The following is a 123,799-nucleotide window of genomic DNA, read 5'->3' on the forward strand; positions in this document are numbered from 1 at the left end:
TAATGTAATGTGGTGTATTGTAGTATGATATATCACTAACGCTGATAAAATACTGTGTACTGGAATGTGAATTATTTTAATAATGATGTAATATGGTGTACTGTAGTGTGATGTATCACTGACACTATACTAAGTATGCAATACTGAGTACATGTATTGCAATGTGAATTACTTTAATATTGATATAATATTGTGTAGTAATAGTGCGATATGTACTGATATGTATTAATACAGACTAATATAATACCAGTGATATAGTAATTGTATCACACACTGATGTAATGCTGAGTTGTGCATCATAATGATAGTTTGACAGACAGATACATTAAATATAAATGTCATATTTTGTTAACTAAACTGAAGTAATACCTAGTCTTATACAGTGTGATAGTTGATACTCTGGTGTAATATTGAATTTTTTGTATTTTTTATTTATTTGTAACATTGATGTACATGTAATACTGTGTAGTATTATATAATATACTGTAAAATAAATTGATACACTTCACAGTAAAGCAGTGTTATTCAGAAATATGTGTAATATGGAGTATACTGTAACATGAATGAACTGATGCAGTACTGGGTTCACAAAAAGGTGTAGAAATAAGTAAACATGATTATATACTAGCAGTTATAATTATTTAAAGTAACATCACATTTGGAATTTATGTATTTGAGCATGTTTCAATAAATGACATAAAAGGAATATAAATAAATTATGTTTTCTTAGAACATTTTGGATTACTGTAATAATTTGTCTGTGACTAAAACTGATGAAATATATTTTTGGAAATTAGATCACTAACCACTATATTCTGGAATATTCATTGTAACATAATTAATTACATGTGTTTTTCTAAAATTTCATTTTGACTTTGCGTGTGTGGAATTTTCAGCCTACATGTAGTTTTAAAGATTGTATTTTTTTTTTTTTTTATCATTTAGGTACTAAGCTTATACTAGTGTTGAATTAATGTTTTGTTGTTTGTTTCTTGGTGACTCATATGGATCCTGTAATTTGTCATGATTATTTTGAAAATTGTTTGAACTGTTGTTTGTTATTTAATAATATGGAATACCTTTTTAAATAACATTTTTAATTACAGTTTATGGTGGGAATTTTTTTACCTTTTTTTACATTTTGTGTAGCATATCTTATTAAAAATTCAATATATGTAATATTGTATGTCTATCATTGAGTGTACTCAACAGTTACTAAATCATGGGAATTTAGCTCTTGAAATGATAATTGTTGATATGATCAAGAAGATAAAATCAAATAGCAATTGAAAGTTTCAAAACTTAAGGAAACGACTTGACATGAATCAGTGAGGTACCCTCTACTTAATAGCTACACTATGTTTGGTGTTGAGATATTCGTACTGCTTATGTTACTACTTTCTAGTTTAATATTTGAACATTTATATGAATAATTATATTTGAAAATCTCTAAAATTGTGGTTTTGTATACAATGCTTAGTTGGCTTTTTTATAATTGATGTTGAAATCATTCCTTTTTTGTGCTTAATTTAAATGTTTTAATTTTCTTGATATATTTGTGTAATTTTAGCTTAGTATATTACGCACACATTTGTTTGAAAAATGAATACACTACTGTATACAAACCAAACGTTATAAAATATGGTGTTTTTTTTATAACAGCAGATGTTAAATAGTTTGTTAGTCAGATTGTAACAGTTCTATTTCTATTAAATATGTATTATGCTCTAAAAAGCTTTGGAAAATTAAATTGTGTATTTTATATGTAACACATAAGCATGTTTGCTTACATTTTTATACACACAAAATGCATGCATGTGCAAGCAAAAACATTCAAACATGGCATGTGCATGCACACAAACACACTCATGTACATGTTTGTATATGTACACACTGACACACACATATACTAATATATTAAGGAATGCGTATGCTATATTTTTTGTTGATGTAGAATTATGTTTTGTAGAATTAATTGGTTAATGAAATAATGAAAGTTTGTTCATGGTTCTTTATTGTAAGAATTTAGCTCAAATTTGAATCCATTTGCATGTTAAGACCAATATAATAAAATAGGTGAAGAACAAGACTGCTATTTCAGTCATATGCTAAATGCATATGTTTATTCACGGTGGATATGCTAAGCTTTGATTTGTAGTCGACCCATCATGTAGACTGTAATGTGTTATTCTATTGACTGATCATGTATGTAGCTCTGTTTACCTGAACCATTGGAATAAGTATCATAACAGCCACATTTTGTAGTGTTTATTATTAACACAATTAGTTGCTTAAATATTAATACATTTTATATTACAATATTTCATTTACTATGTGCCTGTTAATTATTAAATGCAATTGTGATATACATTGCAACCACTGCAGTAATACTTTAGATCACGCAAGCATGAATGTTTAATAGATGGATGTTTTTGTTCAGTTTGCTTCAGACTTTGATAATCTACACTTTACATTTTAATTAATGCAGTTTGGGTATTTATGATGTTAAATAATTGTGTTCCACCTACAGATTAATATTTTTCTATTGTATTTACCAATGTATATTTAGCCTGGGATATAATTGTTAGCTTGCTTGCTTCTTTAATAAAGTGATATTTTCACACAATCAGTCTTCATTTTGCTAAAAATACTCTGAACAACAAAATCATTAACACATTTAAGCTCTTTATGATAGATAGAAACAAACAAAACTGTGGTAGATCCAGAGCAGAATGCACTCCTGACTAAGTACATGCCCTAACTTCCCTAGCATTTAATTTATGATTAATTCTTTCAAAAATTGCCATTGCAGCATGTGCTTTTTTTTTTTTGGTTGATCCATGCCCTTCATCCTACCTTTAATAAATCTGAATGACAAAACCATATTCCCATAGCAAAATCATCTCTGCACAAAGCAGTCGAAGGGACATTAAGCAAAGTAGTGTTTCGTTTAATGATACACTATCACGTGCTCGTCCTTGGTACAGAAGTCGTTCAATCGAGCCATCTGCAGGATTCATTCATTTATAGTTATTTTAGTGTTTGTATCCAATTAGGTTCAATGATGCTATCCTGGGAACATATCTCGCACATCTGTTAGTGGCCGGACATAGCCCTGTGGTAAAGCGCTCGCTTCACGTGCAGTCGGTCAAGGATTAAGTGGGTCCATTGGGCTATTTCTCACTCCAGCCAGTGCACCATGACTGGTACATCAAAGTCTGTGGTATGTGCTATCCTGTCTATGGGATGGTGCATACAAAATATCCATTCTGCTAATCAGAAAGAGTAGCCTATGAAGTGGTGACAGCGGGTTTCTTCCCTAAATATTTGTGAGGTCCTTAACCATATGTTTGACGCCATATAACCTTAAATGAAATGTTTTGAGTGCGTTGTTAAATAAAACATTTCCTTACTTCCTTTCTTCTGCCTGTTAGTGAGAGAGAGAGGTGTGTATAGTGGCCTTGCACCTACTCACAGTCGTTAAACTCGCTCTGGGTGAGAGGCGAACTCAGTACCTGTGGTCAATGGCTTAACCACCACCACTGATGCCAACGGCAGGAGCGTACAGTCTAAAAATTGGGTGGCAGTACAAAATGAATCGGGGCACGGTAATAGAGGGTTTCCTTCAGGTAGACAAAAGGAAATTTTTTGTAATTTATTGAGGGTGCAGCAGCTCTTTCACCTGCAATCCCCACTAGGTCCTGGGCCCCGTTTTACGAAGTGATCTTAGCGCTAAGATCACCAGTATTAAAAAGGTAATTATTTTTCTGGAATTTTTCACTCGCTCGCCGAAAAGACTACATACCAGATCTACGTTCGTTTGATATGGCCTGCTCGACACGTGTTCAAACAAAATGTCTAGAACTTGGAACTAACGTCTACGTGGTGTCCAAGCTATGGAAAGGGGACACTGCTATTCACATAAGGAAACTTGACGGTGACAAGGGGAAAACTTTCCCCACCAAGCGAGATATTGCCTTTAATCTAAAGCAGTGGATCGAACTGTGTACCTGTAAAAGCAAAATTGACGAAACGATTTCAGCCTTGAAACAAGGGAAAGACGACAAATTGTGCCGTCATCTTGGTGCCAACGTTCATGTCAGTGTTGATAAGAACATCCCTGGTGGTGTGAAGAAACTAAATCCGTGAAGCCATCGAGGAAAGGAATATTCCTTTCTCTACCACAATGGGATTGTGGTGGATTCTCTACCATGATTATAAGCGTAAGTGGCAGGCAAAAAAAAAATAATCTAATATTTTAAAAATAAAACCCCCTCAACAATTTTACCTCCCCCCAAAGAAAACCACAGTACCAACAACAAATTTGCCCCCAAATAAACAATAGCCTATAAAACAAGGCCACACACCAGTACACACGCACAACCAAAAACATAACCTAGACGGATACGCACATTTAAAATAAAGGTTTTATCTATGTACATATACCAGTGGCGTAGGAAGGTGGCAAGGGGAGGGGCACACGCACGCAAGCACACACACAAAATAATATCGGTTGAAAATTAACACGAAAACCATGGTCACTAGCGGGGCCAGTTGAAGAAAAATCTTACTGGCCCTTGTCAAATTCAACTAGCCCTACAATTTAACTGCACAGCGAAAATCAAAACTAGAATTTTCTTTGTTGAATAACAACCATGCATAATAATAACCATGTATATAGTCGGTTTTCGTCAAAAGGAAACACGTGTTAAGGCACGCCCACCCCGGACTTGGTCTCTGACATCGCCAGTGGCCAATTCTGGGGAGGGAATAACAATTTAAATATCGACCAATTACACTTCGCCTTTTATAGCGTTATTACAAATTAAAAAAATATCGGGCGAGACTATTTATGCAATAGGCGAACTTGTTGGTCTGTTTCAACATTAAAAAACAGGGGGAAAGTGCAGTAATAAACTCTGGATTGTATACTAGTATAAACAGATTTTATGGCTATACCAATACGTTTTTGGGTTTTTTCATCTTGAAATGAATTTTATATAAAATTTTATATTGAAATTAGTTTTCGGCATACTTCGTAATTCACCCGAATCATTTCGTATACCCTCGGCATAATCCCGAATGTTTTCAAATTCTTTTCAAATCACTCATTCCCAGTCTGGATCTTACGGTGGCTGATTTCCGCCAAACAAACTTACAACATTTTAGTACGGCGTTATAACGCCATATACAGCATTATAATGCCCTATACAGCATTATAACGCCTTATTGTACGGCATTACAACGCTCTAATTTAGGGCGTTGTAATGCCGTAAAATAAGGCGTTATAACGCTGTGTAGGGCATTATAATGCTGAATATGGCGTTATAATGCCGTACTAAAAAGTTGCAATCTTATAGTATGTTTACCCACACCTTCCAGATTAAAATGGATGACATTGATGCAATTATCAAGAGATATTTTAAAATTGTGTATACCCATGCGGAAGTTGCAGCAACTTTAATTTCCCATCATAACATTAACTTGAGTGTTCACCAGCTACAGCGTGAATTGCGGCGCTTGGAGTTATATCGTGGCAAAAATAAAACTGATCTGGGCCAAGTAAGAATATTTATTGAAAGACAACTGCAGGACTCAGGTCAACTACATGGCTATCGCTAGATGCATCTCAAGTTATTGCAAGGGGGCTTGGTTGTCAGTAGAGGAACTGTTAGGAGGATTTTGAAAGAGATGGACCCAGAGGGCGTGGATCTGCGCAAGAAAGGACGATTGGTCCACCGTCGTTATTCTGGCCGAGGGCCTAATTCTGTGTGGCATTTGGACTGTATGGACAAACCAAAGTCATACCTGAGACCACTCCTCTGCTTAGCTTAGGTACTTGTGACTTCACCTGTCAGGTGTAATCAATATCAACCTTGGTGTTATAGTCTGTTTCAAATTACATATGTTTTGCAATAAAATTGTAAATACATCTCATTTTCTATCTATAACAGGTCATTTATTGTCATTTTGTGTACCGGTTGTTTGAATTCCACAACAGGTCATGATAAAACTAACACATTTTTATGGTTTTTATTCCAGGGATTTTCATAACTAATATATAAGACCAGAATATCTTCTGGGTATAATTTTGATTAATACTTTAGTATGGCCTCTATTTGATAAATAGTTCAAGGGCAAACGCGTTTCTTTGGAGAAGGGTTATGACCACCTTGTCTCTTTGGGGAACGTGACTTACATATTTAATTATGCTGCAAACATTCACAGGATTCATATTACACTGGTTAGTGCATATGCCCAATGAACCTTGTAGGGCATACGAGTCACATGCACCTGGAATAAGTTTTGAATGGTGTGGTGGGGGACGAAAGTGTGATTATTTTGTGGTCTGTATTCCATGATAACCATCAACCAGTCAGTACCACCCACGAGAAAAATGTGACCATCATTTCTCTTGTTAGTTGTATGCTTTATTATGAAGCAGCCTATTCATCACTCAATGTGTGATGTGAAGATGGAAGTTAATTAGCATTCTGAATCCCATTACTAAATGTTCGTGATCATGCTGGACCACCCTTTGTATGTCCATGACAAACGGATCGAATGTATATTATGTCCATTAAGTCATGGCGAATATCACTTAATTGTGCTTCCCAGATGCTTTGATATGAATATGGCAGTCCTAATGTGGTAGCAAATCTTCTCGAAGATAGCGAATTAGTGGATATCCTAGTACATGTATAGGCTGAAATCCCCACTTCAGGATTCCTTTCCCAAGCCTGCTAATGTGACACATCCCCAACATCCTATAATAGAAGGCATGAATGATTTATATGTCACGTCGGTTAGAGACTGATGCACAGAGCTAAATCATGAACCTCGTGGAAACAAGACACACTAGGTGACTTTCAGTCCATTTGCAGGATTTGGAGACACTTAATGAATACAATGTTGATGTATATGCTGACTTTTGGCAGGGTGCTTCACAATGAAAACAAAAGCAGCAGGATAACCATTCTCTGCTGTTGGTAAGACCAGGAACACGAGCAGAATAATGATTTTTCAAAAGGTGGCAATATAGCTGGAGTCATATATGAAAATCATTCAAAAGTTGGAAAATCTCAGACACCATGAACAGACCAAATACACCCAAAATACATTTCTTAGAGATATAAAGGTGGAACATGTGACAAATATTTTTAGAGAAAGCAGCAAATAGACGAGGCATTGACATCCAAGCTTTCAATGAAATGATGAAGAGCTGGGCCCATATTTTCGAAGCTATCTTAGCGCTACATAATCGTAAAACCATCGTAGGGTGTGACATCACTACAGCACACGCCATAGTGACGTCATAGCTTACGATGATTTTACGATTTCGCAGGCTAAGATTGCTTCGAAAATGTGGGCCAAGAATGTTAAGATAGGCAATGACCAGTATGATATATGTATGAAGGAATTAATAATCTTGTCTTCAAATGACCTCTAACTCATAATATATCCAGAGAACAGTATCATTCTTGAAGGAAGACTGTTCCAGGCTTTATTTCTTGTCAAGTACAGACACATTTTGCTTTAAGTAGGTGATGCTGTCAGTGAAGGACATTCCAAGATCTAAATACGCACAGTGGACAATATTCTTGGTTGAGGCAAGTGCAGGAACATCTGTGAGGCAATAATTAATACAGATTTCTGTGCTTTAACCAGACCAACATCCTCAGAGTACGGAAAGTGCTTTTAACCGTAATACAGCATAAGTACACCTCCGGCACTTGAGCGCCATGTATGCAAATAAGCTAGGTCACGTGACCTGGGCGTGGCCTCTTCTGATTGACTGACCTCTAAACGTGGGTGTGACGCTAACCTTGACCTACTTTGAGTACTTAGACCTCTGGGTTAATGACTTGGACAGCTGTGGGATGGGCGAAGGAATCTGACCTCTGTGTCAGGAAACACCGGATGTTGGCCAGATTTATGGGTGTGTTAACTGTCGGGGGTCCTTTGATGTACAGGAAACAGATGGTGCGGAAGTCGTTAATGGCTATTAGATGGCAAACTAGTGTGGGTTTAATAGATTTGTTAGCTGTCGGGGTTCCTTTGATGTACAGGAAACAGATGGTGCGGAAGTCGTTAATGGCTATCAGATGGCAAGATAGCGTGGGTTTAATTGTTTTGGTAGCTGTCGAAGGTCTAAACAGATGGTATTTAAGTCGTTAATGACTATCGGATGGCAAGATAGCGTGGGTTTAATGGGTTTGGTAGCTGTCGGGGGTCTAAACAGATGATGCGGAAGTCGTTAATGACTATAGGATGGCAAAGATAGCGTGTGGGTTAAATGGTTGGTTAGTATCTGTCGGAGGTCTAAATAGATGGTACGGAAGTCGTTAATGACTATCGGATGTCAAGATAGCGTGGGTTTAATGGGTTTGGTAGCTGTCGGGGGTCTAAACAGATGATGCGGAAGTCGTTAATGACTATCGGATGGCAAGATAGCGTGGGTTTAATAGGTTTGGTAGCTGTCGGGGGTCTAAACAGATGATGCGGAAGTCGTTAATGACTATCAGATGGCAAGATGGCGTGGGTTTAATCGTTTTTGACGTGTGGGTGTGTCAACCAGATATGAGCCTTGGCAACGGGGTGTGGAAAATTCCACGATGTTTGTAACGTGTCCATATACGGCGATGGCCATGAGTCATCCCAGAACGTGTTCAGACACGTCTTGAACTCGAGATAGCGTAGGGACGCTACCGTGGGGCCTATAAAAAACCCAAATTCAGGGCGCTTGCCATTCGCTCACCGACACTGCCAGAAAGAAGATGTATACCGTTGATGATACTTACACCATACAATATTATATATAAAATGGCATCGAGATATAACAGAAACACTACAGAGGGCCTTGTCAAAAACGAAGAAAACGAAACGAGATGCAAACTAGACCTTGGCGGTAACGTCTACGTCATGGCTAAACTGTGGAAGGGGGACATTGCCATTCACGTTCGTCAGTTTGACGAGGACCGTGGAAAACATTTTCCCACCAAGAAAGGTGTTTCTCTCACGATGAAACAGTGGTTGGAACTGGCCACCTTCAAAAGGGAAACATCACAACATATCGATGGGAACGTCTACGTCGAACATAGTTATGCCGGTGTGGATATTCGTAAGTGGTGGTATTGTGATAAATAACTGAAACCCTCCCGTCGCGGCGTTCGAATGACTGCCGAACAGTGGAAAGAGCTCAAGAAATGCTTTGACACTATCTATGACTTTGTACCAGAAGTGAGAGACGTCATACCGTGCCACTTATGAGAAGATCATCAGAATCTGACGGGTGCCATAGAGCGTTCGGAATGCAACACGAGATATTAGACGTGTCAAGACATGCTCGGTGATGACACGGGAAAACCCCAGGACGTGTTCGGTCATATATAAACCTTAGATTTAGAACTGTTCGTCATTCTTTAGTCGACCGTTGTAGAGTGAAGACGTGTGCTCCAGAGATGGCATTGGGATATTCTAGAATGGACAGCAGTAGTAGCAGCAGTTGTAGCAGCGGTGACGATGTCTTGGTATCCAATGCAAAAGTGTAGCTACCAAACCAGAAGAACATTTCATGGATCAAACGGACGCTGCACGTGAACCCAGTGAAATCGTGGATGAAGAACCCATGGATACCTGTGAACCCGTGGATGAAGAACCCATGGATCAAACGGATGCTGCTCGAGAATATGAAACAGATGCTGCTCCCTACAATGATGATGCCTACGACGCCGATGACGAATGGGATGGCCTTTCGAGACATTACTTGTTCTGTCATCGTCCTGAAATGAGAGGATTCTACAGACAACTCTACACATTTGGTCGGTGGCCTCTCCAGATGAGACAGAGGCTGATGGAACTCGTCAAGGCCGGTTTCTTCTACACGGGAGATCACAATGCCGTCGTCTGCTACTGTATTGTCTACGGGCCTACAGATGGCAGAAGTTGGACGATCCAGTGATGATACATTACAGACTGTCCCCGACATGTCCCTACATTAACAATGTGTTCAGACATTAAACACGTATTGCATGTTTGTGATACTTTTCATTTTGTAAAATAAACTTGTGAATAACACGTTTTGTTTGTTATTAATGTGAGGGTGGCTCTTTGTGTGTGTGTGTGTCCCTGAGTGTGGTCAAGAGTGGTCCTATGTGTGGCTCTGAGTTTGGCCCTGTGGCCCTGGGTATGTCCCTGTGGCCCTGAGTTTGGCCCTGGGTGTGGCCCTGAGTGTGACCCTGTGGTCCTGAGTGTGGCCCTGTGGCCCTGGGTATGACCCCGAGTGTGGACCTGTGGCCCTGAGAGTGACCCCCGAGAGTGGCCCTGAGCCATGCACGAGCTATGTTTTGGGATGGGGGGATGGGTCATACGTACCCTTCTCATTGGCTAATCTTGTTAAGAAATCTTGGGGGCCATCCTCTACGAACGTCTAGCAATACGAAATACTCTAATGTATCAAAACACCGTAAAAATAATATGTTGGGTGCCTTCATCCCATTAAGGTTCAAGCACGCGCGAATACACACATCTGTGGCTATCTAAGACAGTGGGAGTAGTGTGGTATGTGCTATCATGTCTGCGGGATGGTGTACGACCCTTGCTACAAAATTACTACATATGTTTGGCATCCAATAGCCGATGATTAATAAATCAATGTGCTCTAGTGGTGTCGTAAAACTTTTAAAACTTTTTATATGATTTGTGCACAAAGCTTGTCATTTGTATTTATTTCAACTTATTTCCGTGCTTATATTTCAATTAAGGTTCAAGCACGCTGTCCTGGACAATCATCGGCTATCTGTGGCTATCCAGTGAAAAGGTTGGGTGGTGACCAGTTGATACCCGGATACGAACCTGGTACCTACCAGTCTTAAGTCTTAACCACCGACTACAGCAATGATTCGGGCATGTCTTGTGACGTCACACACCCCCACGGTAGCGTCCCTACGGTATCTCGAGTTCAAGACGTGTCTGAACACGTTCTGGGATGACTCATGGCCATCGCAGGGCACGTTTCAAACACCGTGGAATTTTCCACTCCCCGTTGACTCACATCTGGTTGACACACACACACGTCAAAACGATTAAACTCACGCTATCTTGCCATCCGATAGTCATTAACGACTTCCGTACCATCTGTTTAAACCCCCGACAGCTACCAAACCCATTAAACCCACGCTATCTTGCCATCTGATAGCCATTAACGACTTCCGCACCGTCTGTTTCCTGTACATCAAAGGAACCCCGACAGCCAACAACTCTATTAAACCCACACTATTTTGCCATATGATAGCCATTAACGACTTCCTCATCATTTGTTTCCTGTACATCAAAAGACCCCCGACGGTTAACGCACCCATAAATCTGGCCAACATCCGGTGTTTCCTGACACAGAGCTCAGGTTCCCACGCCCAAGTCATTAACCCAGAGGTCTAAGTACTCGAAGTAGGTCAATGTTAGCGTCTCCGTGTCGTCACACCCACGCTTAGAGGTCAGCCAATCAGAAGAGGCCACGCCCAGGTCACGTGATCTAGCTCATTTGCATACATGGCGCGCAAGTGTCGGAGGTACTACTAGCATACAAGAAAATGTAGTTTACCATAATTGCCATTACGAACTAAATCGGCACATGCCTTGCGTTGGAGTACCATAGAGCTAAAAAGTTAAAGTTTGTTTTGTTCAACTACACCATTAGGGCACATTTATTTATTAATCATTGGCTATTGGATGTCAAACATTTGGTCATATAATCTAAGAGGAAACCGCAATAGTTTTCCTTTGGTGTACCAGGCGTGGGGCACTGGTTAAGACGGGGAAACCCAAACAATCATAGCTTGAGTTCACTTAAGGAATTCAATCCTTCAACTCAAGCACCCCAAGTGAATCCTCTACTGATTGAACTAGATCCCACCCCACTGAGAGCTAGAAGTCAGTGTGGAAAATTCTACCGAAAGCCATTAATGCATGCAGAAAATTCCATTTATGTTGCTGCAAGAAATGGTGTTGAAATGTTTCAAGGCTTTTCTATTATGCAGATACATGTCAGTATGTTAAACAGGCAGATCCTGGGGTACAAGGGGTAATACTCTTTATATGACATACTAGTATTTCCTGTATTGTGACAGGTTGTCAAAAACTATTTTTTTTTAAATGCAGCAAGGGGCCATCCATAACGTACATTTGCCCATTTGGGGAGGGATTTGGACATTACAAGGGAAGGGGGTACATACGCAAAAATACATTATTTTATTGGTGTAAGATGGATGCAATCAATGCTCCTAATTGTATCCGATGTACTTTTCAGCGTGGAAGATCAACGTAGTCCTCAACATGCGGGGGGGGGGGGGGGGGGGGGGGGGGGGCGGGGGGGGAGGGAGTAATGATCAAATGTACAAAACATTTACCTGAGGAGGGGTGATAAAACAATACTTGATTTTGAAAAATAATTACTTTATGGATGGTCTCCAGTTAGTAGTCTGAATGCCCTACTACCTATTAAACAGTGAAAAGATTGCACACATATATAAGCAAACTTATTTAGTCGATGCCCACGTTGTACACACTACCAGAAAGGTGTGTGCATCACCTCGTTTGAGCTACACTGAACAGACCTTTTTTGACAGACACTAAATACATGTACCATTTTTTAAAACAGAAACTGCAAATTTGTGGTTAATTTGACCAAATATGATATAACATCTAGTAGTTATATTTCACACCCACCCACCCTTTTCAAATTTCTATATCCGCCCTAACAACAATAAAACAAATATTTATTGATGTTTTAATGTAGTTTACATGGTTTCCTTTCTTTTAACATGCTACATGCCAGTATTTTAAAGACAGTATACAGTGACATATTATTTCAATTAGCGCCTTGAAGAGATTTATACTGGTGACCTTTAGTGACCTCAAAATGACCTTGATATTCGTTAGAAAAAACGGCATCATATTTTTTTCTGAATCTGTATACAATAATGAGTATTAGTATCATTGGTTCCAAAAATTAACATGAAATTCCCACGGGACCTATTTTAACTACATATGTCCCTTCACTATTATAGCGAATTAACGCCGTATATTATGGCGTTAATATGCCGTAAAATAGGGCGTTATAATGCAGTAATAGTGCGTTATAACGTCGTAAGAGGGCATTATAACGCTGTAATACGGCGTTATAATGCCCTATTACGGCATTAAAACGCCGTACTAAAAGTAGTTATTTATTTGTTTTGGCGGAAATCAGCCACCGTAGGATCTCGACGCATAAGACGTGTTTGTTTCGCTTGTGCACACTGCACGTGCTTTCGCGGCTCGACTTGGGAATCCTTCACTTCGTTGTTTTTGTCAGCGAAGTGAAGTTTTCTACTCAGATGTATGCGGCCATTGGAACTGATTGAACGCTGGAACGCTTCTCGTTTCGACAGTCAGCACCACCAGGTTGGATTCTTTTTTAGCGAGATTCCTTGCCTCCACGTCATTTTCCCGTCTGACTATGTTGACTTGTTTTTTTCGTGACTCGTATGACGGCCATTCTGCAGAACGCCACGGTTGTTCGCGTTTAGTCTCTACATGTCCGAGCCTGTCCAAGCAGGGAAATACTTAATCGTAGCCACCAGGATGTAACATCTCGCGAAATGCGATTTTAAGCTACGCCCTTTTTCGTAAGCCACGCCCCATGTCACAAACGAGTCTGATATGTTTCCGCGGGAAATAAACATAAATATGAACGAGTAGGCCTAATTCCCTAGTAAATTATGTCAAATATAGATCTATGTTATTGTAACGAGCATTTAATAAAATATTAAGTAATAACTGAGCGTTTTTCAGTGTGTTTTTTTCTTCTAATCTGTACTTCCGATGTTTTGACGTAACTACGTAGTCCGATACACCTGCCGTCAACTCAGCAACTGAGTTTATGACAGATGTATCGGACTACAAACAACGCTGTAAAGTTAATCGTTTGTAATCGTGAGACAATATTAATAATACGTGAATAATATATTGCAGTTTTTTAGGGGTTTTTTAACGTCTGTATCAGATATGTAAACATGAATATATATATACAGTATATGTAAAAATTAATATATAATCGTGGGTTAATTCATTATCTACCACCTACAGGTAAGGTGAAGGTTAAATGACCTGACAATGTGGTACATGATATTTGGCTAATGTCATGGCTTTAGATTGCACCAAAGCTGCACATGTACTTTATATGCTGGGGTAGATTTTGCAAAAATGATAAACTTCAGATTTCAATTTTATAAGGGTAGATTTTCCATTTTAATTTCAGCTAAATAAATGCCTTCTTATGCAGACACTGAAAATTAAATATGAATATGATGGATTAATCTAAATGATCAGGGTATATTTACAATTTGTTATTTGTAATTTTCATTTTCTATTTTTGTAAAAGTGGGGCGGGATATAGCCCAGTGGATTAAGCATTCACTTGATGTGAGGTAAGTCTGGGATCAAATCCTGTCGGTGGACCCATTGGGCTATTTCTCGTTCCAGCCAGTGCTCCACAACTGGTGTAACAAATGCCGTTATTTTACAGTGACCTTTTCTTGGCCAATAGAATGTAAGATCTTTGGTAGTGTTGTGCGTGGTGTAGTATGCATGATGTAATTTTGTTAATTTGCAATGTAATATTATGTTAGGTGGCCTAGTACTTGCTTTTTATTCCCAGTGTTAAATGCCATTATTGTAAAAAAAACAAAAAAACAAAACAGACCAGCTAAAACTGAATTCCATTGCAAACTGGCAAAACTCTATCATGCTCACTAAACAACACACACAGTACCCAAGAGAAAACAAAAAACCCAATAAAGGGTCACTTTAATATAGTGTTTCATTATTCATTTCAATTCAACTTATTTTCGTGCTTATATCCAATTAAGGTTCAAGCACACTGTCCTGGGCACACACCTCAGCTATCTGGGCTGTCTGTCTAGGACAGTGGGTTAGTTGTTAGTTGGTTAGTGGTTACTGAGAGAGAAGAGGGTGTAGTGGCTTTCACCTATCCATGCATTGAGCCCTTAAGAACTCGCTCTGGGTTGGAGCCGGTACCGGGCTGCGAACCCTGTACCTACCAGCCTGTAGTCCACTACGCCACCGAGGCCGGTTTTTCATTATTTCATGTAGGTCATCCTCTTTAAACCAACAAGACTTTTGTGTGACTGTTACTTTTAACAGTTCCACCTTCCTCGGTTCATTTCTTATATTGGTGGCCATCTTGAATAAATTAAAATTAACAGGTATAGAAGAACTGAACTACTTTCATTGTGTTCATTGATCCCTAAAACCAAGGGTTAAATGCACGAATTACTTTTCTGTATCAAACAATAAGCAATTTATTGCCATTTTCTCCATTTGAACCACCATATTGGCAACCATCTTGTATTCAGGTGACCCATTTATGAAATCTGAATTATCAAGGAAGGAAATGTTTTATTTAACGACACACTCAACACATTTTATTTACGCTTATATGGCATCAGACATATGGTTAAGGACCACACAGATACTGAGAGAAGAAACCCGCTGTCGCCACTTCGTGGGCTACTCTTTTCGATTAGCAGCAAGGGATCTTTTATGTGCACCATGCCATAGACAGAATAGTACATACCACGGCCTTTGTTACACCAGTTGTGGAGCACTGGCTGGAACGAGAAATAGCCCAATGGGTCCACTGACGGGGATCGATCCTAGACTGACCTTGCATCAAGTGAATGCATTACCCGCCCTCATGAATTGTTTTAAATGTTTGACTATGGTTTATAAAAATAAGGAATTGCTTATAATAAATATTTAATGTGATTAGATACAATGTAATTGTTATTGGAAACTCAGACAGTATTTACGTACTTAAAAGTTGGTATCCTTACATTAAAAGATGCAAACTCAATGTGCTCAGTCAGAATAAAATGTGTTCAGTTATGTTTGTTAATAGTTTAACAATGTAAATTCTAATTTGCTGTCAAAGTGTTGCTTAAACATTTAACTACCTGTAATTCTAGTTGGTTTTTTATATTATATTTATACCATCTCTTATTAATGAGCCATAAATTTGCAAGTGCATTTGAAGAAATCAGTCAGCTCTCATAGTGAAGCCATTGATGACTCTGGGTGCCACTCATGTTTCGTTAGCTTTCCCCATCCCCCATTGTTTATAAGTGTCCGCTTGTTTCTGTCAGTTGCACTATATAAAATACTGAGCTGTCCAACACTAACTTTGTGACAAGATCTTTACCATCACCTAAAATTCCAGTCTCCTTACAGAAAATTCCATTAATTCTGCCTGCACACCTGCTGACTTGTTAGTGGTATGGTCCACACTGCTTGCCACTCATTTGAGACTTTTGATTTCAGCACCTGCAGCCTGTCTTTATAACAGAACAGGATGACCACTATTATTGCAAGATTTGTCATTTTGATGTATAATCGCACAAGTACCTATAGTGACAATAGCCGATGATTAATGTTATTATAAGTGTTAAAACTGTATTGATATATTTTATATTTTATGAGATAATTAGTAAAATAGCTTGTGGATGGTGGCCATCTTGGATTTCAAGACCATTGGATTCTTAGACCCCTGAAATGTCAGTATAGTCTGTATTGATATCTTTACTACTAAATGAGATATTGAGCAAAATAGCAATCTAATTAAAATTAGCTCCACTATTACAAGTGGATCTAACAGCAGCCCGTAGGAGCTCATGTCCAGTTGACCTTTCATTCGACCAATCAAAACCTTATTTGCAAAATCATGCCAGTGATTTGAAAAGAATATGAAAACATTTGGGATTATGTCGAGGGTATACGAAATGATTCGGGTGAATTACGAAGTATGCCGAAAACTAATTTCAATATAAAATTTTATATAAAATTTGTTTCAAGACAAAAAAAAACCCTGTGATGGTATAGCCATAAAATCTGTTTATACTAGTATACAATCCAGACTTTATTACTGCACTTTCCCCCCTGTTTTTTCAGTGTTGAAATAGACCAACAAGGTCACCTATTGCATAAATAGTCTCGCCCGATATTTTTAGAATTTGTATGCTCCCGAATAACGCTATAAAAGGCGAAGTGTAATTGGTCGATATTTAAATTGTTATTTATAGATGAAATGTCACCTGGACATGAGAGTCCACACAATGCTGTTAGATCTACTGGCGAACCCAGTAGAGCTAATGTTAATCAGACTGGCAAAATAGCATGTGGACAGCAACCATCTTTGATTTCAAGAGGGCAGCCACAATTTGCATGTGGGTATAGGCATTTCAACTCTCTTGATGTGTGTATTAGTTAAGGAGATATTAAACAAAACAGGTCCACAATGGTGGCCATCTTGGATTTCAAGATGGCAGCCATACAAAGTGCAATTTCCAGTGAGCCCTGGACTAAATATCCTTGTATTGGGTTACTCTAACCATTTGCCAATGTTGATGCTTTCACAGAAAAGTGCACAATTGATCAGCTAAGTCGCTCCACTACTAGCATGGATAGTAAACATACTGTAAGGTTATTCACATATATTTGATTACAAAATAAAAACATTACATACAATTTAGACATCTACACTGATCATTTAGATAATGGATTAATCTATCACATATAGTGTCTACATAAGGTGTTTTCTTAGCTGAAATATACATTAGTTAACAAATATGTAAATTAATATAACATCTTTTGGGAAAAGTACCCTCAGTGGGTGATAATGTACCCTCAGTAGTTGGGTACTGTAAAATCCACCCTACTGAAACCTTAAGTGTCTCATTTTCCTAGAACTATCTCGAGCACTGACAGTAAATATACATATACCATACGGTTATATTCACATATATTTTAAAATAATAATAATAATAATAATAATAATACTTTCTTTTAATTTGAAAATGTACTCTGATCATTTAGATAATGGATTAATCCATAATATACATATTTAATTGTCATGTTTACATTAGAAGGTGTTTACTTAGTTGAAATATACATTAGCCAACATATATGCAATGTAATATACCATGTTAAAGGAAATGTACCCTCAGTGGATGATATCCATGTACCTTCGGTAGTTAGGTACAATAAAATCCACCCTTTTGAAATGTTAAGAATCTCCTTTTCTGAAAACTACCCCTGACATAGTAAATATGCAGTAAGGTTATTCATATCTATTTATTAAAAAATAATAATAATAAAAATTAAATTAAATTAAAATTAAAATTTTCATATGAAAAGAAAATCCACCCTAATCAGTTAGATAATGGATGAAGCCATCATATTCATATTAAATTGTCATGTCTACATTACAAGGTGTTTACTCAGCGCAAATATACATTAACTGACATATATGTAATGTAATGTACCATATTAAAGACAAAGTACCCTTGTACCCTACTGTAAAATCCACCCTTCTGAAATGTTAAGGATCTCCTTTTCTGAAAACTACTTCTGACATATATAGTAAATATGCAGTAAGGTTATTCATATCTATTTATTATGGATTAAGGCATCATGTTCATATTGAATTGTCATGTCTACATTAGAAGGTGTTTACTTTGCTGAAATATACATTAGCCAACATATATGCAATGCAATATACCATATTAAAGGAAAAGTACCCTCGGTGGATGATATCCACGTACGCTCAGTAGTTAAGTACCATAAAATCCACCCTTTTGAAATGTTACATGTCTGTTTTTCTGAAAACTACCACTGACATCGGTAGTAAACATACAGTAAGACTATTCACATCTACTTAAAAAATAATAATATAATTTTAATGGAAATGAAAATGCACATATGTAATAAAATGGAAATGTACCCTGATAGTTAGATAGTTGATGAATAATTCATATTCATATTTAATTTTCAGTGTCTACATAAATTGGAGGGGCCGGACGTAGCCCAGTGGTAAAGCATGGTCAGTCTAGGATCGATCCATTTTGATTGGACCATTGTGCTATTTCTTATTACAGCCAGTGCACCACAACTGATACATGTATATCAAAAGCCATGGTATGGTACACATAAAAGATTACCTGCTACTAATGAAAAAATATAGTGGGTTTCCTCTCTAAGATTATATGTCAGAATTACCAAATGTTTGACATCCAATGAATCAATGTGCTCTAGTGGTGTCGTTAAACAAAAAAAAACCAGTGTTTACTTATACATATGTATTTTCAGACATGCACACATTTATTTCAACTTATTTCCGTGCTTATATCCAATTAAGGTTCAAGCACGCTGTCTTGGGCACACACCTCAGCTATCTGGGCTGTCTGTCCAGGACAGTGGGTTAGTTGTTAGTTAGTTAGTGGTTAGGGAGAGAGAAGAGGGTGTAGTGGCCTTCCACCTATGCATTGAGTCCTTAAGAACTTGCTCTGGGCTGGAGCCGGTACGGGGTTGTGTACCTACCAGCCTGTAGTCCGATGGCTTAACCACTGCGCCACCGAGGCCGGTTACACACTCACACTCACATTCACACAGACACACAGACAGACACACGCACACACACGCACGTATGTATGTGTGTATGTATGTATGTATGTATGTATGTATGTATGTATGTATATGTATATTAAAGGTAAATGAACCTTCAGTGGTACTTTATTCAAATCTATTTAATAAAAAGCATACTTTAAAAAATAAAGAAACAGAAATCTACTCTGCTCACTTAGATAACTGATTAATTTTGTGTCTACAAAAGTAGATTTTTACTTTGAGGAAATAGAAGTGTGTAATTTGTTAGTGGATGACTTCATGTGTACTTGGTAGTGAGATAATGTATTTATAATCCAACCTACTGAATACTTAAATTTATAATTTTCCAAAAACCTACCGTAACTACTGTTGTGTTGTTGTTGTTGTTATTATTTTTATTTAGGACAATTGTTTTACAAATAATTATAATTAAAAGTAGTTGACAACATTTTTCTAATTGGTTTGACCTGTACTCATTTATACAGTAATTATTTTAAATTATATATTCTGTAGTTGTTGAATGATTTTTATTAAATAGTCCGATCCTCTCTTCTTTCTCTTATTTATTTTTGGACTGTCCTTCTAAAATGCTCCAAATTATATAAATATTCGACCGAGCAGTCAATTCTTTTTATTTTTGGCTTGTAACTTTTTTCTTTTTTTTTAAATTCTATTAACTTTTTCACTAATTGCTATTTTCAAAATTCTGCCCATTTTCAACTCTACCCCCCCCCCCCCAATCCCGAGTCAGGCTACCGATCTTATCTAATTTCTTTTTGACCACCCGATCTAATCTAGCGACCAAATTTAATGAGTAGAATTTTCTTTATTAATTATATTAATTAGAGATGCGCATAAAATTTTTAAAGGCCCACTATTTATTTTTGGATGTAAATTTCAAAATTGTCCGCTTAATTTGTTTTCTGTCCCGGGACAAGCCCCTGGCTATCCAGAGACAGGCCCCGGGACGGACATGCTCGAAACTAGTGGTATGTGAGCATGTAAAAATTATTCGCTCTCACTCAAATCACTGGCATGAACTGCTTTCCATAGGACTGTAACTTTAGAGCACTCATAAAATAAGTGTTCGAGTGTTTCTAGCATAAGATGGCAAAAATCGCAAATATTAGAATCAACATATTTTATTTTATTTAAAAATATATTTGTAGCTGTTATCCTGTGTAAAATTTTATACCGAAACCATAATAAAGATGGGTCTAACCGTCTTTAATAATTTTGAATGGTAGAGCATAATACTTTCCCCATAATTATGAAGTGAAGTCAAACCCCAATATTGAATTATTTTTTTTTGAGACGTAGGAACTATTGTAGTGCGATTTAATATTGCGTATATTTGCTTACTTAGTTAACAGACAGGAATTCATAGTTTGTGAAAACAGGAATCTAGAAAAATAACCATTGAATCACTAAATTCGCGAGTGGTCAAAAAAACCCAAACCATCAATGTGTTTAAATTTTGTTATTGGGCGTTTTCTAACTGGTGTATTGACGGCATCGGAATCGCTTTTGTGAATAATATTTAATATTTAATTGCTCCTCCTTGATTGTTAATTCAACAAGGGTATTCCAATCGAAGTTCTACCAATGACTTTATTCGAGACGGAATGAAATGTATGACATGTTAAACATATTTACGGTACCGGTACCAAACACATGCCAGACACCGTTTGAGTGAGAACGCATTCGAAAGTTTCAGCTGTTAAATAAATTCATCTCTAAACAACATGCAATATAAGAAACAATTCGCCGAACGCAACAATGAACAAAGTCAATAGTCATATTTAATTGACATTTTTCGGGTGATCGCAGTTGATCAAGATATTTCGTAAACGTATTTATTTTATTGACCAGTTATATTAAACTTTTTTTCTTTTCGTAAGAAAAGCGTCCATCGTTTGGCAGCACGTTTTTGGGGTTTTTTTTTTTTTGCTTCGCTCTCTTTGCTCAGGTCGTCCCATGATAGTCGTAGTTTGTGAGTCGACAAAATAGCGCGCCGCTTACATGACAGACTGGTTGCCAATTGAATATACCCATAACGACGCCTTGTAATATCATACGTGGAACACACGTACCATTTTAGGCCAAAATATAAGGGGGGGGGGGGGGGGGGGGGGGTAGTATTGAAAATGGGCAGAATTTTGAAAATAGCAATTAGTAAAAAAGTTAGTAGAATAAATAAAATAAAAATAAAAAAAGTTACGAGCCAAAAATAAAAGGATTGACTGCTCGGCAGAATATTTATATAATTTGGAGCATTTTAGAAGGACAGTCCAAAAATAAATAAAAGAAAGAAGAGAGGATCGGACTATTTAATAACATTTAATAAAAAAGTAGTAATTTCGACATAAAATTTCGAAAGGAGGTCTAAAAGTTTAAAGTCCGTTCTATATGTCCTGAGAAAGGTTGACGCCTACGGCGAGCTGATGAGGGGTCCGGTGGTCAAGTTCGGGACTTCGTGCTTCCTATAATAGCTGGTATGACCTGGTGGTAGCCGGTGTAACCGAAGATAGCCTTGAGGATCCTGTGGATGGTCTGACTATCCATCTCTCGTAGCAGGATCGCTTGTCGGTAGCAGTCTCGGCGCCGGTGGGACACGAGTCCCGAATGGCCTTCCTTGGTCCGGAGATGGTGTAGTTCGTAGTCGGTACCATCCTGCAGTGGTCTCCAGGCCTGGTTGAGGAACTTCCCCATCAGCTTGCCAGGGTCGGTGGTGTCCCCCTGCATGCAATGCCGGAACGCTGGCTTGATCTTCTTGACTTGAAGCTTCCATGCGTCTTCCGGCTGGGCGGGGGGGGGGGGGGGGGGTACGTTGGCGGCTCGGCGGCTTATCCGTGTCTGGCTGGATGGCAGGCGTAGTGGCCTTGCGCTTCGCCGCAGCAACAACAACAGGGTCCCTTGCTTGCTCAATGGGAGCGGTCGGTAAAGCTGACCGCTGCACCGGAGCAGGCGTGGAAGTCGACGCAGGAGGCGGTGGCGGCGAATGAGCCATAGCGGTGTTCAGTAGGCCTGCCGTAGCGTCCAAGGTGGTCTCCGCTGGTGGCGTCGTCGTCCTCTTCGGCGAAGTTGTAGTGGGGGGGGGGGGAGGCGACGCAGACGGGACCACCGCTGGGCCGGTTTGGTCCCTCCTGAGCCGCCCCTGGCGCACGTTCCTTCCTCAATCCTCCTCTTCTTGTCTTCTTCCTGGAGTCCGCGTCGTTGTAAACCAAAGTCACGGTCGCCCGTGACCCGGTGTATGCGACAAACTCCACAAGCATTCCGAAGCTTGCCATTCCCAGGTGTGTGTGTGGGGGGGTGGGGGGGGGTGGGGGGGGGGGTGGGGGGGGTTAAGAGCGCATGACGAAACGTCCAGCTTCATAGCGATCTAACAGTTTCGAATAAACTAGCATTTAATGCAGCCATCTGTTAGGGTAAACGTTAAAATACTTATAATAGGAAATAAAAAGCATTATAGATTTTTGGGCGGAACTCCAATTCTCGAGGGGGGGGGGGACTTAAATTATACGCTGTGGCAGTTTTAATTATTTAAAACTATGGAGTCCTTCAAAATAAATTTCATCAAAGTCATAAAGGTAGAAGGTATCCTTTCCTAAATAAACAATTTAAATTTCAAAAATAAGGTTTCTTGAGAAATGACAGCTAAAATAACCAATGACAAAAAAGTAACACCAATGACAATGTGTAACACCAATGACATTCAAGACTATCCTTGAAACACTATTATTCTTGAGACTACCACTACTTGTTAGAAAAAGTATATAATTAATATTTCCTTATGTATCCTTGAAACATTATTATTCTTGAGACTACCACTACTTGTTAGCAAACGTATGTAATTAATATTTCCTTATGTATCCTTGAAACATTATTATTCTTGAGACTACCACTACTTGTTAGAAAAAGTATATAATTAATATTTCCTTAAATGTTTTTTTTTTGTCTTCATCCTACAACTATTAGAATAATGGTGTGTTTCTGTATTGATAAGATACGGCTGGTCAGACAATTTAAAATATATACTAAATTAAGACACATAATTTTTATTTTGTTTAAATATTAAATTAAAGATTTATTCATTCATTAATTTATGTAGTTATTTTCGTGCTTATATTAAGGTTCAAAATCTATTTTACTGTATACTTGTATTCCCAATAACGAGTAAAAAGTTGTAATCCTACTTTTGCTTTTACGCAAGGGCTGCAAAACTCTACGTTAAATGTTCCAAATATTTTCAGAAAAAGAGGACGCCTTAAAAATACGTGATGTCATTCTACCGGCCTCGGTGGCGTCGTGGTTAGGCCATCGGTCTGCAGGCTGGTAGGTACTGGATTCGGATCCCAGTCGAGGCATGGGATTTTTAATCCAGATACCGACTCTAAACCCTGAGCAAGGCTCAATGGGTAGGTGTAAACCACTTGCACCGACCAGTGATCCATAACTGGTTCAACAAAGGCCATGGTTTGTGCTGTCCTGCCTGTGGGATTCGCAAATAATAGATCTCTTGCTGCTAATGGGAAAGAGCAGCCCATGAAGTGGCGACAGTGGGTTTCCTCTCAAAATCTGTGTGGTCCTTAACCACATGTCTGACACCATATAACCGTAGGTAAAATGTGTTGAGTGCGTCGTTAAATAAAGCATTTCTTTCTTTCTTTGATGTCATTCTAATGTTTTCAGTACATATACTATACAGCAAATGAAAGTGACATAATTTGTTTGAGTTGCTGTATAGTGTATATACATCACGTCATAAGGAGTCCTCGTTTTCTGTAAATATTTGGAACATTTAACATAGAGTTTAAGAAATTAATCATACGAACTGCGTCATTATTCAAATGAGTTAACCCTTTCCTTTTAACTAAAAAGCTATTTTAATGCAGGATATTCAATATTTTTAAAAATAAAATTTAAATAGCCTTTATTGGAAATGAAAACATACTTAATGTAATTTTCCGATATTTAAATACAACTTGGTAATACATTTTCGGTATGATTTTTAACTTGTCTTTATAATAAGGTTAACCTCTAAAACAGGAAAGGTTAGATCTTGTAGTTTCTAACTGCGTTTAGCATTTGAAAAAATTACATTTCCGCGCATGTGCGGTTGGACATTTTCAATTTTTAAAAACAACCACATGATAAAAAAATATATATTTCTGAACTATGCACAGTAGACGGATTCTTTGCTTAATTTGTTTTTTAAAGGAAAAAATCAGTTTGTCCAACGTTCCGGTCCTGTCCGCGTTTTGATTCTTAATTAACAGAATTTATACAATTATTTACAATTGCTATCAATGGATTATTTGTCTACTATTCACTACAGTCGAGTTACAAAAATGTAGCATACCTTTTGCAGATCGAAATATATATAGGGGCCTAATTTATAACTGAAAACAAATTCTAACAATAGGGGGCTTAAAAGTCATAAATATAAATGATTTGGCCTTGTTGATCTGGCACGTGTGAGGTCATGTGACACGCACCGAATGTTAATCATCTTCCTCCATTTTAAGCCAATTTCTACGAGTCAAGTGGGCCCGATATCGGTAATTTTAAAGAATAAACAAAAACGACTCTTAGTCGGTTCCACAAGGAACGCCTTTTTTCATACTATGAAATTTACTACATGTTATTTATTTCTCAACCGATTGTTTTGTAAATTGGACACAGAAATAGTATTTATTTTTTATTTCCAAAACACTTTTACTTGTCTTCTTACGTCAAACCAAACTGATATTATTAACAAGAAACACTTTTGTAGGATGGGACGGACTATAGTAAACTTAATGGTTTTAGGGGTTTGTAAAGTTTTGTATTTAGATACTTACTTGTCTGAACTTTATTGTTAATGAAAATATTCACTAACTGTGAAGAAAAACCTCACAAATGAATAACAAGCAGACGACAACAAATCGGATGTTATAATTGCGTGAGGTATGAAAGGTATTCATTGTTCTGTATTCTATTATATATTTTAACAATGCATGTTATGTTTTGTGTTATGCTAAGGACAGGTAACACCAATGACATTTTAGAATAATCTCGAATGAAATCTCTATCAAAGCTGATTACCAGACAGAAAAAAAATGCTATGACATGATGATATTATTAATAAGGTATCGTTAAAGACAACAAATTTAGTTTTCTGTATGTAAATAAAAAAGAAATTGTGCAGGGACATAAAAGTGACACTTTCTGTGGAATGACCCATATATATATATATATATATATATATATATATATATATATATATATATATAAATATATATATATATATATATAAAAAACGTTATGAAGTGTTCTCCTCAGCTGAACGCGCCCAGTTCCGACGGGCGTCCTCAGATCTATTAAAGGTTTGGTAGAAATTTTTAATGGGTATATAGTAAAAGGTATTTAAATAAAACGTGAATAAATAATTTTGGCGCGAAGCCGCCTTTATGTGTTTTTAATATAAGCATCAACTTGACTAGTTTTTGAATAAATATCGTTTGAACCCATTTTACAATTTTGTGATGGCACCTTCAAAATTAAAAGCCTAAAATTTTGAAACGAGCGTGCGCAAGTACAATAGTAGCACGAGTCACCTCTAACCCTCCCCATATTAATATGTTGTACAGCATATCAATAAGGGGAGGGCTAGAGGTGACTCGAGTTATTCCCAAGGATGCATAGCGGAATTATATTATATAAGCACACCACGTTTTCTTGTTCGTCCGACGCCATATAACGGTAACTAAAATGTGTTGAGTGCGTCGTTAAAGAAAACATTTCCTCTAATTTCCTTTCCTCTTTTCTGTTCATTTTACGGGGTCTCGTTTTTGTATACTAGAATGGCTTATTTTGTTAATAATAATTGCAATACATTAATTATTTAAATGCTATCCAGTCATCAGTTAATATTAATTAGTATTTTTTCAAAAAAATATTTTTCCTACATTTTTTTTTTTTAACATACATGTATATAAATGCATCGTGTTGAGGTGTATCTTTGTGCCAAATTTGAACAATGTACACCTCGGCATTAACATTCGGGCTTTGTTTTTGTCTTCGGGCGACGTTCGGGCTCCGGGCTGCAAATAGGCTGAACAGGAGGGATACAGGCTTGGAACAGACAAGTTCTTCAACAAAAGATTAGGTGCCATTCCCATCGACCATCTTAGATAATTGTAGTAATCCCCAGGTGTGAAGTGGTCACTACAAATCGAATCCCATCTTGACGGTCCTTTCCAACACGCACGTGTTCGGTTTAAGAACTGCTTCCGTGCAAACAATGTCGGTTTGTTTTTCGGAAAAATATGCAAACTTCTTTTGCCTTTAACTGCATCTTTTGTACACCCATACACCGAACAATGGTTCACCATGTTTCACATTTGAAAGATATATTCAAAATAATATTCCAAACATACAATTCAATTCAATAGAATAACATTTTCGCATTTTAAAAATACACGTGTTCCACTTCCATGTAAAATGACCGAAAGGCTGCGAATCACGCGTTAATGTTATGCCGGTTAGCGCGTCACGGTGTCGCGTGACTTGACTCTTGAAGTTCAGAGGCTTTTTGGCAAGCGATTGAAAAAACACGACTTTTTATTGCGAATATATTAAAAACGGGTAAAAAAAATTAATTATATTTTATTGATACTTCATATATATTGTAAAAGGTATACGTAGATACCAAACAATAGTGAATTACGTTTTTGATAAATGTAGACCTTTAAAAGGAAATCGAAAATGATATTGTGTTGGCTCTTACAGAGTATACTCGAGTAGTTCGCCCAAAGAGAGCCTTGGGTCATGTTACTAGAAGCATAGTTATTTCCCTTCGTTATACATAAATTAATCAGAAAGTTCCTGGTTTCACTTTCGATTCGCAGAATTTGTGGGAGACATTTTAATTTACCCAGAAATTTATAGGAAAAGAAAGAAATTGGACATGGACCCTCTTTTGCAGCTAAATGGTTGTAGAGAAATAGGTTAGTATGTTATTTCCTTCTTAATATGAAAATATGAAAATCAAGTAAAAGAGTTCAGGACCCGGCCATATTCACAAAACGGTGTAAATTAAGTTACGTCTACGACTAGCACTTACGTCTGCCGTAGATTTACGTGCAAGAAGCACCTTATTCTCAAAGACGGTCGTAAATGTAAACGTAACTTAAAGTCCGAACCAAATTGTTAACTACAACAAATTACTCTCCTACCTTTAATTACCGTTACATTTCCCCCAAATTTTGTCCACACACATGTTGTGAAAAAAACATTACAGTGACACAGATTCCACATATGAGACTGTAACGATGTAGCATAGGGCAAAATACATGCAGTTTTCTGCCGTCTGCCATTTTGGTTTTTTTTATGGAATACTCTTCAAAAGGGGTGAAAGCCTCCAAAGTATGTGACATAATTAATATAAAATCAATGATCTAAAATAATTTAATAATTTAAATAATTTTAAAAATTAATATGACGTCATCATGTTTGCTTTTATATCATAACATGTTATGATGTTGTTAGATTAAAGGCATATTGTCACAGACCACTGACCTATTTAATGGTCTAACAAAGTGTTATCTGAAGAAAAAAAAATTTGATTTGTCCCTAAATCATAAATGTTCTTTATTTAACCATCTTCATAACCACTATACTCCATTTATTAATGAGATTTTGTAAAAATAATTGAATTATGGCAATGGTCCATAATTCAAAAACTAAAATTGCCGAGAGGGTTGACATGGATTTCACTCCATCATGGTTCAGTTAAGGTCATGTGATAGCTAGATTTGGTTTCCAACAATTAATGTAATTTTTATTTATTATCCATTTTTAGAGAAATAAGGTCCTTTTATCCGTGACAGTATGCCTTTAACTCATATCCTTTCACCCCTCTTGGAGAATATTCCATAAAAAGTCAAAATGGCAGCCAGCACAAAATTACATGCTTTTTGCCCTATGCGATCTCAGCGAAGTCGATATTGGTGACATGGTCATCATCTAGTATGTGAAATCTGTGTCAATGCAATGGTCATATATTTTCGATAGTTTCATTGGCTGTCTATTTTTATCCTAGTTATGGTAGTGTAGGGTCTATACTCTGTGCTATAATTTACATCAAAATCCTTTTTTGAAAATAAAATCATAAAATGTTTGTAACTCGTGAAAAATATTTAATAATTTTCAGACTAATAGACAGTGTTCACTGAAAACATATTTACATTAGGTTTTCGTCATAGTTTAATGTCTAATCATCTTGTTATACGTATCAATGGCACCAAAATTCAGATTGTCACCTTAAGTACTCTGACTGTGATACAGAACTATATATTTTCAAAAAATCTAATTCCACCAAACCACCTTAATTTGTAGTAAATGTAAATGGATGTGTAAACATGCCCCCCACCAGAATTATCGAAAAGAACTTTGCTGTGAATGACATAAGAAGTAATCCAACCAGCCTTCCATAAATTTTATTGTTCAGTGTAATGATCACGTGGTATATCTTCTAACTTTGACAGGTCAGATGTCAGTGTTGCAGACGATAACTTTGCAGGTATTTGTGATACCTGGATTTCGCTATGTGAAGCATTTCATTAGTACTAAAATATTGCATTACGAAAAACTGATAACATGCACAATATTTATGGCATTATAATTAAAACATAAAGTTAGCAGCTTGACTTGAAGCATTTTTAATATTGAGAGAAAACAGACATTTCGTTGTTCAATCTAATTAAAATTAGCTCCACTATTACATGTGGATCTAGCTAACACCAGCCAGTTGGAGCTCATGTCCACCAATCAAAACCTTACTTGCAGAATCCTGCCAGTGATTTAAAACTAACAACACTGTGTAGTCCCCAATGTCCAGGTAACATTTCGTCTGTAAATAATAATTTAAATATTGACCAATCACACTTCGCCTTTTATAACGTTATTTGGGAGCATACAAATTCTAAAAATATCGGGTGAGTCTATTTTAGTGGCCGCAGTACAGCGAACCATACCAATACGTACGGGGTCTTCAATTTTACATTAAAAATTATTTATTTATTTATAAAAAAAACCCCAACTAAATCAGTCTTCAGTTTTACAAATTATTTATTTTATAAAATAAAACATGTTTTAAGGCATTCATAATTCACACGAAACATGTCGTATACCCTCAGGATAATTCGGAATGTTTTCAAATTATTTTTAAATCACTGGCAGGATTCTGCAAGTAAGGTTTTGATTGGTGGACATGAGCTCCAACTGGCTGGTGTTAGATCCACATGTAATAGTGGAGCTAATTTTAATTAGATTGTTAGTTGTTTATGTTCAGGCTGATAGTGACGTAATATCTTGCATAATCTCGCGATACATGCAGTTACAAACAAAGTATCGAAAACATATGTCGATCGAAATTGTATGATGGTACGATATATGTACACGACTTACGTGCAGCATTAGTTGTAATCGGGGGCTTTCTTATATTTACATCCAACTTTACACGTAACTTATGTTTAGGTTGTTTCGTGAATAGCTCTTCAGTCTTAGATTTACGTTTACGTGTAAAACTAGGTAAAACGATATTTTGTGAATATGGGTCTAGGCCTGGTGGTTATAAAACTTTTAGAGTCTAGACTCTAGACTGTAATAGAGTCTGAGATAGTGTAACGGATGGGTGCAATATACAGTTAGAATTGCTCAGTTAGAGATAAAAGCATGAAACTTTGCACAGTCATTCTTCAGCCTATACTGATAATTTTCAAGGGTGGAGCCATTGAATACAGCATGTTGCTTAGCAACGGTTGCTAGGAAACATATTTATCCTAACAACAAGCTTTTAAAGCCTATCTACTCCATTCGGAAAGGTTGGTGCTATGTTTCAGAACATCAAACTATCAGTAGACGTGTTTTAAAGATAATTAGTGTCACCAGAAAACAAAATAACATTTGTTTCATTGCTAGGCAACAGAAAAACCATGCCAACTGTCTATTTATATATTTATTATTTATTCGTAAAAGATGCTTCTACTTCATATTGCCTAATAGCCTACAGAAGATAAATGTTTTGGGTAAATAATCTAAACAGTTTATCATAATTGTTATAAAAGAGTAACAAAACATCAAATATTTAATTGCTTAGTAACCTATTTACCATAGCAACCAGCACAATAGACTACCTGTGAACATGGGATTCACTTAACTCAGTCTTTTTATCAATAGAAGACCTAATTCCTGGAAAAATAATGAAAGCAAGGATATTATACACCATACATCAAATCAAAACATTGTTGCTAGACAACGCATTCACGGTAGCAACCAGCTATTTTCAATTATGTTATCACCTTGAACCATCTTTAGACCTTTGCCATAGCTTTAGGCATTGTCCCATCTCCCCTGCATGTGCAGTAAACAGTACATTCTAGGTGTGCTTGTATACATTTGCACCCTCTACGCCTGCTCCTACATGCACACTTCATAAGATAAGAAACTAATGTCATGACAACGGCATACTAATTATGTGCATGTGATGTCATTAGAGATAGAGTCTGGACTCTTAAAAGTTTTATAAGCACGGGCCCTGATGTAAAAATAGTTTTATGCAATTTTATTATTTTTAGTTGGATAGGGGATACATGTAGAATCTTGCTAGGGTAGGATTTGGTATGTTAAATTTAACTAGCAATGTGTTATTTCACATAATTATTCAAATTGAGAATGTTCTTTATTTCGTTATCTAAGGATTGTCTGTTAGTTTTTTTTTACGTCAATCGAAGTATGAACAAACAAAAAATCATCCGCAAACTGTATGAATTGGTGAAGCCATTCTCACATAAGTTAGTGAATGATTTTTTTGTTTTTATCTAACATTGATGTGAGTATTGATTTTTTGTTTTCATTTATGCACTTTTATATAATGGCAGTCCAGGGCTCAATATTACAATATGTTCACATATCCATTCAAAATGATTTCAGAAGATAACGTACAGATAACGTTCGAGGTAATTGAATGAGGTTAGACAACTATAGCTATATATAATTAAAGTAACCAGATTCATTACCTAGGTAAATTCACGTAAACTGACTTCTGGTTACATGTGATTTTGAAATATTGTCCTGTGGAATCCAACTGAATAATGATTACTTCTTTTTTTGTGTTTGTATGAACACCAAAACATTAAGCTAATCATGCCCCTCCCAGCACACCTTACACTGTATATTTTTATTGTTGCATCAAACAATATTATTCAGGCAATTGTATTTAGATAAATTTTAAGAAAATGCACATGAAAGAGACCAAAAAAGCCCTAATAAAATTATGACACTTATCATACCACTTAACAGTAGCTGTACACTTTTTTTTCTATATACCGGTACTGTAATTATGGATAAAAATAATGGGTAATGAAATGACACTCTGTGCCCATCGAAGTGTAGGTAAGTTCACACCAAGAAGTTTCAGCTGATTTAATTTACTCGGTTCTATAAACTTTTAGCAAACTGAATTGTTCCTTGAACAATATAAATCACAGTTGAATCAGAAATATCCTTACATCATAACCAAACAAGTGGTGGGAATTTTCTGGAGAAAATAACATGCTATATTGTACACATATCACTAGGTTTGAAATTTGTTATTAGAAGGAAAAGGCAACAATTGCCTGTTATTCATAAAATGAAGAGGAACCAAAGACGTCAATCAAGACACCTTTAAAAGTCATGGATACTTAAAGGGCTAACAAGCTGATTTTTATTATTTTTATTTTTTCTTGGTCCACATTGTGATCCAGTCCAAATAACAGTGTTATTAACACTAAATTTGAGTGTTTTATCCTAATCTCATCAAAGTTTAAATTATACAGAAAGTAAAATGACAACATACTACTAAGATGTTAATTAAGGATTTGATTAATATTATTTTTTAGAACCATTATGTTCAAGGGAAAAGTAGCTGTTAAATAGTAACCAGTATTCTTCCTGTTAAAATATTGGACATTATATATTATCTTTTGAAATGTTCAAGTTTCACTTTCAATTTCATTTCCAAGAAACTGAGCTGTGCTGAATAATAATAATAATAATAATAATAATAATAATAATAATAATCTTTATTTAAAGAAGGTTACACAAATAGTAGTGCACTAATCTCCCTTGTGGCCTTCTGTCTATTAAGCATTAAAAATGATTACTCTACATATAATGAAATAAACAATGTAATAACAAAACACAACATAATTATTCTTCATTAAATGCATCGAAACTATCAATCTAATTAAAATTAGCTCTACTGGGTCTAGCCAGTAGATCTAACAGCATTGCGTGGACTCCCATGTCCAGGTGACATTTCATCTATAAATAACAATTTAAATATCAACCAATTACACTTTGCCTTTTATTGCGTTATTCGGAAGCATACAAATTCTAAAAATATCGGGCGAGACTATTTATGCAATAGGCAGACTTGTTGGGTCTATTTCAGCATTGAAAAAACAGGGGGAAAAGTGCAGTAATCAACTTTGGATTGTATACTAGTATAAACAGATTTTATGGCTATATGGTTTATTTTTTTTGTCTTGAAACAAATTTTATATAAAATTTTATACTGCAATTAGTTTCCGGCATACTTTGTAATTCACCCGAATTATTTCGTATACCCTCAGCATAATCCCGAATGTTTTCAAATTCTTTTCAAAACATTGGCATGATTTTGCAAGTAAGGTTTTGATTGGTCAAATGAAAGGTCAACTGGACATGAGCTCCAACAGGCTGCTGTTAGATCCACATGTAATAGTGGAGCTAATTTTAATTAGATTGCAAAACTATAAGGATACACAATGCATACATAATTAATACAATTTTTTTTACTTATAATAACAAATGTTATCACAACTTGATATAATCATAAATAAATATAATTTAAACATACAGACTCCTGAGTAAAGATTTTACTAAACATTTTCAAGAGCCAGTGTTGTTATGAATTTTTTGTATTGTCTTTTAAATGAATGTAAGGATAGACTTTTTCAAGTAGAATCTGAGATTGTATTCCATGTTTCAACACCGGAATATCTGAAGGAGTGTTTATACAATTCAGTGTTGGGTCTTGGCAATACAAGATTATTATGCGTTTCTGATCACAGGTTATATTTATTTGAGATGGTATGAAATAATCACTTATATATGCTGGTGTCAGATTGTTCAATGCCTTATATACTAATGTACCAGTACCCGTATGGTATGTGCACCTATAATCAAAAGGAACCACTGTAATTCCGTAACAAGATCTGCTGAAGGAGTTAGCAGTGGTTTATTAAGGATTAGCCGCTCTTTTTTTTGTAGCTTTATTAATCTGTCAATGTATGTTTTATTGCAGCGACCCCATGTTACTGACCCATAATCAAATATGGGAAGAATGTATGCATGATTTTGATTCTGGGGTGAGAAATTTGCAAATTCGTCTGAAAAGAGCTAGTTTAGATGAAACTTGTGAACAGATGTGATCAACTTGTTTATTCCAGCTAAGATTTTGATCAACACAGAGTCCTAAATGTTTTTGGTAATGAGCAGGTGATATAGGGTTTTATTACCCATATGGGCACAAATATACGGGGTAATATTTTTTCGATCTCTGCACAGTGTGCAGATTGCTTCTACAGTCACTGATTGGCTGGCTTTAAAAAGACAAGATTTGATTGATAGACAATTATTATTGATGGGACCACGTGTTTATGGCATTTAAGTTTCTTTGTAATGTAGCCTCTAATGCAGACAAATGTCTGCTAGATGTGTGTAATGTGGTGTCATCTGCATACATATCTATGCTGACATTTTTGGTAGATAATGGAAGATCATTTATAAACATAAGAATTTGATAAAATAGGCCCACAATTAATAGAGCCTTGAGGCACACCAGATACTATACACCCAATTCTTTGAAGCTAGTATTAATTTGTGTAAGCTGTTTTCTGTTGTTTAAGTATGACTTAAAACATTCAACTGTATTCAGTGGCACTAAGAACTTAATTAACTGGAAAGCAATATATGGAAGTAAAAATTGGACATTATATTATCTTCTGAAATGTTCCAAGTTTCACTCTCATTTTAATTTCCAAAAAATTGTGAGCTGTGCTGAATGTATGTATGTATGAATCATCATGAACTTAATACGAGGCAGTATATGGATATATGGATTATCTTATCCCTCGTAATCACTATTAAGGTGCTGTAAAACATTATTCATACAGTACTCGGGTACAGTGAAATCCGTAATTCCTCAAGCCAGCTATTTGATCTAGACAGAATCCGGTGTAAAGGTCGCATTTTAGAATTAAAAACATTCAGAACCATGAAAGCTGACTGGTTTTTAACAGGATTCCGGATATTTGCTGTCTGGTTTAGACAGGTTTCACTATTACATTCATGACAGGCATTTTGCTGCTTACAACTTTTATCTTTTATTTGTGAAACTTCTAGTTTCCTTTCAGTTACAAGTCAAATGAGCTCAGTGAATCATCAAGATATTAATCGGAAAGTAGTATAGATAAAGGTAAAGGCTGCTTTTACTTAACATATGATATGTTGTTGTAACTAATTGTAGCATATGTCCTTTGTTTAAGTCATAATTACTTATTAAAAATTCACATTGAGTGACATCAAATTATACATGTACATGCATTATATCCTTAGCAACAAAAGAAACGTGAAGTGCGACATTATCATCATATTTTAAACGGATATTTCTCAGGTGATATTTTATTAGAGAAAAAAATCCCAATGTGAATATGAAGGTGTGTGTGGATGAACTTTATTGTTTCATTTGGCAAACGTTGTTATCTGGCCAGGATTAATTAAAAATCACTAATGAATGGGTCTGAAAAGTTGGTAATGGGTGTGGCCACCATTGTTGTGGCACGTCGTCGTTCCATAGATAGAAACAGGTTCCATATGAAGGCTCTAGGGAGGTTGTCATACTCATAAATGACGGCATCACAAAGTTTCTGCAACGTTGCTGGCAGGACATGACGGTGGTGTATCCTACTATCGATTTCGTCCCAGAGGTGATAATTTGGGTTTAAATCATGACTCAATGCAGGCCAATCGAAATCTTGTGTGAGTCGTGCTGTGTGAGCCCTCGCGTTGTCTTGCTAGAACATCACTATGAACTTAATCTCCCCAAGAAGGGATGACTACATGGATGTACAGACTATACAGTCTGCTGCCTATATGCAGGTTGTTTTTAAGAATTACAGGTGGGATATATGTCCCCAACTAATGGCACCCCACAACATGACTGATGGACCACCCCAGCAGTCAAGTTCCATAACACAAGCATCTCTGAATCATTCACCTTGATGTCTCCATATACGGACATGGCCCCTGAATACTGTCAGCCACATGCACTCAAAAACTGCTTTCATCCGAGAAGACGATGTTCTGCCATGGCCTGTTCTGCCAATTCCGGTGAGCCTGGGCAGAACGTCATGAAAGATGACGTGGTTTTAACTGGACCAACGGTTATTTCAGTGTCTGAAGAAGTGCATTTCCCAAGCGTTGTCACGCTGTACATTCATGACAGGTCTATTGTGAATCCATACATCTTGTTGTCTTATTGATTTTGCTGACAAGAAGTGATTCCAAGTTTCACAATTTCCTGTCCCAAGTTTTGTTGTGACTCTCGGTCTTCTACCGCGTGGTCGATCTGCGACGTTTGTTTGCTGATGATGCCTGAGAAGCCTGTTCATGGTAGACTGGTGTACCCCAAGCTAGGTGCTATGCAACTCTTGGCATGCTCCATCCTGCTTCAACGCACCCCAATGCTCTATTCCTATCATCTGTACTTAGGCACAGCATTTAAATAAAGTGATTAAGTGAGCATTTACAAAAAGAAATCCAACTGTTCTAGCTTCTATTGACATGAGATTACAAGGAAAAAAGTAATTGTTTAGTGACATGAAAAGCATACATGTGAATGTTTAACGACACCCCAGCACAAAAAAAGAAACGCGAAGTGCGACATTATCATCAAATTTTAAACGGATATTTCATCAGGTGAAATTTTATTTACAGAAAAAACAGTGTGAAGAAATGTGAAAACGACAGGTGTGTGTGGATGACTTTATTGTTTCAGTTGGCAAACATCGTTATCCATTCCAGGATTATGTTAAAACCACGGTAATGAATGGGTCGCAAAGGTTGCATGAAAAGCATGGTGTGTCCACCATTGTGTTTGATTGAGCGATTTGAAATAGGCAAAAGATATGAAATGTTGCATTTTGTTTTAACTTAACCCAACAAATACTTAGAAAAGGGAAGGCGTGTGTCTTATTTTTATAGCTATGTTTATAATTTGTCAAGACAACATGTAAATGACGGCATCACAAAGTTTATGCAACAGTGTACTGGCACATACATGACGGTGGTGTCTATCCTACTATCAATTTCGTCCCCTAAGGTGAAGTATTTTGGTTTACAGCATTTCTTTTAGACAGGCCAGTATACGATCGGTGGCACTAGTTTCAAAATGTGCTAAGAAATCTTGTGTGAGTCGCGCTGTGTGAGCCCTCGCGTTGTCTTGCTAGAACATCAACTGACATCGTCTCGCCAAAACTCTCGCAACTTTGCTACAGCAGTGCAAGACTAAATCGATGTAACGAGGATCTTGCTGTCTACGCCTCTTACCACGACCTTTGCACCGTTGTTTGCCCCTGGAAGATTTTAAGTGAATGGATGACACTGTCTATTTACTTTAAGTATGTAAGGGCTTATACCTTACAACATGACTTATGGACCACCCCGGCGCCAGGTCTTTAAAACAAGAACTTTATCTGAACCTGGGTGTCATTACGTATGATGTCTCCACATCAGCCACATGCACCCAAAAACACTGCTTTCATCCGAGAAGACGTGTTCTGCCATGGCCTGTTCCGCCAATTGTATGTGAGCCTGGGCCCAAAAACACATTTGAAGTTGAAGAAGTTGTAATGAATTAATACCACAACCAATGTAAGGATGGAAATTGCTTTTTAAGAAAAGATTAGTTTGCAGGTTCCCAAGCAATGTCACGTCTGGTATCTGAAGCGCTTATTTTATGTAAGTACACACCGTAACCTTTTGACTACTGGATTAATTTTGACAAAAACCATGTTGTGGTGTACAGATTTATAACTTTTACATACATGTAAAGTTTACATTTGACCTTGTACTATTTGTCTATTAATTTTGTGGGTTTTCAACTGCGATATTTTAGATCAATTAATGTTGATTAAAATTGATCAAAAAATGTAAATGTGTTGTTTTTACTGATTGATGCCTGTAGAAGCATTGTTCTATTATTCCTAATAACTGGTGTTTTTCTGCCCAGGTGTTTTGGAAACTACATGTTTCATATCCCAATATTTCATGCTTTTTGTTGTTGGTAAAACAGTCAAATTTATTATCAAATTAGCTACACAGGCGGCTGCATTTGAAATTACTGCGATGTTCCATCATACTTTTAATTAATGTAATTTCCCAATTGTTTTATTATTATATTGCACATGGTCCTGTGTGCAAAAAAAAGGGAAATGTGATTTGAAAAGCTTGCAACATCACCTGTCCTCAAAACCAGTGCATATTCCCCTAAAGATAGTAGTCTGGTTCGAAATCCCAACAGCCAATGTGATGACCTAAAACTCTTCTACTGCCACAAATACCTTTCCGGTCAGAACTTAAGGCTTGTTTTTTATTCGCGTCTATAGCTATCGACATTCTATTTTCTCGCTCATAATCTGACAACATGTATTTTATTTGAATTTTGCGACAATTACGTTGTTTTTATTGTTGCTCAATTATTTGTTGTAATACTTACTTTAAAGTTTGTGAAATCATCTTAATTTTCAAGACCTATGGTTGATTTTTAGTTCTTGTTTACCGAAATTGTACAGACCTAATGTTTGCAAGTATTTTGTCTACAGATACCAGTTTCTCATGTTAGAGGTCATAACAAATGCAGAATACTGGGTTAGACGTTTTGCTAACTGCAGATCACTGTGCGACTTAAGAGTCTGACCTCCTGTGTTTACCTACCGACAGATTTGCGGCATAATAAGGTCAGGGTGGTCTTGGTACCAAAGTATTTTTCCACTTACTATACAATAATAAGAAGTATTCAGGGGCCTAATTCACTAAACTCTCGCAACTTTGCGATCTCGCAGTGAAATGCACAATTAGGCCCATGGTCTTTAAAATATGAACTTTATATAGAGGAGTGGTCTTAGAACCTGGGTGGTCATTAACTCTGAAGTCAACGTCGTCTAGATTGCCTAGTAGAACCTCTACAGATCACCGAAGCCGGGAACATAGCCGATCCCCATTGACTTTGGCTTGTTCCAACTGATGTCACCGTTCAAGAAGTTTGGAGAATAAAGCGTCACAGACTTCCACCGGGTCCCATCGCGACCGTTCACAGTCTCCACAGCCTTTCAGTGTCGGTGATCGACATGACTGTGCGAGATTGTTACATGATTTGATCTTGACATCGTCAATGATAACGAGAAGGCGCAGCAGTCCACTGCCGTGGTTAAAGCTCTTCAGCTGATTTCCACTCTTGAGTTCTCCAAACGGAAAATTCTATTTCCGCAGTAAACCCAGGCTAAGAAGTGGAAGAATAGACCTTTCAAGTGGCAGCCCTTTTGAAGAAACACAACTCACAAACACAACTCTTCGGAAACCTGCCGGATCCAGGAATCAACCCCAAGGAAAGCCTGCACATCGTTGACGCCAGCCCGTCCCTCGACTTTCCGTTGAACAACGATCTTCAACTTATGCTTCCATTGTGTCCAACACCGGTTGAAATGTTCAGTGTAGGAAGTTGACTGCAGAGGTATTAGGAGAAACTGGGAACACCTCTACGACGACGTGTTCGTATCCGAGGTTTTATGACACGGGTACCGGCTGCAATTGTCTTCAGCACCACCCGTGACTACATCCCCAAGGGAAGACTGCCACTCCATCTCTCACGGGCAGGTTCTGCGAGAGACAGCAGACAAAATGATAGAGAAAGGAGCGGTCCGGAAGATACCATTGCAGCATGTCACTCCGGGGTTTTATTAAAAAATCTTTCTTGTCCCATTGAAAGATTCTGGAGAGCTCTGCAAGATTCACAACCTGGCATACTTCAGTCTGCATCATCTAGAACCACCTCTGAAGTTCAAGATGTTCACGGTCCAGGATGTGAGAACTGTCATCTAACCAACCGACTGGCTAGCCTCTCTGGTCATCAAGGATGTGCCCATCCACCCTGTCTATCACAAGTATCTCAGGTTCATGCTACAGGGAGTGCACTACGAATGGATGGTTCTACCTTTTGGTATATCTGTAGCTCCTTGGCTGTTCACCCAAATAACAGCTCCGATGTTGTGTTTCTCCATCATCAGGGTATTTCCTTTTACCCCTACCTGAATGAATACCTTATGAAGTGCCAGAGCAAGACAAAATTAGTGGGACACATCAGCTACATACTTCAGTTCTTGAATCGCCTCAGGTGGATTGTCAACCTAGAAAAGTCTCAATTGCAACCAACACAGAATCTCCAGTTTATTGGAATTCAACTGCGTACCGATCTGGGACTACTTCTGGTTCCAGATGGACCAAGATACAATCAGCGGTATCCACAGTCCTGGCCAAACCAGTGACATTCCATGCTTGGCAGACCTGCTGGGTCTTTTGACATCAGCGCAAGACTTGACTCTACGAGGCCGGTTACAGTTATGTCGCCTCCAAGTCTTCTTGAATCCATTCATCACATTGAACAACCCCAGACTGATGATCAGCCTTCCTGACAACCTTCAGCCCAGTCTCCTGTGGTGGCAGATTCTGTCGAATGTCTTAGACTGAGTCTCCTTGCCATTTTAAGTGACACATCATCTGTTCGTGGATGCCTCTCTTGAAGGTTGGGGAGCTCATCTCAACAGTCAGACAACATCGGGGCTGTGGTCTTCCATCGAAGCAAGTTTCCACATCATCGTGTTAAAACTTCTGGCAGTATTCAATGCAATATGTCATTGGCGTCACCAATTGATCCATGCAACTCTAATGGTAGCAACCGACAACGTGACAGCGGCAGCATACATCAATAGACAGGGCGGAACACATTCCAGCAGTCTGCTCGACCTTACTTATCGACTGTTCGATCTGACAGATGCAATTCCGCTACAACTCAGAGTATGTCACATCCCAGGGGTGTCGAATGTTCTGGCAGACACGTTGTCAAGACCGTGTGCTCCACAAAGCACCGAATATATTCTCAATACAGAAGTGTTCCGGCGAGTGTGTGACAGGCTGTGGACACAGAATGTTGATCTTTTTGCGACACACTTCAATCATCAGCTGAGATTGTACGTCTCATCGGTTCTGGATTCAGACCCTCTAGATCTCGACGCATTGGCCATCAGTTGGGACAGTCTGGACACTTATGCATTTCCACCACCAATACTGCTCCCAAGAGTACTCCAGCGATTTCAGGAGTTCCATTGCTTGTTACTCCTCCGGCAGAATCTGGTATCCAGACTTTATCCATCTCATGGATACAGATCCTCTACCTATACTCAATTGGGATCGCCTCCTGCTTCATCCCACATCGAGACAGCACCATCCAAATCCAAGTTTGTTTCAACTACACTCATGAACATTATCTCTGAGGGTTTGAGGAAGAAGGGTTTCTCTTCTCAGAGATGGTGCATCAGACAGAAGATGAAACCGCAGACTATTCAGGTAGAGAAATTGGCAGAGTTTTTACAGTATCTCCAGTCATCATTGAAACTCAAAGGCTCCAGTATTGCTGGCTACGTTTCGGTCATCGCAATGGTTCGGGAGTTTGCCATTGGTGCCAAGTTGGCTACTGTTCCTGAGATCCACTCCATGATCAAGGGTTTCAAACACGATGATCAAGTCTAACGTTTTTGGTTAACAAAATTGGACTTGAACCTGGTTCTGAGGGCCTTGTCCAAAGCATCTTACGAGCCCTTAGCTGAGGCATCTTTAGAGGTTTTGGTAAGGAAGATAATGTTCCTGCTAGGGTTCGCTATGGCTGTGAGAGTGTTAGAGATCCATGATCTCTAGATGTGGACATGGTGCGGTTCCATCAAGGCAACATGTCAGTTTCACTGGGCCTCCTGATGAACTTTGTGGCTAAGAACCAGCTGCCTGATCAAGTGCCTCGCACCTACATATATGCTTTCCGAGCACTCTTTTTCATTGTGGGTTCCCATGATGTTGAGGACTTATCGTTATGTCCTGTTCGAGCCCTCAAACATTACATCAAGAGAACTAAGTCTTTTCACAAGCATCGAAAGCACCTGTTCCTCTCATGCAACCAGAGCCACTTGAAAGACATCACTAAGAACACATTGTCTACCTGGATCTGGTCCACGATTCTGTGCTCTTACTGGGCAGAGGGATTACCTCCATCATCTGTGTCTAATCCATTTGAGCTTCATGCCTTAGCCACCACCATGTCGCTGCACTGCAATACACCCATTAACAGCATTTTAACAGGGTGTTATTGGGCCACTGACTTGATCTTCGCAAACTACTACCTGCGAGATGTGTCTACCAAAGATGTCGAGGGATTCCATCATCTGGGTCCTGTGGTTGCAGCTCAAGCTCTGGTCAATACTGGTCATCCTCATTGCCGCTGATATCTGTCAAATTCTGGACTGCACCCCGAGATATCCAGCGAGGACTTGACTTTGACAATTTTGTTTTTAGCACCGTTCCGAAGTTTTCACACTGGTTGGTGACAAGGCTTTTGTCAGGATAACACTAGTCAGTCTACTGCACTGCACATTGACAAACGTTTTCCACCCAATTTCAAGAATTCACTGTTTGCTAGTTAGAAAACACTGGTGTTTGTTTGTTTCAATGTTCTAATAGATGCACCCTCAATATTGTTGTGGTTGTTACTAACACAAGAATGGCATGGGAGGTTACCTAACACCTGCTTCCCTGGTGGCTACGTGTACACACCCTGTCAGAACCCAATTTTTGCAGGATGAAATTTCGAGTATATGTACTACGTGGCTTCGTTTTTCCTCCACACCACTGACGGATGCAACCATTACCACTGTCAATACTAACAGCACGGGTATTGGTCTGTTCCGGGCATCCCATGGTCTTTTTCTTCCACTGTGTCAGATTCCTACTATCCTTAGGGGAATATGCACTAAAGTAGTGTTGGAAATAGAATAAAACTGATTTTCGTCGATGATGTCTTTCATATTAAACTAATAAGTAAATATTTTGTAAATATCTATTTAATGATACTCTAGCTAATATGGGCTCTCACTGATGTACACGGTGGTGTTTACTCTTGAAATTAAATGAAAGATGTCAGTAAACAGGTGATTTGTGACCTTTATTGGAACAGACTATAACAAATTTTGATCGACATGTGTCAATTTCATTGCTATTGCAATATGTGAGGGACCCTCTCTGATGACTGTAAATTTACCCCTTTAAAAAGTAACTTTTGAGCAAAACTGTCAAGAACCATTCTGAGTATGTGATCTATTATAGCGGTATTAAAGGTGCTATGTTGCATAATGACAGCTATTGCAAGTCATTTTTAAATTAAATTTTGCTTTACAATTTAAAGACTACACCTTCAACTATGTGCCCATAAATAATTATAACAAAATAATTTTATGTACTAGTAGAAAATATATTTTTATTGGAGAATCTTTATCACAAACAGATGCTGACATATAACTATGATATAGCACCTTTAAGTGGTTGCAAGATGTGTAAATTTCAAATGTACTGTATATTGAATTTATATTCACTAAATATGTTGATAATAATTAATAATTTATGCTACAATTCAAAATACCCAGTTAACTTGCAGTTTTAAATTAAAAGTTTGTTTAAGGGTAAATGAAATTGACACATGTCATTCAAAATTTGTTATAGTCTGTTTCAGTAAAGTGCACAACTCACCTGTTTACTGGCATATTTCTTTTAATTTCAAGAGTAAACACCACCTTGTATATCAATGAGAGCCCAAACAAGTAAATGCTAAATTAAGTAGATTATGATTAAATAGATATTTACAAAATATTTACCTGTCAGTTTAATATGAAAGAAATAATCGACGAAAATCAGTTTTATTCTATTTCCGACACTGCTTTAGTTTAAGGACAGGTGATGTATCTATAAAAGAGAAAACACTCCAAGTTTTCTCCAATTTGAGAATGCACTGGATACATGTACAGTGTACAGTATATCGACTTACGTGATGTTGGGCGAATATCTTGCTTACAGTATCTAGAATGTTATGTACTTACATGAATTAGTAATATAGTAATTAAACTAAAAATAAATTTTAAATCTGAATTATTTTTTTATAATGTGCTAGGTAGTATGGAAGAAATGGTGTATGCCTTTGATAAAAAAATTTACTTCTGTATTTCAGAAACCACTATGAGGAAGTGTATGTCTTGCCTAGCTGAGATTTTAGACACTTCTATATTTTGCAAGAAATGTGGTGCAAAAGTTACCACTGCACCAGAGGTTTTGCCAAGGGTCAAACGTAAATGTCCTGGCAAAGATGGATACTGTGGAAATGAACTGGATGCCGATGACATGTTTTGTGACAAGTGTGGTTTGAAAGTAGATCAGTCTATGTTTGAAAACCCAGATTCTCATAGTATCACAAAGGGCAAGGAAACTGACTTAGCTGATTGCCAGGGACAGGGCCAAGATAAAGAGGTCAAAACAGAAACTGCAAAGGAAGAGTTGAAGCCACCAATGTTGGAAGCTGTTTCCAGTACTTCTGATTGTCCTGCTAAGTTTGGTGAAGGTACAGTTAGTGTTTGATTTAAAATGTATGTTTCTTTTAGGATTTGAGGAATCCTGAATGCATCTCATAATTATGTCTAGTGTATCATGAATTTGAGAAGTCAAAACACAGCTAGTAAAAATGTGCAGACAGTTGGAAATTGCAGTTTAAATATAGCTATTGTTTTCTGATGTCCGACATCATCTCATATCCCTTAACATAGAGATTATTATAAGATCTTGTGTGTTGTACTGATTTTATGAGCAAAAGTGAGGGTAATACATAAATTCTGACACCCGTAAAATCACATGCAAGTAATAATTTCTTTAAATTAGCCTTATTATTATTAAATGTTTCATCTACAACTAGAAGGAGATGACAAAATGACATCATATTTCACATTTGCCGTCTGAACTAGGACTGGTTAAACAACATCATGTTACAATGTTGCTTCCCAAAATTACGTGATTGTACTTGTTATTACACATGCTTTATGTGATTTTTATTAACTTGGTTATGTTGAACCATAATAAACATACACAGGTGCACCATGTAGATAAACAGCCATAACAAATTGCAAAAGAACTGTATGAAAATACTAGTAATCAAAAAATGTATATACTGGTAATAAATCTTTAAATATAAGGGGTGGACATAGCCCAGTGGTAAAGCGATCGCTTGATGCGCGGTGGGCCCATTGGGCTATTTCTCATTCCAGCCCGTGCACCACGATTGGTATATCAAAGGCCATGGTAAGTGTTATCCTGTCTGGGGGATGATGCATATAAAAGATCCCTTGCTACTAATGGGAAAATGTAGAAGCTCTTCTCTCCAAGACTACTGTTAAATACTTTATTTTCACATGCAATTTATTTTCATGTTTTTCGCATTTGAATAAAATTCGTGAAAATAAATTCCACGCGAAATTAAAGGCTGACGAAAATTGGGTATTAAAAAAGAGAGAGAAAAAAGTAGTTTTGTTCAATCAAACACGAGACCTCGTTAGTTTCCATTGCACAGGACTAGTAGTAACAGTGCAAGACTTAAAAAACTTTAAATAAAAAAACCCAAACAAACGATATTTAGGTACAGACAGTATATTATAAGGTAATAAACAATACTACATTTTGTATGGGGTTTTTTCATATGTGCTTGCAATGAAGCAACACACGTGTTTAGAAACATCACAGTATGTTAAAATGTGGATGTGAACAAATCTGGGGTGGGCTTGTACAGCGAATCTATACTCGTAGTACATATTGCGTCTTCACATTAAATGTTTTGCCTGTTGGTCAACCACAAACTGTACTGAACGAGTATTTTGACAGTAATAAATAGTTTCAATCAAACTTGAGTTAGCATCACGCCTTCAAATTTCGTTTTGTTTTCAGGTTCTTTTTTTTATAACATATTTGAAAATTACGAAAAAACCCACAAGGTAGCCTAAGCACCTTGCGAAAGCTTAAGGTATTTTGTAAACAAAATAAACGTCAATATTATTGACATCACTACGGGTACTTCAGGTTTTTTATTGGGGGAAGGGATGGGGGTTCGCGAAAATAAATGCTCATGAACAGACGTATTTTCGTTAAATAATTAAATTTGATCCCGCGAAAATAAAGTATTTTACAGTGTGTCAAAATTACCATATGTAAATATCCAGTAGCCGATGATTAATAATCAGTGTGCTCAAGTGGTGTCATTAAACAAAAACAAACTTCAAAAACAAACTTTAAAATATATACATTTTTATCTAATAAGGTGATATTTAACGTATGCTTACAAAATACTAGAACAAATGGAATCCATATCTTTGTAATAGTGTTGAATGTGGACTTCACTTTGCTCACTATGTAAATTATTGTTTACAGACAATTGATCACCTAGATATCAGATGCCATTGTGCAGTGTCCCTTTCTGGCACTGGTAGTGCCACAGACTGCATGGACACAGGTTGGACCTGTCTGAACCTTATAGACACATTAATAGTTACCTGAACCTGGTTATTTTCAGATTCTGAACTAGAGGTAGTTGATTCCAAGAATAGAAAAGCTTATGTTACATTCCTGTGTATTGTTGTCATCATTTTCCATTGTTAAGTTTTACTCTGTTCCTATGTTCTTCATAGTTTCATTTCATGTTGTGGTTTCTGTTTAGGTTAATGCTAAGTGTTGCTGATAATTTTAGCTTCATCCATAGTGATCTAGCTGCCCTTGTTTACCCAATTTCATTGATATGCCTGTTACAATGATGTAATTACTTCAGGTTTAAATGAAAAAAATAAAACTAATAACTTAATGTCTCTTTATACTGAAAGGTGCATATCTTACAACTTATTTGAGAAAAGTATGTGGATAGATAGTTTCATACCACTGCTAATATGTTTTAGCCTTTAATTGTATGCTTTAAATATTTCAGTGGATAAATGTGGGTTTTTTTGTTGTGTTTTTTTCTGAAGATGACAGTGAACCTGACACCCTAGACAGTCAGCCAGATTCATTGATGTCAGAGGAATCTAGAGAAAAAACAGCTCTGGGAGGAACAACAGAGGGAAACAAACCTAAGAAAAAGAAAAAGAAGAAAAAGAAAAAGAACAGTTCCAAGTTCAAGTGTGACAAAGAAGCAGAAAATGTTGCTGAACAAACTACTAATGCATCAGCTGATGATCGACGAAGTGATGAAAGTAGAGTTGATCAGAAAACAAAAATAAATGTTTCTGTACAGGAGTCTTCAAGTGATATGAGTAAGACAGTATCAGATACAAACACACAGCAGCAAACTGTTGACAAACAGCTCTGTAATGAGAATAATGGACAGTTAACAGTTAGCCAAGATGTTTCCATCTCAGAGAGTGACATGGAGAAACCTGCTTCAGATGCTGATAAAGAAAATAATCAAGCAATAAAAATAGATCAGTCAGGTTCTTCCATCTCAGAAAGTGGTATAAAGAATCCAGTATCAAATGCTGTCAAAGAAAATAATCATATGAAAATGGATCAGTCAGTTTCTTCTAAAGTCGCTAGTGGTGACAAAACAACACTGGAGATGCAGCAGCAAAGTGACTCTGCCCAAAATAGGTCAGACGAAAATGAAATATTTTACCCCCCAAACTTAAATGACAATAATTCCAGTGCTACTGATACTAACAAGACTCACGAGCTTGAAACTGATGGAACAAGTCATGAGATGGTATTTGGTAATGAGAAGAGAACTGATCAGCTGTCTGTGGATAAAACTGATAGTGAAAATGATGAAGGCAATAAAACAGATAACTCAACAGAAACGAAGGAGCATAAATTGATGGTTTATCCAGAATTCAAAAAGTTGGGGAAAAAACAAAAAAAGAAGAAGAAAAAGAATCAGATATCTGAAAACAAGAATGTGTCACAAGTAAGTATATATGTCTTTCATCTTGGGTAAAGAGTATTTGTTAAGTTTCCATGCATCAGGGAACCACGTTTTTTAATAGGTGCCTAATAAAACGTTAATTGCCTATATGGCTCCTAACTTGACTTACCTTTGAGGAGAGGGATGGAGTGCAACCCCTGCAATTAAGAAAATGTCCACGGCAAAAAACATGCCATTGAAAAAAAAATGAATATAGTCCATGGCAAAATGGTGTCTTGGATAATTAAAAACTCCACAGCAATCTCCATGGCATTGCCGACTGTCGTGGGCAATTGCAAAGGTTGGGGTGGAATTGGACCCTGAACCTCTACATACTGTTACCGGTCTCGGTGGCATCGTGGCAGGCCATCGGTCTACAGGCTGGTAGGTACTGGGTTCGGATCCCAGTCGAGGCATGGGATTTTTAATCCAGATACCGACTCCAAACCCTGAGTGAGTGCTCCGCAAGGCTCAATGGGTAGGTGTAAACCACTTGCACCGACCAGTGATCCATAACTGGTTCAACAAAGGCCATGGTTTGTGCTATCCTGCCTGTGGGAAGCGCAAATAAAAGATCCCTTGCTGCCAATCGGAAGAGTAGCCCATGTAGTGGCGACAGCGGGTTTCCTCTCAAAATCTGTGTGGTCCTTAACCATATGTCTGACGCCATATAACCGTAAATAAAATGTGTTGAGTGCGTCGTTAAATAAAACATTTCTTTCTTTCTTTCTACATACTGTTTCAATTACTGCATCATGTATTGTAGTCTGAACTCTCAATTGAATTTATTTTGAATAAGAGCCATATGACTCAAATATTTGCTTATCAAAATCAATTTACACACAATATTAAAGCTGTGGTTTCTGGAATAGTTTGAAAATATTTAAAGTTTTACTACTATTTTATATTTTTGATACAAACTTTTCCAAAGTCGGTTGACTGGTACTGATCTGCTTACCTAAGTCGCATACAGTCACATGCCTCAATCTGATTAAAATTAGCTTTAAAACGGGTCTACTCATGTCCCAGGTGACACTTCATCTGTAAATAGTAATTAAAATATCAACCAATAACAATTTGCCTTTAATAAATTATTTTGAAGCTTAAAAATTCAAAAAGATATCTGGTGAGGCTGCTGTACCAATGCAAATGGGAATAAATAATTTTAATGGGTTTTGCTAATTACAAGTATTTCTTATTTGAAAATAATTCAGAAAAAAGTATAGCCAATTGCTATTTACTGGCATTTTATTTGTATTTCTAACTTTAATAACAGAATGTTAAACTAATTTTGGTGCTGTAGCCTTGTATATGTCTCCAATGAACTGTTTAAATTCTGGATATATATTAATTAAAATTTTAATTGTAGGCCTAGATGCCACATGTACGTAATAGGTGCATTTTGGTACATTTTAAATCAACTTCTCAACATATTACTATTTTTACTATCATTGCATAAATTTTCATCCATACCTGTTCCATACTATTGTTCTAGGTGTAGATTATTATTATTTTTCAAGCACTTGTGAAACAATGCAGTTTGAACTTTCTATGCATTCAGGTTCAGGGATTTGAAATTACATACATACTACAGAATTTGTTCATTGTAAATAAGAGGCCAAACATCAATACATTTTGTTAGAAAATCACAGGCCATGTGACTGGAATATGATTAGATGCGCAGTACTCTGTGGCATTTTGACCAATCAGAGCTATCGGGGTCAGATTATTTTTACCATTGGAACTCTGGCTGCAGGCACATGCTGGTCTATTTGACAACTTGTTATGCATTTATGATGGTGTCTAAAATTATATTTTTTTAGATTATATTTATTATGGCATCCCACATTTGAAATAAAATCCTTGGTAATGACAGATTATGTCGGAGTTTGTATTTTTTTATCAACAAAATTGGGACTGTTCTAGATCAATAACGTAATGCTGACTTGACATAGATGTCATAGCCATCCGTAACTGGTAGTGGTAGGTAAAATGACGTTACAAAATGTTGAGAGAGGGAGACTGGTTGCGTAATTGTTGAATTAACTGAACCATCTCTGCAGAACCAGTGGGTTTTTCCCATCCCAACTATCCTAATCTTGTTCATTGTACATATAATAATTAAATTCAAGACAAGCTAATTCCTAATTTCCTATAATATATGTTTAGTTGCACGTTCATCAAACCATCTTAACACTGAAAAGGTATCTATAATTGTGTGCATCAAATTATCTGAATAGTACATATTGTAATTAAAAAAACAAATTGTCTGCATCAATCTATGTCATAATTATATAGTACTACTCCTGAAATGTTTGAATAACTGTTCCTGAAAGTGAAAAGAAATCCGACTACACTAATGAACCAAACATAAAATTAGAAAATTCTCTACATTTACATTTTTCACTCGCCTAAGCATTTTAAGGTGTGCAATTTTTCACTCACCATAGTTTTTCAAAAGCCAAGGACTGACATTATTATTTGTACTAGTTTAATTTTTCAATACTGATTTCTTGAAAGTGTTAATTCAACCATAAAACAGGAGTGGCCTGACATTTACAATGTATGCCTCTGAGGTGATGTTATTTCATTTTTCAGAATGACCAGCATGATGATTCACAGATGAGACAAAATCAGCCCAGAATAACAAGGTACATATATATACATGTTCATGTATAGCTAACAGGGTTTTATATCTTATTAATTTGGGTGCAAGAGTTGTAGATATTCAGAAATAATTCCATTTTATAATTACTGTTTTGTAATAGGCATGTGGATTGGTTAAAATGCTATCACGTGATCTAAAAACCAAGGTTCATTGTTCCATGAACGTCAAAATTAACTGCACTTTTTTGGTAAACAAATAAAAACAAAATGTTATTACCAGAACTACTTTTTATCAATTACGTCAACAACGGAATCCCCGATGGTTCCATCGTTTCTTTTGAATTTCCTTTTTGAAATGTTTAAAGTTAAGATTTGATTTTTGTACTTTTCATTTGTAAAATTAAAAAGTCAAATGCTGCATCTGTTTTTACATGTTTTTTAACACCAAAAATAACCAAATCCTCAGAGATATTAATCTTATACTGTTCAAAATAAGTAGGAGATTTCAAATATAACACAATGTAACAGAGATGTATTAATATGTATTGCAACAATAGTTAATAGTAAAATACAAGCACTCATGTTACAAGGGATTGGCATTAAAGATTATAGCCAGGATAGTGAGGTAGGTCCGGAGGAGACACAGATAGGCAACAGGGGTGGTGTTTGTCAATTTCACGTTTTCAATATTTGCACTAGTAACGGGTAAAACCCCCACGGTTCACTGGCAAGCATGCATGATGTGGCATGCTCCAGATTAAACATCCAATAACATTTTGGGGGATCCTGTCCCATTCCTTTTGCATAGTGACACCTAATTCTGCCAAGTTGGTTGGACATTGATGTTCTCTGAGATGTTTTCCGATGATGTCCAACTTGTGCACAATGGGTGCAAGGTCGGAGCTTAGGGCTGGCCATGGTAGTGTGGTGATGTTCTGTTGCAGGTATGCAGTGACCAGTAGACTCCGGTGAGTACGGGCGTTGTCGTTCTGAAAAACAAAATGGCGTCTAACCTGACGTGAGAAGGGATGTTGTCACAGTAGTACTGCCCAGTGACCCTCCCATGAACAATATGCAGTTGGGTTCTGGCAGTCATGGTGATGCCACCCCACACCATAATTTGAAAATTCACTTGCCCAATTTTAACTTAATAAAAGAAAAAAACCCAGTAAATTAAAATAATTAACTTTTTAATGTACATATTTTTATACTGAGATCATGTTTAATCAATTTGTCAATTTACAGAATAAATAGGTCATTGGGCATACTTTATGGTTTGTTTAGAAAAATATGCAAAACAAAATTCATCAGTTTAGAATAAAATTACCTATTAAAATTTTAAAACAAATTTTTTGTTTCCATTAAAACCACCTAACTTATAAAAAATAATCCATGTGACCTATTACAACAATTAACAGCATTATTTATTTACTTCTGAATGAGAACTCCTCCTCCCCCCACCCACCCCCCAAAAAAGAAAGAAAAGAAAAGAAACAAGAACCTTTATTAGCATAAAGTGTTCATGTATTACAGTTTAAGGCTTCCACCCCCACCCCCACCCCCCACCCCACACACCAAATTAGTAATTTTCAAATGTAGGTACTTTGTTAAATTTATCTATTTCATGATATTGTATTCCTAAACATTTAAAACAATTTTTTTATTTTTTTGCAATTTATAAAATAAATTAATAATTTACACATTTTAAAGTTTTTCAATTGTAAAGGTGAGATGCAACCATTAAAGGAAGGGACAATTAAGGTATTTGGCCTGGTATGCATATTCAACGATATATAATGCACATTATTGCTTAATATCAACAAGTATAATCATATACTTAGTTAATTAATCACTTTGGTATCATGAGTGGTAGTTTTTGCTCCAACGTACCCTACCAATAGGCCTAATAATATGCATTTTTTCTTTGGATTTTTTAAAAGAGAAACATAGTATAACTCCATTTCATTCTATTGATGCAAATTAAAATATGTTTAGTTAAACAGTTTATTATACTATCAAGCCATTTATGTTGTTTTACAAGTCAGTTTGATGAAAGTGAAGTGCCTTGTCATAAATTAGAGCATTTGTTTACACTGTCCATAGAGGAGTTGGACGGAGCTGACGTCACTTCGCCCCAAGCTATACCACCGGCCGTCACAAAAACAAAACAAAATGGCTGCCCCCAGTTAGCAGGAATAATCATGTTTTTTTATTAACTCTAAAATTACACATTTTTCATTTGTAAAAGTGTCAATATGTGTTGGTGGTCCGGGTATGCATCTTTCCAACACATAAGGCTCTTGTTTGAATTGACCCTCCCTTTAAAACTAATAAAAGACTGATTACCATTTTGCATATTATGCTTGCACTGTATTACTATTAGTATTAGAATAACAAATCTTTGGATTCCAGTGTAAAAAAAACCCAAAATGGTGGCAAAACAATGAACCTTTGTTTTTCCAATGTTTATGTTATGGATGGGTCAAAGATTACTGGTGGCGAAATATTTGTCAATGAAATAAAAAGAAGTGACTTGTAGATGTTTCTTTTGTTTTCATACGATTGTAGTGTTGTAGATTTAAAAAAAAAATTTTTTTTTGACCACTTGCCATCAGGATTGCACAAAGTAACTTTTAATGGCCCGAATCCAAAAACACTGGCCTCGGGCATCAGGCCACCGTATTCTAGAATCTCTGAATGTGTAAGTCCTAATGAAGCGGTCCCTGAACCAGACTTGTGGCTCTTGGCCATCCTGAACAGGGACGATCATCCACATTTCTGGTTTGTCGATATCGGGCCCACATTCAGCTAATAACTGATTGTGACACATTAAGTCTACGGGTCACAAACAAACAAGAAAGAATATTGCCACAGTGTGCACACAAGGAACGCACAAATTAAGTGTTCAATTTTAAATTGCATCCTTCGAATGATCAACATCACATCACGTGCTTCGAAATCAAAATAATTGGTGCATTTTTTCATGCCTTATTTTGAGTTTGATATTTCATTTCATTCTATAATTATTGATATTTGAAATGGAATATCCCCTACTTATTTTTAATAGTATATTTGCATACCAGTAGGTACAATTTGCTTTAATCCACTGCATAAAATTTGACCAAATTTCATTAACAATTTTACACTCCTAAAACAGGTGTGACAAAATTGCCCTTTTTCAATGTACATTTATCATCATTTCCGATATTTATTCTATGTTTAATCTGGTCAGAGTTGGAATTTAAAAAATAAAATAAAATGGAAAGTAAAAAGCTGCTTGTTGAGAGTTTCGAGCCTTGGTATGTACTTAATGTGGGCATTAATCACTTTTGAGTATGTTGGGCACACTATTTATAACCTTAACGTTGGTGCTTGTTGTTCAACAATTTTTATTCACCTTCCATATTGAATTATTTTCATTTGAACTTATTTTTGTGCTTATATCCAATTAAGGTTCAAGCATGCTGTCCTTGGCACACACCTCAGTAATCTGAGCTGTCTGTCCAGTTGTAAGTGGTTAGTGAGAAGACGGTCTTACACCTACCATTGAGTCGTTAAATCTCGCTCTGAGTAGGAGCTAGTACTGGGATGTGAACTCTGTATCTACCTGCCTTATGGTACCAGCATGATGGCTTAACCATGACGTCGGTTAGCTCTGATTAATCAAATAAAAACCATCATGTTGACCTACTTTGGAAAATCTCAGTAGGAGTGTGTTCATTATATGATTCATCCCCCACAGACTGAATTTAGAGGAGAGTAGAGGTGCATTTATGTTTATGCCCCTCAACATAGTGGCCAGCACCATTTGTGCTCACTTTAACTTTTTCAATCTAAAAATATAAAACCGTGCATAAAATTATAAAGTACGAAATGTCCCCTATATAGATCTATGCAATCTACTAAAATGTACATGTAGGCTACTTGCATTATTTTGGTGCTTGCATGATAGAAATTATGACATAAACACGGCACTTATCATTTCACTGTTAACACTTGTGAAAAGCTGTACATATATGGTATCCATGCGCTTGTATGGTATTTGAAGAAAATGTATTCTGAGCTGAAAAATAATTATGACATATTTATGATATTCCATGAGATCTATGATTTGAGAAATGTTTATTTTTGTATTTTAGTACATTTGGTAATGAAGTTGAGGTTGTGTTCCATTGTATAATATCGGACACCGGCAACAATGATCCAACATCTGAAGATATTTGCATGGCATTTGATCCAGAAGTATTGCATCACTGGAAAACTGATAAATGGAAAATGACAAGAATAGGGTAAATATTTACACTTCCATAGTAAAGTGACAGAAGGAAATAACTGCCCATTTCTGTTATTTTTGCACATACTGTTAATTCAGCAAGTGACTCTGTAATATTGACTGATTTAATACTGACTTTTAACAATCCAAAAAGTATGTCCAACACCCTTAGACGGGTTAAGCTAAGATAGGGTTTTTAGATTATATCGTTCCAACAGGTCACCATAATACAAATGAGGCCATCCTTAAAAAGGGATGTTTTGCTGAATTCGGTAGAATATTTATAGTACCCGGTATGTCATGTATTATGAAAATGCAAAAAACTGGGGGTGTTCTTGTACATGTACATGCTTTATACTCAAATGAATGTTTTGTGTACATAATTAAATTATTTCTTTTCTACGCCACCTGGCCTCAAACAAATTCATATTCCCCTAAGGGTAGTAGTTTGGTCCAAACATCCCCACAGCTAATGGGATGGCCTAATAATCTTCCACTAAGTCCTCCCTCCTGTTTTGGTCACGTAACTGTAACTTCCTTCGCCCGCCCCATGACTTGACTATGATCACCAATTACAACAAATGCTTCTTGTATGTCCGACACTGATTGAAATAACTAAGGTTGGACGATGGCTCCAGTGCTACTGGCAGAACTTGAATTTTGAGAGAAGGTTACCACCTGCAGTTGTCTTTCCAGGGCATAAAATTTGGCATGAATGATTTTGTTGTTCGTCTGTCGGTTATGCAAAACCAGTATTGACACGGACGACAGATCATTGGTGCAAAAACTATAATCACTCATCAGAAAATGTAAACTGACGTGTTTTGACTAATATAACTATTTTTGGAATAAAATAATAAGAGAACGGGCCTAGCATTGCAGATGTGAGAAAAAAACCAATGTATCCGTTTGAACTCGACATCGCGGTCAATTACAAAGTCGGCACTGTCATTAGAAGTCTCAATAACATGTTCTTTTACGTCATATCGGCTTTTGATTTACAAATGACGTCACGACTTATTAAGAGCTGTATTCATAACGTCTGGCACTTTGGTATGTTACGCTAAAACTGAGCTCATGAAAGGAGCATTGAACAGCAGTTTAAGATACATTGTTGATATATATATATATATATATATATATATATTTTAAAGGTATGTAATAAATACAGAATCTCACATATGTTATTTTCACTTCCTATTTATTGCACACATTTATTGTGAGCAAGAACATACCACTCGACCCCTGCGCGGGCTCGTGGTAAATATTCTTGCGCACAATAAACTCGTGCAATAAATAGGAAGTGAAATATATGCATTAATTCTGAAACATGTATTGTAATGAAAACAAGTACAACCCTTGCTAAATCAATTTATTAAAATATGACATACAGCTAAGAAAATAGTACGTTTAATAAGGAACTTTAAAATAACGAAGTGGAAATTAGAACAGGATGAAACACTGAGTTACAGCATCGATTGGATCGATCCAGGATTCGCAGAACTTTGGGTCTTTCAGTTCAGACCCGGAAGCTCAAAGTTATGAAAATCGCCCGTCTTAGATTCTCATTTGATTTCACTGGAGAAAATCGTTCATGCAAGCACTAAAATCACACGAACGACATATCGTTTGTCTAAAAAAAATCTAATTTTATGCCCTGCTTTGAAACCAGAGGATCAATTTTTAATCACCTAAATTGCCTTGTTTTGAGGTCTGGACATACGGTACATGTACATATTTAACCTCCTGACTACAGGATTCATTCTTATATGCTCATCTATGGGTCATATTATGGTATGGCGTTATTTATCCGCCCACTTTTTTTTGTCTGGACCATATCTTGTACTATTACTGTGACCTACTTTTCACAGTCTGCTGCACATAACAGTAAATCCTTGTCCGGACCATATCTTGCATACAGATGCATCCAGGACCATCAAACCTAACATGTAGGAACAACTTGGGATGGCAGTGTGTTGCGTACTATTACTAGGTCACTGGCCTACTTTTCACAATCTACTGCACGTAACAGTAAATCCCAGTCCGTACCATATCTTGCATACAGATGCATACAGGACCATCAAACCTCACATATAGGAACAACTTGCGATGGTGGTGTGTCACGTACTATTACTAGGTTACTGTGACTTACTTTTCACGGTCTACTGCATATAACAGTAAATCCTTGTCCGGACCATATCTTGCATACAGATGCATACAGGACCATCAAACCACATGTAGGAACAACTTGGGATGGTGGTTGGTCCAAAACAAACTGTCATATTCATTAATATAGATATCGTTTACCATCAAACTCATGATGGGCATATCATGTACCTCACCGGTACTCTTGTTGACAAAAGCATGTAGAGGGGTTTCAAATTTACAACTTTTACTCACATATTTTTACTTAAGCTTTTTATTAATACATAAAATAATGTTCATATGTGAATCGTTTAGTATTATTTTCGTCGGTTTTTCTGATATTTTGGATTGGTTAATATATTGATTAAAATTGGGCAAAAAATTTATAAAATTGTGTTTAGTTATACACAAGTGTGGCCATATGTCCAGTATTTATGACCATCACTGTTTTACTGACCAAAATTGTTTTTTGAAATGAACTATGATTCCAATATATTTTTATTTGCATCGTTGGTAAAATGGTAAAATGTTTTATTGAATTAACTGTCTTAATCAACTATCAATTCCTGAAAATGACCGTGATGTTCTGCCATTGTTGTCAAGCGAAAATACTTGCCGAAAACTACTTTTTCAACTAAAAATTTCCAGGTATTTTTCCCACAAAAAACAACAACTAAAGCAGCTATCATCATGATTAGTCCCGATCAGTGTTCTAGTATTTCTGGTCAGTGCCATTTGCATGTACTATATTCAGTATACAGTATGTTGGCTTGCGTGAAGTCGGACGAGATATCTCACCTGCAGTAGTCAGAACCCAAGTGAAAATACAACTGGAATCCCGGTGAGATCCTGCCGAGATAAAGTGGGATCCCACAGGGATAACAATATGGGATTCCCGGTTGTACCGGTGGGATCCCAGTCATATCCAAACAGGATCCCAGTCATATCCCGATGGGATCCTGATTATATCCCAGTATATCTCAGTGGGATCCCAATTATATCCTAGCAGGTTCCCGGTATATCCAGGTGGGATCCTGGTTATATCCCGGCGGGATCCCAGTTATATACCGGTCGTATCCCAGTATATCCCGGTGGGATCCTGGTTATATCCCAGTATATCTCAGTGGGATCCAGATCATATCACAACGGGATTCCGGTATATCCCGGTGGGATCCTGGTCATATCCGGGTGAGATCAAGGTTATATCCCTGTCATATCTCAGTGGGATCCCGGTCATATCTCGGCAGGATTCTGGTCATATCACGGCGGAGTCCCTGTCTTTCCCAGGCAGGATAAAATGCTGTAACTACTAGACTTCTCAGCAGAACATCGGAAGACAGGATTCCTGGACAATCTTGCATTGATAGCTGATTCATCGTTCCGGGTGGGATCCCAGTATATCCTGGTGGGATCCCGATCATATTCTGGTTATATCAGTCCTTGAGTTTGAAAAACAATGGCGAGTGAAAAATAGCACACCTCAAACCGCTTAATTGATGAAGTAATTGGTACATGCAAATGTAGAGACATATGTTGCAAAAATTAACCAATAAACCAATAATGTTTTCTTCTAATTTGATGTTTTTTGGTTCATTAGTGTAGTCTGACTTCTTTTCCCTTTCAGAATGTAATTATTAAAACATTTCAGGAGCAGTGCTATAGAACTTTAATTATGACATACACTGATGTAGAATATTAGATTTTTTAATTACAATATGTATTATGCAGGTGATTTGATACACACAATTATAGATACCTTTTCAGTGTTAGATTATTTGATGAACGTACAGCTAAACTTGTATGTGTAGGAATCAACGTGTTCTTGAATTTCATTATTATGTACAATGAACATGATTGGATAGTTGTGATGGGAAAAAACCCACTGGTTCTGAGGAAGTGGTTCAATTAGAACTATGACTCAAGCATTTCAGGTATGCACTACCGACTGAATCAGGGTTGAAAATTAACATGAAAACCATGGTCGCCAGCAGGATCAGTTTGAAAAACATCTTACTGGCCCTTCTCAAATTCGACTAGCCCATCAATTATCATATTGAAATTTAACTGCACAGCGTCAAAAACCTAGAATGTTCTTTATTGATTAATAACCATGTACTCACCGTATACAGTACATTTGCCTAAAAAGGAAACCGATGAATTGGCATGTAACTTCATAAAGAATAAAGTTAAAATTCATATAAAAACTTGTTATTAAGTTTTAAACCCATACCAACTCAAAAAAAAATTGAAAAAGAAATCCAGTATAAATAAAAATGTTTCTTTACAAATTACCATTAAATTATACAGATTAAAGGGACATTCCTGAGTTTGCTGCATTGTAAGATGTTTCTGACTAATAAAATATTTCTATGATTAAACTTACATATTAAATATATTTAGTGTCTGTATATTCAATGTGTTTCTGGTTGTCTTAAAATTTGTAAGAAGCCCAAACTGGATTTTGTCTTCAAATAATTTTGTATGTACGAAAAAACTATATTTGAGGAAATATTAGAAATATTGGTAAACAAAAAAAGGACATGACAAAAAATGAACACACTTAAAATCCAAAGTCTCCTCATACTGTAACAGCTATGATAAAAGTGGATATATTGGTGTATAGTTATGGTGTTTAGGGATCTCTATGTGATAAGAGTTTTTAAACTGTACAATTAATACATTTGTGCAGTTATCAAAATAGTCGGTTACTCGCGTTATAATTTGTCCGCTATTTGGTAATGGCTAAAAAAAATACATTTTAAAGAAAAATAACAGTTTTTAAATGTCAAACTTTTATTGAAAGAAACATCAGAAAGCCACACAAATCAACTGGGTTAACAGTACACAATGTATAAATGAGTTAGCCTTATCAGATATTGTGATCTATTACCTTACAAAAGTGGACTGTTTCTAATTAATAATAAATTAAATAGGCAAAGGAGTTTTGATCGGATTGGTGCGTCTTCGGAGATGTCTATTAAACCAGCTAGTGTTTTCTGATTTGTATACCAAAGATAAGTACCAGTCATATATTAAAAGCTTGCATGGACACTAACATTCATGTCACATTCTTTATTTTGTCTGGCATTATTAAACGGGTCTATCCGCTACATAAGATAAATAGTGGCAGTCAATATACAACATTATTTTACATGCGCTCTTTGTTAAGTGCAACGTGCATTATTTTTCACACTTGCCAGATTGAAATTACATGCGCTGTACAAGCGCAATCAGACTCATGCACCTTAAAAGACACTTAATCTAAACTACATAGTACTATTACATTTCTCTACCTGTATTATTTCTATGTATGTACCTTTCCTTTCTATAGCTCACTTTTATGTTATTCATCTACTATTATGTTTTATTATTATTGTTAGTTATTAATTGTACTTCGTCTGTCATCTTGTCAGTTTGTTTGTGAGAAAATGTAGGCAAAGGTCCTAATATACAATGTAGACTTGTAGCCTGTTGACCAATCCCACCAGTAAATGGGAAAAAATATTGTTTCAACAAACTAAATTAAAAGTAATTAGAATAGAAATAATAAAAAGTAGCGAAAATAGGTGTGTTATTATTTTATGACGATCACACAATGGCGTAATATCGGAACATTTGTAACATTACATTAGGCACAACGTGCTTCGAAACAAAAATTACTATTTTTGTGTGAAATTTGCAAATCAATCGGCTCAGGAATAAATAAATTGTAGTAAATTCCATAGTATTAAAAAAGACGTTTGCTGTGGGATTTTAGGTGCTTGGCAAAAAATAAATAATGCATATCACATGATGCATGCAATTTTTATTTGGTTTTATTAAAAATAAATTTTAATTTATTTTATTATTTTGTTAATAATTTTGTGTGTGTGTGTGTGTGTGTGTGTGTATATATATATATATATATATATATATATATATATATATATATGTTTGTTTAATAAAACCAACTGAAAATTACACACATCACGAGACATGCATTACATATTAGCAAAATTAATATCCATCCATCCAGTGCACCACGACTGGTCTATCAAAGGCTGTGGGATGGTGCATATAAAAGATCCCATGCTGCTAATTTCTGTTAGTCTTTATCGGGGCGAAATCATCCGAAGTTCCAGAACTACAATGTACGCAAACTACTTTGCCCTTTTGTTTTCTTTTTTTTTAAATAAATCTTTACAAGCAAAAAAATAAAAATAATAATAACTATTATACATTATGTGCATGTACTTGGTGTTGCTTTAAAAAAAAAAATTCATTAATGCCTTTTTATGTAACTTATGTTTAGTTAAATAATCAATTATACTATAGACTAATAATTACCTATAGGCCTATATTATGTATTTGTGCTTATTCGAGTTATTCCATACTTTTAAAAAAACCCACTTCTCGTCAAAGATTTGACATTATTAAAATAATAATAAACATTACAGAAATGTGTCTTGACATAATATATATTTCTTTTAGACTTCTGTAATGTGTACATGACACCCAAATATTATGTACTCCAGAATGTATTTAAACACAACTGAATTAAAAAGAAAAATACAGGAGAGACTATCCTCAGAACCCCTAGCATTGCCGCCCCCCAATTATTTTACCAACTATCTGAACTCAAATCCTGGGGGACACTTTGCCCAAGTATCCCAGACCCAACACGCTAACATGGCATGGTAAAAATGCAATGTTTATTTTCTAGTCCAGATATAATTTTATATTTACAATTATTTTACAAATGACCATAAAAAATATGTATACATGGTAGCTGGCATACTTGTAATACTTGTGCAAAGTATTGTGAATAAATCAAACTGTGGACCAAATACCGAAAATTGAACCGGAAAAAAAAAATCGAACCATCCCATCCCTAATTTGTAATCTGTCAATCCATTTGTCTTTATTTAATCCTCACAATTTAAAAAAAAGTTTAATCAGAAGTTGATAAAAAGTTCTTCTTCTTTTTTTTTCAGACAGAAAAAAGACTACCATGAATATAGTTTGTCAGTAATGATGTCAAAGACTTTACGTGATAAAGGCTTTTATTACAAGTATGTTTTTGTGAAAAAGGATCAGACAGAATTTGAATGTGTTCACTTTATGCAAGTCAGAACGAAGGAGGATGATCCAAATCGTCAATTTCACTTACCATTTTCATCTGATAAAACATCTTCAGGTAATGGGTTTAGTTTTTGGTTTTCAGTGGAGTAATGTCAGTTTTGATTTATATACATAATTGAATCAACCTGTTATTGAAGTAACAAATAGCTCATACCAGGTGTGGGGAAAAATAAAATTGTCAATCTGTCCTTTGTGATATCATCACTATCGGGGAAGGGGTGGGGGGAGGGGAAAAAAAGGAATAATAATAAAAATGATAAAACATTTAATTAAAAGGCGATATTAGCCAAATAGTGTTTTAAAAAATCATATAATGGTGTTTGAATGTTTTTATCTTGAATCATAAACACAAAACAATAAACATCAAAATATGAAAGAATTTTTGTATATCATAATAATAATAATAATAATAATAAAATTCTTTATTTTCAGAGGGTAAACACATTCAGTACAAGGTGACTGGTCTCCCATGAGGCCCTCTCTAATCTATACATGATATTATACATACATACATTCAAAGAAACAACATCAACATACATGTAATATGTATAGCATGAGGAACAATAGCACATATTATGAATATATAAATAATATTTAAATCAATTTGTTAAGAAACTTGAGTCAGTGATAACTCAATACATCATAATTATTTTAACAAACACAAAATCAACAACAAAGGTATATCTTAAAATTGATTATTATTTGAATAGTGCTTAAAATAACTGGATTTGAATGAGGCGAGGGATTGAGAATATTTTATCTTTGAAGGTAGTGTGTTCCACAGTTTAGCTCCCCTGCATGAAAAACTATGGCGATAAAATTCTGTTCTTGGTTTTAATTCATAAAGGTGATTATGTTGAGTTGACCTCAGATTTAAGGAGTGAATTTCTGAAGTTGTTTGAAACATTGTTTCTAGATATGATGGAGATAGTTTGTTGAGGACTTTGTAGACAAACTGGCAGGTTCTAAAGTCAATTCTCTCTTTGATTTTAAGCCATTTGAGAGAGCTAATTATTTCTGCAGTGGACATTTCTTTGCTTTTTTCAGTAATAAGTCTTGCAGCTTGATTTTGGATTTTTTGAAGTTTTCCTATAGAATGTTTTGAACAGGTTCCCCAAATTGTGGAGCAATAGTCTAAGTGAGGTAATATGTAAGAGCTGTAGAATATTAATCTGGTCTTTTGGTCAAGATATTTTCTGTTTTGTCGAAAAATGTATAATAAATAAGAAGATTGTTTAATAATGGCATTTATGTGGTTAGCCCATGTCAGTGTTGGGTCAATGTGTACACATTGATATCATCAATGAAAAAATTCACAAATTATGTATATTTTACATAATGGAATAAATAATTTAAAAAAAAGGAATAAAAGTTATTATTTAACTCCCATAATATATGTATAAAAAGTATTAGTATTTAGTACTGTGTCCTGAAAATTAATAAAAGATGACACAGTTGAAGCATTTGACAGCCTGAGCTGGCACATGTTTAAACAAATGATTAATAACGTTGTCTTGCAGTTTATAATGTCATCATTATATATCTGTTGCACTGGGGTTGTCTCCCAAAGTGCAATTCTTGGAGTACACACATCCATTTAATAAAACTTGGAGTTGACTTCATGAAGACTGGACACACTCTACTTTTATTAGACCAGCATAATGATACTACAGGTTTCACATGATGCAGGAATCCTATGTATTTGATGCAACATTTACCTAAAATACTCCTAAATAAAATATGTGTGCGTCATGGTTGACTCAAAATATTTCTGATGTCATTCGATTTTACATTCATTTTTTTTTAATACATAAAAACCTAACGACTAATTCAATTAAATTCCAGTTAAATTTATTGCACAATACCAAACAAACTGGTGTCAGCAAATGGATAGAAAAAAGAAGAAAAACATACAACATAACGAAGTTCAGTACGAAAATAGCCGAGCGGTTTAACTGGTTCCCAATCTTATCAATACGTAACCTAAGTGTTAAAATCAGTGTGACTAATGTAGTATACCAGTCCCTTTCTCTAAGTTTAGATCATTGCAACAATGTCGAATACGCGGTCTTTATACCAATATCAGCTGCGAGTTTTTTGTGTGTATTTTTTTCCCGCTATCAATCGCTTTAACATTAAAAAAATATTTGTAAACACCTAAAAACCTAACAACTACAAAGTTTCAGAACAAATATAGGCTAGCGGTTTAACTGGTTCCCAAACGTGTCAATACGTTACGTAACATAAGTGTTAAAAACAATGTTACTGATGTAGTGTGCCAGTTCCTGTCTAAATTTATATCATCGCGACAATGTCGAATGTGCGGTCTGTTTACGGAAATGTATAATATCATGTAGATGGTTGAGCAAATCTCATAATAGGAGTTAGTCATAATTATTGCGCAGATGCAGCTATGTTACAAAACAGGTTAGGATGCAGCATTGGGTGACTAAAAGCCAAAGGGTGCATTAAAAGATAGTGCAGGGCGCATAGTAAGTCAATACTTTTATTAATGTGAAGGGCGAGTTGCTTCCCTCTATTTAGCAAATTTAAAATGGAAGGCAAATGTTTTATGTTGTCGTTGAAAGATTTATTTTGTTAATAATGATGCAAGTACTTCAGTCGGGATTCAGTGAGAATGGCAAGTTATACATTTTTGGTTTGGATGTCCATTTATTACACTATTTCGGTTGAGAAACAGTTGAAACAGGGTGCCACAAGTTTTGAATACCAGCTATACAGAGGATATATAACAATAGTCGGACGTAGAAAGAACCATACTTTCTACGTCCCTTCGGACTACATAAAAAGACAGAAACCCCCCCACTAAATTATTTACAAGAAGAAAAAGTAAAGTTTGTTTTATTTAACGACACCGCTAGAGCACATTGATTTTTTATCTTATCATCGGCTATTGCAGGATAGCACAAACCATGGCCTTTGTTGAACCAGTTATGGATCACTGGTCAGTGCAAGTGGTTTACACCTACCCATTGAGCCTTGCGGAGCACTCACTCAGGGTTTGGGGTTGGTATCTCGATTAAAAATCCCATGCCTCGACTGGGATCCGAACCCAGTACCTACCAGCCTGTAGACCGATGGCCTGCCACGATGCCACCGAGGCCGGTTTACAAGAAGAAAAACAATGGATATGCATGTATATGTATTATACAGATAGAATAGTGGATATAATGTATGCATGTAATATAAACGAGACAGTTATTCAGTTATTCAGTTAATTATGTGATTTAAGAAATATATATCATAGATGACTCCCATTTTTGAATGCATGACTCCCAAAATAAAACCCTGTGAGTCATGATGACTCCCATTTTGCAGATGCTAGATGGAACCCTGATACTATACTAGGTCAACTGAGGTTCATTTATACTGGGCATTGGGTAGGGTATATTGTTTAAACTACTTTAGAGAACTGTTCAGAGAGTATTTCCAAGATTATACCCAAGACGAAAAGTGTATTCATTTAAACCCAGGCGAGCCCTTCTCCAAAACATGCTTTACTAGGGCCCCTTTACCAATAGCTAAAAGCGAGTTCACTAACTGATTACAGCTTGCAAGGCTGTCAATGGGAAATTCAGTCTGGGGATCGGTGACTTATGGGTCAATTTTTCAGGTGTCAACTATTGAAAATTGAGAGTCATGGGCTTAAGTTTACTCTAAAAGGTAAAGGTCATTAGTTGGTTTAATGTCCGAAAAATAAAATATTTCTATGATTAAACTTACATATTAAATATATTTTTTTGCTTAGAATATCAGTGTCTGTATATTCAATGTGTTTCTGGTCGTCTTAATATTTGTAACAAGCTCAGACTGGATTGTGTCTTCAAATAATTTTGTACGTACGATGCATTAACCTATGTACTGAAATGATACGCAAAGTGTTTTCTTAGTTAATTGGTCTATGCTGTTAGTTGCTTCTACCTGTGATTCCTGATTGGCAGGTGTGTATTTGATTGGTAACCAGACGAGCCAATTAATTGACGCTGTCTAGACACAAAAATACATACCGGTATTGTACATACCTGTCGCCCCTAAAATGGTAATGGGCATGGTTTATTACTGTAAATAGTTCTGTAAAACTATTGATTAAGTAGACTTTTCCATCTAAAACCACAGAACTGACCAATTACGTAGTCCCAAAGAAAAGAAAATTATCACTTGGGTATCATGGGTTGTCGTTTTTGCTCCAACGTAGCATATCAATAGGCCTAATAGTGTACATTTTTCCTTTGGATTATTTAACAGAGAAAAATACTATAACCCCATTTTGTTTCGTTAATGCAACTTGAAATATATTTAGTTAAATAGTTTATTATATTATTACATCATTTATGCTGTTTTACAAGTCAGGTTGATCAAAGAGAAGCGCCTTGTCGAAAATTACTGCTTTTGTTTACACTGTACATACAGGAGATGGTCAGGAGCTGACATCACTTCGCCCCAAGCTATCCCACCAGATGTCACAAAAACGAAACAAAATGGCTGCCCCCAGTTAGCAGGAATAATTGTGTTTTTTTATTTACTCTAAAATTATGCGTTTTTCATTTGCTAAAGTGTCAGTATGTGTTGATGGTCCGGGTATGCATCTTTCCAACACATAAGGCTCTTGTTTGAGTTGACCCTATCTATAATGTCATTAATGTTGGGTCCCCCCATTTGTCCCCAGGGAGGAGAGGAGTGAAATTTATTATAGTTATGTAGAGAAATGCAAGAAACTTACTGGTGCAAAATACACATATTGTATTTATTTGTGTGTTGATTTCTCTAGTTTGTTTTTAACACTTCGATCCATGCAATGTTCGAAAATGAAAATAAACCAGTGTTTGAAAATAACAAGGCACTTATTTACACTATTTTCACACTCAGTTTACACTGACATAGATGCAAATGTATGGTGTCTGCATTCGATGCATTGATGATGTTCTTTAATAATGATAAAATAAACATTCAGAAAAAAAAAATCTACATTTACTCAGAGAGACACAGATAGAGTACACTATAAAATGAGTTTCATGGCCATTTTATCTTTAGAGAATACCAGGAATCCCACTTGTGTCACAGCGAAATCAGTTGTTCCAGCCAATCAGAGGACATCAATTCAACATTTCATGAGTCTTCAATGACCTTGCTCACTACACCTTGTTCACTACCGACCCCGGTCGGGCTGCCTGCATGTGCTCCTTTGCGCCAGCCAGTGTGGACGATCCCACGTTCTCCCTACCCCAACCCCTTGTTTTCTGTCATGGATAGAAGAGTTGGCATATGTCAACACTTGTGCCCATGACAGACTTTTTGTACAGCATCTTGCTCTGAACATGCACATAAAAACTCTTGACCTAACCTAACCTGAATGACTGACATCTTTGGTCAAACTCATACTTTCTACCGATAACAGTGTAGTGGGTGTGGTGGGGATCGAGGGGTGGAAACGGTTATGGCCCAGGAAGTAGATAAACTTGTATAAATGGTCCTAAAATGCATTCTATGTAGTGGGATAACTAGGTATTTACCAGTTACGAATATCTACTTCCCGGCACTAGTTAATTGCCCCATTACGTGTGTGTCGGTGTGTGCAGTCAAAAGGTAACGACGATACTATATCACAGTAGGCTGGTTACATTGTGGATATTAATAATAAATATAATAATTTAAATGTGTGTGTATGTACTATTCTGTCTATGGGATGGTGCATATAAAAGATCCCTTGCTGCTAATCGATAAGAGTAGCCCATGAAGTGGCGACAGTCAGTTTTCTCCATCAATATCCGTGTGATCCTTAACCATATATCTGGCGCCATATAACCGTAAATAAAATGTGTTGAGTGCGTCATTAAATAAAACATTTCCTTCCTTCCTTTCTAAGCTGAGACCCCAAATTTGACCATTTGGTACCATCCGAGGTCACCAAACTTAACCATACTTTCTTGATATGTGTTTCTGAATCTCAAAACAACATGATTGACATTTCTCCGTATTAAGCTAATTTTTATGATACAAACTGCTAAGTTTTAATGGTAAACCAATACTTTTTTCTAAACAAAACCCATCTACATATAAAATTGCATGACATGGGCCACAGTACTTCACAGTGCCAACCTTGCTTTGATTAATGGACATATGCACACAAATCACTAGTGACTGGACTGATGTTTCTATTTTTAGCATTTCCATTTAATATCTTTATATAATTGATAATCCTGAAAAATACACCCCAAATAACACAACAAACAAACAAACAAAAACAAATTCCATTTACAGGCGTACAGGCAACCAATGTTTGTAATCCTATGTAAATATGCTTCCTCGTTTCGTTGTAAAAGAAAACACGGCTCATACAGCAATGAAGAACATGCAAATCAGTTAGACCCTTCTACTTCTAGAGACATTTATTATTCGGCTTACTGGTACTACCCAAAATAGGATGTTCTACTTCCCGGGCCGACACCTAGAAACACCATGATCAGCCCTGTAGTTACTGGGTAAAAGGCGTAGATAAATTATAATCTTTTTAAAATATAATTGACATGGAATTTTAACGATTTATTAATTGCTCGCCTGGAGCTAATAAGGTATTTTTAAACATGAAGGGCTAATATACATGTACATGTATATAAATGTCAATAGATAGTTTAGTTTGTGAATGTCATTAATGTCAGGTCTCTAGTTTCTCCTGGGGAGGGGGTGAAGTTTACTATACTTACATGTATAGAGAGAAATGCATTTAAACTGTAATTTCCAAATAGAGCATTTCCAACTAAATTTGGTGGAAAGCTTCCTTGATGCATGGAAAAAAATTGTTTTTATCTGAAAGCCCCTCAGCTAGAGACCCGAGTGGTAGGCATAAAAACTAAACCAATTTTAAAAAGTCTTCTTCTTTTCTTCCATAACTGCCAAGAAAAATAAATGTGTGAATTTGGTTATTCTGGCCCCCAGGGGCTGCCTGAGTGGTGGGGCACAAAAGGGCAAAATAAACCATTTTATAAAAAAATATTTTTACTTCCAGAAATATTATAACTGAATAGTCTTCATATATGTAAAGGTTATTAGATAGTTTACAGGGTTCAAAATAAATCATTCAGGTTATCAGGAGGTTACAACATATCAAGAAAGTCAAGAACAGTACTTCATGGTATGTGCTATCCTGTCTGGAATGGTGCATATAAAAGATCCCTTGCTGCTAATCGAAAAGTGGCGACAGTGGGTTTCCTCCATCAATATCTGTGTGGTCCTTAACCATATGTCTGATGCCATACAACCATAAATAAAATGTGTTGAGTGCATCATTAAGTAAAACATTTCCTTCCTTCGTTCTCCATAAAATCTTATTAAACTGAAACTACATCTCCTAAGTTTTTTTCCAGCTGAGTTTTATTTTAGATACACATACAATACAGTGAGAACAATGGTATAAATGTGTGTCTGTCTGTCTGTCCATCCAACCATATGTCAGTCTGTCTGTCCATCCGTCTGTCTGACATAGTTTTCCAGATGTTTTTTTCACAATGCCTTGAGATACTGAGTCAAAATTTTGTGTATAACTTTATCCCTATTATTGACAGAGTTGTGACCTTTGAACTTAGGAGATATAAAAATTTATTTTCAGACTTTATTTGGACTCAAGATATTGAGCTGAAATTATATATTTAGCTTTACCATGTTCTGTTACAGATCAAGTTTGACCTTCATTTACCCATTTATTCACAGAGTTTTGGCCCTTAAACTTTTGTTTTGCAAAGAGCAAAGATACAGAGATGGAATTTTGTATATAGCTTTATCATGTACAGTAAGAGTGATTTACCCATTTTTCACAGAGTTATGACCCTTGAACTTAGATAAAGAAATATGTTGGGTCAATAGGGGACATGTATTACTTTAGCAATACTCTCAGGATGCTTGTTGAATGTTGTTTTCTTTTAAATTGTTAATTTGTTGAAAAAATGTTTCAGATGTTTGGCACCAGTATGATGGCTTTGTTTATCCTAAATCAAGCACAAGTTTATGGAACAAAGCTAAAGAAGCAGTAAAAAGTTTGTTCAAGGATTTCAATGAAAAAGTGAAAAGTGACACAAGGAAAGCTGCAGCACATTTTCTTCCATCTGCTAATGAAATAATCCAGTCTTTAAAGGAGGACAATAGTCAAGTCCATGCTGAAGAATTGTTGCGTGCTATATACAATGTCATGAACTCTTTGAAGATTCAGATGATAGACTTACATTCAGGATCTGTTGATTACAATTTCTTTTATGAAGTAAGTGTTTAGTCACAGATATCTTTGTCTTTGTGTTAATTTTTATGTTATTGGTCTAAGGACCATCACAGAAATTGGATTTTACAATAAAATACTTTAAAAAATACTGTCAAGCAGGAAATGTATAAGTATAAGCATAAAATGAGGACATGTGCAACACTAATGTTTCATAATGCTAAATTAAAACTAAAAACATGGAACAATAATCTTAAAGTATATAAATATTTATTACGGATTAATTAACAGTTTATAATTTACTTGGAACTAAGATTTCAGTGAAAATTGGTAACTTCCAATAGTCTATGAGAAAGCCTCTGAACTAAAATAGTACACTTCTAACTTTACTAGTCTTCAAGATACAGTTTGTTGACCTTGTTAAGGGTACCACCCATTTTCAAAAGGCTGTGAGTGTTTCATGTTAACTTTTCTATCTAGGAGCCTGATGGCACCTACATCTGGGTTTTTATATATATATGTACACAGTGACTAGCATGTAAAAGTATCTATAATTGTCTGTTGTACATCAGGAAGTAGATTCTATAGTTGTCTACCATAACACTTTATGAAAGCCATAACGAGGCCTTGATTTAATAATAAATGATATATGAATATCGAGTATTTTTTTATGCATGCTATCTTAAACGTGAAAAATTTTTCAAGTTGGTGATGAGCAGAATTACATGTTTAAAAGTTTATCAACTTCACACAAAAAAGTTACAAGGTTTCATGTAATTAAATAATTTAATTATTAATATTATTTCAGTTATTTATTTCTCTGCTTTTTAATTACCCAGTACATTTAATGATACATTTTATTTGTTACAAATCAGGTTTAAAAAAAATAATAGTACCAAGTACTTTCCATGGGAAAGCAGGCCTTCTAGAATTTTTATAAAATCCACTAGCTATGGGCATATCAGTTATTTAAATTATTTATTAGCCACAATTAAAAATTCACTAGCCCTACTTTACTTTAAGTTAATACAATTTTACTAAATAATAGTAATAATCAGATATGTCACCTAAAGAGGGAGATAGAGATTAAAAGCACTAACATTGGGGTCTTGGGGTGGGGGCAGGATATTTATATTTACAAAATAGACTTAACTGCAACATTTGACCAATTTTTTTCACTAGCCATCAGGCATGGCAGTAATAGTTATTTACTAGCCCAACATTGAATATCACTAGCCATGGGAGTGGGGCTACCATAATCTAGAAGCCCTGTGGGAAAGGATAGGAAGTGCATCATAGTCATAACATTGTTTCGATCACTTTGTTCGCAAGTAATACAAGGATATATTCAGGATTTGCCAATAACTGGTTTTCAACTTTATGATTGTGTCTGTGTGTTGCAGTCCTTGCCTTTTGAAAAACATTGACGAGTGAAAAATTGCACAACTCAAAACGCTTAGGCGAGTGAAAAATCGCACTCATCAAAATGCAAAAGCGAGTGAAAACCAAGCATTATTAATTTATGAAGTAAATGGTACATGTAAATGTAGACACATATGTTGCAAAAATGAACCAATAAACCAATAACGTGTTCTAATTTTATGTTGTTTGGTTCATTAGTGTAGTCTATATTGTAGTCCCTTTCAGGAATGGAGTTATTAAAACATTTCAGAGCAGTGCTAAAAATATAATTATGACATGCACTGATAAAGACTATTTGTTTTTTTAATTACAATATGTACTATTCAGATAATGTGATGCACACAATTATACATACCTTTTCAGTGTTAGATGGTTTGGTGAACATGCATCCAACCATGTGTAGGTATAAACTTGTCTTGAATTTCATTATTATGTGCAACGAACATGATTAGGATAGTTCCCACTGGTTCCCACTGGTTCTGAGGAGGTACGTGGAACTATGACCCATGCATCTTAGGTGTGCACTACCGACTGAATTAGATCCCTCATATTATTTTTATTTTTTAATAACTCGTTAAACGTAGGCCTACAATTAGTTCAATTGATAGTGTTGGTCGGGGCATTGACATTCACATGGCATTTTTTATTCAACAATTAGCAACCAGTCTCCCTCCCTCAACATTTTGTTACGTCATTTGACCTACCACTACTAGTGATGAAGGGCTGTGACATCTGTGTCAAGTCAGTGTTATGTTATTGATGTAGAACAGTACCAATGTTGTTGATAAAAAAACATATACAAACTCCAACAAAATCTGTCATTACAAAGGATTTTATTCCAAATGTGGGTTGCCATAATAAAGATAATCTAAAAACCCCCACAATTTTAGACACCATCATGTAGACAAGCAGCCAGAGTTCCAAGAGTAAAAATAATCTGACCCTGATAGCTCTGATTGGTCAATATGTTATGTCACAAACTATTGCGAATCAAATCATGTTCCAGTCACATGGTCTGTGACTTTGTAATAAACGTATTGAAACAAAAATGAAATAGTCAGCTATGATTATTGATTACTGTTACTATATTTTCTTCATATATACATTATATAAATAACAACCTGTGGCTGAAATACAAATATTTAAATGAAGTTTTATTTGATTTAAAAAAAAAGAAAGAAAAAAAGATGTAAACCCACCCCCCAAAAAAACCCCACAACAACAACCCAACTTTTCTTTTGTAAACGAGACCTAGCTAGGCCTATTCCTACATACCTTATTATCATTTCTTTCCTTTCTTTTTTATTATTCTGTCTACTTTTGAAATGTCTTCGTAAAAATTTCATTTCTTTTTTAAATAAAGTAGAAAGTTACACACTTGCCATATTCAGGACCTCACGTAAGCTTTTTAAGCTAACAGATATGAACTATTCGAGACCATTTTACGAACTTCGCTGATTTCCGTAACGAGTTCATTTGTGTAGGCTCAGAAGCCACTATTTAATTCAATTCCATTTTTTTTGTGTAACTATATCAACAATATAAATGAGTTGGCCGTATCAGACGTTGTGATCTGTTACCTTACAAAAGTGGACTGTTTGTAATTAATAATAAATTAAATAGGCAAACGAGTTTTGATCGGATTGGTACAACTTCGAAGATGTCTATTAAACAATTGTTTTCTGATTTGTGTAGCAAATATAAATACCAGTCATATATTAAAAGCTTGCATGGACGCTACCGTTCTCATCACATTTAAAAAAAAAAAAAAAGTATTTTAAAACGGGTCTTTCTATCAGCTACATAAGGTAAATAGTGACAGTATATGTAGTGTGTGCATGCATAGTCAGAGTATCAATATACATTATTTTAAGTGTAACACTCACCAGATTGAAATTACGTGCGCTGTTCGAGTGCGATCGCATTCGTGCACCTTAAAAGGCAAGGTCTGGTGTTGCATGAAAAAATGTTGACCGAGATCCCAGGCTATGTTAATCACATGATCGTCTTTTCATTACTTGTTCAAATTGTTCACCTGATCATGTTTTGTTAAAAACTATTACTTTACTGTTAAATAAAGTGTTCATAAGGTGCCTAATGATATTTAAAAAAACCTATTTAGATATCTTTTTCTGTGATAATATTTACTTGTTAAAATTTGACTTGGGTTGTTTGGAAAACACATTGTTGCGGTCTGTTTTATGGTGACCATATTATTGATGATATAATGATTTTAACTCTGCAAAATCAAAGGCAAAGTGAATTTCGTTCACACGCTTAACAAGGCGAAGTTTAATCCTATATAGTAATTATTTCCCCCGAATCGTCCCATAGCATGGGTTCAGTCAAAGTATGTACACTTTCCAGAGCACACTGATATTTCATATCCTGAATATTGCCTCTATATGGTACATAGTCTAGAGGCAGAATTAAAAAAAGTGGCTTAGAAAAGGATTTTGTTTTACCAGAGAGAGTTATTCCATGTAGGATGATGTGCTGCATCATATTCCAGTGGAGGTCAAGTGTGTGTGTGTGTGTGTGTGTGTGTGTGTGTGTGTGTGTGTGTGTGTGTGTGTGTGTCACCAGAGGTCATTAAAAATCAAGGGGGTACAAATTTGAAGAAAAAATTTAATTTTAATTTTCTTCATAAATATCTTCATAGCCCTATCGTTTATGTGGGATTACTTGTAAATACAAATACCACATTGAATTAGCTAAACAATTGCTTTAAAATTTAGATTTGCATAGTATTCAATACAAAATCTCAACTTTAAAGGCATGCTTGTGCAAGGCCTTTGGACAGGTATGCATATTCAAAGATATATATTGCACATTATTGCTTAATACCAACAAGTATATTATTATATTTAATTTATAAAACTGTTAAATGTGACAGCTATTATATATAATGGGTGCAGCCATTTTGTTCCATTCCAGTTAATATGCCCTCTGACAAGCTGGTGGTTACGTAATACTTAACGCGCAACATCAGGAATGAGTCTTAGAACTAGAGAAACAAATCTACCTGGTTTTTGCGGGATGATAAAATAGGCATGCATTGCAATGTTCTGTAATAATATCCATCCCAGTAAACCAGCAATAAGTATATATTATTTTTCATTACAAAATAAACCACCATTGTCAAAGTGGCTACACAACAAGTCGAAATAATCGTACCATGCATTAAAATAAGTACTGAACTGATACACATAGTGTTTTCTTAGTTAATTGGTCTATTCTGTTAGTTGCCTGTACCAGTAGGTACATGCTCATATACCACTAGGGTTTCGAAAACGCCCATCACCGGCTTAGTCTCTGATGTCGCCAGTGACTAAGTCTGGGACAAGAGGTGGGTGGGGTGGAGTTAAGTTGGAGGTGGGTGGAATTTGGAATAAACAATTTAATAGTAAGGTCAAAGACCTAAAGCCGAAAAGGGATAGGCTGACACATTCTACTCAAGTCTGGGGAAATTTTTTTCCAGAATTAAAATTTGAAGGTGATTTAAGCAATTTAGATGGGCTGTCAGAATAAATTGCGTTGGACTATTTTGAACTGTGGTTTAAAAAGTTTAAAGTCTGACTAAGCCCTTACCTGGAGGAAAAGGTTCTTAAAATGTTGGCGTTAAGGCGATCCCAGGAAGTGGCGGAAGACCAGCTGTGGAAGGGTTCACTGGAAACATGTAGCAGTTAGTGCTCCAGTGACGTTGGGGTAGTCCTGGCCTATGAGTAGCTTGAGTGCTCTGTGCTGAGTAGCATTGTCCATTTCCGGCAATAAGCATTCCTGGTTGTAAGTCCCCTAACCCCCACTCGGTAACACAAACTATTCCCACTCCACCTCTGGTGGCAGTCGGGTGGAGTGAGAACTCTCCCTCTCCACTTGGCAACTGGTGGAAAGAGAAGTTTGTGACTGCAGAAAAGATTGTGGTTGTTGTGGATGTCCATCTTGATGACGTGTCTATACCTAGGTTTGAGCTTGGGGGGGCGGAAAAAGTGTACACCCCTGGTCTTTCGGGTTGGGTTGCAGTGGTTATGAATGTGCCATGTCGGGCTGGTCACTGGGCAGGGCCTCCAACTCTACAGGTGTCGTCATTCGTGGGGGCGGTGACTTCGCCGGAATTGTTTTCCATGGAAGAGAAACAGGGCTAGCCATGGTTTTCAACATCGCGATGTTCAACTCCCTGGATGGCGATCTCAGCTTGGTGGGCTTGCGTCTATCAGGCTTTGTAGGTCGGGGTGGGGGTGGTGACCAGTGATTCCTAATTGGCAAGTGTGTATTTGATAGGTAACCAGACGAGCCAATTAATTACCGCTGTCTAGACACAAAAATACATACCATTATTGTGTAATAACCTGTCGCCCCTAAAATGGTAATGGACATGATTTATTACTGTAAAAAGTTCTGTAAAACTATTGATTAAGTAGACTTTCCCATCTAAAATCACAGAACTGACCAATTACGTAGTCCAAAAGAAAAGAAAATTATCACTTGGGTATTATGGGTGGTCGTTTTTGCTCCAATGTTGCATACCAATAGGCCTAATAGTGTATATTTTTCCTTTGGATTATTTAACAGAGAAAAATACTATAACCCCATTTCGTTCAGTTAAATGGCTGCCCAGTTAGCAGGAATAATCATGTTTTTTTATTACATGTAACTCTAAAAGTACGCATTTTTCATTTGTTAAACTGTGTTGATGGTCCAGGTATGCATCTTTCCAACACATAAGGCTCTTGTTTGAGTTTACTCTCCCTTTAACATTAATTTTCTGAGTTGAGTTTTCGATTAAAAAAGGGAGTTTCAAATAGGATATTGTTCTACCAGAGAGAGTCAAAGCAACCACCATGATTATTTCATGTAGGATGATGTGCTGTATCATATTCCAGTTTTGAAAGTGTTAGGGATCACCAGAGGTCATTAAAGGTCAAGAGGTACAAATTGAATTTGAAGCAAAAAAGTAATTATTTAATGATTGGGGATGACTGAAATTAAAATTAGTTTGTTTTAATCTATGATTACTTACTATTTTCAGAGCTTTGGAGAAATCATGAAGCCTCTCTTTCAGGAGCTTTCAGTGTGTGTTGAAAGTGCAGGAAAGAATGAAATATCTGACCATGCATTGTCTGTGGCAGTGTTCATGCTAATGATCTGGAAATACAACAAGATTGAAAAGTGGAGCTATTTGCAATACATTTCTACTTTTTTCAAAGCATTATTACTGCAAGCAGATGCGGAGAGAATGTCCTGTCCAAATTATGACCGTATGAAAAAGAACTTCCCAAATAAAGAAAAGTAAGTTGAGAATACATGGCAAGGTTAGACTGCTGTGGCCAGACAAGGTGAAAATAAAATCTAGTTCTGAGCTTTAATTTAGCTTGATGTATTTTCGTACCAACTCACACAGTATCCAGGTACTATACATGTACATTTGACACCTGTCAAATTCTAAAACTACATTTAAATGCCAAATAAAAGAATTTCATGTTTTAGCTCTACATGTATATCATGCAAAATCAAACTGAGCATAATTATATATATGCATTCAAAAATGCTCATCTGTATATAATTTGTATATAATTATCTATAGGTAGATATAAATTGGTACATGTATGTGGGGTTTTTTTGTTGTTTTTTGTTTTGTTTTTTTTGTGAGTGAGTGAGCTAGTGTGTGTGTGTGTGTGTGTGTGTGTGTTTGAGAATATACAGACTTGCTCAGCTAGTCATGTAATACAGCCAGTGCACACTGTAGTTATCTTCATTCATGCATCAGTATTCTGCATGCTTATTTAAGGGCTTGACGTAAGACATGAACAGTTGTTATGTCACATACAGTGATTGACAATACTGAGAATGTGGATCCATTTATGCTGAGTAAAAATATAATAATTATAGGCCTAAATATATTTATTTAAAAGAAAATATTAGTCATAATTCTATTAAATTGTTTCTTAGAATTTTTACCCATTTAAAAAAAAATAAAAAAAATAAAAATTAATAATTCCTGTGAAAACCCATCCGACATTTGGGAATCACTTTTTAAAATCTTTATTCTTTTTCTGTAGTGTTGACTAGAACTGAAACAAATATCCACAATTTACTCTGTTTGACAACAGTCGACAAATTTGATAACTTCATTTAAGCAATAACCATACAATGAGTTTTAAGTTAACTTATTGTAACCTATAGGTTATATGGTCTTCTCTTTTTACATAACTTATCTATAGGTTGCGATCAATTTTCTTCATTCCAGTCCTAGTATTTCTGATAATTATAATTGACCAATTACTATAAAGTGTATTGCTTATTACCGGTAGTTGTTAAGAATAGAGAAGTTGGTGAAGTGTTTTTACATTACATTAGCTCAAAGTCGGAAAGATAGTAGCTTAATTCTTAGGCATCAAATTTCTGGACTGGTACCTATAAACTGATAAACAAAACTACAGTCACGTTTTCTTTTTTCTACCTTTGAAGTCTCTAACCTCAAGGGCCAAGGATATTTAGAGGTCATGAAATTGTTTGGTTGTGTAATTTTCACTAAAAACTATTGTGTATTTTGAATCGAACGCCTAATATTTTGAGCTTCAGCACAGATAATGAAGTTCGACTATGTACATGTATTGACAATGTTTTGTGTTGATGTAAAGGTCACTGCATAATTAATTACAATCATGTGTATTAAATTGGGGCATTGAGGGGCTCAGTCACCCCCACTTGACGAACATGAACATTTCTTTTGTCCTACTCTATCTCAACAAAGATTTAAATCTTACTTGTGTCCTCCACTAAGGATTGTGCCTCCACATGTTATATATTGTTCCTACAATTGTAAAAGTAAATTTCATTTTGTTTTTGACTTGTTAATAGAAAAGCCTTCTCATTTCAACATTTTCATTCACTACAACTTGATTAGGACACTTCCTTTTTGTCTTTTTAGGTATATATTAAAAGCACTGCGGGAATTAATTGAGCAACATTCAGATGACACACAGAATGACTCATCTTGGTTGTATTCTCTTCCACTGCTTCATTTTCTTGGTGGACATTCTGAACCTTTCAAAATAACAGAATCATGTGAACATCAAAACGACAAGTGGTGGGGCATTCTTGGGCTTGAAAGTGCAAAAGAGAAAATGAAGAAGAAAACTGAAGGATATTCCTATTCTAGTCACAGGCAACATGGTTACAGCTACTCAAACTTTCTAGAGCCAGCAGAATGGAGCATGTATATAATACTTTTTAATTACTAGTTTTGTATATGTAGATCTCCTGTCAGGCCCTAATCTAGAATTGAAAAAGTAGAAGTGACTTCTCCCTTCCCAGATAAAAATAGGCGAAGTAAACATTTATTGATACATTTTATATCATTTTACCATGTTCCACATTCATTCGGACAAATTCCGAATTATACCAACCAGAGGAGATATTAGGTTTCATCTCCGTTTTGACTGTCTGTCTGTCTGTCTGTCCGTACGTTTGTCCCACTTATAGTTTTTTTTAGAACTTAAGTCCAAAAAATAAAATTTGAGTGCTTGGCCAAAAAGGTTTTAAGGTGATTTGAGCAATCTAGATGGGCGGCCAAAATAAAGTGCCTCATACTATTTATAAAAAAATAAACATAAAATTTTGAACTGCAGCCAAAATGTTTTAAAATCCAACTAAGCCCTTACCTGGAGGCAAAGGTTCTTGGAGAGTTTGGCGGTGGAACTCATGGCATTGTGATGGGCTGATTGATCTTGTACTTTGGGAAGAAGTCAACCAAGTTGACGTAACAACCCAGGACGATCTCTCAGTAATCCTCATGTAGGACCAGCTTGAAAATGTGTGTATAGTTGCACTATCCATGTCTGGTTTCAGGATCACCTTTCGATACAGCCTGTTCCTCTGCTGTCAGGTAAAATATGAGGGTTTCAACTACTGCTTGGATCTGGTATCGTCCTTGACCTGATGATGTTGGTCATCAGGAAGATTCCTTGCATGGGCCAGCCATCACGGAGGGATCTGTGAAGTCTCCCTGGATAAAGTTCCAGTACCTTCCTGGCAGCTTATCACACACGATCATCCAAGGAGAGATCTTGTAAATTGGCGGGTCCTTTTCCGAAACCTTCCTCTTCTTGGCTTCCTGCAGTGTGTCAGCTGCCAGTACAACAACAACTGGTGGAGATGCTGGCGGACTGGCAGGTGGTTCCTTAGTAATCACATGTCCAGTCTCCATCGGCGCTGGTGCTGGTTTAGAAAGAACCACCACTGTCAGAGTAGCTGACAGCTTTGGGCCCCCTTTGCCGCTCCTGACATGAGCCGCACTTAAGTCGATGGGGTGATGAAGCAGAAGGGTTCACCCCCGGCAGTTTAGCTGCCGCCTTTGGTCCCTCCCTGAGTCGCTCCTGCCGGTTTCCTCAGTTTCTTGGAAACAGGAGGGTCCATCCCTGGCAGTTGAGCCTGTCGGGTTTGGTTCCCCCTGTGCTGCCTTGGGTCGCCGTCTCCGCCTACTCTGGGATAGACGCAGCCTATTGTGACTGTATATAAGGGTGACAGTGACCGTGTTCCCATTGTGCTGGACTCTGTACTTGACCAAGTGGCCAAGTTCGTTGATTGTTGCCCTTGTGGGGAGGAGAGGAGAGCAATCGTCACTTTCTCAGAACACAACCGCATGGTTCGAGAGCTCGAGTAGGAATGATTGCTGTAGCAGTACTCTCTGAATGCTTGTTATTTAAGAATTTAGAATGGAGGATTCAGTTATGTTTATTTGTGTCCTTCTACTTCACATGTTGTTCATTTTGCTCACTTATTGATGTCAAATACTAATACTCTGGCTGTCTTTCTGGAAATGGTAAGCTCTTACTACAAATTGGATTTTACTTGATTTGCACAGGTTCTGAATGCCTCATGTGATATTGAACAAATTTAACAGTCTTATTTTTGGGGTTATATTGTACCTGCAAAACATATAACATCTGGGGATGGATGCAGGATTTGCCTTTAGATTTTGAAGGTCCTCTACTTTTGGTATATAATTAATATTTTATTCATAACTTAGATACAGGAAGTCACTTTACTATACTCAAATGATACATGGTTGGTCTTGGATCAGTCCTTGTTGGTGAGCCCATTGATCTATTTCTCATTCCAACCATTGCTGTAGTATGTGCTACCCTGTCTGTGGGATGGTGCATATAAAAGATCCCTTGCTACTAATGGAAAATGTAGCAGGTTTCCTCTCTTAGACTACATTTTTTACATTCATTAGCCAATGATTATTAAATCAAGGTGCTCTAGTGGTGTTAAACAAAACAGACTTTAACTTTTACATTATCTAATATTACAAATGATATTTCTCGTGAATTATTTATTAATACTAAGGAAACAAAACCAAAAAAACACCTAGAAACGCAGTGATGATAACAATGACAATAAAAGAAGTGTCAAAGGGTGTAAATCGTTAGGTAATTTTAAAGGAGTAATCTTAGGTTTACAAAAATAGGGAATGATGGCCAAATGTTACATTACATATATATTTTGGTAATTTTGAAACTGATTAAAATAAGCTCAGTTGATCTGTGTATTTAATAGGCTTCCAGATGTGTGTCACTTGAATAAAATGTCCTTCATATATATCAACTATAATACAACCTAAAAAAAGACCAACATACATGTCTTTTTATCTCGCTTTTATGAAGTAAAAAGGCAAGATATGGATGTTACTATTCCAACAGTGACTGTGACTGTCAACTGGCATTAGATCATTTAGATCACATTTTAATAAACTATAGGTTGAAGATCAGTGAAATATTTTTTTTATAGTTGTTCCGATGGATGTTCATTACAATGCCCCGAAAACGTTTATGGTAGATGAGACATTTAATTCTTGTTGTTCATAATTGTTACTTAAAGGTTAATTTTTTTTAATTAAAAATTATCTATATAGTTTACATCTTGCCAAAAACATCTTACAAAATATCTATGTTAAACGTTTCAAACATTTTCGAAAATAAGGATGGCATCATTATTAATAAATGACATCATTTATGATAATTTTCAGTACACACACTACACAGTGACAGTTAGGGAAGATGACACGGATTGTGTCATTATTCAATGGTCTTTTTTTTTTTTTGGACCAAAACACAATTTTAATGCAGTATTTTCTATAAACAAATTTTTATAAAATTAATATGGCCTTTATTGGAAATGAAAACATATGTAATGTCTTTTTCTCGTATTGACTAAAAGTTTGCAAAAACATTTTTTGTCTGGTTTTAATTTTACTTTATTATAAAGCCAACACTTAAATTTGTAACCACAAATAATTAAGAACTTTAACTTATCTTTCACTTGCTTTTACTATTGTTTGTTCATCAGTCAATTTAGGTTTACATTCAGTTTTTAAAATATATTAAATATCTAATGTTTCAGCCCTGTACAGAATATTATTGGAGATCTACAGCACTTGTTTGAGGTTGACTATCTTCTACCAAGGAGTATCATGGCAACCATTACAATGAGACAGCTTGAAAATGCAATATCACCAGGACTAATTCCACCATACATTGCTGCAGCATGTCTGTTCTATCATTGTCGCAAGATTAAAGGAACAAATTATATGAACCAACTATCCAGAGATGTAAATAAAATCATTGTTTATGTTAATTCTATAAATTTTGCCTAAGTAAATGTACAAGTTGGATGCCAGTGAGATCTCGGGTATTTCTACTGGAATAAAATCCTTTTGTCTTAATTATATTCTTGGTACTTAAGGTTGACCTTAAAATAACATTAATTATTCAGAGCCTAATGCAGTGGATAGGTAGGTAGAAAAATATTAAGTCTACCAAGAAATATAGTCATTTATATGTCTGTACTTCAATTATTCTATTTGCTCATGGTACCATTGTAATCAAAACTTTGTGTTGGCATTAATTTTGGACAAAAACCATGTTGAGGGGGTACATATGGTAGTATCTAAACTCAAAATCAGTAATTTATTAATATACAACCATTTTTGTTGATACATTTGGTATGTGAATTTTGGTGATCATTAATAAACTTTGCAAATTCTTGTCAAGATCTTAGTCAATTGTGTACTACCTTACATTGAAGATGTATAGAAGTTATTGCCAGAGTGTTTTTCGGTATTGTTAATATAATATATTAGGAATAAAAATTGTATTTTGCGAGCATAATACATTACTTTTATCCCTAATATATGATATTGATGATACTGAAACACACAAGGGTAATAATCTCTTTATCATATAATCTCAGACTTAATACAATATGTTTTTGTAAACTGTACATGCAATTTTAATTCCAGTCTGCCATTAATAGATATTCAAATGACATAAGAATATGGGACACATTGTCTTTTTGAATGGAACTGACGTCAAACTTGAATGACATCATTTTTTTATATCCTTACATAAAAATAAACTAGTACTTAATGTTTTGTGTTTTCTGCAAGCTGGACAGCTTTCAATGTAAGGTTGCTATTGAAATGTTTTTGATGATAACATACATCAATTATGGAGTGTCATTGTAGTACATTTGCTTAAATGTCAATAAACCTAGTGCCGTGACCTTTATTAATTTACATCTAATTTGCAAAATTAACAAGTTCTTAAAGTATATGATCTGAAAAATATCACATACTTTGATTGCACTGAAACTTTAAGATATTATATGATAAATATATTTATTATCCACATGGTTCAACATAACTAAGTTATAATAATCATATGAAGCACACTGTAATAACAAGTGTGATAATGTCATTTTGGGAAGTGACGTCATAACATGACATCGCTTCCCCAGGCCTAGCTAAGACTGTGCATTTGAAATATGACGTCATTTCGTTGTCTCCTTCTAGTTGTTACTGAATCATTTTGAGTTGGGTCTTGCTATTCATAAACAAAACAACAGTAATAATATGGATAATAAAGAAATTATTACACTTGCGTGTGAGTCGTACTGATTTTACGAAACTCATGTCCGGTTTCATGTATTACCCTTGCTCTCGCTCTGGCAATACAAAAATCCTGACACTCGTTTCGTAAAATCAGTATGACACACAAGCTCGTTTGATAATTATCTTTATATATCAGTGTTGGGGGAGGGAACTAGTTTCTTACATTAATGATAATATTTCAGTTTCCTGTTCTTGACAAACTTGTACATTTCAATATTGTTTGAAAATGTTCCATGAAATGATATCAGAATGTCAACTCACTATTCAGCAATATTGTTCATCCTGCATTTTTTTGTGAATTGAAAGAACCATATATTAGGTGCCAAATGCATGTAGCTTTTGTTTAGAATGTGCTGTAATGTTATTGAATAGATGTGCCTTCCCATTATTTTCTGCTTAACTGTAATCTGAAACTTTTATTTTGATTTCAGTTATTCATCAAACTATTCAAAGAAAATGCTGATCAGTTTAATGAAAGAATTGAAATTGAACTGTTACCTTCCATATCAAAGTGAGTAATGGTCTGTTTTTTTATTGTTTGTATTTCATTGTCATGGGGACATTGAAAATAGGGTGCTGACAACCATACGTGTATAGGCAGGAGGCAACTGTCCCCCAGCACTGCCTAGAGCAAATTGGGCAAAAACAATAGAGGTATTCGGGTTAAATGAGCTGGTCTGAAACTTGTTCACTATGTATTTCCATCATTATACCAACAACATTAGTTGTAATCCATATAAAATCCATATGTATCGTTTGCAACCCCTTATAGCTGATTGGCAGTAATGCTAATAAATGTTATTATCCATTTCCGTTTAATTCGGGCAAAAATCAGCCAGCCCTCCCCTACAAAAGCCCATACAGCAAAAATGGCAGCTGACAACAATGGAGAGTGGCTTTACAAAATGTTATATGTGAGCAGGAGTAAAAAATGGGCAGATTTAGAAGTTCCAGCACACTATTCTGGACACACCTCAGCTATCTGGGCTGTCTGCCCACGACAGGGTTAGTTGTTAGTGATTAGTGAGAGAGAAGTCTGTGTAGTGGCCTTACACCTATCCACTGACTCACTATAACTCACTCTGGGTGGGAGCCGGTATGAGGATGTGAACACAGAACCTAAAAGCCTTTTTTCTAATGGCCTAACCACTTTACCACCGAGGCCAGTACCTAATAGGGTTGTATCAGAGACTTTCGTGCACTATAAACAATTCCGGTTTCTAAATTTGTATTGTTGTAACGCACCAATCGGTATATCCACCCTATTATTCCTGACCTAATTATAAGCATGTATGTGACTGAAGCGTAGAACGGCTGAAAATTAAAGTAAATAATAAAAATCGACTAAATTCTGCAGTTGGTGGTAAAACAAATTAATGGAAGAAAAAAAAGAAAGAAAAGAAAGTTCAATCAAATCGTGGGTTTCCCCAACCATGAAGGCTACTCCCTACCATTCTCACAACTTTCTATCAAATATCCATCATGCCAAAAACATTAAATGTGTACATATTTGAGTGATAATACTTGGGTGTTTGCAATAAAAAAAATCGGTAACAGCATTTAATAAAGTTTTAATTTGTAAAACGCCACGTTCTAATCTTTGCTGTTTACTTCCGGGTTCTATTTAATGTTTGTTATCGCCATTTAATATGAACATATATGTGTTTAAAACCACAAATTATTCGTTTGCAGAGTAGTGTAAATTCAAACAAATTTTTCAACATAATATTTATTTTTAATAAATTATTTGAATGAAAAACACCCCCCAAACAAACAAAAACAACAACAACAAAAATTATTATGGTTATGGTAACACAAATAAATATTATATATATAAAATGTATATAATCAATTAAAAAATATATATACATGTATACATGTAATAAAATAAAACAGTCAATAACATACATATAATTACAGAAATAAATATTAATTTTTCAAATGATAACAAATAAATAGGAAATTTAAAATATTAAATATACTGTTTTTTGTTGTTAATTTTCTTTCTTTTTTACAAGTAGAAATATAACAATGCTTTTTCATGCACATTTACATGAAATTTTAAATGGTACTGGTAGTGGTATTGTTTTGCAGTATTTGTAATTTTTTAATGTAAATAATTTAATTTGAGTGTATAAAATGACATAATTTGATAGGAATTGTTATTTCACTGAGCTTGTTTTAACATAAATATATTTGACATACTGGTATCTAAATATTATACTCTTCAGTACTTATATTAAGAAAAGTCCACTGTAAATGATCTTAATCATGGCTCATACACTTATTTACCATGATTTCCTCTGATAATGAAATTAACAGCAATTGAAAGCTGCTTTAGACACTATACTTTTTTTTCTCTCTCCAAAGGCTGTAAGAGTAATAAAATATAAATTAAATAAACAAAATACTGGTATTTTACAAATGTGGATTTCTAAAACCAGATGCAGAAATAAATAATTATGACTCACTTCACATAGGGTTTTCTTCTTCACATACCTGTACAAGTGTGCTCTATGTATAGAAGTATACTTATAGTTTACTAATAGTTTAAAGTGAATATAGGTACAACACCAATTAACTTAACACTAATTACATCAATTTCAAGAGATGTATTACATGCAGTACTCACACATGGCTTGTTTCATTTTCAATATATGATCACAGTCAGTTGCTTAGCATGTACATGTATTTGATAAGTACATAAACAATAACTATCTGGTATTTACATTTTCAGTCCAAAAGTGTGGGAGTTTTCAATGCCATGCTAGAATTTATCATAATGTAGTCAACATACTCCCCCAAAAAGTAAAAGTATTATAACTGTTATATGCCTTAACAGTCACTGCAGAATAAAATGTTGGGTTTTTGTTACATTTGTCCAAAATAGTCTAGTTAGCGAAAAAAAAAAAAAAAAAAAAAAAAAAAAAAAGACCCCCCCCCCCCCCCCACACACACACACACACAAAACCCAAACATTTATTTTAAAAGGTAATAAATAAACTGAACAAATATTAAAATTTCCAGTTTCAGGATATTTATGTGAATAAATTCTAGATTATAATTTGGAAAATATTTTATTGTTTTTGGGTCAGTAGCAAACACAAAACAAGCTCTGCAGTCTCTTTAGAATAACCAACAATGAAAAGAAAATAAATATTTTTATTACATTTCGGCACATTTTAAATTTGGTGTTAAACATCTGTGTTTCAGAAAAACAGCCTTCCTAATTTTGGCCCATGGTAATTTTGACACTTGGCATAGATACTAACTCACTGAGAAGGTAAACCCATGGCCACCACAAAGGCTACTCCTACCAATTACTTTAATTTCAGCAGTTTCACTTTCATTGGAGTTATTTGTTTACACCACCATCACAGCATCCTTTGGTAGTGTTTTTGTCAGTAATTTCAGATATGCTGAGTATAAAAAGAAAATGCACCCTACATACATATTACATCTTACAAAAGAGATACCCAAATAGTAGGCCCCCTATAGACAGATTAATAAAGGAATAATCAAATATAGTTTAACAAATGAAGAAAATAAAATGCTATTCTCCCTTATCCCTAAAAACATTTCTGAGAACATGACTAAAAAATATTAGGTAGTGCCAGTCTAAAGTTTTTAAAAAACTACATTTGTAGTCTTTTTTTTAAACATTGGTATGGTACTTGCATTACGAACCGCAAACAAAACAATTTTGGTAAACAAAGGTGGCGATTTACCAAAGCATACCGGCTTAACTAAATTCAGTAATTTTTGCTGGTTGGTGCAAACTGCTTGTGAATAACAATCATGCCCGGTTGATAGTAGGGACTACTCAGGCACCTTGGTTATAATTGCCTTGGATAATCAAATACTGCAATACATTCTGCTTTCATAGGCTACAGCAAATGAGAAGTCACCTTGTTATTGAGTAACAATTCGAGCTGAACTATCGAATGTGAAATTATACAACCGCCGGAACCGAACAGCTGTTGACATTTACCAAATTAACAAAAAGATTAAAGTAATGCTTAGTATTAGTATTTGTTTACGACAATAACATCATATATTGTAAATTGACTGGAGTGTGTTCTGTATTGTGATTGGTTAATTACATTCTTTTTCCGGGATCAAATAGACAGTAACACCCGGAAAGCTAATGACATCATTAGAAAGTGACTAAGTCCGGGACGGGGGGGGGGGGGGGTAAGTTTGAAGTGGGCGGAATTTGGAATACATTTTTTTAGTAAGGACTAAAAAGTCTAAGTATACGGAGAATAACCTGCACCCCAATCATGTCCGGACTAAGAAATTAAATCCAAAAGTAAATTTGACTGCTCGGCCTAAAAGGTTTTAAGGTGATTTGAGCAATTGAATGGGCGCCAAAATAAAGTGCGTTGGACTATTTATAAAAAAATAAACATAAGAATTTTGAATCATGGCCAAAACTTTTTAAAGTCCAACTAAGCCCAAAAAAGGAGGTTACCTATCCTAGGTAAGGTGATGACGTTCTTCTCATCAAAGTGAGGCATCAGTCTCCTGTAGCTGTGGTTGCGAAGGCAGTGCACAATCTGTGGGTACTGGGCGCCGGTGACGATCTTCATGATTCTGTGGATGGTGTAGTTATCCATGTCATGGCAGAGGAATCCTTGTCGGTAAAGATCGTCCCGGTGCGACGTGACTTACAATTGCTTCCACTCCCCGTAGTTTCACCGTGTGGATGGCGACCTGGTGGCCATCGGCAAACGTCTTAAAGTTCTCTTTGTAGACCCCTCCTGGCAGTCTGTCAGGGTCCGTGATGTCGCCCACCAAGTACTTAGAGTACTGGCCTCTGATCTTGCCCGCTGCCACTTTCCAGTCACCCAAAGAGGTTGGTCCCCCGGGGGGGTCATGGCCTTTCTCTTGACAGCACCAACATCCAAAGTCGCCATTGTGGAGTCCCCCGTGGGGTGAGGGGGGGGGGTCTCAACGCAGACGAACGACGAGCGGGAACAGGTGACGCTGGTCGCGGTGCACTGGTTGGCTGCTCCACTTCCCGCATCTGTACAGTCGGTCCGGCTGGTTGGCGAGTCGCCTCCCGTCGCTCCGTCCGGTTTGGTCGTGGTGGGGGCGGCAACGCAGACAGGACCGCCGCTGGCGGTTGAGCCGCCAGCTTTGTCCCCGCCTGAGCTGCCCCTGGCGCACGTTTCCTCTTCCTGGTTCCCTTCCTCTTGGCTGTAGCCGCGTCGCCATACACCAAGGTTACAGTTGCCCGTGATCCGGTGTACGCGACACGGTACTCCAACAGCTTTCCATAACTGGCGATCAGTCCTCCCAGGTGGTAAGTCGAGAGTGCATGAAATAATGTCCAACTTCATCACTGGTCAAGTTCGTCGATCTGGTGTTCTTTGTCGAGTAGAATCAAATTGCCAACTTTCTGGTCACGTGACACAACAATGGCGGCATTGCAGAAAACAATGGGATTTACCGGTAACTAAATCGCTGTCCAATCATATATGATGGGAAGAATTTGAATATTTTGGGGGGGGGTGGGGGAATAATATTTTGGTCGCTAATGCAGGTTCAGACCTTATTTTTGATGAAAAATAGTGGCCGCTGGCCATGTTGGACAGGTGGCCGTTCTATAGAAGTCAGATAAAAAAAGAAATGTGTTTGGGGTGGGGGTTTCAGGGTGGCCGTTATGGGCAGGTGGCCGTTATGGGCAGGTGGCCATTATATAGAGGTTCCCGTTAGACCAAGTTTGACTGTATGTTATTTGCATGTCTCGAACCATTTATTTTTTCATCTTCAAATTGTGTATTATGGGCTGCGGAAGAACGAACCCACCAACCCCTCCCACCACCACCAAAAAGCAATGAACAAAACACACAAATAAACAAATGTCCACATAGCATATATAAAAGGAAGAAAATATAATATTTCAACTAGATTTTACTCAAATAATATATAAATAATTAAAAATTTTAAAATCCACACACTGAAAATGGATATGTTTTTGGCAATGACATTGTTGTATTTTGTCATATAATAGATCCGTTAGACATTCTTTGTGCAATGCCTCATTGTCTGAAAAAAATATGACCAATTTTCCTGTTCGTACAGTGGTGGACAAAGTAATTTTATACAACCAGTGGCTTCAAATCACACTACCGAACTGCTGTTTAAAGCGAGACTATAGTGTGTATAGTAATGACACGACCTCTATGGGAGAGATAATTTCTGGGCCTTCAGCATTGTAACGGACCCATTTCTAAATTCATGTCAATGTGCCTTGGGGTAACTAAGAATGCATCAGATAACACTTAAAATCCTAAAGCTCAACCTTAAAGTGGGCCCTAATCCCCACCCAAAGTAGGGATAGGACGATTATTCGATGTTAACGAAAATTGCGGTTTTAGGCCCATGGTTCATGCATCGTTTCCCAATTTACGAACCCGCGGTTCATTTTTATTATTATTTTTTAAATGGTACATGTGTGAATGTTTCTACACCTTGCTAGTAATCCCAGTGACCCGTAAAGTATTTCGGCCAATCACCACATTCAATTCTCTTAAACTTGACATGTTTGCATGGGCAATAGGTGCCATTCGGATCTTGCACAGAACCCGCAAATTTCTTGCTGGGACTGTAACAATTTGTAACCTCCCAAAATAGGGACTGACCTCAGTTATTAATCTGCTGAGAGAATAAACATTTTAAGTATGTTTCATCTCAGTCATCAAAATTGAAAAAAGTAAACACCTGTTAACTTCAAGAATTATAAAATGGCGCCCAATTTCCGTCATATTAAAACAATTCAACATCGTTAATTTCCGTACATTTTTATCAGGACGAAATTGTTTGCAGTTTCAGAACTACAATGTACGCAAACTACTTTGCACTTTTTTCTCTTTTTTAAAATAAATCTTTGCAGTTTTATTTTTCACTTTCAGCATGAAAAAAATAAAAATAATAATAACTAGTTAAATAATTCACTATTATATATTATGTGCATGCACTTGTGCTTGCTTATCTTTTTTTCTTCTTTAATCAGTGATACCTTTTTATGTAACTTATGTTTAGTTAAACAATCAACAATAGGCCTATATACATGTATTATGTATTTGTTCTTATTTGAGTTATTCCATACTATAAAAAATCATCCCTTCTTATCAAAGATTTGACATTATAAAAATAATAATAAACATTACAGAAATATATCTTTTAGACTTCTATAATGCATATGACCGGCCTCGGTGGCGTCGTGGTTAGGCCATTGGACTACAGGCTGGTAGGTACTGGGTTTGGATCCCAGTCGAGGCATTGGATTTTTAATCCAGATACCGACTCCAAACCCTGAGTGAGTGCTCTGCAAGGCTCAATGGGTAGGTGTAAACCACTTGCACCGACCAGTGATCCATAACTGGTTCAACAAAGGCCATGGTTTGTGCTATCCTGCCTGTGGGAAGTGCAAATAAAAGATCCCTTGCTGGTAATCGGAAAGAGTAGCCCATGAAGTGGCGACAGCGGGTTTCCTCTCAAAATCTGTGTGGTCCTTAACCATATATCTGACGCCATATAACCGTAAATAAAATGTGTTGAGTGCGTCGTTAAATAAAACATTTCTTTCTTTCTATAATGTGTATATGACACCCATATATTATGTACTCCAGAATGCATCTAAAGACAATTGAGTTAAAAAAAAAAAAAAAAGGGGAGAGACTATCCCTGGACCTCCTAGCTGCATAGTATCATTATCGCCCCCAAATTATTTAGCCATCCCTCTGAACTCAAATCGTGGGGTACACATTGCCCAAGTATCCCAGACTGAACATGCTAACATGGCATGGTAAAAATGCAGTTTTCTAGTCAAGATATAATTTTGTATTATCGATTATTTTACAAATGACCATTAAAAATAAAGTATCTTGCTCTTAAAATAGTTTATAAAAACATATTTATGATAATTGGCGTACTTGTAATACTTGTGGAAAGTATCATGAATAAATCGAACTGTGGACCAAATACCGAAAATTGAAACGAAAATAAAAACCCTAAACTGTCCCATTCCTAACCCAAAGAGACTCATGCTGGGATTTAGCATCTAACCACTCTCATATATACAGCAGTGTTTCTTGTGCTAATAAGACTTATCATGTGGTCGAACATTGTCCTGCAATGTGATGTGATATCACTGGTGATACTAACTTCATCCTAATAGAGTATACCAATCAAATTGCTATCAGTAAGGGCAAGCGAGGTTCTACCACAAGCAGTGATGCTACTTCACACCATCACATTCCATAATGCATGTGTTGGTTAATCATTCTCCATGTCAATAAACTCAACAATTACCATCACTGCTACTTACCATCCCATCAGCTCTGATGGCTGTTCCAGCTATGGTGGGTATAAACTTTGATTTATCTGTAAAAAAGTGCATTTAGCCCAGTCCTGTCTCCTGACTCTGAGGTGCTATCTACACCCTACAATATCGTAGCATGACTGGACATATTGTTGGAGAATGTAACTGGTTGATTAGTTCTGATGGTGATTGGTGAAAACGAAATCAAGACCCAAACCTTGATTGACAATTCAATTAATTTTGAAATATACTGGTAAAGACAAAGTTTTTTCAATTTCTTATATATAGATGTACAAAATTCAAGTGACACCCAGCAAGTATTTAAAAAGATCACATGGCCAGGTACCTTCAATGTAAATGAGCTATTTGTAGGTAGTATTGACCTTTGACCGATTCTGTTTCCAGAATATAGCACTTGTATATTTCGGAACCCAGAAGTCGTCTATTGTCAATGTGTTACATGTATTGTGTATTTCGTCGTCATTCTGAACGTTTGTTTGAATATTTTGAGTGCATGTGCAGATGTAATGTGAAATGGGTCTGGCATGGCTGATGTGGAGTAGCCAATTCGATCAATTCGACAGATTGACTGTCGGACTAGTAGTTGCATTTGTTAAGTTGTCCATCAGAATTTTTACTTGCAAGTGGGCGAGTGCTTTCTGCACCCCTGGCTAGTCTATCAATTATGCTCTTTATTTAAAAACAATTGTGGCTTTGTCACATATTATTTGATTTACCAAATAATTTTTTCAGGAGTAAACTGAAACAGATCATGGTGGAGTTGGAGATGTCAAAGACTATTGTAAAGAATCTTGTACAAGACAATATTCCCAATGATTATTTTTTGTCAATCATCCCTCTTGGATTGGCTGTTATCAGTGGTTTGGCTAATGCTCACCAACTCCAAACTCATGTAGATGATTCTGAATCAGCAAGAGCTAATGAAGATCAGAAAGTGCTTGAATATTTAGAAGAAAATGCAGTAAAGTTTCTGTCACAAAGGCATCATTTTAAATTGACTGTTCAACATAAAAAGTCAATTATGGTAAGAAGATTTTGTCAAAACATGAAAACAAGTTAGCTTATTACTATTTGCAGTAATTTAATATAATCTGGTTTAAGAAATAGGTTTTCATTTAAAAAACAGAAATGTCTTTCCAACTTTTACTTCAGTGATTACAAGTAGTTTGACTTTTAAATAACCAACTTTTTTTGTCACCTTGACCAAGTTGAAAGGTTTGTGATATATATATGTCTTTTTTTATGGTAGCAGAAGCAGTGATACCATACATTTTTGCATTCAGCACAATAAATATTTATATTTAACTTCATTTCACAAAAGCGCAGTAATTAATGTACATGCTAACTAACTATTGTTGCTTGCTATTCTTTTGGTTTAATCAATAGCATGTAACCATTGTTGTGTGTTCAGTTAATCACTGACAAAACAACCACAACATTTTTTTAGAAACTTTTTTTTGTAACTATCTGTTGTATATATATCTTTAAACTTAGCATTATGAAATATTAGCGGCTTGTAAATGGACTCGCTAAATTTGCAACATTTTTATGCCAGCTAACATTTCCTGACTTATGGTAATTAATGATTAACTATTGGAACCAGCTCAATGAAACTCCATTTATAATTGCACCCGTGGATGTTCATCTCAGTGCATACATATTAAAGTTCTTCTTTGTTTGTTTACATTAAATTTTTAATTACTTAATATAAACAAATAGAACTAGATTTTAACATCTTGCATTTTCAGTCACAAATTAGTTTTTTATATTCGTAAAGTAAAATTTTAATGTAATAGCTTTTAAATCTTATAAATTTGCATTTATGGTGATACTGTTCTTGAAAACACAATGAAGCTCTAGTTGTGCTTATTCCAAGTAACAACACAATTCAATATATTAAGTAAATGTTATTTTTATTAAATGCAATATAAGCATAAATGCATGTTTATGATACATATATTATAATAACTAAGCAGGCCTTAATCTAGAATTGAAGAAAAAGTAAAAGTGGCTTTTCCCTTTCCAGGAGAAGGATGAGGAGTTTGATAAAAATAGTCAAATTGAATATAGGTACTTTTTATCATGTTATGCTTTCATTTGGAAAGATTCTGAATTATACACTTTGTTTGATTTGTAATATTATGTTATTAAATACTACTACTACCAGTATTAAAATTTAATATTTCAATTAAAAACATGATAGTATTAAGTAACTGATGATTAATTGTTAAAATGAAAGTAATAATTAATATTTTCTGTCATTACTAAAATTACTAAAAGGCAAAAGTTATTGTGACACACAAAAGACAAAGATAATTGATGATAATGTTTTACTGCTGTGTATGAAATGTTATAAGATGGAAAGAGAAATGTCCATGAAAAGGGCGCACCTGCCATATGCAAATGAGCCACATCACTAGAGGGGGTCCAGAGCGAAATTTACACAGTCAGTAGCAAGTGTGTCCACCTTGAGCATTAATACAGACCTGGCACCGTCATCTCATTGAGGCCACTAAACACTCCAAAGGGATGGTATGGGCTGTGAGGGTTGCTGGCTGGAACCTGTTTCGCAGATGCATGGTTCAGATCCATGTGTCTTGGTGAGGGGTTGTCATGGGTGGTGGGCCACTACGGGGACAGTCCCTGACCTGGTTGTTTTGTTGATATCATTGCCATAAATGCCATATGGTGTTTCTGTGGATGTTGAATTGACGTGTGACGTCACGCTGCAAGGTCCCAGATTCAAGCATCCCTATGACTCGCCATCTGTCATTTTCACTGAGGCGTGGCATGACGACATTGCGTCAAACAGTTCATTAGTTCAGTTTTTCTGGACTTCTGAAGGCTGCACAGAGTGGCAATGATTTGCACTGAATATCTGGCCTTTTATGGTGAACACTGGACAGCATTTCTCCTGAATATTCCATGTTTCTTGCACAAAGCATACAATCGTTGCAACAACTGCTTGGTTGCATTTCTTTGAGCTGTTTCATGCACATTTTTTCTGGTTTACATCTATAAATCCATTCACAAATTTATTACTCCAAACAATCCATGTCACAATAACTTTTGCCTTCGAGTATAAATCTGGTCGAGAAATGATTAACATACAAAAGGTTAATTGCAAATGGCACGACATGCATGCTTTGATTTATAGTCTCAAGTAAAAGTAAAACAACAAATTTACAAGTTTTTAAGCAAGCTTTGACATTAAACAAGTTTGTATTTTGACATCTGTTGTGTGATTTTGTTTTTAAAATTGGATTAGGTCCAAAATATTACAGTGACTTGACATCTCACTACTTCTAACAACTGGGCAACTTAAGCTGACTTTTAATGAAAAATTAGTGCCATTTTCCCAGCTTGATTAGTACGTATTAACAATTGTGTTACTTAACATTCCTGCTGTATTTGACAAAAATGTGTCTCATGATTATTTCATTTTAACTGCAGATGTATTAGGTCCAAAATATTACGGTGACTTCTAACAACTTGGCAACTTTTGATGAAAAAAGAGTGCCATTTTCCCAGCTAAATTAGTATTAACAATTATGTTACTTAACATTCCTGCTGTATTTGACAAAAATGTGTCTCATGATTATTTCATTTTAACTGCAGATGTATTTTGTAAACGTTAAAATTTTTTTTAGAACACAAAACAAATGTCATCAGTTACTATTAGGCTTACAGAAGTTCGGTGCTGTGTTATGCTAAATCATGTATCATCTCTTATTGAAATGTTACTTATAACATCAATAGTGTAGTAAAAAGTTCCAAAACAATCATGGTACATGTAGTAAGTTTTTGTTGAAGATCATGTATGATTAGAATTCCACTTATTTTGTGACACATTTTGTTTATATTTTATGTTGCATTAAAAAATTTGCAGATTTTATTTCGTACATGCATGGTTTAACTGTTAAGTTGGGTCTACTTAATGTTTGGTTTAAAAGTTCCTCTAATTGCCTTAAACTCTTAAATATTTTGATGAATGACTTCTTATTTGGCATGATAAGGCAAAAAACCCAAACAAGTCGGTCTCTGGTCAAACCAAAGTTCCAGAATTGATTAGGTGATGCGACTTTAAAAAAACAACAAAAAACCCATATATTTAAGCATAGATTGCACAGAAAAGATGGGTATATTTAGTTTTTGTACATCCTCCTCATCTGCCTTAGTCCATCCTCAGTGGCCATGGTGCCCCCTCCTTTGCCTTGATACCTTAAATATTTTACTAAACAGTAGCATGGGATGTTCTGTACAACCCACAGGTTACTCCTACAAAAATCAACGTCATACCACACAAGGGTCAAAATTATGTGCACGCTGACCAGAGACCAGAAATTTATTTTTCTGGCCTAAGTGATAGTTTTTTTAAATGTACATCATAAATGTGATGCCAGAAAAGCACAAGGAAATTTAGAATTTGCTATACTTTTCGTATAAATTATGCTTCCAAGTGACTTTCAACTACTAGCTTTTCACAGACTCGTAAATATGACACTACGGTTAAAGTTATTCAGTGTGTTTTGTCAAATACCATGCAAAGTGAATTTCAATATTTTTGTGGACATGGCAAGTATTGCTTTTGGTTTGATAATAAAAATTAGGGCACGAAGGCAAATTGGCATCAATGTAAACTTTTTCTTTAAAAGAGAAGCACGAAGGCAACTTACTTTCTATCAAGTTTCTCAGACAAAAATTATTTCACCGTATGGCATTGGACTCTAACCTATGCAATTTGTTGAATATGTATTAAAAGGAATCATGAAGTGATAATAAAAGTACCTAACATTATTTGTAATATGGTGATAATAAATACACAGTATAATCTCTTATATCTTATTATACATTGTTTATTTATGTTTGCATACCGATCTAAATGTCATGGTTTATAATCATTTACATTATATGATTATAAACCATGCCACGACATTTAGATATTTTTAATAAAACAGCTGTGTCAGACAATATTTACAAATGGTGATCACGTTTCTGTTGCTGCTCACTTGATACAGAAATGAACACATCCTTTCTGTATGAATCAACTTGAAATAACTCAGCAGATCAGTGGAATAACACCGAGCATAAATTAGACTTCATGTGTTTTGACCACAAATGCTTCACTTGATTCTGATGTGCTGAAAAGATTTATTATTGGTTAATTTGTTTGAGGATGAGAACAGTAATAATGTTTAAGTCACAATGAATATATTTATAAATGTTGTTTTTTATGACCAATTTAGCATGTTTTATTTAGATCCAAATATAAATGAACTTCACTTCGTATGTCAAAAAGCAAGGCGACCTTAACTGCTACATTTTATGTAATCACTAAATAATAAAATATAATTTCTTCTTTTTTGTTTTTAATTATTATGTTTTTAAATACTAGCAATGAGTTTGGTGTAGCACAAAAAATACATGGAATGTATGGGAAAGGCATGGCGGCAAACCAGGTAAGGCACCACAGCATTTTTCTTGCTGTCAATGCCGTAAGATGTTTGGGGCATAAGTAAGGAGAGCAACGATGACAATTGCTGTTAGTTAGTGCCATGGTGAAATTTGAACCCTAGGGACACTATCCTAAAAACAACATGGTGCATGTAAAATTGTTTTTTTATGTTAACATTTTAAAATCTATATATAGTGAAAATAAGTGTGAGTGGTACCAGTTATTTTTCTAAGTTTATTAATTTACAACCAAAAGTGATAGTCAAGACATTTAATTCAGTAAAATTCTTATTTGAATTTTACAAAATGTATTGATATATAAGAATTAAAAAAAAAAAAGATAAATTATAATTGTCATACATTAATAAATTGTAAAAAAGGAAAAACAATCCTTAAATAATATCTTGGTTTCATTACAGATTTGGAATGAAATGATCTGTTTGAAAATTCAAGCAAACGACATGAAACAGCACTGGCAAAAGACTCTATTGGAAGCATTTGAAAAGGAAATATCATCAGTATGTACAAACAGGATATTTTATGCTTATAATTACTGGGGTTGTACCCATCAAGTTAAACTGGCAATCAAATTTAGTAGTGGGTCATTTGTTATATAAAGTCATGTGTAATATTCATTTTAGCTGTAATATTATGTTCTTATGAGTACTAAATAGTCTTATTCAACTTACCATACTAGCACAACAACAATGCTATACAACCTGAGTCATCTCCTCCACTGCAGAATTGTCTTCCCATGCCAGATGTATATCCATATCTGCGCATGGACAGACCATCGTTCTCAATTCTGCAGTCCTCCATTGCGGACATACTTGTTACAAGCTCTGACAAACTTTTATTTTTTTCGTTTTTTGTACTATGTGAAACGTTTTTGTTAAAGTGTACTTTTGTTTGTATTTTCCATTAGCCCTTACCAAGACATATGTTGTTTTGGGGATTATTGAGGTTTAGCATTTTGCATAATGTCTGACACGGCCTCATTGGGCTCAACCGCGAGGTTAACTGTGTGTGCCGAAGCTGGCTGTGGCAAGCAGCTTCCCCGATTTGACTCCCACTTACTGTGTCGGTCCTGTAGGACCTGTTCTTTTAACCAACAGTGCGAGGTCTGCGCGACATGGTCATCATCCACTTGGATGAAATTTTGTTGCCAGGTCCGGGAGGCGGATTGGAAGAGGAATGTTTGGAAATGTAAAGGAGAGAGGATCGAGGAGGCAACCTCAGGGGTTGTCCTCCAATCGGAGGTGCTGCCGGCTTCCAAGAAGTCTGGGGGCACTGTTCGTGTGAGGAAGGGTGGTAGGCATAAGAACGCTTCCTCTTCACACCGCCATTTTAGGCACTGCTTTGCCTACTTTGTCGGACCGAGGTAGAGGTTCACTATGGTACTCTTCACAGAGGTGGCAGGAGCCTTTGGTTCCTTTGCACTCTTGGGGTAGGCCCGGCCCGGAGGTTTTCAGGAAAGTTTGTTTGAAAACTTTCTCTTGTGGCTCCAAGCTACACCGCAGGTGGGACTTGTGTCTCTGCCTTCAACTCCAGCCATGTCAGCTGTTCTGCTCCCGCCAGGTTTACCAGCTCGGTCGGTGCCTGTTTCCACCCATAATCGTTTTGAGGGTGATGCAGGGACGGAGATTTGTTCCCACCCCTTCCCTTCAGGGTCAGACGCAGTCATCGGTGCTGCCAGTTTTGAGGGAGGTTTCTGGGAGGAAGATTTGCCTTCCTGTTCCGGTTTCTGCAATTCGTAAGTAACAAAGTCCGACTTGTATGCACTGATGCTTTTCCAGAGGAGATGGCAGTTCCCACTTTACAGGGTGTTTCTTTTGGGAATCGATCGCTGGGAGTGGAGGCTCCGCGGCTGGAGCTTTTTTTTGCGCTTGGCCAGGAGGCACACAACTCCTTACTGGAAATTGATACTTTGATAGCTGGCACCAATCGTATCATGGGAGCAGTGGTGGAGGAGTTTCCGGTGGCTTTGGTCATTGGAAAGCTCTTACCTGGTACGAAGCTGGTGGCCCCCTCTTTGTACCAGATGTTGGGTCATCTTTCCTGACCCATGTAGCAGTTGTTTCTGCTCGGGTTAAGACGGACTGTCATCTGGCGCCATTTGTACATGTCGCCATCAGAGACCTAGAGATGATGGAGAAGTTATCAAAACTTCTCTTTCAGGTGAATATCCATCTAGGTACCTTCCTTTTTGGGTTGGATACGGCTGTGGAGAGTCTTTCCCCGAGGGGGTTCATAATCCTAAGGTTTTTGCCCCTAATTGGCAATCTGGGACGGCGCCACCCCCTGTCAAACAGAATCGTGCTCGTCTGAAGGCAGCACATTTTCGGGCTACCGCTAAGGGCATGGCACCTAAGAGTGGTAAGCTGCCGGGGTGAGGGTGTTGCGATGACTGGCAACTGTTAACAGTGGTGCTGTTAGCAGACGTTCCCGTGGACGGCAGGTTACATCATTTTCTGCCACAATGGTGTCTCCTGTCAGATCTGGACCCATGGGTTCTGTCAGTTGTCAAGGAGGGTTATCAGATCCCCTTTTCTTCGGCTCCCCCTCTCACTTCTTCTCCCCAGATGCCTCTGATGCCGTCGTTCGACAGGCGGGTTCTGGTGGAAACGATGATTAGGGTGCCATCCACCAAGTGGATTTGGTCTTCCGGGGGTTTTACTCCCATTTGTTCTTTGCCCAAAAGAAAAATGGCAAGTGGAGATCGATTCTCAACCTCAAGCCATTGAATGCATTCGTGGTCATTCCTTCTATAAAGATGGAGATGATGCAGTCGGTCCGGGGTTTACTCCAGGTTGGGAAGTGGGCAGCGTCAATCGACCTGAAGGACGCCTACCTGCATGTTCTGATTCATCGGGACTTTTGGAAGTTCCTGCACTTCCTATTCGACGGCAAAGCTGACAAGTTTTTGTTTGACCGATGGATTCACGCCTCCACAATTTCATGGTGCTGGCTCAGCGTCATTTCGGTGCGCACGCTGCACAGGTTGTTGAGACATCTCGAGTCATTGCCCACATTGAATGTGCGGTTCCGACGATTCAAGAGACCTTTCCAGTGGCATCCAGACCTGTCAACCCTCCCGGATTCAGCGGGAGTCTCCCGGTATTTGATCAAATCTCCTTCGCCTGTGCAGGAGGACAATTTCTCCTTTTAAATGACATTTTTGTAAGCATAAAAAAAAATCGATCCTCTTTTGTCAAAATAACATAAGGGAAGTAACTCTGCCTTTTTTTTCTCATTCGGAAAATGTCGACTACTTTCGGTTTCTGAAAATGTAACAAGCCGAATTGTCCCGACTGTTTAACCTTTGCCGAAGTGAGAATTGTGGGATAGCCTATTTATATTGTTCAAAAAGCACATGGAGTTTATAAAATGATGTGTTATTATAATGTTTGTTGTCATCGTAATGACTACGAAGCGTGTTACCGCTAATTCAACAGGCTGTGTATTGACATTCAGTGTTGCCATATATAAAACTATCCAATTTAGTTCTAATAACACCTCTGAATTGTAAAATGTCTTCCCACTGGATTACATAATGCAACTATAACGAATCTGAACTGCCAGACTGCCGAGTTGACAGCGATACACACGATCGTGACGATGCATGTTAAAATCACATGTCACAGCAAGACAACGAAAAGACCAATTAACTGTATAAACAAACTTGTGTCAGTTAATTTTGTGTGTTTGTGCAGTAAAATGTTGGTTATAAGGGTACACTTCAAGAAATTGTTTTTGTACAATTAAAAAATGTTGTGTTTGACATTGACATAAAGTTACTCACTGAAAAGGGTATAACTCTGGTATATTTCACACGATGTCCGTAATGAGTTTTTACTTATGATTAATGAAAATACAATGTTTATTGCATCATTATAATGATTTTAAATAAGTACCACGCCACCGTTCCTCATTATAGTAAAAATTGAATATTAATTTATACAATTTATATAAACTTGTCTTTGGTAGCCTACTTAGGTACACTAACCACAAATGATAATGTAACGCAACCTGTAAGGCTTAAGTTTAATACCGTAAATGTACTAATTAATTTTTTAATTTCTTGTTCATGTTCTTAACATTTTGGGATAACATATTTTTTTTTTTTTTTAAATATGTATTAAATCATAATAATATTTAAACTTTAAAAAAACAATTTTTTTTTTTAAATTATTATTATTTTTTTTTTTTATTATTATTTTTTTTAATGCCAAGATCTAAGGTTAACAAGTATATATGACATTATATAGTATTCATATAACTTATTGTAATACTGTTTTTTTTAAATCTTGCGATTTTGGGTTAAATTGTGTGAATTTAAAAAATCTCCTGCTTTTTGACAAAATCTCCTGCTTTTTCAACACACACTTCCTGCTTTCTCTTGACTAAAGGTTGACAGGTCTGGTGGCATCTCTTATGTGTGTGGGCACTGTTGGGATACTTGATTCCAGTGGGGGCTTGGTTCGTGCAGACGATCCGAGAGTGTCTGGTCGACAAGTGTTTGTTCCAGGTCATTCCCTTACACCCTCTCTGGAGTTGGTCCAGTTCATCGATGCTTCCCTGGAGGGCATCTTGGGGATCAACATCTGTCAGGTGTGTGGAATGTCTCCAAAAGGAGCCTCCATATCAATCTGTTGAGATGGAAGCCATTCATCGAGCTTGCCTCCAGTTTCAGAGCTTTCTTCGACATCATCATATTTTGTTGAGGTGCGACAACACGGCAGTTATCGCATACCTCAATCATTGGGGTGACACCAAGTCTGAGTCACTGAGTCGCAGGGCCTTGGAGATCCGGGAATTATGCGATCAGTGGGGGATTCCCTCTTCAGTCAATGTCTTGGCGGACGCCTTGAGTTGTCGTTTACCTGTCCAAATAGAGTAGATGTTGCACAAGGAGGTTAAGGGCAGGATTCTGCTGTTGTGGATATGTTAGCCACCAGGCTGAACCATCAGTTACCGGTGTTTGTATCACCGGTTCCCGATACTCTGGCTCTGGAGTACGATGCGTTAAGCATGGACTGGACGGGGTTGGATCTGTATGCCTTCCCGTCCCCAGTCTTACTCAGCAAGGTTCTAGCCACGGTCAGAATGCAACTGTGGTTTCTTCAGCTTCTGTCAGCAGGAGCCAGTGCGTTTGCCACCTTTTCGGCATCTGCTCAGCCAGTGGCTGCAGCAGCCGGTGTGGCACCCAAAGCCGGAGGTCTTCCGGCTTCACACATGGAGGTTGTCAAGTTTTCCCTGCTAAACTTGTCTCTTCTTCGAAGTGCCGGTCAACTAAGCAAGTTTACCAATGCCACTGGAGTGCTTGGGTTCATTGGGCAGGTAAACAGGATTTCGATCCCTTATCACCAACTGTCAATGACTTAGCTGAATATTTTCTGGCCTTGGTCCGACAGTCAGTTCAAACAGTCAAAAGTCATCGATCTTCCATCTCAGGCAGTGTAGTCGGAAGGACTTTTCTACGAATCTGGTCTTGCACGATTTACTCAAATATTTGCAATCCACGGTTGAGAGGCCTTCCAAAATGGGACGTCTTCTGGTTCTTCATGCGATCAAGTGTCCGCCTTATGAGCCATTGCGGTTTGCCACTCTTTGACTCTTGACTCTTGCAGTTTGTCGCCGTATTAGTGAGATTCATGCTTTTTTGCATGATTTGGTCCATTATAATACTGATGGGTCGGTTACGTTACGGACTGATCCCATCTTTGTGGCTAAGAACCAGGCACCAGGGGAGGAGTTTCCTCTGGCAGTCATTCACAGTTTGTCTCGTACGTTGCCTTCTGATAATTCCGACCAACTTCTTAGTCCGGTCAGGGCGTTAAAGTATTATCTGCATCGTACTAAACTTCTTCATGGTGGGAAGAAGAGACTGTTTATTTCTTACACTAGAGGATATTACTAAGAATGCTTTGTCTTGATGGATTGCTGCAACCATCAAGTTGGCATATGAGACGGCAGGAGATCATGTTCTGCGGAACTTCTCGGTTCGGCCTCATGAGATTCGTGTGATCGCGGCTTCCCTGAATTTTCCAAGTTGCTTAATGCAGGAGTGTGGAAGGGTCGACATATGTTCGACCGCTTCTATTTTCGTGAATTGGCAGTTGGTTCCGATGGTACCAGATGTATCCAGTCAGTGATTGCTAGTCAGCAGGTTGTTTCCGTACGACGAGCCACAAGACAAGGGAGACCTCTATTCTGGTAGGCAGCTCATACAGGCCGTGTCGGGAGATGGTTGAGCCACCTTTTCAGGAAAGGGGGTGGTTACTATCTAGGGCAGTCTAGTGCTTTTCCTTTCCCTTGTGAGATGGATTTGCTTCACGCAGGGGTGAAAGATGTTTTGTCAATTTGGGTATTGATAATTTTTAATGGCTTAGACTTTTATACCTCGTATGTCTCGGTTGTCGTACATATTTTTATTACTTGAGATGATTCACGTTGGTCAAATGGGTAAGTCCTCGTTCTTTCTTACCTACCTCCCATTAATGTTGAATTCTAGTGCCTTAACGGTATTAAATCACATTCATTATAGCATGGTTGTTGTGCTAGTACGGTAAGTTGAATAAGTCTATTAGAATTTTTGTTTCTAATTTTCATTATTATTCATACTTACCTAGTACTAGCACAACAACTATGCTCTACAACCTGAGTCATCTCCTCCACTGCAGAATTGTCTTCCCTTGCCAGATGTATATCCATACCCGTGCATGGGCAGACCATCATCCTCGATTCAAAGTCCGTAATGACCGAATCCAGGGAAGACCTCTTAGGGACGGGTGGGAGGTACCGTTGATAATATCATGTTGATTTGGCAAAATGTATCGCAATCTATTTTCATCTGTCATCGTACATCATCCATTGTTATTGTGCATAAACTTTTCACAATTTTTACTTCTTTTCAAAAACTACTTGACCAATCCCAACCAAATTGTACTGAAGCTTCCTTGGCACATGAAAAAACTAATTTGTGATTTTGGGTAATATTTTCCCTCAGTGGCGGGGACCAAAGGGGAAAAATTAAACCAGTTTTAAAACTCTTATCTACTTCCTTAAATGTTATAACCATACAGTTTTCTTATATGCATGCTCAATAGATCGTTTATCTAATTTGTGAATATCATTAATGTTTTGTCTCAAATTTGTAAATCTAGGACTAAACCACAGTTCTTATTTCTGTTAACAGTTCAACAAATATATACTGACATTCAAAAGAAACTATACCAAGACTGTGAGAGAGACTACTGAAGAAAAAACAAAACATGCCACATGTTCAAAAGATATATATATATATATATATTTTGATGAGAGTGCTGTTTTGGCAAAATTTCATTTCATAAAAGCCAAATCTTTTCGAGTAACAATGACTCAAATACACACAGGGGTCAAACTGAGATGATTTGTAATGTGACTGTCAAAACACTTGTCCAGTAAAAACATTATGTCTTGTCTCTGAAAAATGACTAAACATTGAATTAAAGGTGAGTATGCCCACCTCATGCATCAATGCACGCCTCAACATGTCTCCGCATTGATGAAGTCAAGTGCCAGAAGACATCACTCCATGTCCTGACGGTTGACTGGTGGTACTTCTGATTTGCCTATCAAGATGATTCCACAAATGTTGGGGTTTTTTGGGGGTTTTTTTTTTTTTGGGGGGGGGGGGGGGGTTGTCATGTCAGGAGAACAAAAGGAACATTTTGTTTTCAAAATTTTGATTAGCGACAGTCGCTAACAATATGAAAAATAAGTCATTTTAAAAACAATCAGCCTAGAGAGCTGTGCTATTTAATTAATCCCCTACCGGTCCAACCGGAGGGGACTGTTTCATCTCTGTCCATCCGAAAAATTGTTGGGCCCGGTAGGAGACATGTATTGCTTTAGCAGTATTCTCAAAATGCTTGTTTTCTTCAATTTTGTTATGATAGTTTAAGAATTATCCAATTAAAAATCTATGAGACATATTTTGAGATTTATATTAAAAAAAACCAATAATCCCAAAATAAAAAAATCATGGCAGCTGTTCAGTGTTTACATACTAATTTCTGTTATTTGGGAATAGGGTTGTCTGAAAGTCTGTGTACATTTGATCTGATTCAGCTTGAAGACAAGTAATATAAAATCTTAATTACCCAGTGTTATGCATGAACAATTTTGGTCCCAAATCCAACATTATTTACAAAGTATAGAACTACATGTATGTATATGTTATCTTATAGTTCCAAGTTTCAGCACTATCAGATAAAAACACTACAAGAAGATATACTTTAAACTTTTGAATGTTAAATATTTATTTGTCTTTAAAATTTTAAACTTTAGGAGAAGAAAACTTAGAAAACTTTAAATATTACATTTTTATTTGTGTTTAATTTAATATAAAATTTTAAAAATTTCCAATTTCCAAAATATCTCTATTAATTTATGAAGATTGCCCCTAAGAACCATTATACTTAATTTCAGAACTATCTAATCAAATCTTTAGAAGTAGATAGACTTTAACATTTTCAATGTTAAATTTCGATTTAAAATTTTAAAATTTAATTTAAAAAATCACAAATTCAAAATTTCTAAAATATCTTTTTATTACTTTGTGAAGACAGTCCAAGAGAAACATAGTACCATGTTTCAGAACTATCCAATCAAAGGCCTATTATATTTAGTTAATACGTTGAGGTTTTGTGACGAGATTGTTACCATTTTTATTTATTTATGATTATTATTATTATTTTTTGCTACCTGTTGACACATAACAATTGCTACCCCCACCCCTCATTTGGAAATTATTACCAACTCTTATTTTTGTTACTTTCCCTTAAAACCATAAATGATTAATTAAGTTTAGTTGCATATACTTCAGCAGTACAGGGATATCTATTCCCAGATCTGTTTAACATATTCTTGGTTGTTAAGAACGACCTTCAAAATTTAATAATGTCAAAAATATGGATTCCGAAATTAAATGATACATTTTAGAATTGTGTCGCAATCTCTAAATTTTGCACAGCAGTTCACAACGTGATACTGAACAAAATGTTCCTAGGAACATGCTGGTCATGGTAAAACAGGAATCTTCATGTTGTCAACCTTGCAGTATGGAATCTAGCATTATCATGCTGGAAGAGTACATACCGTGTGGCTGCTATTGGAGAAGTGGCAACAGAACGTGCCTCAAAATTTCATCTCGATACCTCTGTGCATTACGGTTGCCTTGAATGATAACAAAGCTTTCAAGTCCCCACATGTTCCTCTCCAGACCATGACAACACCTCCATACGCTTGAACTTCCTGGACACAGTTTGGTGCTGCACGTTCACCTTGATGTCTGTAAACACGCTGTCGACCATCAGCCCTAAAGAGCCAAAACCTGCTCTCATCAGAGAATAAAACACGTCCCCAGTCCCACACTTGCCAACGGTGAAACCTCCTGACCCATCTCAATCTGTCACGTTGATGTTGTTGAGTTAATGTCACTCCATGGTAGGATCGATGTGCTTGGATACCATGTTCCCTCAATCGCTTTGATATTGCCTGTCGACTGATGAGATATCCGAGTGCTGTCAATGCTGATGTTGTTACAGGGAGAAAGCAGTTTCTGAGATGAAGAACTTGCAAGTGACGGTCTTCAATAGGTGTTGTCACACGTGGTCTTCCACTTTTAGTTGTCTGCCGTAAATGTTCAGTCTGGTTATAGTTGTACGGGTACAACCAAATGTTCTTGCAATGTGGTCATGCATGGCTCCCAGCTGGGCCAAATCAATGGCCCTCTCTCTATCAGCTGCTTACAAATGAGGCATTTCTTGTGTGTGATTTTGATTGCTGCAATACTAATGTGCAGTATACAAGCAGATTTTTATACCAGTTTAGCACATGCATTTCGTTGTACAGGTGCAAGCATTGTTTTAGCAAAATGCACTTTTTTACTGAAAATTAAAACTTTCACCAGCTTTAAGTGATCAGATACATTTTGTTGTATTTAATCACCATTTTAGTTTCATTATCCATATTATAAAGGAATTAAAATGATTTATTCATGGTATAGCAGTGTTCGAGATTAACGGTATCCCAATATCCTGGGGATACCAGAATTTAATTTTGGATACCAGACTTCAAGAACCCAGTATCCCACTGGGATGCCATATAATACTAAATTCTCAGGTGGGATACCAGATTTTGAAATGTTAGTATCCATTTGGGATACTGGCCAAGAAATTTAATCTCGAACACTGTATAGTTTCTTTTGGGCATCAGTATGGTTTGAAGTACACATGTTTCATTTTGCTTTGTCTTTAAAATGCTCCATCTTCCCTATTGATGTAATTTTCTACATGACATAAATGCCAAACACTGCCAATGTATGACTGGTATTACTGCTAGTTGGAGACGTAAATTTACGATGTTAACAGTGCTTGACCCATCCCAGGGGGCCTGAGGGTAAGGACCCAACAATGGACAAAACTAAGCCATTTTAAATAAATAAATTTACATTAAATTCATTTCGACATAACATCATCCTATTGGTCCAGATGTAGTAATGGGAGTTTGCTCATTTCTCAATGAACGTAAAAACATTATGTCATCAAGAAACATCATATCTGATGACATCATTTTATATAGGCAAGTTGTCTTATTGAGCATTATTGTTTATGGACCAAAATAATTCAAAATAATGTATGAAGTTTTAGTGTTATTATTAGCAAGTATGTTTCGAATTTAATTATCAGTATTTTCTGTTATTTCTTTAATGTTCAATTGGGTATGAACAAAAAACATCATCCACAAACTTCACCAATTCACAGTTTGCGGACGATTTTTTTGTTCATATTCCCTGATGAACATAAAAGAAATAACAGACGATCTTTAATTAATTTTCTTCTTTTCAGAAAGAAATGCTAAGCTGTGTCACATGGCTTAACATCCTTCCCACTTCCCCCGATAAGTGGAAAATTATCCAGTTTTAAAAATCTTCTTCTCTTCTCCCAGAAATGCTATAACTGAATAGCCATCATATGTATGTAAAGGTCAGGTCCAAGTCATACATGGTTTTAACATGCACATTCAGAGCAAGCTTTTGTAACGGGAAAGGATGGGGGGAAACCGACCATTGTGAGGTAACATTCTCTATTTACTCAAGTGAAAGATTTATTATATGGTGTTTGCCTATTAATTTGTAATATTTGCAATATTTCCAGTATCACAAAGGAATGCAGTATTTACTGCACACTGTGATACTGTACACTATGCCAGACTTTGTTCAAAATAAATGATACAAGTGAAGTGTTTTGTAGTATGATTGGATTTTCTGGATTTTTTCATAAAGGAAACCGAGAGTGTGCAAAGTCTGCATATTCACAAGTTAAATTCCAGTTTTTACCGGCATGTTTTGCCTCATTGCATATTTATTTATTTTATTTTCAGCAATTAATTGCAGTGTGTGTGTGTGTGTGTGTGTGTGTGTGTGTGTGTGCATGCGCATGTCAATGGAACAAAAACGGAATTTGTTTAATACTGAAATGGAAAAAAACAGAATTTGTAAAATTCTGAAACGGAAAAGGGAAAAATCTAAAACGGTAAAATCAGTGCATCTAGTGTAGTTTTCATTTGCTGGTTTGATTGTGTATGAAGAACAAAATCTTAAGTCTTGTATATATATATATATATTTTTTGTTTTTTTTTACCCACTAATTTAATGTGACTTTCAAGATATGCCCACATCTGGACTTATTCATAACTGTTTCTATACGCCCATTTATGATGGGTTGTATTATGGTATGGCATTGTCCATCTGTACGTAACTGCATACATCCATCCATCCATGCGTCTGTCCATACATCCGTTAACTTTTTCTTGTCCGGACCATATCCTGTATACAGAGCCACCAAACCTCACATGTAGGAACAACTTGGGATTATGGTGTGTCGCATACTATTACTAGGTCACTTTGACCTACTTTTCATTGTCTACTGCACATAACAGTAAATCCTTGTCTGGACCATATCTTGAATACAGATGCATACAGGACAATCAAACCTCATATTTTGAAACAACTTGGGATGATGATGTGTCACATATAATTACTAGGTCACTGTGATACAAAAAAATCAAATAATTTGTCTATATTTACATAATTAGAATTGAATCATACCCGTAACATATTCATTAATATTTATGATTTTCCATCTAACTCATGACGGGCGTATCATGTACCTCACCGGTACTCTTGTTTCCATCAGGTTTGCAAACTGCGTGTTGGCATTTTTAGTTTTGTTTTTGTAAATAAAATGTGTACAGTGTCAGTAGCAATTATATGTGGTAAATATGGTTCGCGTACCTAATTTGAGACATTTCGGTTGTGCATTGAGAGTTTCTGACTGATGTATGTTTTCATAATCAGGATAACTTGTAAAATGTTGGCATTTCCAAAACTATAACTTCACACAAAAATCAAAACTATAATTTTTGTTATGTTTGATTATTTTTCACTGCAAAATTTCAAGTTCATTTCCAGAACAACATAATTAAAGGTAGTTTTTCCAATAACATTCGAGGCCAGCTAGAATCTTATTTGTTGAGGGGCACTGACGACAAGAGAGAATAAAGGTCATGGCAATACATTGCTGTTGGTAGAGATGAAATTAAGAGGACTTTACGGCAAACATATGATGGCAATTGTTGTAGTGCCCTCATGTAATTCAAATCTGTCATTGAAAGTACCTGCACTTCCTATTTCATAATGATTTCTTCCATTCAGTTTGACCACCAGTCTACAGGTGGTGAAAGCTTGGTAGGGTTCTGGATGCACAATTATTTGGATGACTAGTTACTCTTGGCGTCAACTCCTCTAATGCATCAACTGGATCTCCATAAATTTGAAAAAGTGAGAATGTTTGCTATCTCAGGAATGATTTTCAATGTATGGCTGGTAAAAAATGTCTGCTCAGTTTGAACTGTCAATTTAGAGATTATAAACTTTCAACTTATTCTGATCAACCTAGATCCATGCATTCACAGATGGTTCAGCAGATAATGCTATTTAGAATTGTGGAAGTGGAACATACTCCAGATAGCTCCTCAGCCTCCCTGTCCTTTCCATTTAGAGAGCTGAGCTCAAACTGCAGAGCAGAACTGCATGCCTTGGCTGGGATAACATAGCCTTGATACAGGAAGGCAAAAAACAAAATGCAGTATTTCTAATAAACTCTTTGTATGCCCTCCAGTCACTTTTATCAGGACCCTGAGAATGTATGATAATTACACTACAAGAAAAAATGAACACATAATGAAAATTACCAGGTGATACAGGAGTGAATCCCAGCACATGTTTGTGTTGTAGGTATCGAAAAGGTTGACCAAATTGCTAAAGCAGACAGAGGCCTTCAACAACACAACATTTCTATATCATACAGTGAACATTTAAATCTCATTGGAAGACAAAGAATGACAGATAATACAACCCTGACCAAGACAGTATTAAACATCTTAGACAGAAAATAACAAATATCAATATTATATTTTTGCACTGGATATAGCAACTATAAAAATAAGAATAGATTTCGCAGAGACTGTCAAATTTGAATGTGGCACTGAAGAATAAACACTAGTTCACATTCTACAGATTTGCCTGATGAAAGTTTGGATTGTAAATGCACACACCCTTACACACAACACTCTGGGGACCTATACAATCTCTGGAATGGATAAAAAGATTCATTTGGGATCATGGTTTGTTAATATGATTCAAGAGACCTTTTGGTTTGATGTATTTTTATTTTGTTCAAAATTATAATAATTCTAATATTATGTGTTTGTGTGTACATATGCTTGTTCTTACATATCTATTATTGTGTATTTGTGTCTGGTTAGGAACTGAACATTTGTGTTATTGTTTTCAGCTTGACACATGGATTTGTGTTAAAATCCTTGAACTTGGCATAGATTCTGATTCCTTGTTTCATAACTTGAAAGAAAGTCTAACATCAGCAGCATTTCATGCGTTTCAGAAAGAAATGATGGTAGGTACATGCAAGTATCATTAACATTTTGACTTGCCTGTGAGGTTTTTTAATTATCCATAGATATCAAATTGAGAAAAACAATGTCTTTTTCAAACAATTATAACTTCATGTAGACATCACTGGCTTATATGAACCTAGCTCAAGTGCCGTCTATCCCTGTTATGAAAATAGATTTGGAGTGTGCTTAGTGTTAAAACACAATTTCAAAATCGCAGTGATCAGAATGTTGTTAAATACTGTCTATAAAATACACACAGTTTCTTAAATCTGATGCCACAGCCTTTAGTCTGATTATTTTGGAGTTCACTTATAGCATTAAACATATATATATATATATATATCTTTCCAACTGGTACAGATGTTGCAAGAATAAACCTGACACCCCTTTCAGAAAAACTGAGTCAGTCGATAGGGGTATTTCATTTCATTTCAACTTACTTTCTGCTTATATTCAATTACGGTTCAAGCATCCTGTCCTGGGCACACAGCTCAGCTATCTGGGCTGTCAGTCCAGGACAATGGGTTAGTTGTTAGTTGGTTAGTGATTAGTGGTTAGTTAAAGAGAAGAGGGTGTAGTGACCGTACACCCACCCATTGAGTCCTTAAGAACTTGCTCTGATTTGAAGCCGATACCGGGCTGTGAAACCTGTATCTACCAGCCTGTAGTCTGATAGCTTAACCACTGCACCATCGAGGCCGGTTAGGGGTGTCAGGTTTCGTTTTGTAACATATATATGCTAGTCACTAACATGCAAGTTTAATACAGACCTGTCAACCTTTAGTCAAGAGAAAGCGGTAGATGTGTGTTGAAAAAGCAGGAGATTTTGTCAAAAAGCAGATTTTTTAAATGTACATGATTTAACAAACATGAATTTATAAGAAAGTTATAACAAAAAAATACAGTTACATCAAACATTTTGTAAAAGAACCATTAAAAAATTCCATACTGATTCACAAAGTCTAGGAATAATATTTGTCGAGCATTGTTTCGTGGCACCAAAGCTGCATAGCTAAAACAAATTTACACATCGACGAATCATCATTTTCCGTGACAATCCCTGCATCAACTTCAGATACAACAGGGCCATGGACAGTTAACACCTCTTTAACAATGCTGTCGTCTGATATGGGAGCGTAGGTGGTAAAGCACTCTGCTGTCGTCAGCACATGCATATTTCTCTGAAGTCACACTGTTGGTTAATAGGTATGATAGGTATGATAATGGAACGTTGTTGCCCATGTCATACCCGAATCTCTTGACTCAGTTGCCATAAGAGAGTCAGCATAGCTGAAACAATGGTGTCACTAAATAAACACTGAGATTACTGCCTACATTGTCAATTAACAACTAGTTAACCTATCAAGACAAATTAATCCTACTTTTACCAGTCCACAATTCTCAAAGCCACTAGTCAAATGACTAGTTGCATTTCCTTTTAATGTTGGTAAGACCATTTTAGTATCTTGTTCAGTGGTTTAGATAATTATATTTGTTCATCTTACAAATCATGTGTTTCCAGTCAAATGTTGGTAACTCTTTTGATGGTTGGTTACATGCTCACAATACCGGTATGGCATTAATTTCAGATCGTACAATTCATATCTGCCTTTTTAAATATTTAATTTATTTTAACACAATTAAAATACTTTGTTTTAACCCTTATCCTGCCGTTGACGTGTATACACGTCAAGCGTCATCACAATGACGTCACTTTGCATTGTTTTCATTTAAAAATCGTTTTCTAAATTAATTGTTGACATTTTTGTCAAAAACAAAGTAAGAAAATATCATTAAATAGTCTTAGAATGACATATGCAAATATTTACTAAATTGTTGTTGTACATCTTATGTTTTTTTTTTAAACAAAAAATACCCGGCAAATGGCGCGTGCTATTGTTTGTTATGGTTTCTTGTTTTTTGGTAGCGGTTTCTTTTATCTCTACAAAGTTGTCATAATATACTATTATATATGAACTACATTATGACAGTTGCATTAAAATAGAACAAGTATCACTTTTAATGCCTAAAAAAAGGTACAAACACAATCAACTAGTTGTAATCCGACGGCATAAACAGTCATCGAAAAGCGCCATTTCCCTATTTTATTTATAAACAACAGGTCATCTGACAGCACATTTCCCGCCATACAATTTGACAGCAGTAGTATACATGGTTTGCATGTGCTGCTAACTGTTTTCATTAATAATTACAACGTGGTTACTTATACTACAGCAGACGATATTCTAACTAGCTACATGTACATGTATGTTTGCTTGAACAGTTACGTCGACTATATGATCGAATACGTACATGTGCTCGGTGTTCGTTGTTGTTTTGTTGTGTGTTGTTTTTCTGCCAGTTTTTCCTTTTTCCTTTTCAACATGACATATTACATTCACATTGGTATTAATCACTACTGAGTGGATATATATTTGTTTTCATTTTTTAAAAATGAATTACAAACGATAGGTTACGAATATCTTCTGAACTAGTCTGGGGAATACCTTGACCTACATTATTTTCAATAACCAATCACAAAACATTCTCGTTGCGTGTCACACATAATTATGTGGCGCCACCGGTTTTTTGTTTTATTATTGAAATAGATTAAAGCATGTACTATACTGTACCAGTCGCGGATCGAACGATTGTGTGGGTGGGGGGTGGGGGGAGGCGCCGTACATGGCTTTTTATGAATAAGTTAGCGTATACAAGCAGTGAATGTTTTGTAATTATGTTTGTATGGTGGATGACAATTTAAAAAAAATCAGGCATGTGTGCTGGGATTTTAGGTAGGGGCGAAGTTTATAGGAGATATGTATTGAATTTGGTTTTGGTTTTTTAATCTGCTCGAGCAGGGACCGGAAAGGGGGTGGGGGGTGGGGGGAAGGCGACCCATTCCCTGCACACATCTGCAAATGTTATAGAGATAAATTAATCATCATGAGGTAAACTGTAGTTGTGTTGGATCTATTGTATTTTGATAAATTTATTAGTACCAAAATCTAAATTTCGGGCGAATACGACAGACATTCGGGCAAATTGAGCTGGCCTGAAACCTTTTCATCATGTACTAGTAGTTCCAACATTTCTCTCACAATACTAGTGTGTAGTGCTTCGTTTGAAACCCTATATTATATATAGCTGGTTGGCAGTAACGCTAAAACTAATAAATGTTGTTATTTAGTTGGTGGTATTTTCGTTTAATTTGGGCACAAATTAGCCTGCCTTTCTCCCTCTCCCACCGCTACAAAACAAAACGGGATCTCGTACGCTTATGATTAGTACATCATGCCTGTACGGTACCAATTGGTGTGGATGCATCGGGGGTACCCTCGCTGCGAGGTCCAATTTTTTTCCCCTTGCAACAGTTATCGACCGGGTTTTTTAGAACATCGACACGGTCCTTTTTTCGTGTTACGCAACACCCCAAAACAAATCGTGCGGTAACTATATGGACCTATATAAAATGTGAAAATTACAGTAGGATAATGGTTTGCAATAGATTCAGAGTAAGTAATCATGTTTTTTATTTTAAAAATATGGTGATATTTTGTGTAGGCCATGACCCGAAACATTGTTTTTGTCTCAAAAGTCGTTAAACAAATTATTTAATGCAAATAAAATGTTGTATTCAGGATGTAATAATCACAAATCATAAAACGATCCTATATTGTTGATAAAAAATATCAAAGAAAAATCGCAAAAACATCGAAGTTTAGTTGACCTATATTATCGACGCTTGACCCAGATACAATACTTCGCAGGACCAACTGCCAGTGATTTCTTCTTCTTTCACTCCCTCAATAAACATGTCAGAAGAAGTTGCACAAATATAAATTCATGATCCCGATAATAATGTTTTCAAGATTTAACCAAACATTATGGTATGAGATGGTAAAAAGTAGGTACGAAATGGCTATGGTAGGAAATGACTGTGGTACGAAATGACCAAAGCACTATGGTACGAAATGACTATGGTACGAAATGACCATAAAGTATGGTATGAAATGACTTTGGTACGAAATGACTAGTAACCAAAAGGATACATGGAATATTTTGAGGTAATGGTTTCAAAAATGCCGATTCAAAAATATTCTTTTTCCCCCAGGAAACCCCCAATAAGACAGTGCCAGAAACAAAAACATATGGAAGGATGATGTCCAAGATGTTTGAAAAGCAGTGGCCAACAAATGAAACTCAAGAGGAAATGTTGCATTTTGTTAGTACATTCAGGCCAATGAGACAGTATTTTGAACGCTTCTGTAAGTACAGATGGTTAATTTACATTTTAAAATTTACTAACTAATTTAAATACCTTTTTATTTTTTAGGAGTTGATGCGATGCGATAATATTTGAACATGCTCATATGCCACAAGGGTTTTGAGCATGTTCGCCCCAGCGTTCGGCCTCTGGAGGCCAGGGGCCCAACTCGGGGCAGAATTAGGAGTTGAGGTGTGTGTTTTTTCATGAACTGAGTGATATTTTGGTATATCAAAATAAGCCAGAAATTGGTGAACTTTAAAAATCGGTGGTACCCTTAATGAGGTCAAAGTTCTCTTTACATATATCTCGAAGACTACTAAGTTCAGATAGAAGTCTACATTTTGGAACACAGATTTTCTCATTGAGTGCTACATTGTATAAGTGTACCAAATTTCATTAAAATCTGAGGGGTGTGTACTAAAAGTGATTGATTTGACATGGAATGTTAGTTTCAACAATACTTGATTGCAATATCTTTTCATTTAATACCAGAAAAAAACAAAAACATATTGGAAATCTTAATATATTGAAATTTTGTTTCTCTTTCTCCGATAATAACCATGCAATTAGTTCAGTGTCCTCAAAAAACCCAACAAAAAACACAAAATAATATTTTGGAATCACATTATATTTATTTTAATGAATTAACCGGCTTAAATACTATAAATATTATAGCTCCATTAATTTTGTTTGAAATTTAAGTCTGGCGGTTCAGATTTACCTTTTGCTCATAATGCTAATGTCCAAGTATTATTTCTTGGCATACACCAAGGCATATAATATAATGAGAATTTTAAAGTGATAGTCACTATGCTATAACATTGTTTACAGATGTGAAATAAAAATTAACTACATGTACACTTTTAATAAATGTATGCGTCTTTCCTATAAGTAATTTATCATCAAAAGCTTATACACTCTCTTGTCATTGTTCAAGAGATATTTCTAAAATTTAGAACTTAGATTATAAAGTCTATTTCCTTGTAGAGTTTGATGGATCTTTTTTAAACTGTACAGTGATTGTCTGGAGGAGAGTCTATAAAGTAATAAATATTTATAAAATTTTGAAATACAGAGTTTTAATTTTTTAAAATTAAAATTGAACTTTAATAGCATAGAGTTTCTACAAACAAACAGAGATTTCAAAATTTTTGAATTTTTATTAAATTTAAGATAATTAATAGTTAAGTTTAATGTTGAAGTCAATCATCTAGAGTTTTAACAGGATCATTCTGAAACTAGGTATATGGATTTTCTGTTGCAAGATTTAAAAATTTTTTTTTATCTAAATAAAGATAAAATTAAAAATTAACATTAATATTGAACATTTCAAAGTCTATCACTTCCTACTTTTTGATGGCATATTTCTGAAACTTGGTGCAGGGATTCTCTTGGTCTGTGTCTACAAACTAACAAAGAGATTTTTTGTAAATCAAATTTATACAAATTAAAATAGAACTTCAACAAACTAATAAAGAGAGATATATATATATATATACTTTTTTTCTCCAACATCTCTCTGTCAAATTTTCCCTTTGAAGCCAATCTTCTACGGTTTTGATTGAGTTATTCAGAAACTTAGTACAATAATCCTGTGGGGAACCCTCCACAAATTAATGGAAATTTTAAATTTTTATTACATGTTTTTAGGTCACCGAGATCCTGAGTGCGGAACCCAAAAGGGCAAAAAATCAAGCCTGTTTTTGTTTTTTTAAATCTTCTCTACTGCCAAAAATGCTATAACCAAATAGGTCTATAGATGGTTTATGTAATTCGTGAATGTCATTAATGTTGGGTTTCCCTTTTGTCACCTAGGAAGTTTTTTTTATAAAATTAAACAATTGAGTTCCATGAACAGATACATCCTGTGCTGTTCTTCCCAGCTGTAAATTATGTTCAACTGCAGCTGTGTTATCTCTGATCAAAGTTACAACAGATGTAGCACCTACCAGTCCCATCTTCCCATTTATTTTAAACAGCAAACCTCACCATCTATCTGCCAAGGTGTTTTGTAACAGGCTCTAAGAATTGTTGATTAAGATGGGACATGACAGTGCTTGTTACAACACACATTCCTTATAGCTTGGGGGATCCACATGGCTTTTTTGTTTGGATGGGCCCCTCCCACATGTGCAAATTCTGGAGGACTAAAAAAAGGATGCAATATTTCAATACATCCATTCTTTCCCACATACCAAACATTTGCTCTTAAATTCTGCTACCAAAAATTTATCTAGTAATTTTATTTATTCTACGTACCCTATATGGGTTTTGGGACTTTATTACATTGATTAAATAATACACATACATTGCTGGATGTTTTTGAGCAAAGGACTTGTCAAAACAATTACTGTAAAATGAATTTTGTTATTTTTTATTGTTGTAGTAAGTGTTCAAATGTAAGTTAGTTGAAGCAATACATGTTTTGTGCCCTAATGTGTGTTGTATTTTAAAAACACCTCTACTTCCTTAAATGCTATAATTGAATAGTCTTGATATATATAAGTCATTAGATAGTTTTTCAAAGTTGTGAATTTCATTAATGCTGAGTCCCCTGTTTGTGTCTAAAGATAGACTTCCAAATATTTAATTTAAATTTTAACAAGAGGCCCATGAGTAAATTATTGGTTTTGCCTACTAGACTCATGGAATGCATGATATTAATTTTCTGGGGTGGGGGTGAGGGAGGGGGGTCAGCATGTCCAAATTCATGATTTTCTTTCTCCATGGCACAAGGAAGCTTCTCGACAAATTTATGTGGAAATGGTCTAGTAGTTGCAAAGAAAATACAGTTTAAATGCATTTCTCTATACAACTAGGGGCAGGATCAACGTAGCCTAGTAGTAAAGTGCTTGATTGATGCACAGTCAGTTTGGGATAGATCCCCGTCAGTGGGCCCATTGGGCTATTTTTAGTTCCAGCCAGTGCACCACGACCGGTATATTAAAGGTATGTGCTATCCTGTCTGTGGGATGGCACATATAAAAGATCCTTTGCTGCATTAGAAAAAAATGTAGCGGATTTCCTGGTCTCAGATTACAGTTATCTTCCCATTTGGTTGTCCAAAATCTGGAAGTTTGACCGCGCAAGTAGTCTGCTGTTTGACTGTGATTATTTCATGGCAGACAGCTATGAAGTGGCAACTGTTTGACTGAAGTGACAGGGGATAGCATGTAGTTTGTAAACATGTGTAACTTGTTGACATTGAAGACTTGTTTGTGGTAATTCCGGCCCATGCAAAAGTAGTGCTTTTTGTGTAAAATGGGTGTACTCCGGCCTGGTTTAGAGGGTGTGTCTGTTTAAACCAATATGCTGGGAGAAAGAGCTGGACAACAGGGGTTGTCCTTTTCAGGGTATGTGTCCCCCATGCAGGCAAAGGTACATACAAAACTTCACGGGCCTGCTGATATTAATAAAAATGTTATAGCCACTAAGGCTATATAGAAACATATAGCGAAATTAATTGTGGTCTGAGGCCTGATATAGTTCACACATTACACCGGTTAAATGCTTGATTCTGATGAAAGTATTATAACCAGAGAGGTGAAATTACACAGACTGATTGTGAATAGCACAAGGAATATGAAAACTCATTTATTTATTTTCTAAATGTTTTATTAAATTAAAAAACCTTTTTTTTGAATTTATTAAAAATTAAAATTAAAATTTTCAACTTTTAAATTTCAATATCCTCCAAAATAGCATAAAATGACCTCTGATGTTACTACATGTTGTTGCAATATTCTTTAACAGTTTTGAGCTAATAATTTGGTAAAAAAGAGCAAAAGTTGGATTTTGTTGGTCAATATTGAGATTTTTTATTTTTTTTACATATTGAATTTTAATGAGTTTCTCAATTATTGCAATTGGACAGAAGATCTAAATATAATGAATATTTCCCTACTAAATGTAATTAAACACTTTAAATAAATAGTATACAGTTTTTAACAAGATAAAGTACTCTAATAATACATTTCACCTACATTTATGTAAATTACACACTTCAGTAATTTTAAAAAAATGGTCTTTTATCCTTAGAAAATCTAATAGGCTAATATTCTATGCTGTCTGAATGTATTTATTGTGTTCAGTAATCAGATTCTGGTACACTTGTCAAGTTTATTGCAGAAAATCTGCCAAAAAAGTTAACATTTGGCTTGTAAAACATATGGCAAAATAATCCATAATGCATATTCAGTGGTCATTACTACAAACATCCTTCCAATCAAGAAATACTACACTGAGGTATCCAAGACACTGGCACATGATTACACTTGTTAACAGTTATCACTGGAAACTGAAAAATATGGTGCAAGTACTTCTTGGTAGGATTTATATCAGCATTTTGTGACAAAATCTTCATTTTCAAAGTTGTCGTCAACAAAAAACATATTATGGTGTATACCTAAGTAACATCTGTAGGGCATATTCATATTAATATGCATTTATATGGACTGTTTTGCCTTTTACAAAGTGGCTACATGTCTAATGCAGTAAATGAAGTAGATTAAGTAAATACAGCAGGTCAAAATTGAATCTGAGGCCTATCATGTCTAATTTTCCCTGAAATTAGTGTGTAAATTTTTTTTGCAAATGGTCCCAATTTTGTGACTTTCACCATCCCTCTGACAGATTTCTAATAATGTACCATGAATTCAGTCACCATATCTTTAATAAGCCTCCACTTATCATATCTAAAATGCAAAATGTTACAGTTTTAGATTTTAATTTGTTTCAAAAATATAAATTTAAGTTTAATATTTAATTAAAAATGAAGTAAAATCTAATGATTGATTTTTTTTCCTTTAAATATTTCAAAATCTTTCCAAGACAACAGTGTGCAGATAGAACATATGTAGAAGAAAAAATAGCTGCTCATTGTATGAAGAAATTCCAAAATTTGATAAAGGTATTACATTTTGAAGTTGGTGTCTCTCAAGTTTCCATTGCTAAAATTGGCCATGGCAAGGCACTGTGGTAGGTGTTTTAACACAGCCTCTATATACTCTCAGTTTAAAGGTGACATCCCGATACTTACTGAGCATTGCTTTAATATGTATATCATTGGAATGCATTAGTGTGGGCCAGTTTTTAGGGGGAAAAATGGACTGATAGGCCTCAGATTACAGTTATCTTCCCATTTGGTTGTCCAAAATCCGGAAGTTTGACCGCGCAAGTAGTCTGCTGTTTGACTGTGATTATTTCATGGCAGACAGCTATGAAGTGGCAACTGTTTGACTGAAGTGACAGGGGATAGCATGTAGTTTGTAAACATGTGTAACTTGTTGACATTGAAGACTTGTTTGTGGTAATTCCGGCCCATGCAAAAGTAGTGCTTTTTGTGTAAAATGGGTGTACTCCGGCCTGGTTTAGAGGGTGTGTCTGTTTAAACCAATATGCTGGGAGAAAGAGCTGGACAACAGGGGTTGTCCGTTTCAGGGTATGTGTCCCCCATGCAGGCAAAGGTACATACAAAACTTCACGGGCCTGGTGATATTAATAAAAATTTTATAGCCACTAAGGCTATATAGAAACATATAGCGAAATTAATTGTGGTCTGAGGCCTCCTCTGATGACTATGTGTCAGAATTACCAAATGTTTCACATCCAATAGTTGATGATTAATTAATCAATGTGCTCCAGTGGTGTAGTTAAACAATACAAACTTTAACTTTTTCTCTATATAACTCTAGCCTACAGTTTTAATCAGATAGTTCTGAAACTTGGTACTATGATTTTTTTTAGCCTCTTCACAAACAGATTGAGAGATTTTTAGAATTTGTTTTATTAATTTAAACATTTTAAATATAAATTTTAACTCTTGAAGTATATTCAACTCAACAAAGGCTCCAAAAGAACACTACCAAGTGTTACTACATTTGACCCATGCCAGGCCCAATTGAAAAAACTGGCTGTGGACACTAACATTCTAACCACTAGCAACAGAATGTCTTAGATATTACAAGAGACTAGAATGGTAATTGCAGAAAAAAGCAATGCTACCATTGGTATCATCTTAAGGGTGAACAACTCAAACTAGCAACTTCAGATAATACTACTTGGGGTTGCTGCCCCTGTCACAGGCCTAGATGCAAAACTTGTGAAAAAATTACGACAACCCAACATATTACTAACAAAAATATAAAGTGTACCAAATAAAAGACCGTCTAGACTGTAGTACCACTTTTAACATGTACAAACTGCAAAATTTATTATGTAGGACAAACTACTCAACAATTCAGTACTTGCCTCAATAATTACAGACACAATATTCTGTACAATAAACAGTCTAAAACACTCCATGTGGCCCCTCATTTTAACATAGCAGAACACAGGTGCAACTGCACTGTACTATAAAAGATTGTTAATGTTGATAAATCCAAACTGAACATTGCAGAATCACTCTGGATACACTGCTTAAACACAATGTGGCCTGCAAGGCTCAATGAGTATGACCCAAGCAGTAATTAACTTTCTTTTTGTTGGGGCGGGATGTAGCCCAGTGGTAAAGCTCTCGCTTGATGTGCAGTAGGTTTAGAATCGATCGCTGTCGGTGGCCCATTGGGCTATTTCTCGTTCCAGTCAGTGCTCCATGACTGGTGTAACAAAGGCCTTGGTACGTACTATTCTGTCTGTGGAATGGTATATATAAAAGATCCCTTGCTGCTAATCGAAAAGAGTAGCCCATGAAGTGGCAACAGTGGGTTTCCTCTCTCTGTATCTGTGTGGTCCTTAACCATATGTTTGACGCCATATAACTGTAAATAAAATGTGTTGAGTGTGTTGTTAAATAAAACATTTCCTTCCTTCCTTCTTTTTGTTACTCTTTCCAGGCAGCTTACCTTGTGATGTTATGATTCTTTTTTTTATCTGAACTGTTTTTATATCCTTATTTTGTCTGTCAGCTTACCTTGAGATGTGATTAATCTTTTAACTCTGGTGTTTCACTTGAATTAACTGTTTTTATCCTACTAGTTTTAAATTCATTTCAACTTATTTTCCTGCTCATATCCAATTAAGGTTCAAGCACGCTGTCCTGGGCACACACCTCAGCTATCTGGGCTGTCTGTTCAGGACAGTGGGTTAGTTGTTAATTGTTAGTGGTTAGTGAGAGAGAGGAGGGTGTAGTGGTCTTTGACCGATTGAGTCATTAAAACTTGCTCTGGGTGGGAGCCGGTACCAGGTTGCGAATCCTGTACCTACCAGCCTTATGTCTGATGGCTTAACCACGTCACCACCAAGGCCGGTTGGTTTTAAATGCTTAACTCCTGTTTTTATGTTTAGTTTTCTTCTGATGATGTCAACATTTAGTTGACAAAATTTTGAGATTTTAAACTTATGGTTTTAAACAGAGACATTACTTTTATTATAAATATAAATTTAACATTGAAAATTTTAGGTTTGATTGTATAGTTCTGAAACTTAGTACAAATATTATCTGGGGTTGTCTTCACGAATTAATAGAGATATTTTGAATTTTTTATTAAATGTTTTTAAAATTTTATTCAGATTGTTCTATAACTAATTAGTACTGTAATTCTCAGAGGCACTCTTAAAAACTAATAGAGAGATACTTTGGAAATTTAAAAATGTTAAATAGAAATTTAACATTGAGAATTTAAAAAGTAAAAGCATTTATGTGCAGTTTATAAACAATTTTACTTTGGATTATACAGCATTTGTGACAGGGTCATAAACAGGCAGGTGGAACAAGATGTTTGTACAAAAAAGAGATATAACAACATATTTTGACAAAGTTTCGGTGAACAGAAAGTTTGAATCAGGAAAAAAAATACTAATATATAATTTTATTATGCCTGTACACACTTTGATTCTTTGCCATTTGATTTGCAACATTTATTTTGTCATATTCATTCAGATTGTCATAACGATTCAAATTGTCTCTGAAATTTGTGCAACAATACGTCCGTTAATTTTTTCGGAGGGCTAACATTAATGACACGTCGACTGGGCCTCCATCATACATGTTTTAGTGTTGAGTGGGAATGACTTTACTATAATAGAAATTGGTTGTAATTTGAATGTAAAACTAAATATTGATCTACATCCTATTTTATGTTTTTAAATTTAAGTGCCCTTATTTGCATCCATAGAAAACCGAAGTCACTATTACGCAAATATAAGTATGTACATGAAGATGATACTTTGCCATATATTTTGGGCATGATCGCTATGATTTTTTTTTGTTACAAGTGTTTTAAAGGGACAGACCCTAGATTATAAACACAACAGC

At 36.1% G+C, this 123,799-nt stretch overlaps 1 protein-coding gene across 1 annotated transcript; it reads left to right on the forward strand.

Moving 5' to 3' along the window:
• The first annotated feature begins 43,949 nt into the window (after positions 1-43,949).
• Positions 43,950-117,466, forward strand: LOC121369675 (E3 ubiquitin-protein ligase rnf213-alpha-like). The gene is made up of 15 exons (XM_041494726.1): positions 43,950-44,332; positions 46,770-47,701; positions 50,297-50,349; positions 54,445-54,594; positions 61,697-61,899; positions 69,812-70,113; positions 76,520-76,779; positions 78,422-78,709; positions 81,898-82,105; positions 83,878-83,957; positions 92,532-92,823; positions 97,673-97,771; positions 111,155-111,274; positions 115,390-115,543; positions 117,429-117,466. Exons 1-15 carry the CDS (start codon positions 43,954-43,956, stop codon positions 117,464-117,466), a joined length of 3,558 nt encoding a protein of 1,185 aa, XP_041350660.1. The 5' UTR covers positions 43,950-43,953.
• The last annotated feature ends 6,333 nt before the right edge of the window (positions 117,467-123,799 follow it).

This window comes from Gigantopelta aegis, chromosome 4 (genome assembly GCF_016097555.1).
Source record: "Gigantopelta aegis isolate Gae_Host chromosome 4, Gae_host_genome, whole genome shotgun sequence".
NCBI lineage: Eukaryota > Metazoa > Mollusca > Gastropoda > Neomphalida > Peltospiridae > Gigantopelta > Gigantopelta aegis.

Bases quoted from the DNA above. Each gene is read 5' to 3' on its own strand.
- LOC121369675 (XM_041494726.1), top strand. From the start codon at position 43,954: ATGAGGAAGTGTATGTCTTGCCTAGCTGAGATTTTAGACACTTCTATA. The intron at 78,710-81,897 runs GTATATAATACT...CTAATGTTTCAG, and splicing joins GAGCCAGCAGAATGGAGCAT to CCCTGTACAGAATATTATTG. The intron at 83,958-92,531 runs GTGAGTAATGGT...TAATTTTTTCAG, and splicing joins CTGTTACCTTCCATATCAAA to GAGTAAACTGAAACAGATCA.